Here is a 144,179-nt window from a genome sequence, read left to right on the forward strand (position 1 = left end):
AGGCAAAAAAAAGTTTTACAACTAAATCTTAGAGGAGGTAATACCTTCTGAAACAGGAAAAGTTATTCAACATTTCTCCCACATTTTACTATTACAAGCTATCAAATTCAGCTACAACTGAAATTTTATGCAAAATGCTAAATTTCAATTGTGCTCTTTCTGAGATTGATTTTATTTGAACAGAATCTTCTTTTGTAAGGCAGATGTTCTAGGACTCTTCTATATGCAGTTGCACAAAATACTTTTGAGGTTTTAAAACTGGAGCTCATAGTGGGAACTAACTGTAAATGTATTTTCTTACTAGTCATAGGCAGTACAGGTAAGGATGTTTTTATTACAGAATAAAATGCCATAAATATGAAAGCTCTGTCTTTCAGACAGAGTAAACAGACACAGAAAGCTGCTTTTCCCTAACAGAATCACCTCGTTTTTGAGGTGCTTCTAATCTTTCAAGAAGGGTGAAAGACCCCACTCCCACAGGCAGTTTGTAATCTAAAAGCAGACAAACTGACAGAAACTCAGGGGGAAAAAATAGGAGGCAGGAAGGCAATCCTTATGAATTAATATATTGGCTCACATCAAACAGAGAGACCTGGTCTTTATTTCAGTCTGATTTGTATCAGCAGCAGGGTGAAAGCCAGTCTTTCAGAGACAGCCAAAGTTGGTCACCATATCCCTCCTAGAATATTCCTCACCTTCTTAGAGATTCTTAACCACACTTGTGCAGGAGAGGTGTTTCAGCCTATTTAGTCAGGCAAGCAAGTATCTGGGCTCTCAGGTTTCCTGGGAAACACATAAAAAATCTGAAGGAGACTGATCTAAGAAAACTCTCACAAAAAATATTGCATTCTTTCTGGCCTTTCTCTCCTGCTGTTCTGCTCTTACAGAAAGTGTTGACTCACAGGGGGTTTACATGCTGTGAGAAACAGCAAGAGTTAAGAGAGCTGAGTACACTTCATGTGTTATGCGAACAAAAAGGAAAATGAAAATAATTATTTATAGTATCATGGAGTTCCTGAGTTCAGTCCATCCAGAACAGAACCTGAGTTCTTCAGACACAAAAGTCTTTCATACCTTAATTCAAGCCTCCTTTTGGATCTATGAAGTCTTGATAGATAAAGTTATGGGGAAAAAAAGATGAGCATGATCCTCAGTAAAAAAAGAAATTATTTAATGAGTCAGTGATTGTGAGTCTTTCCAGGTGCAACCTGAAGATGACTTGATAGTTATTGTCCCTTACATGTTATTGAGCTTACTTTAACACCAGAAAGACAAACATGACTGAAGCTGATGTAAGCACCCTGAAAACTGTCAATAGAAATCCAAAAGCTGGACTGGCCAGTGAAGCAACACTGATGGCATCATGTCAGTGAGGCAACAGGGACACTGGATCAGAGTGCCTGCAGCACACTCTGCGACAGAATATTAACTCTAAACAGTAAAATTATTTCCGTGCCTGAAATCCCAACTAAAGATTAGTCACCCTAGTCAACAGGAAAGAGTGGAGATGAATACAGTTAAAAGCAATTTTACTAGGACATTAAATAACTTCTAATCTGTTATAAGCTATGGGCCATTCCAATTTATTTTGCTGATACAGGTGTATCAGGACCAGTGTATGTTCCCATAGCTTTTGTCAACCACATACACAGGACAGCATATGAAACATTGTGAACTGGGGCACAGCTGACCAAGAGGAGAGAATTGCCAGGGAAATCAATTGTTTGCTGTAGTCTGCCAGCAATGGAGAGATGCAAAATTGCAAGCAGAAATAATAGATCATGCTCTGGACAGTGGAAAAGAGGTGACAAATGAGGCATGGGATGTTATGCAGAACATGTACGTTCCAGAGGATGAAAGTCATCACTGCATCATCTGATTTGTAACTTCTGGCCTCAGTGGATAACCATATCACAGTCAAATCTCATTGCTTTGAAGGTCAGTGGTAAGGTTTTTATCAGCCTGACATTTATTGTCAACTTTTTTTTTTAGTTCTCATTTCATTTTAATAACAAAGGAACAAGGACATGAAGGTTATGCATAAAACTCCCACTGACTTTTCATAAAATACTTGAATCTAAACAGACTTCAATTTATCAGGAATGCAGGTAACATTACCAAGTCTTTATTCTCATCATACTTCCAATCAACTTTTGAAAACAGGAATGGAATTCTAAGGTAGGTGCTTTTGAGGTGTTCAAAAACTTAAAACAAGCAGAAGAAAAAATTATACTAGAGTGCAAATTTTTGTGTTGATTTCTTCTCTTTTTCACTTCCTATGGTAGATGGTTCAATTCTCTAATAGTGAAGTTAATATTCACCAATTCTAGAGAAGAGAATATTTCTAGAGAAAGGGAGCATTCATCACTGAGGGAAACTGGAAGCTTCAATTTCTACTACTATTGTCATGCAAATGCAGATTTGCATAATGCAGTGCAAGGAAAAACAAAAGTAAGGGAAAATCTGCTTAAAACCATAATTAAAACACTTACTATCCACCCAAATATTAGCTTATCCTCCGTTATACTATCTGATAAAACAGCAGTGTTAAATACATCGACATTAGGTAAATAATTTACACTGTAAACTGAAGTGGGAATTTTACAATAAAAACTCTTCTTGCAAATGCAGTTTAGCCAGTGATTTTTTTTATTCCCCACATTGCTTCAAAGTATATTCATCATTTGAGATATATCATTCCCATGACAATGGGATCACAAGGAATCATGGTGTAACAATGCTATACCAAAGAGACAGAATGTCAGCAGTGTCAAACTAGCAAATATATCATTTAACCAGAGATCAAAAGAGAAAATCTGAAGGTCAGAAATTCAATATTTATAATGCTGTCAGTAGATGGATGCATACCAAACACCTCATATCCAGACCCCTAAAAAGCTTATCAGAGGAATGTTTACAACACACAAGAGAAATGTTACTGGAGTATCCTCCATAAGTTTCCAACATGAATGAATATTGAGGCAAACATTTCTTAGTACATTCCTCAGGAACAGCAAAAAATCTTGAGATACACTTTAATAGTACCAACATAAGCAGCAGTCAACTACTACTCTCATTCCCACTAATTCCACCTGGTACAACAAAATCTCCCCTAGCATATTTCCAATAGGCAACACATATTTCCTTGGAAAGAAACCAACACGATTAGGATGGCTGCTGGCTTTAGAAAAGAGGAGAGAATAAACAGAACAATTTTGTATTGTCACTGATTCTACCAGGGACTTTGGCACAGTGCAAAGAAACTACCTGTGAGAGAATTCACAGTTTTTCCTTGAGTACCTCTGTGACAATGGAACTGGAGATGCTAAAGGTATGAGAGGAAGGCTGACAAAAGTTCACAAGAAAAATGAAAAGAGAATTGACATAAGCACACCAAACTCTGGCTTTATTCAACATATAACAATAAAAAGACTCCTCTACATTTGGTATGGGAAACAATCCATCACTGAGTGTTTTTCCTGTCCTATCTCTCCTGTAATCACGAGACATTTAACCTAGATGTAATTTCACTTAACATCATGGTGGTAGATGTTCAGCAACATTATCATTATCTAAATGATAAACAAAATCAAGCTAATAAAAGAATCTAGAATAAAAGTTTATGAAATTACTGAGTTTAACTTTCGTGAGTCCAATAAGAAAAATTCAAAAGTAGTTGTTATTTTCTTCTTGATAGTTTTTTCATTTACAATTTATTTACATAAACATAGTAACTCTTGAAATATCTTTTTGATATCTCCCCAAATACAGTCAGAATTAAAAAAAAATAGATGTCTCAGCTTTCAAGGTCCTTCTTATTGAGATTTTGCCATATTCTCTGTTGACTGTCAAATAAACTCTGCTCATTAAATTTTATCTAAGGACAAAAGATGTGTAAAAGCCCTATTTATGAATCCAAAAACCTTGAGAAACATTCTCTATTTATACAGCTTGTCTCCTTTCTCCTTTTCTTAATTCTTTGTACCTTTCCACTTCTAAACCCCTCTCCCTTTGTCAATCTTTTCAATTTCTCTATCTTCTATCTATTTCTCAATCTATCTTTAAGCTCCCATTTCTCCTTGGAATTCCTCCTTTTGTCTGCCTTTATTTAACAGGCTCAGAACTTCATTTTCCCAACTTCATTTGCAGGGATCTGCTGATTTGAAGTGGAGAGGAGGTCTGCTTATTTTTGGTCCAAACAATATCTGGATGCTGGCCAGCTGTCACGCACGCTCCACCCTGTCCCTCTTGAATAGTGAATAGCATGCTTCCCTGAGCCCTTTGGTCCTCCCAAAACAGTCACTTCTTGCTCCTTTCCTTCCTTCCTTCCACATGCAGTCTTTGTGACAATAAGCAATAAATACCTTGCCCAAACAACTTTGTACTGCAGATTCTGTTCTCAGGCTCTCCCTCCTCTCTGTAAGATTTAGCCAGTTTCCCTCAGCCTCCTCCTGTCCCTACAGAAAAGTCCTGGACTCACTGTGTCCTGTTCCCCACATCCAGTTATTTATCCTGCCCAGTTTTATCTCAGTTGTTCTAAATAAGTAGGAGAATGGAAGTTCTGATCTTTGAGAATTCACGTGGTACAAGTTTTTGAAGTAAACCTGCATGTCAGAATCACAGACACACTGTAATGCAGTACCATAACGTACCATGGCACTGTATTATACAATATACATTGCTGAGATCTTCCACTGTAAAATACCATGCAGTGATGCCCACTGAGAGCTGAAGTATTACTTTGAGATTTTTCCATTTATTTCATAGCAAGAGTCACGGTAAAATACTTTTGACATGTATCAATGCTCAAGCCTCAAAAAAATCAGTAGTGGTTGAACAAAAATTCATTATACTAACAAAATCCATCAGAGAATATTTAAAAAATAATTTAAACAAGCACCACCCACAGCATTTCAAATTTAGATTGCCTAGGAATTTTACTTAAATAAGGCAGGATACTGAAATAATAGTGATTTTCTGTTTTTAAATTTACTCACTAGGTTTTAGTGCAGAAAAACGTTGCCAGATGGAAAGCTGTTCATACACATTATTCCATATTTTATCAGAAGAGTCAACACAGACGAATTTCAAAGGAAAGGTTTTATAAAGAAACTATATAAAGTCTGAGTTCAAACTATACAAAGGCAGCACATGAATCTAGAGGAACAGACAGCAAGTTTTACCAATGTGTTCAAAAGAATAATAATCAAAAAAGTGGCTCACTTACGCAGCAAAGACTACTGAGTACTTGCAAAGGATATCACAACCAAGCACTACGGCATCAATTCCAGCCTTCAAAAAAATCAAAGAGAATTTCTAATGAACAATGTCACTTTTGTAGCAGGTTGTGGTTTTATTACTGTTATATTTTATTGTACTAGTTTAAAACATGAATTTTTGAAAAGATAAAGAAAACTAGGTGCAAAATCCAGGCTACAAACAAATACCTATGAGAATAAGTACATTTTTAATGCACGGTTCGTTGTGTCAAAGCTCTCTAGAATAACAGCTGAATATATTGCTAGATCCAAAGAGAAGGTCAAACTAACAATGAAAAGCCATATCAAAAGATTTCAGAAGGTTGAATAATAACACAAAGAGCAATTGTCCTTGAGACAATGGGGTTTATGTCATGTATCCCTCCTCTGTGACAAAACATGCAAACAGAATCCCTCAGCATTCAACAATAATTAAAATTCCGTTTGAACTACGTGCCCCAGAAATGGATTGAAGAATGACCGAAATAAAGAAATAAGGGCAGCAAATTATATATAGTGGAAATGATTTAAAGGTGATAGATTTCAAATCAGTTCACAGCCTTGGTATAGCAATGGTACTAACAATTCTCAGCAAGTTTTTGGGGGTCTGGGTTTTTTGTTTGTTTGTTGTTTGTTTGGTTGGTTTTGGTTTTGGGGTTTGTTTTGTTTTGTTTTCCATTTGAGGCTTCTTTGGCTCTCAGTCTTTTGTGCTCCCAAAAAAAGCCACATAGCAAAACTATAACAAACAGACATGGAAAAAAAATTTCATAACATGAAGATTTTCATAACTTTTGGACACCCATGGATATATTATGTCCTGTGATTCTCCCTGCTACAACACTGAATGCTCCCACAGAAACAAAGATGGAGGAAAACACTATGACAGAAAATAAGGAGATTGGCAAATATCCATGAAGTTCTTAGGTAGGTGTAGCTTTCTTTGGCCTCTGAAAAAATCCTTAAAGGACTTATCAAAATCATAAAAAACAATCTACTTCAGTCACAAAGAAACTCAAGACTCTGGAACAGCATTTTCATACCCCGTATATCTATAGGGCAAATATTTCCCCTTGAACATCATAAGGGAAGGAGGAGAGCAAACTAGAGAGCAGCCAGCCCAACCTCAATTCTCACAAATATACAATGCAAATGCTGGGCCTTGACATACCTAAAAATTGTTTCTGCAGTAGAAACTGACTTTTCAGGAACTGTGTCAAACCAGTCTCATTTCCTTCCTCATTATGATAGCTACCTAGATAAGGAGCACGAAGCCCATATTATCATGGATGCTTTCAATAAGGCCCCGCATAAAAATCATCCCATATAAACTAGAGAAATGTGATTAAAGCACAGTTTGTTGTAAGAGATTATTTGATTCTCATTGAGAACAGTCTGTGAATCACTTCCAAACTCAAAGAGTATTTCAAGTAGAGTTCCACAGGCATTTGTCCTGGTCTTAACTGTATTTAGGATTTTGCTGATAACATGGGTGCTACATAGCAAGCATACTCCTAAAGTCTAGCAGGCTGTTACTGAGCCAGAGGTGGTTTCCACGGGATAAACAGCATACTGGGACCTGTTTAGACACCTCATTTTTCAGCAAGATACAGTCAAATTGAAGAGCGTGCTGAAAGGGAAAAGACTTAACAAGAGTTTCCCAAACTGCTACTTATGAACGAATGCTCATGAAATTGGGTTTTCTCCTTCAGAAACAGCAGGATGTCCTAGTCAAGCCCATCTGGTGCTTACACAGCAATTATCCTTACAAACATCTCCTTTTGCTCCCTCCAGCAGTAGAGCACAAAATTTATTCTAGATCGTCTTCCTGCTGTTCACTTAAGGACATGGTGAATCTGATGCATCCCCAAGAACTCAGTTAAAAAAATGGATTACTGAACTAATTTCCAAGACTGACCCAATTTCCTCTAGTTGTGTTTGATCCTGCCTCTCTGCTGAATCCCTGCCAAGATCTCTCCAGGTCCCTTTCAGACTCTGTGATTTCTGTTGATCCTGTTGCTATTTTTATTTCCTGTTAAATGAGAAAGAAAAAAGACAACACCAATTAGCAAGACTTTTATCAAACTTCTAGACAGATAGCTGTAAGCAAGACTTCACTTTCCAGCATTCCAAATAGACTTATTTAGATGATGAGTATATTCTAGCTTTTTTGCTTTTTGAATGTTTTTCTCCCACCCACCATGAATGCTAAGCCTGTCAATCACACTAACAACAACAAAATACATATGGGACAGTTTAAGGAGGAAGAACAGACATGAGAAACTGCTCCTTTAACTTATTTGGAATCAACTCCAACATATGTGCCTGGGAGGGAAAAAAAAGAATGTGTGGTAAGTCATGTTACTTTCATTATTTTGTATAAAATGAGAAAAAAAAAAAAACGAACAGGGACAATGGTTCATATTTTCTGTACAGTAATATTTCATTGACCTATTTTGCTCAAGTATATTTTCCCAGGCTAGTATTCCAATGTTACATCCAGTAAAACAAGTTGCTTGCAGCAGCTACAGGGCTTTGCAGAGTCGAACTTGACTTCAAAAGTTTTGAGAAGTTTAACAGATTTAGTGTTTATGTTCATGAACACATAGAGACTATTTAGCAAGAAATGCCAGTGGTATGATCAATGAAACAGTTTTTATACTGCTTTTTAATTATTGCTATGAAATCAAAAATTGAGAACTTAATTTACAAAAAGCCAAGGAGCTGTAGCCTGCCCTGCAAAAACTTGTTTGTGTTGCTTGTACACTAGAGACTTTAGGAAATGAGCTTTTGCCAGTATATAGTGTAAAGATGTGTTAACTGCACTTGATATACAGGTTCTGTATGGGAATGAATTTCTCTTTAGACAAAATAACTAGTGTATAAAATGGATACCTTTATATTCCTCTGAAATTTGGTAGCTCTCAAGTACCAGATGTCCTTTTTCATTAGGGCTAAAAAAAAAAAAAAAAGAAATTTCTTAATATATAGAATCAGACTTCTACCTTTTTTTGAGGAGTGAAATTGTAAACAGTACAGATTAAAAGTGTTAATGTCTCCAGCAAGACACAAGTTTTTAAAATAGCAGATTACTCTCTGCCCATGTACCTAAATATATTTTTAAGCCTGCCAAGGCTCACAGCAGATCAGGAGGCCCCAGGGAATTTTCAAGTAGCAAGTGAGCCTGACCTGCCCTAGGCTAGTGCTGTTTCACATTCAAGTATCTACAATCTGCTTCAAAATTTTATGTAAGCACCTGAAAGTTTGGAAAGAAACCATTTCTGTGGCCTGTCTTTATCTGAGGAAGTCTGGAAGCAGTATTCTGCTCAAGAACTCGCCCCACTACAGCCCTCACAGCCAACATGTGTTCAAGTGCACATATTTATTTGGGTTTATCACACCACAGAAGGTGATACATTACACAGGGGAACCAGAAGTATGAGGGTAGTAAGTAGAATCAGTAATCAAATTTGGAGTTCTCCAGCCAACAATTCTTGAGAAAATCCCCTTGAGGGTAATGGAAAGCAAGTGGCAGTGCATGACAAAATTCTCCATTTCTGTCACACACACCTAAGGACAGAAAACTACAGCATCAGCCGAGCCAAGGGCAACATCAGCATCAAGGGATGAGATGCAGGATCCCAGATGAGCCTCTGCATGTCCCTGGTCTTTTTTTTTTTTTTTTTTTTTTTTTCCCTCTTGTCTAAACTAAACGCTTGACTAAAACACAAATGGAAAAATAATTCTTACAGTCTCTTTGGTGTTGAACCACCTGTGCTACAGTCCCTTTAGGATCACAAAACTGAGCACCACCTTCCCAAACAGATCTGCCCCATTCCGTGGAGAGAGGTGGACTGCATAAACACTGGCCTTTTAAGGGTACTGTTCTAAGAGCCTAGAACACAAATTAAGGCAATGTCAACACAGAAGAACTGGCCACAATTTAGTGTTGAGGGAGAGTGGGGAAAGCAGGTAGGAGAAGGAGGATGCAGGGGCACAGCAAGGCAGGGCAGCAGGTGGGGCAGGGCTGCAGCTGATCCTGCAGTGCAGGAAGGTGACAACAGAGGACAGCTGCCAGCCAGGAGCAGTTCCTTGCCCCTCAGTACTTCAGAAAATTCTCCCTAATCCAGAAAATGATGCCTGATGGGCAGTCAGAGGAGAAGGAGCAGGTACAGCTGGCAGCATGCACTGAACTGCAAAATTCTTAAAGCACTGTTTTTAATTTGCCTTTGAGATGTTCTGAACTAGGAATGCTTACACCTACTCAGTAAGCAAACAGCCTGTACCACATAAATATCTGCACTTCACATTATTCATGTTTCACACCTGATGCCATCTGTTATTTTGCTGTTTCTTGTAAGCAACCATTAAACCTGTAACTCACACATCTCCTACCCAGCTGCTTCCCACCTTCACAATACATGAAGATTCTACAACTGACAAAATCACTCCTGCACTCAAACTAGGCAAGAAAAATTTCTTAAGGAATATGTGCAGCTCTCTCTTCTGGTCCTGCATAGGGTGAAAAGAGTATTGCTGCCACCTTTCATCCAGAAAGATGGTGCCCCCCTTGGAAAAACTCACAGCCAACATTATGAAACGTTTAACACTACAAAGCACTGTGAAATTCAACATGATTTTTTCATAATATGCCAGCCAAACACCTCGAAGGTTTTTCTGAGCAGGCCAAATTTAAGATGCAAGAGCTTCAGTCTCATTTCTGAAATTCTGAGAGTTCAGTTTTGCCAGATTCAGTGTTCTGGCAAATCAGAAAACAGCAAAAAAGGTATTCACTGGCAACAGCTGACCTGTCAGTCACTCCAACAGTAAAAATACATGCAGGAAAATTTTAAGGATAGCAGATGAGACATTTCAACATTTTCAGTACTGACAGGTGCATACGTTGATATAACAACCAGTTTCCCTATACTGGAGTCACTCAGAGAAGAATATTGGTACTTCCTAAATCACCCTTTACAGGCGTTCACTTTAAGTAAGCAAACAGGAAAAAAGTTGCTAAAAGGACTTCCTCCTCGGATTTCTACATCAGTAAAAAACATTAAAGCAAGAGTTCAGTATTACTCACACAGATCAAGTCTTTCTCCCTAGACAGAAGCATGACCACAAAACTGCCATCTCAAGAGGAGTTTGAGAACTGGACAGCTTCTCAAGTTGCAGATCTCTTAAGACAGGTACTGAATCTGTATGTAAGTCTTTAGAGAGTTCAGCCTATATTCAGCTAGCAGAAACTCTGGATTTATCCTTAAAAACCAGGTATCTTATCCTACATTGAGCACAAATATTTAAAAGTGCTAAAAATAGTTTCATCACTACTTATATTAATATAACTTGAGGTTTTTGGTACTCTCCTGTTTTCTATAGAAATCTAATTCAGGGTAGAAGCTAAGACGGCAAACATTACAAACCATACAAAAATGCTTTCTCACAGGAATATTTCTTATAGGAGAAAAGGTGTTTCACAGCCAAATTTATTTCCTGCTGGGAAGAAATAATCATTTCAGAGAAAGTATGTCTAGTTTTATATTTGAATATAGCTTTAAAATTTACAGCATATCAATAAGAATCTACTGTTCATCTTTTCTTCTAATGCATATATACACACAGTAGTTGCTAGATGCTTTTTAAGTTTAATGTACCTGAACTTTTGTGGGGGAGGTTGAGGCATTCCTTTGTTGGCTTTTATATTTCTTTGTTTTACAAGATCCTTTCTAGTATATCTAAAATGACCTGAGTTGCACAAAGGATTCCAAGCTCATTTCAGACATCTTTCACTATTTCACTAATCTCCTCTCATATATATAAAATATATCCTCCATGATACAGCCTTTTTTATTACATTTTTCCTTATAACTTACTGAATACTATGACTCAGGTTTAAGACTTCTACCTGTCACTTCTAAGGTCCATTCCTGAAGTTGGATATATAATCTCATTTCATATCCCTTTTGCTTGTTTTTATACAAGTTACTCTATAATTTTGTATATAGGACTTTTTTTTTCTTGTGTTTATCCTAATTCTAACTATAAGAGCACTAATTTTTTCCAGTACCTTCATTACACCAACAGTGACAATTCATGGTCATTCAGATGTCTCATCCTTTTCAACTGAAAGAACACCCAGTATTTCTCGAGGAAAATAATAATGCAGTAAAGTCTTCCCACAGGAGTCCATTTGTTGTCACACAAAGTAGGCCACCGTTTAAAATTATCATTCTGTATTTTTTTTTCATTTTGCCTGTATATAAATACATATGCTTATTCACGTACAATCAAAAAAAAAAAAAAAAAAAAAAAAAAAAAAAAAAAAAAAAAAAAGAAACAAAACCACAAACAGTTTAACAGTGGAGTTGCAGCACAGGTGGACCACTGGTGCCACACTGAGAAAGCTAACCTCTTCCACAGAATTAATTCCTGCCATAAAGGTAATGGATCAGCTAAGCTGTGAACAGCTACTCAGAGGATTAATTAGCTCAAAGCTTTTCAGCTTAAAGGAAATCAGGCTAATTTATAGAGGTTAGAATGCTTTTAAAGTACCCTGCAATTCTATGCAGAATACAAGAGAGAAAATTAATAACAATTGTTCAATAACTCAGAGGCTTCCAGGGAAATTTCAGGCACACCATAACCACTGGCTTCATACTTGTTAGCAGTGAGTCTTCCAACTTTATAAAAAGCTGTTAATGCCTATGCTCACACTCACAACGCTGATTGAAGCAGCTAAATAAACCAGTTACTACAGTATAACCACATTAAGTGCGTGGCCATTCTGTGTATCAAAGACTGGCCTAGCCATTTGCCTGTGGGCTCTGTGGACACAGCTGTCACCTCCCACTGCCAGCGCTGCAGAGAGCCTCAGCACCAGCTACTCCATCATTTCCATAGTCAGACCATGTGCTGGGGGCTGTGCTGGATCTCCTCACCCTAACATTGGCCATACATGTGCATGAACCCTAAAAAAAGGCTGTTAAGGATACAGATACAAGCACCAAAATGTGCCAGAGCTAGGATTACCTGCATAGCCTGAGTTTCCCAACTTTCACACATACATCATGAGAGCCTGTAACTGCTTCTTCACAGGCTGCCTTTCCCATTCACAAAACCTGCCAATGCAGAGAAACCAGCAGGTTTCTGCATTATTCTAGGCCTCACAGAAATTGTAAAGTGCACAAGGCTAGGGCTGGCTGAAAGCCAGAGGACAAATACATAGTACTGTTGATTTAATTCTGCCTTAAAATATCAGACCCTGTTACTGCCCCAGACAACTCTTTAACCTGAAGATATGCAAGTGACTCAGAAAGAACATGACATTTCCCTAGTGTTTGACTTGCAGCAGTGGGAGGCAAGAGCTACAACCACAGTGGCATCTCTGCTCAGAAGGTAAAAATGGCAAAATATTTACTATGCAGATATACATTTATATCTCTTAAATCTAAACAGTTATAATTAGGTATCAAAACCCACTGAATATTGTAGAGTTTTATTTCTCATACACATCAACTCTCCTTAGAAATGAAGTTTTCATGTCAGAGGGTGGTCTCACAAAGGGAGGTTATTCATGCTTCTGAAGCACTTGGACAATAAAAAGTGCAGTAGAACAGTTCAGATTTTAAAAGAAATCATTTTGGGTTCAGAGGAGGTTTTGAGTACTATGCAGTACAGGTACACATGATAGACAGGAGGGAGCACTGAACAGAAACCATACATCTATCTTCAGGAAAGTAATATCAGCTTCCAGGTTTTGTGACTGAGGCTGGGCTTTCTAGAAGAGGTATAATCATATTGATGCTAAAATATATATGTAAATGGGTATGTACACATGTGCCATGCAATTTTAGTATTTTCTTAAATTTAAAGATCTTAATGATATAGATTTTTTGTGTCATAAATACAAAAGTTCTTAACTAGCCATTCTGCAAAGTTTTTCCAGCTTCATGAAAGGCATTTTGTATAAAATCAATGCCTTAACTATTAAATAAGAATTAACCATACAGATTTTGCATTTTCCCTCAAAAATAAGTGCAGATAGTAATGGAGACTTGTTACCCATGTGGGTGTACCTCACTTTCATCTTGCATCTATGCTGCAATTGCAACAACACTGAAATGTTGTGTTCAGAGTTTATCTACTTAGCCTCCATTTGCCATTTAGTCTGGTCCCTCTACTAGTACTGATCTTAATGTACTTGTAAGAAAAGTTAATGCAACCTCAAGAAAATTAAAGGTTCCATGGTCATCGCTAAACATCAGCAGCAAGACACTCACTTGCCTGATGCATCATGGGAAAAGAACAAATCTTCCCTTATGTGAAAGCTTGGTTAATAGCATAAGGGAAAGCTCAAATGCAGCTCATCAAGCCCATGACTGGAGATAGAGGTAGAAACTAGAAATAGATGGGCAAAAGCCAAGAGAAGCAGAGAGTGCATAGCCTTGATTCTTTGCCTCTCCACCAACACCAGTGCAACTGATGGAACATTAACACAATCCAAAAACAACCACTGGTCCAACAACCACAGCAACCCCTTCCTTTGAATTGTGATCTATTCTGTAATGCAAACAAGCAGGATCCTCCCAACAACAGTAAAAAAAAAAAAAAAATATTAACCCAGGCATATCAGATAAGAGGCCAAAAAGTATGAATATATGTCTGAAGAGGACATTGTCATATTAAAAAAATAGATAAAACACACATTGAATATTTAAGCATGATCAGTTTTAAGTAGTCTAGAAATACGGAATTAACTTAGGAAAGCCACATAAATATGTCTATGAGAAGAACTATTGCACTAATATTTCTCTGTTAGCATCTGATTTAGTCACTACTGATACAGATATTTACATCTAAGCATTACAGATACTAAAACTCATTTGGAGAGTGGTACATTCTTAAAGAAAATATTTCTAATTTTTTTTGCCACTTTCCATGCATAACAGCTAACTTCTTTTAAAAGCCACACCAAGCCATCTTCACACAATGAGATTTTTAGGACATCTTCAGCCCTGATCCATTCTTTTCCACTTTTTCATAGAAAATCTGATATGTCTGGGTTTTTTTCCAAATTGCTACTCAGTAGTTAGTTCTATTTCAAGATGTAATATTTCTGGTTTCATTTTAATTTATAATCAACATCAACTTTGTTAAAAAACACGATTACCGCAACTACGTTACAGAAAAAAATTCCTGTCTCTGAGCCTGAATTCTTTCCAGCAATGCCCATCATCATGGTAAATGCAAGACACAGCCCAAATATCTGGTGCTGAAGCTGAGCAGCCACCAGAGCAACCAGAGCTTGGTAAACAGCCATGTGGGATGATTACATGGCTACTGATGAACTTTTGCCTCAGGATACCTTTTAACGGGTTTCTAATTCTGGCTTCTTATCCCATAACATTCCACAGTATTTCGGTTGGGCTCCTTGCTCCATTTATATGACATTTGCTGCTTTAGAATTTATTCTTGTCTACTCCATTCACAAGTTCATTAGCCCTTATTCCTTGTAATCTTTCTTCCTAAGAAAGAGGTAATACTATGTTTTATCTCTTATGTGAAAATCACTGCCTAAGCATTAGAGTTACTCAATATTTTTTTTTTAATTATCCTTGTCAAGGAGTATAACAATTTCCACAACCCTGAGTATTTCAGAATGGAAAGATTCATTAGTTTGTTTACAAATGTCAAGTTTTATACTATGGTAATAATCTTGCTTTTTTTCTCACCTCAGTTTGGAATGCCTGAATCTGCTGTGGTTGTAGAAAAACTGTGCATGAATGGATCTCATTTCTTGGTAAGCAAATATTCCATAAGAGCTCTTACTCAGGTGTATTTCAGCATGAGGATTGTGCTCCTTACAGTGCCAGGAAATAACCTGAAATTTTCCTTCTTTATACACACTTCGTCAATTGCTCTGATTTTGCATTTTAGTGGGTTGATTTACACCTCTGACTCGAGGAATCCCCCTATACAAAAGAAATCCCAACCAGCCTTCCCCTGCTCCAAAGAAAGAGCAGATATAATCAGCCATCAGCACACAGGTGTGGCAGGGAACATCTCATGAAATACTGGGGGGCTGTGGGCTTGGTTAACAATGCAGATATTTTAAAACCATCATTTATGTAAAAGTCCTATAAAAAAACTTTCATGATTAAGAACATTAACCAGCACCGAATTGTACATGAATTTTATAGGAAAAGTTTAGAGAAACAACACCTGAAAAATCTGATAACATCCTTTCCTAACCTCTGTAGAATTTTTTGTATGAGTATGTTTAATTGAGTGCAACTAATTAGGAGAGATGACTAAAATAACTCCTTGAACTGCAGCAATTCCTCTACCAATAATTCCATTTGTGTAGCTATTGAAGTAAAAGTTCCTTAAACCCTACTTTAAAGGTAAAATTATTGTTATGGTGCATTTATGCACTGCAGAGATATTGTTTTCTTGGCAATTCATTGCTCAACAGAACTGTTTCCCGGGTGCATCAGGAGTTATACCTGCTGTTTGTGCTAACAAGAGCTTCAGTGCTGCAACATGATTCATGAGACTGCAGGTGCAGCATGGCCACAGAGTAAAACTGGTTTCACCAACAATTCATGCTAATGTAGTGGGGCTAACAAAGCTGTCAAATGCACACTGATTCCGCTCATCCATTATAAATTGGATCACTAAAGGAGCTGTAGTCTCCATCACAGGATGAGAGATAGTGAAGTTAAAGCTAAGGGTGGATGTGGTGGCTTCCTGTGGCTCTGCAAGTAAAGCTGTACAGCAGCAGTGGACTGAGAAGTAATTTCAGATGTTAGTGGCAGCCTATTCAAAACACAAGTGAAAAAACCAAGGAGAACAATGGATGACCTTTGGTGACAGTCTGAGATACAAAAGTAGCATGATTAAAAACAAAAGCATTTGCTAGTATGTTCTCCAAACGCCTTTAAAGATTATTTTGCACTGCAGAAAACATGGCATTATACATGCAATACAATGAGCAACATACATTTTTTTTATGTCATTATAGAAAAAATTAGACAGGTCTCACACACTGGTAGAAACTTTCCAATAAATTTTATATTTTCTTTCATTGAATTGTTCAGTAGCACTGTCAACATGATAAATCTGCATGGTTGAAACAGAATTAATTATGACAATGCTTAAAAAAATTCAAATACCTAGATTTTACTATCATTAATAGCCTTATTTGAGTAATTGTAAGATGATGTTCTCTCATGTATAAGCTAGCACATATATTAATTTAAAGTAATTAAATCAACAGACAATTTTTTATTCCTAGCTCCTAGCCCAATACACAAGAAATCTGCACTATGCCAGAAATTAAGTGTTCCTTATCTGCTGCAAGGTGTGTTTTAGAAAGCACAGCCTTAGCAGAGCTACCTTAGCAATATACAACAGAGTAACCAGATGTCAGACATTTCCACTCAGAAAATATGAGTCTCTTTCTACATGACTTGTACCTTGATTTCCTAACTGGATCTACTGTTCTGTGTATAGATGTTCAGAATTCAAAAATCCCCCAAATCCTGAAGCTGTTATGTGCCTGTTAACTGTCTTTTGCAAGAACCTGAGGGTTTGCACTTGAGTTTATCCTTCAGTTATAAGATGCATGTGATTTCCTTCTACTGTCTGCAAAGTCTAAACAGAAGCTTAGTATCACCTTTAGACATTAAGCTTCAAATCACAAGAGAAAAGCTGGCCATCAATCACTACACAGCAGTAAACCAAAAAAAACCTAAGCCCAAAACCCTTAAAACGAAACACTTGAACAACCCTGATGACACCTACTAAATGGAAGTGACAGGTTTACCTTTGCATAATAGTTTTTAAAAAGCAAATACAAGTTTGCTGCTGTGAGTGCAGAGACCCTGGGCACACGTGTAGATCTCACAATACATGTGCAGCATTCCCGTGTGTCTAGCAAATGTTAGATGAATATTTAGATACAGATCTGTTTTTGCTGAGAGATCTGTTAGGAATCACTGGAAAAGTGAAAATTCCCTCTGGCCTGAGAGATAAAGAAAGCAACACTGTGGTATCTGACATGAGAACACAGTGAGCTTCCCCCACTGCACATTCAGAGTTACTCCAAGTTACTGTTTTACCTTTGCACGGGCAAAGGCAAAGAAAAATTCTCTTCCATCCCAGCTGCAGAAGGCACATCTGAGTGCCTGTGCAGGCAGGGAGAGCAGACAAGGGGAGCTACCCCAACACCTACCTGTCCCATGCTTCACAATTCCCAGACAAGCCCTTCCTCACAGTGCACCTCCTCCAGCCTTCCCCAAAACCCTGCTATGGCACTGACACCCTAAGCACACACAGTACAGGTGTTCTGTGGCAGGGAGATGTGCCAAAATCCAGAGGGTGTGCCAGCCCACTTCTAGGCACCACTGGAGGGAAGCTTTCCTGGAAAGAAAGACCTGCAGCCAGCACACTGCACTTTTACTGAAGATATAAACACCAACCCACCACCAGATACGCCTTTATTTCCTGGTTGTCCAGGTCATGAGTGAGGACACACACATCATTTTAATTTTTCCAAAGAGGAATGTTGTCAAATGTTGGGGAAATGCTGCAGAAGGTAATTATCCTAAAGCCTGCTACTGAACCAACATGAAACAACTTAGGTAGCTGGCCTGCACAAAATCCTTCATGTCAAATGCAAACAGCATTTATTTCAAAGTGAATGAAACATTTACCAAAACGAATGTCTTTTTGAAGTTTAAAGGTTCAGAGTCATGCAGGCATTATGGCCACAAAATCTGTGTAAGTTGGTCATAACACCCTAAATCAATTAGACTGCCTTCAAAATAGAAATATTCAACATTTATATGGTCATTTCTTTGCCTTGGAGTGGCTAAAACCCAATAATTTTTATGGTAATACCATATTCTGTTTTATAAACATACTGAGCATCCAACTGAACTTTTATAGGAAACTAAATTACATGCATTTCATAAAAATTTAGAAGTAATAGCTCTCCCTTTACACTTCTGTAGAATGTAAAAACACAAACGGGTGGTATATTAGATCTGAAGTGTACCATGCAGTTTCATTTTTCATCAATAGTACCAGACTTGTGAGAGTTACTCAATATGCAGGTCACATCTGAGTGATGCTAATCTAGTCCTAATGTGCAAATCAGCATTAAGTCACAGCTGCACTGCACAGCTCTTCTTACATTCTCTCTTGCCTTTTAATATCTGAACTTGCTACACTGTACTCCTGCTTTTCAGTTCCCTCTGAGTGTAGGTTGCTTGTTTGATGTTTTTTTAAAATTCTGTTTTGAATCCTCAGTGACAGATTGAAAAAGGTATAAGAAACAGTGAAGTTTTACTTGAACTTCAGAACTGAAAATAGGAGCCTTTCTTATTGGATTTGTATATAGAAATTTACTAAAAGAAATCTAAACACATCAAAAATGGTCAGACATTTATTCTAAACCACTTTCAAGTATTTCTGCTTTTTCTTGCTCTTCCAAAGCATGTTCTGAATTGCATGGCTGGAATAGGGATTCCCTGGAGAAAGCCAGAGCCATTTTATTCACAAATCCTCTACTGGGGATTTTTGAATAATATTTAGAAAATGGAACCTGTGTCTTCCTGTGGGAGATTCCTGAGTCCCTGCCGGTGCAAAACACTGCCAGAGCTTGTCAGGTTCAACTCACCGAGCCTGTCCTTTGACATCCATTTCTGTCAGCATTGCTACTGAGAAAAACAGCTCTTGTCCAGAAAAAGCAACCCTCGTCTCACTTGGGTGCTCTCTCCCATCCCTGAAATGCAGAAGCAGCAGACAGGAAAGGACAGGAACCACATCTGCTTTCAATAGTGACCACAGCAACCAAACACACCACACCTTGAGCTCCTCTGCTGCTATTTGAAATCTGCAGAGACCCATCTTCCCCAGTTTCAGCTAAAAGAGTATTTCTCAATGATGGGAGTGATATTTTCACAGCATGGGATACAGGAATAGGTGGAAAGACATTAAAACTGGTTTCAGTGGCTTGGATATCTGCTTGGAAAATGGAAAAAAGATAACCAGCATGAGATTCTGTTCAGATTGATCTCAAATCCACCCCTGTATACTTAGTTTTACAAATAAAATTCAGAAATGCCTTAAGTTTTCAGAGAGGGGGAAAATTCTTTTCCAGGTCATATACAAACAAAAAAAATAAAATTAAAGGCTGACTAAGTACATTCTATATAAGCTAATTCTTCTGGGAAAGAGCCAAAAGGGTCTTGCAGTGTTTTCTCTGGGTGTCAAGCAAGCATAGAAAGCTTAGGTAAGGTCAGAGAAACATGGTCCCAGCTGCAGTTACTGTTGAGTCCTGCCCATGGGTTGGCTGTTGACACCTTAATGCCACAAGTGCCTATCCAGGGTTTAATAATATACTGCATAGCTCAGAAAGCCATACAACAAGCTTTTTCCAGTGGCACAAAATTTTAATATTAATGCTTTGGCATACACAATTGTTTTGGAAGTAGGAGTGATGTAGGCATTGTTTGTCCTGCCTTTGGCAAGCACACAAAGTTACCATGGCAAAAAAAAAGGATTGTTCACCACAGAAAATTGATGTTACAAAAATACACATCTTCATCTACAAAACTAAATTAGGCCATGTAATTGCATTAATTTAGTTGTATTTTTTACACAATTTTTATTCCTCTGACATTGCTGTCTCCTATTTATCTACCATCTGCCACCCTCCCCATCACCTTTCCCCTTTGCATTTCCCAGTGACTGAGCCCCTCTTCACCACTCCCGTTTAAACCTCCTTGCCTTCAGTGCCTTCCAACACCTAGTGCTTTGTTTCTCCTCCTCTTTTAGCCAGGGTCCTCCTTCCCTTTGCTCCTTAATTAAGTTCTATGGGTTGAAATTTCTCCTTCTGACATTCCTCATGGATTTACACTCCTTCAGGTTTTCCTCATTTCCATTCTTCACAGATGGAAAGGTTCCGTGTCAGAGGCAGCAGAAGCAGCTTAGATATCAAAAGTACTTTTTCAGAAACACCTTAATTTTCAGGTATTTCTATAGACCGTGTTCACTTTCTCAATGAAGAATGGATAGTAGTAGCACCTAAAGAGTTTGGGCTCTTTTGTACAAAGACAAGTGATCTTAGCACCTATCCCTTTAGCAAGTATTTTACAGACTTTGAAAAAAACAGTTAAAAATCAAGCTATTTAAAATGACAGTTTTCAGGGCAGGAAGAGACCGAAAATAGTTTCTTCTCCAGGGAGACAGACACAAAGAATTAAAAGAGGCGGCAGAAAACGTCACGGCGAGTAGAGAAGTGCAAGCTTTGGCCCCGAGCAGTTCCTGCAGGGATGCAGTGGGGCCTGAGCAAAGGGACAGGTAGGAACTGCTCCCTGGGTGGCCCTGAACATCCGCAGCTGTCAAGTCCAGAGGGCTTTGGTTCCCTTTCTTACTGCTTCTAACCAAAGAGGAAACTGTTTCTGAAAGCAGAATCAGTTACTTAGAGTCATTTCAGGAAGAAGACAATGGCAAGAGCATGTCTTAGAAAGGAGAGAAATGTTATTTGACTTACCACTTAACAAGAAGCAAAGAGTCACCTTAAAGAGACGTGGGCTAAAAGAAAGATATTTTACAGGTAAGCACCTCTGCTGCTTATCAATCATCTTCAGTCGGGTATAAAGTTCAAGGGTACTACACATTCATGCATCATCAGAGCATAAGGCAATTGCAAAGTAAAAGCAATATTTGCATATTTTTCCTTATTCTCAAAAAAAAAAAAAAAAAAAAAAAAAAAAGGCAAGCAAAGGAAATATGAAGCTGGATTGCTGAACATAAACATAATTTCTGGAATCTAGAGAACTGTGAAGATACACATCATTCTTGGCACACAACAACACAAGTGATTTTAGCTATCAAGTATTAGTTAAACATATATGAATATTAGCAAATAAAACACTCAAAAGAAATTATCAGACTGAGATACAAAGCCAATCATCATTGTCACTGGATTCCATGATTGTTAGTTTAGAAACTGAATTTTATGCAATCATTTTCCTGCCAAGTATTTTCAAAGATCTCAAAAGCAATATAATAAAACCATCTAATGTGATAACCCAGAAATGGAATCCTGCAGTAAAAAATCCTGAGCCTGTGCAAACGTATTTATTGCAGGAGTGGCCCCTTATTTTTTTTCTTTTCTGTGACAGAAGAGCATTCCTATTCATATTCCAAATGCTGCTTCCAGAAATTATTTGAACATAATATTTTTGTTGTTTTATGCAGTAGTTGCAAAGGATGCAAAGTGCTTGTCTGCTTTCCAGTCTTCAGGCTTCAGCACACAATTCAATCAAATTCCAAATGTCATGATAGTCATAATTACATTAAATATGGATCAAAGGAATATCTTTTGATGCAGAATTCTTTCTTCTTAAAGTTTGCTGATAATTTTAAATGTTAAGTTCTGTGTACCTTTCAAGTTCAGGGAACATGAAAAAGAACGTGAGAAGTTGTGGAAATTAAGCCAGTGTCATAGTTTCTAACGTGGACCTTGTAAGCCCTTCACTGAAAAATGGGAAAACTCCACAGAGCCTTGAGCTTTGTAATTTTTGATTTCCTCCCGATTCTGTTACAAAAGTGCACAACTCTTTTGAGAATCTGTGATTAGAAGAATTCTCATTTTGGTTGCTTTTGGACTCTTTCCTTCATGAAAGATCAGGAGATTTTACAGTGCATGTAAGTTGCTTCACAATACTAATGTCCATTAGTAACATTTGAACATTGAGCCAGAAACTATAATCACTCCCCCATTATTAAATACCAGCTGCTAACCATTTCAGAAATCTTCTAGCATGCCTAATCAGAATTTAGTCCTTCACATTATCTGTTTCCAATACAAAGATATAAAATCCTCATTCTCCAGTCTTTACTTCATCTATAAAGGGGTACATGAGGGGCACTGTGGTGCTCTTCACCTGAGAGATATTTCCACAGGCTTCTGGGAAAATACACTTTTCTGCTGTAAAGACTAAAGATAGCTGCATATTAGCAATTCTCATGGGAAAGCATGAACAAGTTAAAAATTGATGTTGTAGAGGAGGTTTTCCAAGAAAGGGACAACTATCAGGGCTCTGTTGGTTTGGAAAGGTGAATACATATGCAATTCCATGGAAAACAAGAAAATTCTGTGAGAACCAGACGATATAGCAGGGAGAAAGGACTCCTTGGGAATAGGCTGGAGAGAGTCTGGAATTCTAAGTTCTGTTTCTACTGAGTTCAGAAAGGGAGGGATTCATCAGCCTTCTAAGTAAAAACACAATTGCATTAAGTACAGTGCACTTTAGTCTTAGTTTGTATTGCAAATAGACAGAACCTGGAAAGGGCCAGTTATGTTATAAAAAAATTAACATTTTATTTGAGGCAGTGGGTGATGTTAGCGCCGAAATGAGATAAATTTCCAAAGAGATACATTTCAAGCTGCTATTCTTAATCAAATAACTAACTGGAGTCCTAAGTGCAGAAATGAAAGATAGAAGATGGCTAGAAATTATTGAAAAAAAAAATTAAAGGAACTTCTATTTCAAAAAATAAAGGCAGAGAAAGGAATACCCTTTTGTAGAAACCTGTCTGGATACTGCAACTACAAATCTACTAATTGTAAAGTGGCATGAATGAAAGCAGAACAAGTACACTGTTAACGCCACAGGACATCTACAGCGGCTTGAGGTGATGATTTATGCTGGTAGATTTTCACTTAGAAACACTTTTAGCCTAAGATTTAGCTATAACCCACAATAACCTGAGCACATTTTGCTAATGCTGACTGAGCTATTATGGCTGTACTAAAAAGCTTAAGGCACCTAAAATGAAAGTGCATGAAGTCTTCAATGCAAAGTTATAGAAACTAGAAGCATTGAGGAAGTTACCAAATGTCAGGGAGTTTCCCTTAGTAAAATGAAGCCATCCTGGGGGTTTTTTACAGGATGACATATGCTCTGAATAAGCATTATGCTAAGGGGAATGGGAAAAAGCAAACACAACAGGAACACCAAGCCCATAATGTAGTGAATGCTAAATCTTAGTGTAATACTGTCTTTAATTTAAAATGATCAGCAAATGGCTTGCATGACCTGTCAGTTATTGGCATATTGCTAAGAGAAAAAGCTTCCAGCCATTCCTAGAGTGGCTCAAAAGACATTATTAAATATTTATCAATCTTTCCATATCTAAAAACTCATGGAATTTGCCCACATTAAAAATAAAAACAAAACACACACAAATGCAATTGCAGAGATCTTTCATGAGTTTTCCCAGTGCCAACTTCGTGCATAAGTGCAGACTTTACCATTAGGGAATCTGGCTTGAAGTTTGGGTTGGACTGCTGGGAAACCACATCACACACTGGTGCTCAGGAAGAGGCATGTTGGAAAGAATTTAGAATTCCCAGAGGTCTTACAAAACCACTGCTTAGAAGAATAAGAATTTCAGTCATTTCATGTATTTTAGGTCCCCAGAACACTGAAGAATAAATTCTATCCAAAATTCACATTAGTGTGTCAAATGCAGAAAAATAGCTTCTATTTGTAGGGTATTTGATTTCCTCTAGGCACTCTTACCTGCAGCATTTGACTTCACATTAATAAGCAGATAGGCACAAAATTCCTACAAAAGATATTTTAATTTTTTTATTAATATTCTTTCAACCTGCTATAGATTTTTATTTTGTTTCTTTGCTTTTCTATTTATTTCTTCCAATGTTCCTGTGTAGCTGGTCTTTTTCACTGAACAGTTTAACTATTTTGTCCCCTGGTACTTGAATGCAATTTACACTTTTAAAAGGTGTTTTTATCTGCATCCATTGCAACTAAGTCCTTGAAAAGCATAAGACTGAGAATTAGTAAAACCTTACTAAATGCCCAGGGGTTGATTTCTCATGGTATGACCCTGATAGAGTAAAAACTTGATTTTCTATCAAACTTACTTAAATGTCCCATTAGACGTCTAGAACATCTAATCAGCATAATATGAGTAGGCAGGGTGCTTAACCATCTGAACATAGGATGAGGTACAAATTAATTGAACAAGTCACACAAGTTTTTGGTTAAAAAAAATACAGGCATTAGACTACAAACACATGTTATCTATTTATAGCTGATGATCTATTATACTCTCTTAGAATTTCTCAAGGCAAATGCTGACATTTGCCCTTGACCCCTAGCTTCCTGTGAAGGAGAAAATGCAACACTTCATTTGTGTTTTAGATTGTCTGGGTCCTGTAGTATATAAAAAGCAGATTAGAGAAATGTCTGTATGCACCAGCATCACATTGTAAGTGAAAGAGACTCTTCACTGGAACAAAAAAAACCAACCAACCTCAAAACCTCACTCTTTTACCTGAATGGTTTTGATTCAGACGGTTTCAGGGTATCTGAAATGCATCTGTACAAACACAGTGGTGAATTTTGAAGAGACAATTGGAAAAAAAAAAGGGCAAATAAATTCTGTAATAATATCATCCCCAAAGCCTGGGGTTTATTTGGTCATATATACACTTTCCAAACAGAAAGTCCTCTACTGAAAAAAATTCAGTATTTTTTAGAACTGTACCATGCATTATTTATGGTGTTATCATTTCTTCCTTTTCCCTGTCCAATTAAGTATTCTTGAACTTGACAGTGTAGAGCTGCATTTTCTATTGGGTCTTGAAGGACTTTTGTGACTGTGCTCATGAATAAATTCAGAAATATATAAAACTGAGGAACTCAGCAGTTAGGTCATAGAAGGTTTTTTTATGTTTTCATATGGTTTTCATCACAAAACAAACCACCATGTTAGTTCCAAATGCGAGAAATATCCATTTGGTCAGCACAGATAAAACTGGTATAATTTAATATTGGCAGACAATAGCTGAATTTCCCCAACATAACATGAGGTATGGCTGCAATATCAAGAGTTTCTATGATTGTACTTTTGTTGAGCTTCAGCTTGAAATAACCTCAACTGGCAAATTTCAATCAGCTGAAGTCAAATAGAGGCACTTTTGTCATGTTAAACAGCACCCAGATTCACTGACACTCTGCAAAAGCCTGGTTATCAGTCAGGTCAACAACCCTTCCAACACCCACCCTGTGATCCTGTGCACCTCACACACGTCTGAGTGAGCTGCAGATTCCCTCTCTCACACATGGATAATAGTGGGAAGTCATAGTCATTTTACAAATATATTAGAGTGGGAAATGCCAGGGTCTCTTGGCAAGTAATGCAATAGAAGGAAAAATGGAATTTGTTTTTCCTTATTTAAGTATTCTAGAAGACATCTGGTCATATTATGCAGGTATGTTATTTGGCTGGGTAGTCACAGTCACACGTAAAAAGCAGTAGAAAATAAAAAGTAAATTTTATTTTTACTTAGATTACTTAATGTTTGATTTTTTCTGGACTAAAAATACAACAATTCTGTTTAGGTTTACGTAGGATGTACACACCACTATTGGTTACTTCATAAATTTATAAGGACAGGTTTCTAGATTGATTTTGTTTTCTAAGTCTGCATGTCTGAAGTTTCAAACCTGTGCTTCCCTCCCCTCCAAGAAAAATAACTGAAGGTAAAATACAGATTTAGCAACAGCACCCATAACTGACATACAGAAATTCAAATGTTCTCTCTTTTTGTATTCTTTTCCTGTTTTACAAGTGTATATGCCCAATTGTAAGAATGGCTGTTGTGTGATAGGAACATCTATTATTGCCTCTTGACTTTCATAAATCATCAAATCATTTAGAGAGCAGCATATGTTTTTTACATTAGTGCTCAGTGTTCACACGATTCCTAGTTTGCTTCTGCATGTAACAACACTACATGACAGTCATTCTGCACTATAAAATTTTTTAAGCCTTGATTAAACCCTTTAAATATAAAAATGGAAATATTCACTCTAAGTTAAATTTCAGTATTAGTCAATGGTTTGAGGGTGAGAAAGGAAGAGAAAAAATTAACCAAGAGTGACTTTTTCCTAAAAAGAATCTACTCCCACACACAAGGAAACTGGGGTTAGGAGAGTAATTTAAAATTTAACATGTCGGTCACCTTCATCCCAGCATAAATATCACTGGCTTCCAGATACCATTATAATGACATGCTAATATTAGAACTGTTCAAAAATATGTGAATTGTTTTCCTGGAATGAGCTTATTTTTGAAGCCATGTGAATTCAGAAATTACCAGGATGTGAAAGGACATTTGCATGTATAGTTTTGACCTCTTCTCTTGCTCTTTGCCTGTCAATATATCTCAACTGGTTTGTCTTTTAACATTCCAAAACTTCCAGTAGCTTTCAAAGCTAATTTTTTCTCAAAGAAAACATGCTGCTTTTCCTTTCTCCCCACACTCTGAAGTCTGCACAAGCTTGCTAACAGATTTAAAGACATGCTGCTCCTAAATGCTGCAATGGCAGCATACTGAAATTCAAGTGTTATTTTATGAACTGCCAGGAAAAGCAGGAGTGTCTGTATGTCAGTGGAAATTTGGAATTTTTTGTAAGCATTTAATCTTGGCTGTCAACAACATGTTGGGTCATTGACTTATAAAGCCTTGGAACAAAAATATTTATTTTTAGATGCTTTAAATATATATTCTGGTATTTATTTCCCTTCGAGAGCCATGCTTGCTAACTACTGTAATTTAAATTTCAAAAATCGGTAGACAAAATTTTAACTAAAGGAGATTCATGTGTATTTATATATAGTAGAAGAGTCATTTCAATGACATTTGGCATCATTTCTATAACCCACACTAATTGCCTTGCTCACAATTAATGTGGGTCACTTCAAGAATGGGCCAAAAGGAAGTCTGTTTCACAGGCATCCCTGAACACTATCTAATGCTATAAAATCAATGCCAAATACACTAAGCAAGTTTATAAAATTATAAACACTGCAAAATCTGAATACTTGCAAGGATTGAGAACTTTAGATGTAGGCAGATTTCCCTGGCTCCTGTGAAGTGTCAAAGAGATAAAGATAAAAAAATAACCATTTATGAAGAGTCATCAGGTAGAAAGGGAAGGGAAAGATGTACATGCTGGGTACCCCAGGACTTTGAATTAATATGCAGATCCAGCATGAAATCCAAATAAATAAATGTTTGTGTGTAAAGAATAAGCAGGAATACAGAAGTACAAAAACCAAATACTGTATCACTTACATACTGATAGTGAGTAGAGCAATATATATATATATGCGCAGGAACACCACAAGTTTAACCTAACATATTGATTCCTGTACCCAAAACTAGGTCTCCTTTTTTCTGTCAAAATCATCTAACAGTCTAACATCTATTAGATAGATACACATCACTTGACAGACAAGTCATTATGCTGTTAAATTTCCATGTAAGGAATAAAGGAGGTGAAAAACTTTCAAAGCACTTTTCCTTTGCTTCTTTCTAACTGACACTAACTGTTCAGGTCTTGACAGCTAAAGTAAAAGGAAATCAAACCTCTCAAATTAAGTTACTCTCTACCTTGATAGCTATCCCCACAATATCTATCATCAAGAAGCATCATTAGCACCAGATGTGTTGCACTGACACAAGACATTGTTAATTGCATTAAACCAGAAAACATTTTAATTAAACCATTTAAGCACACTAACAAATTTATTGACAGGATATTGGGGTATGGGGGAGGGAATACTCTGTCTAGAGGCTATCTTTCAAATTTTCAAACTGATAAAAATAAAGCAGATGTTTAAATCGAATATCATTAACCACTTTGTAGACAAGTACTCACTGAGAAAGTTTGTAAAGCTCTTTGTGTCACTGGTACACATTGAGTAATACTGTACTAGTCTGGCTCTGCCACTTCAAGGTGTGGCTCTCAAAACCTGGGGCTGTTCTGGCCATAAACCACTAAGCAGCACCCTGCTGCCTGTCACAGACCAGGAGAGAAGTGACTGCTCTGTGCTATACCTGTCCCCTCCCCACCTTAGAAGTCCTCATCGACACTCACTGCTGTGACCCAACATGGATTTTGTTCACACTCTTAATAAAATAGTGGGGCAGAAATTGTTTCTTCTGTTTGAGCCAGAGCCACAAGTTACATGGCTTATTAGCAGACAGTCTTGTCAACACATGACAGTTGAGAAGACTGAGTTCTTGCAGCAGCCTAGACCTGGCATGTGTGCTTCACTGTAACAGGTCTTAATTGTGCTCAGTCTTGATACCTTGGCTCCTTACCTAAATTATCACTATTTTGTTTCCTCCTATTCACAATGACTGCCAGCCAGCACCTTAAGGTCTACCTCTTCACAAAATTATTTCAGCCATTTAAATGCAGCATTCATGATTTTGCTGTTGGAGTCAGTAATTGCTCACTATTGATAACATAGCTTGCTGTGGCTGAGGTGATGTGAATCAAGCAAACCAAGTGCTCATTTGCAAGATGCCTACAGACATAGACACATGACATACTCGTGACTATGTGAATTAAAGAGTATCTATACAGGATAGCTATAACCATTGAAATTAATAAAATCTAAACAGTAGAACTAAAGCACTACCTCAAAACCCTAACCCAGCATCAAAGGGGGTACAGCGAATCTATTCCACTATCCAGGGAGTACTTTCAAAGTCAAGTAGGTCAGCACATTTCTGTGGGGGCATTTGGAATTGTTTCTTCGGAGTAGAAGCTCAAGGAGCTTATGAGGTGGTTTATTTCCAAAGAGAAGACAGCCAGCCATCAAAGTGTTTAGGGTAAGACAGGCTTGTACTAAGCCACATTTGGTTTCCTTTTTCAGTAAGAGTATTTATTCTTATAATTAAGATTTGCTACTTCTAGTTCCCTTGATGAAATGTAATGTGCTTACAATTATGCAGATGTTCTTTCTTAATCTTTCAAGAATATATAGGTTTTGCTTTTAAGACTGCTGTTTCAGCTTAACTGTTGCTGACAGCTTCTGCCATAGTATATGCTCTGAGAAGTAAGATGATTCTCATACTCCTTCTCTTCAGCTTTTTCAGTCTCAGCTGCTTCCCAGCACTTCTTGCTCTAATTGTTTTTGTCTAGATCAGGAAAGCAGAAGGCAGCTGATTGTGCAGACAGTGTCAGCAGGGAGCACATCTGCACAGTTCCCAGGCCCCTGGCCAGCGGGGGACAGCTGAAGTTCCAATGTCACCCATTTTCTGGGATTCTCTAAGATTGATCCCAGTGCTCCCGACAGCCTGACACACCTGGGGAGCACCTGTATTTAGTTACTTGGCTTGTATCAACAGCAGCCATTAACCAAGATTTTGACTTAGCTTTCCCTAAGAAAGAAGGGTCCTTGCCAATCTCGGCTACCAGTGACCTGGGAACTGACTCCCGATGTGCTATTTCCTGTTGTCATTCTCAGTGTCCCTCATGAGAGCAGGATGGAAACAGTACCCAGAAAACTGAGTTTTGTATTCCAGTGCAATGCACAGAGCATCTTGCACCAACTCAGCCTCAGCCATTGCTTACAGCCATTGTTTACAGACCTTACACACTCTTCCTATTAACTCAATATTCAAATACTGAAAACACCACAACCATTTTAGTTCTTGCCTCCTTCCAGTCCCTTATTAAGCAAATTAGACAAACTGAAGAGGCTTTTTCATACCTGCAGAGATGTCTGCTCAGTTAAGGAAATACCAAATAGCAAAACCAGATGTTTCAAGAGGAAAGATGAACTAGAAAGAAACAGCACATAATCACACAGCCAAGGGACAGTCTGTTTTCACAGCATAAGCTAGACACAGAAGGGCACCACTTGACTAAAATCACCTGCATGCAGTTACTGGAACAGGACTCAGGTAGCTGGAAGCAGCAGCTGGCCGCAGACCTGGTTCAACCCTGACACAGGCAAGATTATTAACAGAAGCTGACAGTGTCAATTCTGCTGTATGTCACCATTGAACTGGGTCAACAGCATATTGCACTCACACTTTGGGCTGAGTCCTGAGGAAAAGTCAGTTCTTAAAGCACAAGGTCTGCTTCTAGCAGAACTGAGGACATTTCTGCAGCAAGTCCTGCTCTCAGGTGACTGGCATTTTGACTGCAGACTAGAAACATTTTCCAGATCTTTTCTTAGATGTGGCCAAAAATGGAACTTTTGACACTTCAATTTTTCCCTTTGCTCTGATTCAGAAGGAATGGTTGCAAACTTCCCACAAAAGTAAAAATAGAGTGCTTTGGAACCACTAAGGCAGTAATGCATACATGCCTTATTTGAGAATTTTACCTTATATTAAAAAAAGTTAAAATTAATTGATTCAACTTCACCATTTTTTAACAGAGTCTTAATCATCAATGAAGTGAAATAAGCCCTGAAAAACAACTTGTTTTAATTGATGAAGCATTCTTAGAGATAAATGGTTCTGCTAGAAGAATTTCAGCTGGCCCTTTTGAATTCTATTTTCACATAAAAAGAAATCAGACTTCGTAATCTTGCAGCCTACATCAGCAGAGGCTCTGCTGCTTTTTTGCTGAGGCTAAATTTCTGATGGTCACAGTTATTTCTGTATGTGGTAATTTCCTTCCTCTTTCGAACATTAAACTCAATTTGCTTAAGCATATATTGGTGCATCACTACAAAGATAGGGGAAGTGCTTTTATTTTCTCTGTTCCAGTAAATGTCCTTTCAATAAGGACATGCAAATACAGACAGAGCTTGGCCCACAGAACATTACATTGCCAGTGAGGAAGACAGTATAATTTTTGGAAGAGCCTTGGAAATCTCTCATCTCTCCATCAGGTCAGGCTAAGACTAATGGGGACATCATGTTCTAGGAAAAAAACCATGATTTTCCCATTGTATGCACTATATAAACAAATTTATATTGCAAATCAAACCGTACTGTCTTAGAACAAGGCTATTTCTGCAGCCAGCTTTCAAGGTGAGGACCATTCATTCCACATGAGATTGAATAAAACAGGTTCAAAAAGTCTTGGACAGTCAAGTGTGAGCAAACAGCTCCTGGGGTATACAATAGGTTGGAAACCCAAGGTCATAAACAAAAAAAATCATAGGTAAGCCCTCTCATAGCACATATAAGAATAAAAGGTCAACTAGTTTAATGTTTCACTGAGCTCTTAATGTGAGATACTATTGCAACAGGCAGTTTCCTCAGAACAAAGCAAACCACAGGGGTTCACTGAGCTACTATTGAAAGAAAACATCTTTCAGTCGAGGAAAAAACAGGTTTCTAGCATCTCAACAGCTAAAAAAATGTGGTAGGTGAGGCAGCAGAGAATCCTCAGAAACATACAGCTCAATGCACATCAAACTTTATTAAATAATTCCAAAACCCCTTGATTTTAATTTTAAGTGTTAGAGCAGCAATATTACAGGCAGATCTCCCTCAATGTAATAAAGTCATCCCAGCTGCCCTAAAGAATGTTTCTCCCAGCAAGGGAAACATCTAGATCTCAAACTCCCATTACCTGTTGAACACAGTCCTCAGTAACCCAGTATTAGACGGGCAGTTTCTTAACTAAAAGCATGCCTGAGGACAAAATAACAGCAGCATTCCACGATGGATGACAAATCCACAGCAGTCCTGTTTATAACAAACACGTCCCGAATATATTCCCTTGCTACCACCACTGCCAGCAACACAACTCCATTTGTACTGTGCAAGGTTTGATATAAACCAAACACAGAGACAGCTGCTCTGAAATCTTAGAGATCTCACGTATATTCACAATTCTGGTGCTACTAGCATGATTTATTCTTATGCTTCCAAAACTTTGGAAAGGCATCAGTGTCCAAGAGGTAAGAAAAAGCCCCAGGGAGTGCAGACAAAGTCAGAGTGACTCTGCACACAGAAATTGGCCTCATGTCAGTGCTACTGCTCCCACTCAGACCCAGAAGGTCAACAGCTTATTAGAACTCTTAAGCACCTGTACTGGATTACCAGGTTCAGGACAGACAAGATTGCATCTCCCAGCTCTGGCTGGCACAACTGTTAACAGCTAATCTCATCCTTAGAGAGCAGCTCTGCAGCAAACAGGATTGCTGCTCAGCTCTGCTTTCCCACTAAAGCACCAGGCTGTCCTATCTGAAATGACAGCTGCTGTTTCTTATACCACTTCTATAACTGTGACTCAAGTCTCATTGCAGAATGTCAACATTTGTGTTCAACAAATATGATTCACCATGTTTTGAAAGTAACAGAAATGGAATGATAGAGGCAGCATATGATTCACCACAGCCTTGAAACTGCACAGAGCTATGTTGAATTAGAATTATGCTACCAACATTTTTTATCTCTGAAATATTTGCAACAGTTATTATTAATTGAAAAGACTGAAAAATAAACACAATCAGAAATTGGCCAATGTAGTTTGACAATACTTGCCACAAACTACTAACCCAGAAAAAATAATCTATCGTTTTCCTCCCACAATTCTAAGTACACTTGCACTGAAGCACACCTGCTTTCCTTCTTCCTTCAGATTTGCCTTTGTCTTCACCCAGTCTTCTATTGCTGATATATTTCATTTTATTATCTGGAAAATAGATTTGAATGATGCTTTTATATTTTTCCATGTTCATTTTAAATTGCATCCTTTGACTGTAGGTATGGTGCCCCCAGCCAGGTTTTAAAAAATAATTTTTAAAATAATTGATACTTCATTTTTGTATATCTTTGCTTGTTATTAGTAATTTATACATTATGTATATAATGGCACTGGAGGCAAAGATAAATTAAAGTCTCAGTGGGGCAGGCATCATGCAGAGTTTTAGCAAGAGATTTTTTTCTTCAAAGACACTAAAAACAAGCTAGACAGAAGAGAAAAATATTTTTTAATGCCCTTTGAACAAAAATGTGAATTAGAAATTAATATATTAACCATGGTTCAGCAAATGAAGATGGGAATTATCTAAGCACATGCCTATATGCTGTATCGATTCAGAGCCCACATATCTTGCCTGAATTCATGTGAGATCTCAGTTTTGGCCATAAAGTCCTGCTTCCTCTCCCAGAGGAGCTTACACTTGTGAGTAATGCCAGACCTGAGAAACACATCACAGCTGAGGCCAGACTTCTCCTGTTCATTCATAAGAGGTCTAAGATTGGTGGCTACCAAACAGTTTCCCAATTGACCCTGAAGTTCTGTAACTCTTATCCTCACCTTTTTTTAACCCTCATACCCTTTACAACCTTTTCTCCTCTAATGAAACTATTCATGAGTTCTCTAATATGAGGCCATGCATTTGGGAAGATGACCTACAACCTGGCATTATATAAGTAAGATGTTACTAAAACAAGCAAGATGTAGTTTGAAATGCTCTGTAACACCCAGCTAAAGTACAGAAAATGGCAATTTTAGTATGTAATATAGTTACAATCTGTTAATCTGCTCTGCAAACTGGTCTCACTGTAAAGCCACTTTGCACACAAAGTGCTATTGCTACCACTAGATGTCAGTTTTACACACTTTAAAATGGCCAATTCCCTCAAAAAGAGTAATTTGCCATTCACAATAGAAACAGCTCTCTATTATGTCATTCTTTCTGAACTGACCTTTAATTTTAAGTATCTCACATTTTATTTACATTCTCTCCACTTCTCCCCCAACCCTTTGGGGCATAGTTCTCCTTTATTAAAGAAAAAAAATCCACTATGCATTTATTCCATGATTTACTCAGTCTGAAACACTGGCAGTTTTTCCAGATATCACTGACAAAAGTCTATATCTCAGGTTGTGTCTCTAGAAGCCAGCACTGAAACCTTACTTTTATTCCTCAGAGATATTTTTATATTCCACAAGAACACTTGTACAAAGAAATACCATTCCTTTTTTTTTTTTTCACTAAGAAATATTAAAGTAATTATAGATAGGCTTCCATGCCAGTTAATAAGAGGTATCATTAATATGGCTTACTACAATTTTATGATTTTTCACATTTTTACTTACATTGACTGCCTAAATGCCGATAGTTTTTATTTATACTTCAAGTCTCTGTCTCTCAAAAGTCAAAAATATAGCTGTACATTCCTCCTGATCTCCTACAAGGGCTCTACACCGATGTTTTCTTAAGAACAATTTTCATTAACTAGTCTTAACATAAACTTGGTCTCACTGAATACAGAAGTTCTGTATTATGCATTTACTTTATCACAACAAAATGGAATTACTTTTTGTCAAGTAAATCTGTCTTTACTCCCTCCCGCAAAGAAAAATCATTAAAAAAATTAGGAAGAACTCAAATTCAAAATAATACATTATTACCTTCAAATATATATAGACATGCACAAAAAAAGCATTAAACATCTACAAAGCTGTCCATGCTCGTAACTGCCAACGTTACAGAATGTAGCTCTGAATTTATATAAGGTAATGACAAGACTGTCACCTTACATGTAGTTGTACTGCCCAGATATTGACAGTTTAGCTAGCAACACATTATGTTTGTTAATTATAATGTCAGAGGAATCCCCTCACCCTTATTCACATCAAAATCTGACATTTTCCAGCTCCTACAGATCCTTCACAGCTCTCTTGGGTTGCTCAAGGTGTTCTTTGCACCTGCAGCCATAACCAGCTCATCCAAGGGTTTGCCTACCAGAAAGGGCTGGGCAGTAAGGAAGGTGAAAGATGTTTCAATGAACTTCAAAACAGAATTGAAAACACTGTGTCATATATTCAACTCTATCAACAACCTTCTCCAAAGACATCCAAAAATATTTTTAGGCAACAATTCCATTGAAACCATCCCTCTGTGCAACCTCAGCAACCATAAAAGCGTGGCAAAAAACTCCAAGGCAAACGTGGAATCCAAAACGCATCAAGACCCGTGTTCACGACTTAGGAGCCTTCCTTAGAGAAGTGCTGCGCCTGGGGCAGATGAGGGTGTCCTACATGCTACATATTGTGTTTTGCCCCATTCCCTTTGTTTTCCAACCATTCACTCACTATCCCTTATCCACCTACCAGGCATCCCCAGGAGTGCAGAATGCCCTAAATCCCTCCCAACCAGGGCATGTGAGCCACCCAAACCCACACTCCTCCCTTGCAAGCACATGCACAGAAGCAGAGTACCTCAGACATGCCAGATCATTCTGCATGTAACTGCATAGCCCATAGACAGGAGCCAGCCTGAAGTTCTCCAGATGAAAATTCACAAAACCCCCTCGTGCACCCACAGTTCCAGACTGTACAGATTGTACCTTCTCATTGCTTTTGATGCAAGGTGTCTCCTTTGTCAGCAGCCATGGTGGCAAGCAGCTACAGCAGGAGAGGCTCAGGTCCAAGACATGCTTCTGCAAGTAAAGGAGCAGAAGACACACCTCAAATACTTGCACTGCTACAGCTTTTCTCTCACTGCTGGATGCTACTTGCAGAACAAAGCTGGTTGGCTTGATCTGCAAGCTAGGAATTTTGGTTACTCTGAACTACTGAGCTAAGTGAGTTACTGAGAAAGTTGATGCTGGGTGAATGAAGCAGCCGGTAGAAATGAGACCAACATCAGGCTAGAAGAGAACAGATTTTCTTACATGCTTTCTAAATTGTGCTCTAACATAAAACTGTAAACATAAAACCCAAATCAAACAAATCAACAAATCAAACACACACAACAAAACATCCCCCCAAAAAACTAAACAACGAACTGTCCCTTTATTTCCTCATTGTATATTTGGAAACTCAAATCCCTCCAGGAAAGAAACTATTTTAACTTCTTCTTTATCGCACATGTTAATTTGCAACTCATTCCATTCACGCCAATATGAATCACAAACAAAGTATATCATAAGCAACAACAGAAGCAGTGGTTAATTAAAACCTGGAAGCATTAGTCATCTTCCTACAGAAGCTACCATGTAATTTCAAAAGTGTTGAGTTCACAAGATATTTTTGTACTCTTTCCTAGGACCAAAATTCTGCTGCTAAAGCGCAGCAGCAGTTCTTATTTTCCATCAATAGCATTCTACTTAAGAAGAAGGGAAGAAAAAAAAAAAGCTTTCAGCTGGGCCCATAGGTATCAATCATTTCAAATCTCAGTGAGACACACAGCTTGATCCCCTCATTGAAGATTGTCCCGGGGGAAGAGAAATAGGTTAAAACTCTCTCAATAAAACATTCCCCAATAAAGGAATTGCTTAGACCCATAGCTTCCTTCTCTCCCAAGCTGCAGTGCAAGTTTAAAAAGTGCCTGATATGACCATACAAACAGCACTTGCCTGTTTAAAACTTGCCTTTCCACACACATAAAGGTTTAAACACTATTTTGCAAAGAAAAGGGAGTGAACAAGAATCAAACCCTTGCAAGAAAAAGCATAGCTTCCTCCTCTTCTTACTTAAAAAGTGCAAGAGGGGGTGAGGAAATGGCCCTGCTCCTGCTGGTCATTGATATGCAGAGGCAATTCGGTGAGTCACCACTACAATTGATGAAGCCAAAGGAGCCCAAATGGGCCTGTATGCCAATCCCACAGCTCAATGCAATTTTACATTTCCTCCGGAATTTGGTGATTTCTAGATCTGCGAGATCACCTGCTAATTACCATACCCGATACACGTAGTTATGCAGCTGCTATTTGTTACAGTATAATTACAGGCTAAGTATTAAATATAGGGGCTTCTCTACTGTCTGAAAGGGCATATTTTCACAACAAATACATCAAAGAAATGCAGAGGTTCACTGGAATTTAAATATAGACTGAGGGAATATGTTTTCTCTAAGAATGTATGTTCTCCACTTGATCTTCTCTCATACACTTATTAGTGTCTCCATTTGTAAGCCTGATACAAACTCATCTATCATGCTGATGAGATGGTGAGAGAAAAGGCAAAATAATTTGGTGGGGGCTGATGATTGGGACATTATTCAGAAAAAAAATAGATAGGCAAACATCAGTCATACTACAGTGAATTCAATATCACTGAGTTCACTGGAAAGTATCTATTTCAGAGATTTCACATCCATTATAGTCATGTCTAGGAAATGTCAAGAAATACACAAATTAATTTGCTCTTCCCAACACAAAAATAGATGAAGGGGTAGAACTGCAACTACTAAATGGGCAATATTTTCAGCCTGACCTATCCTCTGCTGAAATCTATGCTGAAAAAGGGGGCATTTTAGAATTAGAAGGTTTCTGAACTGAAAACATGCGATCCCACACTTAGTACAATACAGAGACTTTGCTGGAAATTTTGTACTAAAGAAAAACCCATAGGGTAAAAAAAGGTTTTATTTAGACTAACTTAAAACTGATTTGAGAAGTTTTCTGCAGCCAGTGCACTAGCTTGAACACCAAAAATACTCCATGAACTCCTTGTTCATATTGAGGTGAAAGGTATATAGAGCTAAAAAAACTACTGAAATCACCTGGTGAAACTCTTTCCAGTCACTGCACTAGCTTGTTCAGCACTAGAATGGGCATTTTATGTGCCAAGGTAGCACACTACAAATTCTATTTCTTTTTCATTACCAGCTTTTCATGGGTTGAGAAGTCATGCAGAGCTTTAGAACAAGAACAGACCAAACATGAGGTATATAATATCCCAGCCATTGTTAAAGTATCTTCCACTCAGCCATTGTTATACTAATCTGCTGATTTGAGTGGAAAAAAATAGAAAGAAATTCTGTGGTGAAATTAAATGGTTTGCTTATCACTTCTTGAATGATTCATTAACCAGCCTAATTTAATCTGCCACATGCCCGGTAAAATTCCAGTTTAGCAATGTAGTGTGTGCTACCAGCTTTCTAGAAATGTTACAACAGGCCAGTAACAAAAAGTTAAGCATTAACCAAGATGAGACAAGAATGTAGCTACAAAACTAAAAACTGTTTTTTCAGGTCTTCCCTTCATTTACTTTTTAAAATATATATTTCACTTCTTGAATTGCTCTTGATTAAAATTATCTTCATTTAAACCATAAAACCTGTTTTCTCTCTTTTCAGAATGCATCAGATTTTGAGTTGAGCAGATTCAAAACAATGCACCAGCCGTAAGTGTCTCATTATTTTCCATTTTCCCACTGAATAACACACACACTTCTACTCTGACAGTTGCTCTGTTAATAAATCAGGAAAAATGAGAATTGAAATTTCCTGTTAATGAACTTTAACATTAATTGATGGGGGTGGGACTTCCTCAGGATTAGGATCCTGGAATGTTTACAAGAGCTGTGGTTCAGATCAGCTGACAGGAAAGTCTCTTCTGCACCAGATGCTGGCTATTATTCTTCCTCAGAACAGAAATGGACAATCATAAGAATTAGTAAAAGTACAAGTTCAACTGATTCCAGAACATAAAGGCTCTTTGCTTGTATTGTATTTGAGGTCGAATTTTCAGAATTGGTTCATCTGCTACTTAGGGATTCATCTAAGTGATCATTTTAATGAAGTGCTCTGTTGAAAGTAATTTAAATAGAATTCAAATACAGTACCAAATAAGCAAATATAGATATAACATTGAGAAATACCTTCATATAACTTGTGACAAATCAAGTTAATTTCAAAGGATATCCTTAATGTTCAAATATATTATTTCTCTTGTAGTACTACTCAGAAATAATATTAGAAAACTTTCTCCATGAAACCAAGAAGACTTTCGTTTAATATAGTGTGTTGCTGTTCTTCACCTAACGGTTGTCATTATTCTGTGTAGCTTTCCCCTCCCCAGCTAATTGGGAAAACATCTATTTACAAATTTTTTTCTGAATTCCACTCTATAGGTAAGAAACTGTATAAACTTGAAGGCATTTTTATCCAATAAATTCCTATTCCTGTTGATGGGAATTCATTGAGACCATAGGTAAATATTCTTCTGGGTTTGATTTAATAATTAACTAGATGAGTAAAAAACATCAAAGGACTTTCTTGCAAGGCACTTTAGTCTAATGGGACATCATTTTGAGAGAAAATGTAGAGAGAATTAATATAAAGTCAACCAAGGATATATTTTCTGTTTCTGACATATATTAATCTGATCCACAACAGTATTGGGGAAACAAATATGTTGAATTGAGGCCAAGAGTTGCACTTCTACTTACTGATGTGAGCATTCAATCTTTGAATCCTCAGACTACTGGAATAACAAAAGTGTTTTGCCATATGAATTCTGTTGTCCAAAGCATTAAAATTCCTTAAATTCACAGTGTAGATGTCATACCCTTAGTACCAACTTCCAATCTAAAATCTGTTACTCTTACATGGTATTACTTGCTATTGTAAAAGCTGTATGATTTTCTGGCACTCACAGTTTAACTGGAGACTGGAGTCTACATTGATCCACCTAAGACAGATCAACTGGCCTGTTCAAGCGTGTTCATACAGCAGGCAATTCCCAAAGGACCAAAACACTAAACATAGATAAGCAGAAAATGAATATCTGCCAGACAAGGTGAAATCCTGTGTTTCTTCTGACAGTGGTCAGAGGTTCAAGTCTCTGCTTTATGAAAGTTTCTTCATGAGGCTTCATTAAGCTGGAGTTAAATTCTCTGACCACTAGCAAAAGCTCTTTGCCTTTCCCATTCTAGTTCAACACTTGATATTCCTGTTTTCCACAAGATTTTGAGTCTACAAGGCTGTAAGTGCTCTTAGAGCTAAAACACATAGTTATTCCCCATTCTGCTGGGACATCTCACAACAATAGTACCAGTACCAGGAGCAATCTGCAGCCATGCTTGGATGTGCTTCCCTGCCCTCTGCACCACTAATTGAATGCAAGGCTCTTTTCCCTCTAGCCAGTACTGTGCTTGTTCTCCAAGGGGAAAATTTATCTGGGAAAAAAAGACAAAATGGTTTATCTGGAAAGAGTTTATCACAGTAATTCTGTTTTGATACCCTTAAGTAAACTTTTTGCACTACACTTCTCATTAAGTTTCTTACTATATTCTGTTGGGTTTACTGTCCATGTTGGCTTTGACAGCCTAGTGACAGCCCCATATAAACTAGTTCCCGCCTACACTTAAAGCCACAGGTCTACCTAGATTGTTCCTGAGCAACTACTGGATATTAAGGTGAAATTACCAAGGTGCAGTCTCTACTAGTGTCTTGCCCTACTCCTGAAATGCAATAATGAAAGATTTTCTTCCCCATTTGCTAAGCAATATCAGAAGAGAAGTGCTGCTTTAAAACACAGGACAGCAGAGTTCTGAGTCACTAGTCCAAACCCTCCCTGGAGCTGCCAGGGTTGTGCAACAAACTGCTCTCACTGGTTTACATGTTCTCAGCAATCCCAACAGCATGTTGAAATCTCAAGCTTTGCTTAAACCCTTTCCTCCTGCACAAGCACCATTGTATTTTTCACTCCACAGAGCAGACTCAGTTGATAAACTCTCACCCTGAAAGCCTGAGATCACCCAAAACACTGAACTAGTTCACTCTCAAGGATGCCAGTACAACTGCACTTTGCAGATACTTCCCATGAGAGCAGTTTCAGACATCTCACAGATTACAGTCATGGGCTCGTTTAGTCAGTGCCAACATTTATGCCAGGGAGAACATTATATAGAACATCATGCTACATTCAGGAGCACTTTTTAAGAGAGGACAGGTACCATAATCAACCTCATACACAGACATATGAGAATACTGGAAGTTAAGGCCTTTCCAAACATGCTGTCTTGCTGTGCAAATAAGATTGGCATTTATAACTGTATCTAGGAAAACCTGGCATATAGGCTATAACTCAATTACAAACATCCAAAACTTGGAAGCATATCTCAAGAAAGAAATGTAATTACAGCTCCATCACCTCGGTGTAGATATTCCAAGACTTACAGCATCAGATGTTTATGCAGAAGTTTTTATATAATGCTTTCAGCTTACCCAAGTTTCATTTTCCCAGGGACCGTGAAATTAAAGGGCTGCCTCTATAGCTGATGTGATTAGAAATTCATCCCAGATCAAACTCAGATTAAATTTTGCTCTCAGCTGAGGAGCTCTGGGAACTACTTTACAAAATAAGGACTGAAATCTTTCATCACAAAATCAGTACTTTCTATCACATGCAAATTCAGAAGCCTGTTCTGGCTGTGACAGATTGCCAGGTAAATGGGAAATCCTCACCTGTGAATCAGGTCTGAAGTGTCAAGTCTTGAGTTTACCATTTGTATATAGCAACACGCAGTTATGGAAGATCCTGGGTAATAAGTGAGCTGAGTTGCAGAACACATAATTACAAGTTCTGTTTAATTATGGTATAGGCAGCATTTTATCTCCTTTGCTTGAAATAAAAATCTATCAATTTTCACATCAGTACTTTATTCCACCAGAAATTTATAATATATGAAGAAAAATTAGCTATTCTTAAAACAAGCAAGTATTCTACAATTAAAAGTGATTTCTGGATTAGTTTCTAACATCTTTTTTCTTTTATTTGATCATAATTTTTAAGAACTCCAAACGGAAATTTTCCATCCTTGCCTTCCAAGAATAGGCAATACTTTTTCCTGAATCATATTAATAAATTCTTAGTTGTAAGAGCTGTTACATTCCAGGAAAGTACCTTTGTAATGCTGAGCTGTTCCATGTAAGATGTCTGAACTTGCATAGTTCAAACTGCAAGAACTAGAAATGTTGCACATTAACACCTTTTTCGTTCTCCCCTCTTGACTCACATTTTTTTCTTTTATTTCTTAATTAGAAAGGTAAACAATTTAATGTGGAAAATTCACTATTCAGCTTTTACACAGACATCAACACTTACATACACTTAACCAAAGATAGTTCCTAACAAAAATACTAATAAAATTAATGAGATTTCTATGACAACTAGGCTGTTTCCTTAAATAAGTAATAAAGACAGACCTTTTGCTGTCTCTTTAGGCAAGATCCAGAAGTACAGAAATCTTGTCTTGTTCTGACAATCTGCATTTGGAATTTCCCCACTCCATTGAAAGCTTTGAGCTGAAAAACAAAGGACATAAATTACTTCTCTTGCAATGCTCAGTAAGCAGGAAAGATTTTCCCCTGTCCTTGGGATATACTATAATGTTTTCCTATTACTCTATGTCCTTTAAATACCACTCCTGACTCAGGCTGAATGTTTTATGTCTAAATACATAGATTTGGTTCCTTGCTTTCCTTAGGTTTTGCTGTATCTCAAATGCCACTAAAAAATCTCAACTTATTCCCAAAACTGCAAAAGGCCATGGCTGGAAATTCAGAAAAATACCTCGTTATACAGTAATGCCTCTCAATAAAAAATGACATCTAAAAGAGACCAGAACATGTTTCCAGTGCATAACTCTAGTGTCACAGAAACATACTGTATGACACTATAAACATTCCAAAGGAAAAAAAGGATCTGAATTTTACCTCAAATGCCATTTTTATGCATTATCTAGCTATTTTTAGCATAGAAAGTCTATGAGAAGAATCTACCCAGGAATCAAATACTTCAGAGGCATCCATTTCCTGAAGATTAGAATGAATTCTGGATATTCTCCTGTTCATAGGAGGATCTAGGAAATTTTTTTTCAGCAAAGCAACACCATCCTGCCCTCTTTTAGAGCAGAAGAAAACATTACACTTCTGCAGCAGAAAGGAGGCAACAGATAGTTGCATTGCAGCAGCACCTCTTCCATCCTGCCATGAGCAATGGAGATCTTTGCAATGACACCATTTACTCAGGGGTGAGGACAGGACCCCTCACAACTAAGGAGCGTAAAGATGTAGCTAGAAACTACATTTGGCAGAGCTTATAGAAAGGAAATAGATATCTGTATACAAGAATCATTGGAATTCACTGGAGAATGTAACTCAGTCTTTGAAAAATATTCTATATATAGTAGCAAAAATTTTCTCCTCAATAGTTTAAAATATACAAAAATGCACATAATATACAAGTTTTTATTCTCTGATCAAGTCTTGACAAGCAGATATTTGCTGGGGTCTTCCTACTTTTCAAAGAGCAGAGGAGGCAGTTCAGTTGTCACTGTGCTACATTACTGCAGGTGTGGTTAAAGTGGGAACTAAATTGGCAGTGTTTAATTCCTGTGGTTCTGTGTACTGTATTCCTGCCCCTGGGCTGAGCAGAAACAGTATCTAACAAAAGGGGTTTTTTATGCACATAATACTGATAGACTGAATTATCACTATTCTAATTTCAAGGAAAGGCTCAGGGTTAAGATATTTTGTCAGTGTCTGAGGGATTTTTTTTCCATTTCCTTGAAAATTGCATCAGGAAACTCCAATGAAATAAATTAATTTTGTCCCTTCTAATTGAAAATAATCCCATTCTTAAACAGTTTAAATACTGGTTGATATTATCTGGAGGACACCAAAGAAGTATGTAGATGTCAGAGAAAAACCCAAATCATCTTTTCAACATCCTTGATGCCACGATGGAAAATAGTTTCAAGCTGTCTGAATATCTTCTTGGCACATTTTGTCCTTCCTATCCCAGTTAGGAAAGCACAGAGGCAGAGATGTTGCAGCTTCAGCTGGATTATGTACATATATATACATAAAACATATAAATTACTACAAGCCTAGAAGTGTCTCCAGAGTCTCCTCTTCTTCAGCCCCATGATTTTCCATTACACATTAACATTAATGTTCATTAATGCTCAGGACAATTTATAAATTAGAAAATTATAAAATTAGTGAACCATGCCCAAGCACTTTTCATGCTACCCTACCATGCTCAGCCATCTATGGAATGTCATTCAAGGGGGTGGGGATAACAGTTATAAGGGTTTCTTTAATATTGAAACTATGCTCATTTTTAGGGACCTTCAGCAAGATAGATCAGGGAGACTTTTTATTAACAAACAGTGAGACAGACTAAAAATCTGTCAGCCCTCTTTGAAGAGCAAGAGTGGATCAGCCTCTGAGACCAAAGCCCGTGCTGGTCCAGGTGGAGGGATTGTAACATTCAGCTTCATCTCACTGCGTTTTTGTGAAAGTAGAGATCTTTCCCTTTGTTAGTACTCTAGGCCAGCCTTAATAGCAATGGAATATCAATCAAGTAGCAACTCAATTTGGGTACCAAAAATCAAAGAAATGGGTGATCTGTTTGGGACACATATGCAAATGACCTGCTTAGGTTTCTACACAAAGCCAGTAGCAAAGACCAGAAAAGGAAGCTGTTGCCCAAATCACAAACCATTTCTTCACCAACATGATATTTCTGGACAGGATCCCTTTCCTCCACCCTGTCAGTTGATGTGCTTTCCTTTCTCTATTATATGTCTGTCTTGTAGTTTCAATTCACTGGTCTTTCTTCCCTTTTAGAGAATCATATTTGTTAGTCAGAAAGTGCTGCACCTGGGACTCAAAACCAGAAGAAAATAACTTCTGGCTCATCCAAGCAATGAAGTGTGAAGGGCTATTAATTTATAATCTCATTTTAGCAGAATTCCACATGTGCCCCAGCTCAAGTACAGATGGGGCAGAAAACAGAACAGATGTCTGGGATCATTTTGCTCCAAGTGCCCAAACCGGAGTCCTCTCAGTTTTTGGATGATACACAATATTTTATTTACAGCGTACTATCAACATACATTTATGCTCTCTGCAGGAGGGACATTTCTTTCTTCTTCCTTTAGAGCAGCCTCTGTGAAAATGAGTGAAAGCACAACCTAATTTTGCTTTTGTATAAGCATATGGAGAGCTTCATTCATTAGTCCATATTTTTATGCTGTGATGTCAGGTGGTCTATGCACTACTTCTAAGATAGTGGAGGAAAGTATTAAATCAAATCATGTAAACTTTATTCAGTTCAGAAATCAGAAAAGAACAGCTTGAGATGATACTACTAAACAATGAAAACTGCAGCATTTAAAAATGGGGTCATCAATACAAGCAAAGTAGAGAATTTACCGGATGAGCTGCAAGGAGAAGGGACCATAGCAGGAGGGTCAGATGCAGCTGCAAGCCAGACAGTTGGGGCTGCAGCAACCAGACACTTGAAACAGCTTCAGAGGAGGCTGCTCAGTGCAGCTGGGCTGGAAAAGATGAAGTGCACTTGGTAGGAATGCCACAGCAGCCCTTTGTGCAACAGAATTCAAGACCTGAAACCCAACTGTCTGAAACCCATAGAATTAGTAACTTTGCCAAGAATACATATTTCAAAGATTTACCCCAAAAAATGCAGAAATTGTGTTCAGCATGCAAATGAATACCTTTTTACTAACACCTTCCTTCTAAAGTCTCGTTAAAGAGCAAGCGATAGGAGGAATGCAGGATTACCTGAGCAGCACCACAGACACTGACATGGCAGCACTTGTGCAGAACTGCATGCAGATGCATTGACACTCATCAACACATGACTCAGGGCATGAGAGAGTCTCTCTGAATTGATCACCTGTAACCACCTAAATACAGACAGTATCATAATGTACATATTTATCAATTTATGATTCATGAGCATCTTCATGCTGGCCTTCTCATTTTCAGTGCTTCAGAGCACCTGCATGCTTACAGTGGGTGCAAGATAGGGACTGAGGAGTTACCATGAAGCACAGGAGCTGCTCAACTGCCAGAAGCAGGAACCCTGCTCTAATGGATGCTGCACATGACCAGAAATGTTATGTATCCAGGTGTAGCTCTGCTGTGTTTTGTTCCAGATACAGCTCAGTTGTCACCAGCTCCAGCCCCATGCTCCCCTCACATAGAGTACAAACACACTTTGACTTCACGGTCTTGATGTTTGTTTGTTATTCTCAGAAATAAAATTCAGATATGCTCTGAATTCTTGAAGAGGGGGAACTGTTTTCAGGACAGACTATGAGGTTTTTTTCACACTAACAGCAGCTTTCCTGCAGGATGCAACAGTAGGACTACTCAGACAACAACTTGCAGGTTATTTTATCAAGCTCCTGGAGGATGGAGAGATTAAAGAACATTCTCATTAGTAGGGAGGCAAGTCAGTCTCCTTGTCCAAATCTGGTTTTGCCTGGACTGAGACTGCTGCTAAAATTTAGAATGGAAGAATATTACCTAAACTGTATTTAAAAATATTTTATTTTATTCTTCCACAAGCCATGCTTCATTTTTCAAATCCTGACAATATCCTGTTTCTAATAGCCAAGAACTCTGGGAAGAAAAACAAAAGGAGATTTTATATATTTTACAGTTCTTATACTGGCTCTTCTGCTTTCCATTCTCCTCTACCTGCTGCCATTTCACATTTTAGATACTCTCCAATGATATCCTTGACAGACCATTAGAGCTCAGTTTCTTCTTCTCAATTCTGGCACTGAGTTTGACAGACACCTGCTACCACAGCTCTGTCATTTCTCCTATTTAGTTCCTCACTGCACAGTTTCATGGCTTTTTATTATTTTACCAAGCTCACACAATACACACTGTAAGCTAAAAATATGTTACGATTTCAGTTAACATACCTTACCATGCATTTCGTAAGTGTAATCCATCCTTTCTTAAATCACTGATCAGGCTGATATAATCAATCATCTTTATCAGTATATTAGTTCCTCATTTTATTCCTCTGGCTCAGGGAATAATCTGAAGCAATAACAAGAATATTAGAGCTATCCATAGTGTTGCTTTAATACTACAGTTCAAAAACACAGAAGTAAAAGAATTCTTCGTATTGCCCAGAATGTCAACATGAATTAACAGCTATACTCTTTTTATATTACTGGTACAAGTATTGTTCACATATAGCCCACAAAGAGATTTAAATACACCCTGAAAAAGAGTTCCAAAGTCAATTATTTCTTAGTTTTATTTTTAAAGAAATAGAAGTATGATTCCCATGTAGAGTCTAAGAGGCATTCTCTGCTAGATTGTCCCTTTCCAGGGAATTATTCCCTGGAAATTACACCTAAATCAACTAATTTCAACAATTTCAGCTTTTAACCAAAAGCAGTACTAATTATGTATCATATACCTCCATGCATTGGTATTTTATTGGGTTTTCCCTTAAAAACAAAAAAAGGCAGGTAAGCAAACACTGCTAATTAGCTACAAATGTAGCTAATTTCTGATCACAGACCTTAAAGATTATGACTTTCCAGCAACACTTTTCTACCATCATTAAGATGACTACAGCTTCAGATCCTCTATTAATCACAATGAATAATGAGAATAAATTCATCAGGATTAAAGAAGTAAATGCTCCCAAACCAGCCTAAGACAAAACCAGCATATCTGTATACATCTATACCTGTCATGTACCTTGCAGAGTCCACAGGATGGAGCACCAGTTTCTGGGAAAACACCACTTTCTGGACAGATTTGAAGTGTTGTTCATTCACAACCAGTGCCCCAAAAACATTTTGAAACACAGCTCCAGCAGACACCCAGGTTTAGGCTTAGAACTCATTCCACACCAAGCTCAAAATGTCCTTCCTGTATCACGGCATTTCTTTCTACTCTGACATCCCTGTGTATCAGCTTTGTTAAAGCAAAGCCCTTCTGGGCCAGCTCAGAGGTCTGTGTCAGGTGACATTTGTGACAGGAGCCTGCACGCGATGCTCAAGGAAGGAAAGAACGAGCGGATGGGTACGGGCGGGTGCCTCCATACCCGTGTGTGAGCAGCACATCACTGCTGGGCTGGGGTGACAACACCCCACTGACCACCTGGAACAAATGAAATTACACCTCGCACTTCGACTCAGGTAGTGTCAGTTCCACCAGGAATGAGAACAATAATAGAAATCCATAATTTCTTTAGAAGCCTCATGATACTCAGAGTAGTTTTTTTCATAAAAGAAGCAATTCTCCTGTGAACAGAATGATGAAAGTTAACCAACCTCAAGGAGAGGTTAAGCTTGAAAGAAATCACAATGCTTAAGGAAAAGATACTTTAAAAACCAATCACTTCTCCCTGGAAGACTCTATCAGTATTGTCTTCCTATTTGCTAGCTAATATGAACATTTTATAGCAAAAACTATACAAATAACACACACTTTGTGAATAGTTTCAAATTGCAAACAGTCCATAGCAAACTAGTCTGCACTCATCAGTCTGTTCATAAACATAATCCTGACTCAACATCATTATGACAAAACAGGACTGTTTCAAACGTATGCCATAACCCCAGACAGATAGCTAAAATACAGAGAAAGGTGTTAATGTTATGCTGCAGATACTGGTAAAATTCACTAGTAACCAGAAATCAAAAATCTTGTACAGCTATCACCTATGAATATTATTTCTAAACTAACAGTCAGAACTTTTCTTCAAACACAAAATATTTTAGATTGTAGTTTCTTCAATGCAGTGACCTTGTTCTCTATTAGAACATTATATAAAAAAGGGGAAGATTGTTTATAAATAATACAATAGAGTACAGTGGATATTCAAATTTACATATATGTGTTTCTTTACGTGTAGATTTCTGTCATATGTTCTTCTTTCATTTCTGACTTTTGTATTTTTCCTTCGTATTTTAAATGTGAAGGGAAGTTATTCTGAAATCCAGTGTTTGATAGTAAATAGAGACTTTTTCTCCCAATACTCTCTGAGAGTGGAAAGATGCAGGATCATATAACCACAAACTTCTAAACTAACTCTTTTAAATTATGTACTACAGCAATAAATGCTTCACATTAGTATCTATAAAAATAACCCTCTCTGATATAGTGTTGGACTCCAATTCATCTGCTACAGTTTTGTGGTTTTAATGCAATTAAAGTTATCAACTGTGTAAACATATCCTTCGCAACAACCCACAAGATTTGCAGCTGTAGCAACAGAAAAATTTCATGGCTGTAGTTACAAGTCTAAACAATTTTTCTCCACAGAAGAGAGTATTCCATTAAAGTATTTATCTTTGGTCATAAAATGTTCTCTTGCTACTATTCCAAATGGTAGTTTGATACTAATTAAGATAATAATTTCTTTCTTTAGAGAGTCTCCCATGTCCCTGATCATTTTACTTGGGGTTTTTTGGGTTTGTTTTTTGGTTGGATTTGCTGGAGGTTTTTTTGGAAGGTGGTATTTCAAATCCACTACATTTTTGTGTGAAAAAGGCTTTTGAAACTTTTTCTGCTCAGTGGCTTCTCTGCTCCCAGAACACAGTGTCAGGCAATTCCAGTTATCCAGGAAACAGGAGAGAACAATCCTAAGCAGATGGAACCACCTGAAAACAGAAAAGACTACAGACAAAATTTTTTCCTGTTCTTAAGCAGGAATAGGAAAATGCTCAGACAGCACAATTATGGTCAGTGAAGTGCAGATAACTGTGCCAGAGAATACACCCACCAACTCCTTCCCTTTGGCTGTATGTATTACAGGCCAGTGCAGGAAAGAGGTGGTTTAAAAATTCAATTTTTCAGCATTTTCCAGATACTGAAAGCATCATGGTATGTGTAACAGCACTATACAAAAATAACCCTATTTCAAGATATTAATTTTGAAATTTTAAAAATTTGTGCAGCCTGTCTGTATGAGCAATTCCATCAGCAGGGACACCAACACATTTAGACCATTCACCATCCATGCCTGAATGCTCATAGGCAGCTGCTGAAGCTGCTGCTTCTCCCTGATTATTCCCTGTCCTGTCTCATTCTCAGTGCCAGGCCCAAATACCCCAAGCTGCTGCCAAATACCCCAAGCTGCTCCAGCTGCTCCTGGGCACCCCTCATGGTAAATCCACACCCCAGACAGGAGGGTGGTAGGAAAACGGACTTGCCCAGTTTAATCCTACTGCAGCAAGGGGTGAGGAGGGAAAGCAGGGTGTACAAGTTCTGCAGAAAAGTCAGAAACAAATGTGGCTTTCCTGGCTGCAAAGACCCCTGTGTCCCTACCCCCTTCCTTCCATGGGTAGCCTCAGAGTGGGATTAAGCTGCCCACTTAAGGCTATCTCCATTGCAGTCACTCTTGACTGCTGGAAGGAGATCAGGTCTGCAGCAGAAGCAGAGCTGTTCCCAAGAGTCACTGTGGGTTTCAAACTGGCTCCAGTGCAGGTCACTGCCTCTGAGCCAATCTGCTCTCAAACACTATGAGTTTGACATTAAATAATAAGTGTGTCTGTAGGAGCAAATTTTGTGTTTCTGTATGCACATGAAACAGATGACAGTAAAACTGAAAAGCAGAAGTGCAGCTTTTTGCACAGTCCCCAGAGAAAGAAAACACATATCCTCAGCAGGTGCAAAAATGTGTTTGCTCAGAAGACTCTTCATGAGAAAATCCTACTACATTTACTGTTCTCACATCTTTGCCTGCAGTACATGCCTACATGTATGACCTGTTTCCTCCAGTGAGCCTAATTACAAACCCAAATCCCAGTCAGTAAAATTTAGAGCTGCATTTTCAAATGCAACTCCTATTACTCATACTGCAAGACCAGCTTTGAGTATGCCATTTGGTATCCAAAACGAAAATGGATTACAGTTTTAAGATTTCTAGGGCAGTAGATAGGAGTCTCCAAAATCAACACTCTGGCATTAAGCCATTTGATCCACAGTGAGAAGATCAAAACTTCTGAAAATCAGTACTATGTAAAATCACTTGGGACAAAAATGTACCCTCTTCTCACCTGCTAAGACAAGCAAACTACAAGACAGACTACAAGACAAACAAGACAACTACAGGCCACATGTAACTTTCCCTGTACAAGAAGTGCTTCCTAGTTTAAAATGGCGTATAAGCATCCTGGGAAAGGAAGTAAATCCATTGAAACCGATTAGTTGGAAAAATACAGAGAGGTACTATTTTAAATAAAAAGCAGAACTGTTTCACTTCTTTGTAACAATCAGTAAGTAGCAAATATAGAGAATATCATGAGAAACCATGTTCCATAAACTCATGCGTTCCAAATACCAGTTATGGGACACTGAATACTAAGTTACGTAGGCAGTGTGTCAACCAAAATAGAAATTGAGGGGGCAAAAAAAACTAGGTCTAAACTGACATCGTTTTAGACAATAGAGTTTGAGTGCATTTCTGGCCCGGTATAAAGTACCACAAATTTGCATTCAGATCCATATGATCAAGCACAAAACCCTCAGAGGCAGCATGTGACAGTCTACTGCTAGTTTTCTATTTCCCCTCCACTCTTCACCGCAACAGCCCATTGCTGGCACATCTTCCTACGGATATTCTGAAAGCAGAAGAGATCAAATACATACAAAACACCATCAAACAGCACATTAGGGAAAAAATTGAGCTTGCAACATGACTACAGATTCCAGTTCAGATTCACATGGTTTGTACTTGGACTGTCTTCCAATGCAGATGTAGATGGTACCAGTTTGGGCTATTTTCACTCCATGGTCATGAAAAAGAGAACTGTGGCAATCATTTCCTAACTTTCATGTGAACCCAGACTGATCAAGCCAAATTCCTGTTACTGACCAGTTATATTTACATTCTTACAGTGCTTCCATGGCTGGAGCTCTCTCCTTAGTGCTAATCCAGTAGCTCAGAACTCAAGTAGTAAATGTGTCTTTTAAATAGAAGCCTTCATGTTTGAATACCTACTGTCTGAAGCAATTATCACTCTGAGATTAAAGACAGCCTGTAGATAAGGGCAGAGAGAAGTACCTCTGAGCTAGGTGAAATACTATGACATCAAGACAGTAAAATCAGACTGATCTTTTGAAGTGAATTATCAATCGTTTTACGTGTTTCTCAGGAGAGCTTAAAGTGCTGCTCTATTGCCAGGATTTCCTAAAGGAAAAGCTCACAAAGCTATCTTTTAAAGAGTATATTTTGCAATATCCTGTGATTCTCCACATTCCCCAAAAGCAGGGAAGTCAAAATCACAGAACCCACTTGGCAAGAAAAGGTTGTACATAAAATTAATTCTCCATTAATTCTTTCCTATAAAGAACAGTTGTATCCTTCACTCATGAGTACTTCTAAGAAAAATATTTGGCCCAATCACCTCTAATAATGTTAGAGAGAAAACTTTGCTAATAGAGAAGGGGTTAAGAAATGGGTTTCCTAACACGGCTGAGAGAAAAAATACCTGCATTAGGTAATAGTGTCAGGAATTCATCCCCTATCCTTTGCAGCCATATAAAGGAAGATAAAGTTAGTGCCTATCTACATAATCACAAAAGTGGCAGTCGGTGAGGATGCAGGTTCCTAAAACATTAAATAAAAATCTACAATTTAGGTAAAAGGCTTCAATGATGTTGCTCCAGAGAACCAGTATTGTGGGAACACCTCTGCAAAATGCCTCATCCAAGACTTCAAGGAGCATTTTTCTGGGACGCCATTATGCCCAACACCCTGTCCCTCAGCTGGGCAGGCTGGCCCAGGCTTCCAGGCCATATCTCAGCAGTGAGGCAGAACAATCCCTACTGGCCCTAGATGTGCCAGGAAGCAGGGAGGTGGCACAGGCATCCCTCGAAACAAATCCCTATGTACCTAAATCAGCCTTTTTGGCTGGGGAGAAAACAATCAGTACGGTCAAGATGGGACCCACGTGGTAAAAAATCCCAGTTCCTCTTTGGCCAAATGTTCCAAATGAGCATATTGTGTCAAACAGGGAGAGTTGCTGGGGTTACAACTACAGAAATAGCATGACATTATGTTTGCTGTGTGGCTCAAACCTACCACCGCCTCCAGGCTCTCCCAGGGCTCCTGAAGAGGAAGGCAGGGTGTTTCCTGCAGTGAGGGTCAGCCCCCACCTCCAGCACGAGCCCCTAGAGAGAACATTTGGGGGTGATAAGTAGGGCAGAAGGGATGGAGAAACTCCTGCTCCTTGCCCTGTCCCTAGTGCAGGCCTGCAGGGCCACCCTGCCAGCTGGGCACTGTGGGATGTCCCTGTCCATGTGGGCTGTACAAGTGCACTTGACCACAGACAGGACCAGTCCCAGTATGGGCCAGGAGTTCAGACCCTGCAAACACCTGCTGGGCAAAAAGCAGAGGCCAGGGCTGTTTTGAGGGGCTTGGCCATGCCCTTCTTTATTTAAACTTTTTCTCTAGTGGTTTTCCTATGTTGTTGCACCCAAACCAGCCTTCTCAGCACTGGGGCAGATGGCCAGATAGGCTGACTTGGAGGCAGATCGGAAAGAGCTAAGCAGGTGCCACAAAATCTCATGAACAAGTCTTGTGTAATGAAGACTTTTTTAGGAGTAACTTCTTGGCAGCAGTACCAGTCCAAGAAGTCACACACCCTATTCCGCTCACCCTGCGCTGCACCCTCACAAACATCTGTGCACCAAATCAAACCAAAGAACTGATGCAGTTTAAAAACCCTTCTTTCTGTGACTTTTTGCCAGATTGTCTGTAGTGGACTCATTCCCCAGTCCATGTCACTGCCCAGCCCGGGATGAGAAATCCTGGGTGAGTCAAACTGTCACCGAGCCCTGAGCGCACGGGACCTGGGGACTGCCCTGGGCATGACACATCGGCAGCCGCCCCTTCCCGGGGCCAGGGCGGTGACACCGCTGCAGGGACGGGCGAGGAAACCTCCGCACTGGCCACTGCAGAGTTTTAAACCCGCAGTTTTGGTTGAGTCAGGAAGAAACAAGGTGAAACCAGCACAGCATTGCAGATGACAGGACTCAAAGAACCCAAGGGAAAGCAGCCCGGGATTTCTGCGACAGCCAGGCAAGAGGCAGTTGTTGTGTAAGGGAAACCGCTGCAGAAGCCTACTGAGCAAATCCCTTATTCTGGTACGTGTTCAGATAAGTGGGAAGATTATATATGTAAAGGGAAAGTGACACGGCAATTTATTCATATCTACTTTTTCACATTGTCAGTGTGAATTTCAACTAATTGAAAATTAATTTAATTTTCAAAATTACATTTAGGGAGTAAAATTGCAAAGTTGGCCAGTCCACAACCAGATACAGTGCAACGTGGAATTCCAGTTCTGTGCATTACATGGCATTCAACATCATATTATTCCTTAAAGCCCACAAGCTTTATAAGACACCCCCAAAAAAGCAATTTGTACACTATCAGCCCAGCCTAGAAAATGCGATATTCAAACATCAAACGATTCCTATGCTGAAAGCTCAGAGATGAAAAACACCAGCCTGCCAAGATCACAATGATACTGCTATCAAAGACAAAAATCTCATGGCAGGCTATTTTCTCAGAGTCACCTGCACTAACCAGGAAAGTCTGTTCTGCTCCTTCAGTTTCACAAGAAATAAAACTTTAGTCAGGGGAGAAGAATTCCATGTGAAAACCTAGCCAAGTGCCATTGAGAATCTCACCAAAAAATACTTTTTTGTGTCCCCAGAACATACTGTACTTGTCAAAACGTATTAGTATGATGCAGATATACACTTTTAAAAAAAAAACAAAACACTAGGTTTCTTCCCTAGAACAGCCTTAGGTTATAAATTTAGCTGCAGAGAGGCCAAAAAGATACAGTAGGGGAGCAACAAGAGTCATCCTCCAAAGGTGCAGAATTCAAATGAATCAGCCCTTCGGGATAAGGGTGGATGTGAACAGCTGCCTACATTGCCCCTCAGAAGCAACTGGCTGCCTCCAAAGTTCATCTTTATAGAGGAAAATATGGTTGGGCTTAAGGCTGAGCAAAAAGTCCCAAGTTCAGAGGTATCAAGAGCCATAAACCACAGCTGCCTGCATCTTGGGCGGGAACAGCTTTGCTGTGTCTCTGGAAGGACCAGGGTTTTCTCCTGCTTTAGTTTAAAAATAGGGTAAGAAACTTTTTTTCTTTATAGTTACATTCCAAAGAACGGGGATAAGATGATGGTTTTCTCTCGCTTTTACTGGGGAACCTCCCACGCAGCACGTTCCCACCTGGCACAAATTCACCAGGAGTGGGGAAGAGCGGGGAGGAGAGGGGCAATCAGGCGCCTGCCTCTCTCCCCGCGGCCGGCGAAGTCACCTGGGTTGGGCAGGTGACAGGGAGCGGGTCCCCGGTCCCGATCCGCCCCGGCTCAGCCCCCTGAGGCGGCGCGGCCCCGGCGGGAGGGACGGCCCCGCTCCCGAGGCCCCTCCTCGGCCCCGCTCCGCGGCCACCTGTGCCCGGCCCGGGCGGGGCGGGGCCCGGGGCCCTCCTCTGCCGGTGCCTGCGGGCGGGACGAGGCGAGGCGCCGGCAGCGCGGCGCGGCCCGAGGGACCCGGCCCGGCGGAGGGACAGCCCGGCCCGAGGGACAGCCCGGCCCGAGGGACCCGGCACGGCCCGGCGGAGGGACAGCCCGGCCCGAGGGACCCGGCACGGCCGGAGGGACAGCCCGGCCCGAGGGACCCGGCCCGGCCGGAGGGACAGCCCGGCCCGGGGAGCGGCGGTGCCGGCAGGTGCCGGGCCGAGGGCAGCGCGTCCCGGCGGGGCAGCGCTCACGGCATGGACAGGCTCAACAGGCTGGCGGTGCCGGCCGGGGAGAAGCTCAGGTAGGGCCGCTCCGCTCCCGGTGTCCCGCGGGAAGGGCCGCGGCGGTGGGACGAGCCGCTTCCCTCAGCGGAGTGCGGGGGGAATGGGAGGCGCCGAGGCGCGAGGAAGTTGGCAGGAGTTTTAGTGTAAAACGGAGTTTGAGTGTAAAACGGAGTTTTACCCGTTTTTACCGCCGGCCGGGGCGCTGCAGGGAAGTGCGGGAGGCAAACACGGGGCTGGAGTGGATAACACAGATTTCAAAGCAAAATGTCTGCTGTCGGCTTCACCTGCAGCACAGAGGATTATTTTCAAAGTGTCTATTTTCAAAGCTGTAAGGAAATCGTGACTCACTGTGATGTATGAGTCTTATGCAAATTAGAAGAAAATTAATTGCTTAATGCTTTAATGTCTTATGAAGATGGCTTTTGCAGTTAAGCTCTGTAATATTTCCTAATCTTCGAAAGAACTGGTGGAATAGAGGGAACTGGAAAACAGGAAATGTTCCTAAGTGAAGGAGAGCAATGTTAAATGCAGGGTTTGAGAGGAAAAAAGCAGAAGCTGGCCATTACTGTGGTATTTTTAGTGTGTCTCGGTTCGTGCGCTGGTACAGTTGGCACCTCAAGGCTCTTTCATCATGACTTTTTGTATCTCTGAATAGTTAAAAGAAGTTCTGTTTCAGATTAAAGTAACATTGAATTCTTTTCCTCCTCTGAAAAAATAAAAATGAAATACTGAAATATATTTTTTTCCTAGAATAAGTCATACTGAAGCACTCAATACTAACTTACAAACCCTTCTCAAGTCTCTCTCCCTCGCCCCAGAAACCTTCATACAAACTGGAATAATCCTTTATAAAGCTAATTTTGATGGAATGCAGTTTATTGATATCTACTCTTTCCATACTGTTGAAATATTGTTGGAGGGGTGTCACTTGCAGAGCTGCAGTGACACTTCTGCTCCTCAGCAGGCACACCTAATGAAAGCCAAGCAGGCTGCATCCTAAGCCCAGGCAAAAACTCTCTGGAAGGCTCAGTGGACAGGGGGAAGAACATGGGGAATTTCCTCATTTTCTGCAGTTTACCACCTTAAGGAGTCTAAATTGATTTAGATGGTGTCAGAGCTCAGTGTTGGTCTAAACTAGCTATCTTGAAATAACACATTGGAAAGCTTGATTCCATCCATTTCTGGTACATAAAAAAATAAAGTACACTCCCTCTGCTGTCATAAAATTGTGGTTGGGATTAATCTTCTGCACTTTTGCAAAGAATTAAAGCAGGATTACCTTCAAGTATCTAAAGTGGGTCTATATGTGAGGGTTATAACAGCCCACGACTCTTTGGTGAACTGATTCAAGAGCCCTAAAACCTGAAAGTCAGCACCACACCTCTGCTGCATCTTCACACAGATGACACTCTCCATCTCGTCTGAGGTTTTAATATTGTTGTAAAATAGGGAACAGAAAGAGGTAGCTCTGCTTTCCTGTATTAACCTGAAGTATTATTACAAGTTACTTTTTCTCTCTCCTCATGGCCAATTCAGCCTATTTGTGCAGGGAATATAGGAGTTTCTCAGGCGTGTGTGTGTGTTCTTACCACTCACAATGGACACGTGTGCTTCGACTTGAGCATGTTGAAATACTCCTTAGAAACTTGAATATGGGCTACAAAATCTTACTATGGTATCAGAATTTTGAATCTTATGGTTGAAGGCAGAACTCTCCATGAGTAGATATCCATAGGGTAAATTTAAGAGAGATGTGCAAATGCAGAGAGAGATTGACATAACATGGCAGGAGCCTTTTCCTCCCTCTCTGAAACACCTGGATACCCCCTCGTGCTCTGTGAGCTGCTGACAGTGCAGTTGACTTCCTAATACCACATCTGTCTGCATGGAACACATATGGGTGGTTCAGAGTTTATGAATGTTACATGATCTAAATGATTATGTCAGAAATATGCTTTTCTTCATATGCTATGATGCAATGCCAAGAAATGTTCCTGCCAAACATAGTTTCAATTTTTGTGATTATAGTTTGCATGTTTAAAGACAGCTTTCTTAAAATTTCTGCTTTGTTGCAGCAAAAGTTTAAAAAGCACTACTGTTGAGTCAGTGTCTGAGAGAGGATCTTTTGATTTTTTTTAAGTGTAGACATGAAAAACTAGATATTATGTGGCTTTGCTAAGCTCAACTATTCTCCATGGGTATAGTTGACCCTACCTAGCTTTTTGTTGCATTAGCAAATCTTGCATCAGATCTGAATTCTTAACGTGTTCCATTTGTTAAGTTTATTGCAACAATAAGAACTATAAGTGTTCTTATATGCCTGTCTGCCCAACATGTTGTGGTATGTACCTTGTTTGCAGTTAAGCCACTCAATTAACTACAGTAATAGTTGGACAGGAATGCTGGAACTTCATGGAATTCTGGTATTAAATTCTATATAGTATTTCTTATAAGACATGCACAGTATTATACAAATATTCCCTCAGAGTACATTGCGTGTTCTGAATGCTTCCTTATAGTCAGGAAAAATTAATTCAAAGGCTTGATTATCTATTGTGAGAGAAACCAATCTGTGGTGCAATACAAGTGATTTGGTACTTTGAATTGTTTCCTAAAGAGTGGAGTGAATACATGAGCAGTAGCCATGCTGGCATGGCAAGCTCTAGTGTGCCTGGATTTCAGACTGAACTTCAGGGAAAAAGAATTACACTGCAAACACAGAAATAGATGCCCTCATGATCAGGGACAGTGGGCTGCATGAGTGTGTGGAAGTTAGCAGCTCAAAACAAAAGACTGCACTAACCTTGCAGATTCTTTTGTGGTTTAACTTCCCTAGACTATAAGCCTATGATTCCTGGTATTTAAATAATTTCTAGCTGCTATATGTGACTGTGTCACAGCATCTTTTCAGACTTGCTGCATTTTTTTGTTATGACCACAGACCTTAATGATGGCCCTCTGCCCATAGCTGGTTTTGCTGTGTAGCATGAAGTCCTTTTGAAGGCATCATCACCATTGTGGTGATGGGCAAACCATGGCACAAACCAAAGTGTGCCACATGCTTTCACTTGCCTAAGGTCATGCAGCCAGCAAGTTCCAGATTGCAAACAGCCTTTTCCAAGAGCAAAGTTTCATGTTCATTTCATATGACTTCATTAATTTGCAGCACTCAATCTCTGAGCCCTGCAAAAAAAGGTTTAAAATCCTTATCTCCAAGCATAATGCCCATTAAAAAAAAAAAAAAAAAAAAAAAGTGAAAATACACTGGAAATTTACTTTTTTCAGGCTGAACAAGTGTGTCTGGGGGGTTTTGCAGAATTTTGTATTAGGCCCCCTTGTTAAACAGAAGGGTTTAAGTCCTAATTCTGTGAAAATCAAGAGGGATGTTTTCCTTAAGGCCTGGATGTCTGTTGTCTATCAAACTTGGAGGTGTTCTTAATTAAATTAATGATTAATCTTAATTAAATTAATGTTCTTAATCAAATTAATGATCTTCATTAATTTTCTACTGATAGCTTGGCTGTAACTGCTAAGTTACAGGCTTTTCTTTAACAGAGGATCTTCTGACAATGTGTCTTCTTGAAAGTGTATAGTAGAAATTGAATTCATTTGGGATTGAAATGATATTTAGCTGTAAACTGACATCTCCTATGTATAGGATGCTTTACCTTAGGGAGTATTTACTTTTGGAGAAAATGTTTGGGGAATATCTGAATATTAGTTTTGTGCTGTAAGAAAAATTTTTTTATAGTAGTTCTACTTATTCATCTTAGTGATAGCAAACAGACTTAGAAAATTAATCTGTTTTTTCAAGGCAAATTTTAACTTAGTTTATTGCCTCAATGAACTTGAACAGGACAAAAGAACAAAAATAAACTCAAGCAAAAATGAACTGGAGTTTCAAAGTAACCTAGAGAGTGTTCCCCATGACAGAATTAGGCGTCAAACCCCACATCCAACTTCAATGTCTCAACCTCTTATTAGTTACACAGAGTCCAAAGGAAAAGCTATGCAAATGATAGAATCATTCAGTGGATTGGGTTGAAAGGGACTATCCTGTTCTCATCCCTCTGCCTTGGGCAAGGAAGCCTTCCACTAGATCAGGTTGCTCAAAGCCCCATCCAACCTGGCCTTGAACACTTCCAGGGATGGGACAGCCACAAGTTCTCAAGACAACCTGTTCCAGTGCCTCACCATTTTCACAGTGAGGAATTTCTTCCTAATATCCAAACTGCTCTCAGTTTGATGCCATTTCCCCTTGTCCTGTTGGTACATACCCTTGTAATCACCTCCTCTCCAGCTTTCTTGTAGTCCTCTTTCAGTTACTAAAAGGCTGGAATAAGATCACCCCAGAGCTTTGCCTTTTCCAGGCTGAACAATCCCAGTTCTCTCAGCCTCACTTCTGCTTTTCTACCTGCTCTGGTGTTCTCCTCTTTCTAGCCAAAGTCTAATCTGCCCTAAGACCATAACAGCTGTGAAGCTCTTCTGGCCTTCAGCACCCACAGCCACCTCCTCTCTCAGTCCCGACCACTTTCCACTGCACAGTGTCACTCTGTGGTGACAGCAGCTTTTGTGGCACACCCCTGTTTTAGCCCACCAAAATGTAGGCTGGGCGTAAGGTCACATGAAATCACAATTCAGTGATTTGCAGTCTTCAAAGTTGAGTTTCACAGGCACAGGGAAAAGAGGTCACTGGCTACATTTGCCCTGCTGATGAGCACAAAGTTTTTTCTGTAGGATTGTTAGGTTCTGTTTGCCATACAAAGCACAGGATTTTGATGAAAAGATAAAGTTTTATGGTCTCTGTTTCCTTTAGTTTTCCCTCAGCTTAAATAATTCATGAATCTCTCTCTCATCTCTGGACTTTGGAATGAAATGAGATAGGAAATGGAAACTTCTCCAAATACCACTGCAAAAAACCCATTCTTTCACGAAGTGTGACTTCTCCAGTCAGATCTTCTTGTTTCTCTCTCTGACCTTGCTTCAGCACAGCACAGCCTCCATCCCATCTATATTTGTCCTTCTTTATTTCCTTCTCTCTGCACAACCAGTTTATTCTACCAATCCCTTTAAATCTTCTTTTCTTCTTTCCAGCTATGTCATCCTACCTGGACCAATCTCCAGGCTAAAAACCAATCAATCAAAACAACTAAACCTGAAATACACTAATTCTTACAGGACAGGGAAAAAAAACCACAACAAAAAACACCACCACAACCAGTAACAACCACCTACAAAATGAAGGGGGGGTGGGGGGAAACAAACCCAAACTGAACCACCACACCAGATTTATTCTCACACAGAATTTCTTGCCTATAATGCTGTTTATAAAAAAGTATGTTTAATTGTGGCTGTGGTCTATGTGTGTTTTAAACAAAAGTATGGCAATGTGGACAAAATGATGCAGTATAATATTGAAACTATCAAGAGATGCCCTCTTTTGATCTCTGCAGGTGGACAGAAGTGTGAGGGTGTAATCTGTTCACAAGATCAGCTCTGCTTATACAGTACCTGTAGCTTTATTCTACTTGTGCTGGTAAAATTATGAAGTCATTGGCACAGCTTATTCTACCACTGCTTCATATGCACACTGTTCCAAAAAAAATAAAGCCTTTTAGTGACACTGTAGTTCTGCCAAAATAACTGTCCAGGCTAGGAGCCTTTATCAGCCATAGCAATCACAAATGACACCATCCTTGGCCTGCAACTGTCAGTTCTTCAGCAGAAGCGAATAATTTAGATCTGTGACATTTGATCTAATGACATAGGTTTTTTGAGTTTTTTTCTGTAAAATAAAAAATTATCAAGAGCCAAGCAAATAACCTAATAAATTAATTGTCATGGCCAACATTCCAGCAAATGTGGCAAAACTATTTTTTACCATTAGTTTATAAATGTACCCCATACAGCTGTGTAGAGTGCTAGATATTAAATCATAATATGATATTGCAGGTATGCAGTGATACATTGATTCCAGAACAAAACAGTTTTGTGTTTTACAGAATCATTCAAAACCCATGTACTGTGCAGGACATTAAAATGTGATAGATGCTTTGCTTTTGGAAGGCAAATATGACTATCATAAATCATTGCAAAAAAAGCTCAGCTGGAAAACCATATTAGTTTATATGCTCAGTAGACAAGAGAATTGAAAAATTGATGGAAAACAGTGGCTAAAAGGGACAGTATTTTCCCATTTGGCTCTAGGGCATTGTCCTAAATTTTTGGTAAACTGTGAGAGGATGTAACGTAACTATGTTTGGTCTGTGCCAGCCATAATAAATTAGTGAGGAGTAACAGAAGCTTAAAAATTCACCTTAGCATCCTTATCTTAATCAGTTCATATATCATATATACACTTTCAACAGTTTATTTTCCAGACATAAGCAAAGCCAGATGTGTAATGCTACAAGTTTATGACTTCTACATAAATTACTATACAGTAAATACTTAAGAAAGAATTGAAATAATGCATTCTGAGGCAATAATATGAAAAACATGAGTGTATGTTTTTCATGCTTCATTCAAGGGGAAACCAGGTGAAGTAAGCTATTAATACAAGAGGCTGTACCATGTGGATGGATCCTATGGATCTCTGCAAGAAGCACAGAAGCAACAAAGTGCTACTGAAGCTGTAGCTACATGGTCAGTTGAATTTGGCATAAGCCTGAGCTGCCACCAAAGGAGCAGGTCCCTTTCTTCCACCCTCCCAATATCCCTGCTCACCCTGCCCCTCTCTGCCCTCTCACTGACACTCAGGTTCCAGTGACCATGTGACAGAGCTGGATCTCATCCTGCTGGTATCTAAACTGGCAAAAGAAAAAAGAAGTTAGTGTCCCAGCTGGAAGTCCCATGATTCATCACAGCTGGGGAAGCACCCAGGGCAGAGAGGAGCGGAATTTCCCCTTTCAGTGGCAGCCTATGTGGGCTCCATTACACTGACATGGGGACAGCTAGGGAATTTCTCCAGAGTTTTAGCAAAATTTGATTGGCTTCAGAACAAAACAAACAAAACTGATTCATGAGTAGCCTCCATTAGGTCCCTGTCATTACATCATTACATCTATGATGGGTATAATGCTTCTGTAGCTTGAGCAAAAACACTTTCAGCCCAACTAGAGCAGTGTTTTTCAATGATAATGTTCTGGGTCCATACGAGATCCTGTCTTTATTCATTTCCCTACAATGCCTTTCTGCTTCCTCTTCTTGTTGAAATATAAAAGCCACTTAATTCTTTTAAATTTCTGCCCTTGTTCTCTTTCAGGGGCCAGGCTATAGGGTACTAATCCTTCAGGGAAGTACAGCAGTCACTTAGTTTTAACTGGAACTGTATTTTAGAGTAGCCTCATGTCTTGAGCTTCCTTCTGCTGCTTGAGAACCTTCCAGAAAAGTGGAATAAGTCTTGGGAATGTGACTTCTTTGTGTGGGTTTTTTGTTTGTTTTTTTAATAATGCTTTCATTTATATCCAGAGAGGTGGTGCAAAAAAGAGATCAATAAACCAAAAAAAAGGCTCAAAACAGCAGGTCAGTTACACAACAGAAAACATACTTGATGTTTTTATGTCAAGAAGTGACATGTAATATTAATTTACATATCATAATACCTAATTATTTTCTGTATTCCTTATGGTGTCACTGTTATAGTTGGGATGAAAGCGAGAGCAATCTGTATAAGAGGGAAGAGGTGTCTAAGTCTTGGAGTTTTTTTGTTTGTTTGTTTCCAGGCAAATTCACATGTGTAGCATTGGAAACCTAGAATGGGTTCTTTCAATATTGAGAACTCCCAATGACCCCAAAGTACTTACACTCTTTACTTTCACACTAGGCATGATTTCTATCAAGGATATGTTATCCCTTTACATGCTACATTTTTTATTTACTCAGTGAATATCAGTACTTACCAGGAAAAGGAGGACTGACAGCTTTTTTTGTAAAGATTACGTAGAGGACAAATGAAGATGAAAAATATCATCAATATTTAGCCTTTCTGGGCTTCTGTGTGTACCATGTAAACACACACCTGCTCTCACCATAGGGTTTGTCTTTAGGCAAAATAATGGATGATTCAAAAGTGAGCAGCATAGGATGTTTCCAAGACACTAAAAAAATCAACACTCTTGTCAAAATTAATGTAAACTATTGTCATTTCCCCTTGTGAATCTCCCAAACATGGGTGAAAACAATTCCTTGTTCCTTTTTCCTCTCAGACAGGTAGCTGTAATTGACTTCTTCCAGTAAGCAAACCTCTTTGAACTTTTCTTCACAGCTTTGAGATAGCTTTACAGATAAAGATCAAAGGCTCAGTGCCTTGAATGGATGGTTTGGTGCCACAGGTTACCACCTCCAGCTCCAAACTTCCTCTTCTCCCACCCATTGTCTTTGAGGCACAAACTGACAAGTAATATGAAAATACATCTAAGGAAGACACCCAGTTCACCAAAATCCATGTTCTTCCACAAAGACCATGGCAGGAGCATTGCTTTCATGGAAGCCTGCCATAGGAAAGGTTCTGGTTTGTTAATTCAGTTTGAGAAGATATTTAAACATAAGAGCTTCCTGCTTTTCAAAATCTCAAGTGGTACTTTTACAAATCTCCTTCTGGGTAAGGAGAACCTGCTTACCAAAAGGAGACTCATCTCCAAAAGGAGGGACTCTTCCCCTTTGTCCAGAAACAATAACTAACTTTCTTAATTCGGTCACCCACATAGCTGTTTATAAAACTGAAGGATAATAGAAACACAAAACAAGGACCAGCTGGGGAGAAGGTGGTGGAATAATTGTGCTGTGAGAAGCCATAAAGGAGGAGTCTGGGCATACTGGTCTTTCTTTAATTTCATATTTTAATGTGGGTATTTTTTAATTAACAGAGATAGCTGTAATAATTTTTAGTTTTCTGCTCTTTGCATTTTGGCTTTTATCTTCTAATAAGTTAGCTTTTATTCTCCAAATTTTGTTATCTCTTTCTTGCTTTCTGTTTTGTGGTTCTTTCCTGTAAAACTTTATAACTGAGGCAAGCAGGTATTTTTGGAGATTTTTTGTTTTAAGTATAAATTTGCACTTAGTAAATCCCATTCTAGGTTTATAATGCCAAATATTTAAATTTGCCTGAAAAAGAACCCAACAAACAAACAAAACTCTGAAAAACAACAGTTTTTTGTTTTAATGTGATCTGCTTTTCTTAAGCCGAAGGTGAGTGCTACACCCACTCACCCACAGTCTTATTTTAAGTGAATGGATGTTGTAATCTTCAGAAAATAGGACTTTCTAGGCACAGAACTGCAGGTTGTCCTGTCAGTGAGAAACAGATGTATCCAAAAAGGCATAAGAACTTCACCTGGTATTGATTTTTGTTTGATTTACAGTGTGTTTATTTTTAAAATTATTTTTACTATTTTAAAACTGATTCAAGTTAAAGACCTAACTGATATGAGGAGGAGGAGAAGGAACATACAGGTCCCTTAATGTGTCAGTATTGCTTGTAAAGCTGCCTTAGCAAGCTGTCAGTATATCATTCAAAATTCTGCTCTTCTTTAACTAAAGAAACTGGTTTGTAACTACTGATGGGGATTTTTCAATAGGCAAAACAGGTGATTTAGACAGTCCTGTAGAGACCAGAAATGTAAGAAGGTATAGTTTTCATCCCCCAGATAAACAGAAATAGGTATGTTTGAAATATAAAAAATTTCCTGTAAATAATTTAAAATTAGTTTTTGTTTTGCGACTACTCCTCCCTGATGCTGCAGTCAGCCCTGTTTCCAAAAACATTAGCAAGAGCCCTCTCGGTTACAGGTGCTGACAGCCAGACACTATGAAGCAATTGTGTCCCTCTGCCCTCTCCAGAGACCCTGCAAAATACTCCTGCAATGGGCTGTCACTGCCCAGGTGACAGAGGCACAGATAAAACACTGGCAGCCAGCTGCACTGAAGAGGCAAATTCTGGGTTTGCTGTGCACCAGTGGGAGAACCCTCCCTGTTTCCAGGAGCAGGGACAGGTCATGAACACCAGGGAGCTACTCATGCTGACTGCTCTGAGCAGTAAATACACTCATTTACAGAATACATTTTGGTAAATGTCTTCACAGATTTGTAATACCCGTAAATGCAATTTCTCAAAAACTGTTCTAAATGGTGGGAGAATTCCATATTGCACAAATCTGTCTGAAATTAAGACAGACTTCTCTTTCTCAAGTCTAGGGACTCTGTACCTCATCTGACATCTGAGTTGAAAACTTATTGCGCACTTTCTTTCTCATTTTTCTCTTTAAAAACTATTTTACCTTTGGAAAGCTTTTGTAGGATAGTGTGTCTGCAAAAGAGCCAAAGGCTTCCAAGTGATGCCTGAAGGTGGGGATGTGTCACAGGCCAGGTCTACCCATCATCCTCACTTCATTACACATTCCTCCTAAACTGAGCTGTGACCAGATCAAAGAGGAGGTGCGTTTGTTTCATTTTGTTTTATCTCCAGGCAGCTCTGCCAGTCCTTGAGTGCAGCAAGCTATTTTGTCTCACAGCGAATCCTTCTTTCAGGATGTATGGTATTTACAATGGTATTTACAACTTTCCACTTTCCTTCATGTGTGTATCACAGCTAGTGACTCCTTTGGCAACAGATCTGATAATTCTGAATTACTGGAGTTTTTAGCTACAAAAATAGCAACACAGGGCTAAAAAGTGTTTTGGTTTCTGTCTTTTTTTGTTATTCCTTCCAACCCATAGAATTTCTATTGTATTTGTAAAAAAACTGTAACTTTTTAGAAGCACCTACTGCCAAGACTTCCAAACTTACTATCTACAGAACTTTGAAAATCTGTTATGTGACATGAGATCCTGATCAAAGGGTCCCATCCAGTCTATACAAGTTACAATTGAAATAGATCCCAAAATATCTATTGCTGCAATGTGTTTTTAAAAATTAACAGTAAAACAGACTGCACCTTTATCTGCAAACCTAATTTTGCATAAAAAGATCCCAAGCAGGTTTAATGAAGAGCTGGAGCTTGTAGTTTAAGAAGCAACTTTAAGTTTTACCTCTTGATTATCTTTAATTATATGCAATGCAAAGTAAGACAAGCATTACCCATTATTTTTATTTACAGTACTAGCTGATGGAGGTCCTTGAGTGTTTCTAGTATCTGCTCATCCCAAGAGAACGCTAGAGAACAAACATTAGTTGGTAACAAGGTCCTGACTCAGAAGAGTTGTGAAGAGGTTGTAGTTAGGTACCTGACACAAGGGCTGCCTGTACTGGGCCATTTCCTGGGCACTCTCAGGGCTGCTGCTCTGCTAAGGTCCTCTCACAACAAACCCCTTTAAATGTAATATAATCAAGTATTTGAGAACCATTCAACAAGTATTTCAGTGCTAGTCAGATATGTGGATTCAGCCAAAACTTTAGGTGTATAAATGTCCTTCTGTGCTTCACTTTCCTCATCGCTCTGGCCTTTGGGAATTGGGATTGAGCGCCTTAAGATCTGGAGAATCCTCTTGCCATAGATTTGTCTGCCTCTCATCTTTTCTCCTGTCTGTCTAAGATCACAGATGAGACAGACAGCTCTAAAACTTTTCAGTTGTTGCCTTTTATATGGCCTGGCACATGGAGAAATTTCAGCCTCCAGCTAACTGGACAGACTGGTTTTTGCAGCTCATTCAAATCTGTGGGTCAAAGGGGATTCCACTTGAACTGGAGATCAGCTGTGCTTGATGACTTCCTACACTTCCCACTTAGTGCACTTATCTGCTTACTCTCACAGGCTTCAAACAACTTAAATTCTCCAGAGGCAACAAACAAGTATTTTAACAACTCCTATAAGAGCTATGTAACTTTAAAAACTGGAAAATTTCACACTAATGTATATTAGGTACATTCTAATTTATCAAGGTTGTAATTAGAAATCTAAATGCCTCCAGAAAAAGAATAAGGAATAAGAAACACAGATTTTTAAGGAATTTGACTATGCGAAAAATGGGCATGTTTTCATATCAGTCCATCTGCATGAAAAAATATCATAATAGCACTAGTGCATGTGATTTCCTAATTTAAATGCATCATTTTTAATATAAATATGTAATAAAATGATATTTTAAACTATAGCCTTATTCGGTACTCACGGAATATCCATGATGCTCTAATCGATTCACCTAAACATGATCAAGTGAAAAGCAAACTAATTCAGGTGCTTGTACTTACCAATTTTGTGTTGGATCTTATTTGCATGTGTGTGAAGATTTTTTTAGTAAATAAATGACAATATAGAACAAAACCAGTAATGTGAAAAAGTCCACCTTTTTTCAAAATTAAGTAATAATTTTGCTAATGTAAAGATATTAGTGTCAGTGGCAAGTAATAAGCAATATTCAGATAGAAATCTTCAATTAGATTTTTGTTGGTGAGTCCTATCGCTGACAAACAACAAAAGAAATGTAACTGGTGCTGACATCCATCCCTAACTGAAGCCTGGCAAGCCTTTTTGAAAGAAGCACAAACACTTGCAACCCTTCTCCCCAAACTAGAACTAAACCATTTAGATCCCTTCTCATTCTTTTCATTCTTCATTACTTTTCATTTATAGACACTGCCAGGTGCCAGCTGGGGCACAACACAGAAACAGCAAACTGCAGATGGTGGCTATTTCTGATGTTTCAAGCAGAACCAGAAGCTGAATCTGTTAAGAAAAAAACCCCAACAAATACAACAGAAAAGCAAACGTTCTCTGCTTTTCACCTCAGATTTAATGTACCTGGTTAGTTTAGATAATAATCCAGTCTACTCTTGTAGGTGTAGTAGATTGTTACTGGAAATTCTGGAGCATTTTGCTGTACACCTGTTTTTCACAACTATAAGGAATTCATTTCTTTATATTAGCAAGTAGCACTATATAATTTTGCTGTAAATTAATAGTTTGAGTTTTCAGCAAGAGTTAAAGATGTACTTGTGAATTATTTGTCCATTATTCTAATTATATTTAAGTGTCCCATCTATGGTCAGAAATCAGAGGGCATCACCCTTATAGCTTTGCTGTGTTGTAAAGTCAGTTCTAGATAAAGTGTTAACATTTAAATATTCTAAGCTATTGATTTAGGTAAGGATTTCTTTTTTCCTGGTGCACTTAATCTTAAATTGATTGTTTATACCATACTTAATTGTATTTAGAAGAAGGGTAACAGAAAAAATGCTAAAGAGCTCTTAAAAAGGAAGGAAAAATTAATGCATAAATGATTTAACAATTAAACTACTTATTGAAGATATATTGAGCATAATTTTCTTAATTTATATTCATGGCTGATTAACCACTTGGTAATTTAATGCTGGCTTTGTTTAATATCTTACAGGAAGCTTCAAAAGATGGTGCATGACATCAAGAAAAATGAAAGTGGGATAATAAACAAGTTCAAAAAGTAAGTTTGCAACACCAATCCCTAGTTCTATCTATGTGGGGAGTTTGGATTACAAGCACCGTGGTGTGTAGTACATTTGTGATGGGACCATGTCATTCCAGAGGGATGAACTTCAGTGCATGGGAAGAGCTTCTGTTCAGACTGCAACCTGCAGAATTGTCATCAGTATTAAGACTATCATAAAGGAGTTGCAGAACTGGAGTCCAATGATAGGTTGTGTTTGTAGCCTTGAAATAACAGTATTTGAGTGAAGAGCCTTTTTTCTTTTTTTTTTTGAATGTTGGCTGGGAATGGTCATAGCTTATTGTTTGCATGTGTGCCTTTCTCCTTAGGCAACTGTTTAGGCTTCCTGCTGCAATTAAGTTGAATTTGAGCTCCACCTTGAACCAACTGGTCAGACATCATACTTAAAATTCCCATAAAAATGCTAAGTTCTCTTGTGTTTCAGTCTCATAAAGCAAATTCCAGCATTACCTAGCACCCTTATTCTAGTAAGATGTGCTGAACAACATGCAGATTGTGTCATGTGCATGAAAGTATCATAAAATATTCATATGTATTTATACATAGAAAGAAATTCCAGTAATTTTGCATCCTTGTCAAATGAATACACTATTCACTGTTTCCAGTCAAACATCTATTTAAAGCAATTAGCTATTTAGCACACTTTTCTTAATGCAACAGCTCATTTGCATTGAAATTCCATTTGGATGTGATTTTCTCATTCAGATGTGTTTCTTTACATGGGTCATTGGCAACAAAAGTATTAAGTACTTTTAGAAGTTAATTACAACACCCTAGCTGCAGTGTTTCCAGGACAACCATATTAAATTCTAGAAATACAGCTCTTCTACATAAAAGACTCATGGAAACATTGTTTTAAATTGTTTTTAAAGAGAGACCATGATGGCTCAGTTCAAGGGAAGCAGCTAATTCTCAGTATATTCGAAGCCATCAGTCAGCTATTGGCAGCAGCAGTAGGGCCCTGCCTGGTTTGGCTGTGCAAGAGCTCTGGAAAGCCAAGGTGGCTCAGCTCTTGCCCCTGCTGCCAGCCCAGGCAGGGCTGGGGTTTGTGGGGCAGCTGCTGGAGCTGCCAGAGGAGGGGGATACACTCCCAGCTCTCCTGTTCCCCAGGCAGGAGGAGTAATCGTGGTTTCCAAGCCCTCCTTCGTGCTCTCATTTTCACAGCTGTATTTCTGCCCACACACCTTGAGCAGGCTCTGATGGTAAAAGACCTGATATATAACATAGATTTTTGTGATGATAATTCTTTTCCTTTACTCATCCTCTTTCACTCTAAGATTGCTGCAGTTCACAGTTAATCACAGTCACTTGCTATACTTACTTATTTTCATGCAAGCACAAAAGGAGATTTTCCCATAAAATGGCCCTTTTTCAGCTACTTGGAGTTTCAAGTTAATTTGTGTTTCTGGTTTTAACACAGTGACCACTGTGTTCACCAGCCAGGTACAAAAAACTGATTTTAATCTGGGACCTGCTCACCGGGAAGAGATGCTAGGCTGTCCGAGGCTTTTGGTGGGGTTTTGGAGGGGAGGGGGTTAAAGAGGGTTTCTTACAGTTGTTGCTTTTTAATAAAGGGTGGCTTCCTACTTCCCAATAATTGTTTAACTGTAATTGATAATGTTCCAGTGGACTCAGTTCAAAAGCCTCTGAGAGGAAAGATGACAGAAACAACAGAAGTATCTGAGGCTACAAAGTGTCTCCCATAGTTGCCTAAACAAGAATTCTGCTATTGATCTGATTTGTAGAGAGTAAGAGAGAAAGAACAGAAAAGGGAGAAGTAACATAAACCAAATGTGGCAAAAGCTGGGAAGGCCATCATTAAGTCTCAAAGATTGCTGCTATAGCAGTGCAGTATCTTTGGTTCACTCAAGATAATATAAATAACATAAAATACATATATACATATATATACATATACGTATATACACATATATGTATACACATATATATACACATATATATATATGAGCAGACTCATAAAAATCAAAGTGTGACTGCAGCGCAAAGCTCACGTGTCAGCTCTCTCAGTTATAAGAACACAAACCGAGGTATAAAAACATAATAACCTTTCTGATGTTACTGTGATTCATCTGAATCATAATATTCCTTTTAGCAGTTATGAAGATCAGAAATTTAGTTTTTAAAAATTGAAGAATTTCTAATATTTGCACATGACTTCAGAGTTCAAGTCTTGAACCCAGCACATAATGAGACTTGCAATAAAAGCATGAGTTGACAGCACTGATAAAGATATGTGCAAGAGGTGCTAAGCTTTACAGAATTAGAGCTGGCTGTGTTCTTCACTATGCAACCTTTGGGGGCTTTTTGTTTGATTGTAAATGCTTTCTCTAAAACATGGTTATCCAGTTGATCACTACTTCTATTTCAGTTAAAGGATTATTTTATTAAATGTCAAGGTTCTAAACATGACTGAAGCAGGAAAAGTTTTGTTTAAAATGGGCTTTGTGTAGCATAGATTTATCGATGTGCTGGGAAAGGAAATCAAAATCAAACCTATTATAAGTAGTAATAATTTTAGAGAATTCAAATAGTGTACTTTCTTATCTGAAGCCTAAAGTTATCACCCAGATGTATGCTGTAAGCCTCTGCTACACAGATTGAAAGAATTATCAAATATTTGTTAAATACATTAGATTTATTAGCAGTATTTGTTAAAACACTTCTGAAATCTGGATTGGCTCTTGATTATGCAGAAATGTAAAAGGTCTTCCATCAAGACTTTTGCTCTCCAGTCTAGTTCATCTGTGGGGTGCAGGTGGAGAGGAATTAATCTACTACCCATGCATGTCTTAAAGGTTTGTGGAAAGCAGGCTGAACAGTCCTGGTAACAGGAAAGAAATAGGTAGTTTTTTCATTGCTTAAAAGTTCCTGTTTGTTCCCCATTCCAACTCAACATTTTCTGGCAGTAAAAATATTGGCCACTGCAGGGTAGCTGTCACCTACTTGCCCTTAATCACATGCAAAACTGTTTACAGCCCTGAGTCCCAGCTGCTGTGCAGATCAGTGTCAAGGAGGATTATGTACTCAGGTGTAGAAGCAATGAGTGTAGCCAGCATTGTATAAACAATGAGAGCTGGGGGCATTTTTTTCATTATCACATCCTTGGTAATACAGAACAGGGAAGCAGAGAAATCATAGGTTTCATGATGCAGGATGGTTGATTCTTGAAACACGCTGTAAAGACATAGCACTCACCTGTACATCATAGGCTTTAAGCCTCTAGGCTTGGTTCAATGGAATCTTGGCTCCACTGAAGTTGATGTTAAAAGTCACACTGCATGTACAGCAGAGACTTCACCTAAAGTTTTGGTACATGCTGACTTACTGTGTCGAATAAGAAACAAGAAGTTCAATTTATTCACTTTGTTGTAATATCACATCTCTCACAAAGCCATCAGAAACCATGCACTTGTACTCATGTTTCTGACTGCACACTATCCAAAGATGTCCATTTCTTGAACATTTGCCATGTGACCTGAAAAATGGAATGAAATGCTTTACCCAGCTTTTTAGTTGGGTACATCTTTGCTTCAGATTTGTGTGGTCCATTTTTCTATACCATGTATAATTTAGGCAGTAACTTTAGGCAGAAAAATAGTTGTTGTGTCACTAAATGTCCCTTCAACTTGCGTAGCTGCAACTAAAAGACATTCACAATCAAACCCTTGGGAGAGGGGAAAAGGGTATTTTATCAACCAAACAGTGAGAAAAAGTACCAAAATCAAGTGTACCACACTTAGAAAAAGAAAACAGGAAAGAGTATAATACCTAATTTTAACTGTTGTGCTGAAGAAACATGAAAATTACTGTGTAGCTGAAGAGAATGTTTTGAGTGTCAGGATTTCTATTGCTATAACTGCCATAGCACATTGTAAAAACATGTGTGAAAGAGTAGTAATAACACTTTCAAAAGAAATCCCTTCGAATTTAATTTTATCTTGTACAATTGCTGCATAATTCCAAATCTGTGGCAAACTATTCCACTAGGTCATGAGTACACAATTCAGGAGTTTATCTGTTCGCATCACACCTTTTGCACTGCTGAAAATGTTTCTGGCAAAGTTAACTTAATTTATTGTGTAATCACAAGTGTGATGATCTAGTGCATGTAAAGATAATACATGCTATAAATACTCATCCCAGAAAAGATATCAGTATAATTTTTGTAAAAACTGTTATGTTAAAATGGTTCCTAAGAAAGGAGCGGACTTTGTCCACAGACTTCACAATATGAAAAAGCAAAGGATTTTTGAAAACAAAGAGGCATATCTTAAATGCTGAGGGAGTGAGCAGAAACATAAAGGGAAATACGGCTGTGGGAAAATTTAAGCGCTACATGAAAAGGACTACTAATATGTATGTTTGGTTATTTTTCTGGATATAGCCTGTAAAAACAAGTGTTTCTAGAGCAAAACACCCAGACCCCTGCTGCTGTTTATTTTAAAAATTTTCACTTAATGCAGGAAAACAAAAATGTGCTACAAATTCAAAGTAATTCATATTTACAGTTCATACAGGACCATATATGCTAGAAAAGTTAAGTACATGACTAAATGTTTTGTTGGATCAAGCTCAGCATATTATAGAGGCAAATCTTGGAATACATTGCTTTAAAATGGAATAATTTATTCTCTTAAAACATGTTCTGAATTTCTGTACCCTGCATTCCATTTCTGTGTGAGAAGCATCTATAGCCCATTATATGAAATCTCTCAAGTGCTACCTGGTTATTTGTTGAAGCTCCAATATATGTACTAGGATTAAATACATTTAAATATGCGTGCTCAGTTGGATGGCATTTGATTCTTCCAGTTCCTTCTCATTAACTTCAGGAACAGGACAGTCAATTGCCATTCTGCAAGGATCTGTGTGGCCAATGAGGTCAGAGTCTGCAGTAGCTGGGTAACCACACCTTGGCATAGGATTGTGTCTTTTGAGCTTGTATTGTGGTTTGCACATTGAGTAGAGTTCTGGCTCCCATAAAGTGAAGCTGCAGCTGACTTCAAAAGAGCCTGGATTCCAGTTCTGGCACTCAGAAAATCATACCAGTACTGTGAAAACTGCTTTTTAAGTGGATTTGAATTTTAGAATAAATAACATATTTGAAAAGATTCTACCAAATATGGATGTGGCCGTGAACTATTTCAGCTCTGTGACAGAAACATTATTTCTTTTCTTCTATTGATATTCAGGTTCCAAAATGAACAAGTGGCCTTAATTTGCAAAACTGGGAAAGATACTTGGGATCGGTATGCTATTCCATAGCTGCACCATAGCATGACAGGCTCTGTTCTGTACCTCGTGTGCTTTTGTTATAACGTATTTACATTTTCTGCCAGGGTCACTGCCAGGATTTACAGGGGCTGGTACCAAGTGTGGAAGATTTCTGCTTAGCAGCTTAGAAATGCGTGATATTGTTTAAGTGCTGTACTTTATACCATCACCCAGACAGCCTCTTACTGTTGCTTTAGTTGTACTATTTTCCAAGTCTCCACCATTTCAGAACAACTCATGGTAGGCGTGTTGCAAAACACATCAAGAGATCTTGGTCTCCCCTTCCTAAGATGTGAGATGAGCCCTGGCAGTGGCCCTGGGATTTCCTTTCTAACATGGCTGTGCTAACCTGGACAGAAAACCAGAGCAGGGCTGTTGAGAATGCTTTTTAATTTACTGTTTGTACACTAAGTTACATTACGCTTCAGGAAGTTAAAACCTCTGAGGAGACAGCTGTCCATCATTAGTGTTGTTAGTCATGAACAAAGCAGGTTAACATTGCAGAAATAACCTTCCTGATTTGGTTTTTGCTTGGTTTTGGGGGTTTGGGCTTTTTTGAGTTTTAGCAATGCCCACACCATTTATTCATTGATTCATGCATGTGCATGGTGTGTGTTTGGTGACTATCTGAGCAGCAGAATTCCATTAATTCAACTCAGAAGTAGCCAGAGCATTTCTCAAAACAGGAAAATTTGTATGTTGATGTGATAGTGCCAGCATGCCACCACCCTGAGTAAAAGTGGTGCCTGAACAATGATACCTAGGCAGCAAGCTCAGGACCTAAATATTGACTGTCAGATTCTTGTGGTAAAGCAACATTTGTAAACACTATTGCTCAGAGATCCCAAAAAACCGTTTTAAATTCTTTAGGGATTTGGGTTTTTTAGGTTATTTGCTTATTTTTGCAAATGAATTTGTTAGGACCTGACTGAAGAATGAGTGAAGTCATTGGTTTAGTGGATAAAGCTTCAGGTGCATAGTGAGATTTCGTCAGTACTACAAGGAAGCTGTCAGACCATGTTCAAAAGTCACTTTAAAGAATAATTTTAATGTCATTAATTATCTTAATGTTTTATCTGGCTAGTAAAAACAAAGGGTCATCATTTTTTCCCCTCTGCAGAAGCATCAGTCTGGCCTGTGATGTCACACATGCACTGTTCATCTTGACTTTAAACCCAAATTCTTCTCTTTCATTACAGGGTACTGAAATTATTAAACTGACTGTAATTCAATGTCTTCTTTGGACAGCTGCAAGTTAGTAAGGAGCAGTATACATGAATACATATATATATATGTATATATATATATGTATATATATATATACACACACACATATATATATATGTGTTTACACATGTGTACTTCTGCTTGCTAGATAGATTCATATGTATGTGCATGTACATATATCTGTATAGCCAAAAAGATCCTTTCAGTATTTCTACAAATTATGTTTTGATTCACTTGGTACGTGATGCCATTGGAACAGTTTCTACCAAAAATGTGACATAACATTATGAAATAATAAAAAGTAGAATCTTTCACTGTGAAACCTGGTATGCATTTAAATATTAATCATCAAATAAAGTGCATGCAAAATTATAGTTCTAAAAATACAAATGGAGAGTGCTATGCCACTTTCTTATTCCATAATCTTAATAAAGTCTCTGTGAACCTGAACAGATTTTCATCTTCCAATAGATCATCATTTATCTCTGCCCCCTATCTTATCTCTTTCTGGAAATGAAGAAGATGGGGGAACAAGGAAGCTGTCCTTTCAACATATGTTCTTAGTGGAAAAAATATATTAAAATCTCAGATTCTATTTTATTATTTTATCAGTTTCTAGCTTTTCAAAGCATTCTTCTACAGCTATTTGCTAAGCATCTGTGATGGTAATCTGTATTTCTTTAGCTGCAGGTATCTTTTGTTATCAGCTTTTTAATGTGTCTGGCTAATGCTCCCTTCTAGTGAAGGTTACTTTTGAGATCATAAATGTAATAATTCTAATTTACAGCCTTAAAAAAAAGCCACCGCCGAGTCTACCACAAAGGGATTACGCTTCAGGTAAGGCTGTATTAATGTAAATTAAACTATATGCCTGTGTTAATTTGAGATCTATATGCTTAACAGTATTTCAGTTATACATTACCTCATAATTTGTTTTTAATTAAAGAACAGAATATCGTTATCAACAACTCTGAAGGTAGTTCACACCTCTTAAATGAAAGGCAAGAAAAAAATTATGAACTGGGCCAGCATGAAAAGTAGCAAGTAACCACTCTTTCAAAATCAGTCATAATCAGAGTTCTGCATCTAGGCTGCTGTAAAAATGGAGGAGAATTTGCATACAGTCCCTTCTTACAAAAACTGTGAAAGTAAATATGGAGGAAGTTGAACAAATGCATCATTACAGATTTAAAATCTTGATACTATTAATGTAATAATGGCATAATGAACTATGCTAAATGTAGACCTCTCTTTGCCTATCATACAGCACTGCCCACTAACTAGTTCATGGCCATTTTTACAAGTTAACAGCCATCTTGTTAAGATAAGAATAGAAGAAAGCAGGACAGAGTTTAGAAATTATCAGGTAACTACACACTTGTAATTAGTGCTGTCTTGGCACTTTAACCAGCAAGAAAGTACAGGGTCCAGGGGTCAGGAAGAATTCCATTATCTAGAAATTGTCATCGCTACTTAAAAATGAGATGCATTAGCAGGACGTTGTGGGTAAAGTGCATGCTCTGCTATTCAGACCATGTGCAGTTTGTCATTTTCTAATGTTTTTCCAACAGTTCTGAAATAATTTGTCAAAAATAAGAAAGAAGGCATTTAATTTGCTATTCTGTCCAAACCAGATGTGTTGCTCAGAACAGTTTGGAATTTTGCTCACTCTTTTTTAACTGAATATGATAAGTATAGATTGAAAAACAAATCTAAGATAAACATTTATATTTACTATTACCTCTCCTTAAATAACTCTGATGTTTGGTTTAGAACACGCAGACAATGAAGAGGAACAATGGTCAGATGATTTTGTAAGTACATATTTTGGGCTAGTAGGAGGTTACTGTGGCAACAAGTTAACACAAGAAATAATAGTAAAATATTCTTTTTAAATCATCTACTTGTGGCTGAACTAAATAATATTGAAATTTATGTTATTTTTTACATCAGTTTAATTTACAAGTAGCCACTGCTTTTTAGCTGCCTCAATTTTTTTACATTCAACTTAGAAGCACTTTCAGAAACACAGCCATGAACGCTAAGGTTTTTGGATAAGTAAGGACATGGTATCAATTTGAGGGACTCCCTAAACTGAACAATAATTTCAGAAATCAGTAAGAGGCTTTATTTGTGGCAGGAAGGGTGGGAGGCATGAGGAGAGGAAAGACACTTCTTACTAAAAATGAAAACTTCTGCAAAGATTTTAGAAAACATTAGAATGAAGCAATTCATGGCTGTCAGCCATGTAAAGTAATGGTGCAACTGTCAGCCTGAAGTGACCAGTTTCCTTCTGGAGTCAGATCTTGAGTGCCCTTTTAACAGGAGAGGGAGAAGTGACAAACACACATCAGGAGTCACAGCTGGATCTAGGAAGGAACTGTCCTGGGAAGGAAAACAAGCTATGCATCCATAACTTGAAGACTGAGCTCTTGAGGTGAAAGGACTCCTTGAAGATAGCAAGAAGACAGGGAGCTCCAGGGAGGAGTAGAAGGGGAGAAGGCAGGACTGCCTCTTTGCAAGGGGGAGCACTACAAGGGAATATGTGTCTATTCAAGGGTACGGTGTTGTAATTTTGTTATCATACTCGTGCAAGGATATTTGTGTTATAGATTGCTATGAGATGAGAAATGGGAAGTTCTGTCTTTCTAGGACAGTGATTATGAAAATCCAGATGACCACTCTGACTCTGAGATGTATGTGGTCCCCAGTGAAGAGAATCCTGATGACAGCTATGAGCCACCTCCAAGTGAGAAGGAGAAAAAGAAAATACCCTCTGCATTCCCTATTTCTAGGGGTGAATATGCAGGTAGTTATGGAACAGTTAACTATGTCTACTTGATAATTGCTTTTTGATCAGTACCAAAAAAAGAGGTATCAAATGCACTAATCTGTCCTTTCTTCAAGAGTTTGCTTTTAGTTCTGATACTCAGATTTTAAGCATTCAGGGCCAGGGGTATGATTTTTTTTTTTTATTACAGCATGAAACAGGTACTGCCAGTAGTGCCAGTAGTGATGTTTATAATTTTAATATAACGTGTCCAAGAGACTTTGATCGACATCTACTAATGACAAAATTCAGGCAAAGATATGGGAGATACTATTAACTTGGGGCTTCAAATTAATCCACATATATTGATGCAGGAATTCCTATTAAAGATGAGGCACATAAGACTAGACAGATGCCTTCTTAATATTTTTCCAGTCATTATTCCTGAAGCAGTAAAAGAGTAGCCCAAATATTCACTCCTTATTGTCTTTCAAAGTTGGTACTAAGGATGATAAATACTCTGAAAAATAGGACAGGATCAAGATTTTATTTACATCAGTCCAGTGTAAAGGGATTTTTTTTCTTCCTTATTTGATTCTTTTCAACCATGGATGGGTTGCATCAAAGTGAATGAAGGTTAGCTTCAGTTAGATGAAGATTTGAGACATGGAGAGAAGAAACATTGACATGATGTGTGCTTTCATTTTTGTATGATACCAGACTGTTACTGGTTATAGAATATTCATCAGTGTTAAAATACCACATATGTACCCATAGAGTTTTATCAGCCCTTCACCTCTGTGTTCTTTGAAAAGGGAAGGACTTGTCATTATGACACCCCAGAGAACCTGGCATAATTCATGTTGCAGTCCCACCCAGTGTTCTTTCTCATATGTCTTATATGAGAAATGAGACCACCCAGCCACCACCTTTTCCCCAGGGAGTCAATCAGTTGCTCACACAACAGTCAGTGTCTCCTGCAGCCCGATACAGAGGGCTAGGCTGCTACCCTGAGCAATGAAATAGGACTTGTTTACACACAAGTCTCAACATCAGACCCAGCTATGCTGAGGTCTGCTGCTTGACCTGTGCTGCAGCCACAGCAAAGACTTTTGCACAAGCAGTAGGAGAAAGTGCAAAGACTAATGTGTTTTTTACTGAAATTGTTGTTTTCTACCAAATTAAAAGACAATCGCACCAGTCACCAGCAGCTTCCTCCCATCAACAAACCTCTCCCAAGTACACCCAGTCCAGCCATGTCCAGACCAAAGAAACCATGTGTGCCATCCATGCCGTTGCCATCTCCTGCTGCAAAACCAAAACTGCCACCAAAGCCTAAGGAGTGCAATGATGATGAGGTAAAGTTTGCAGATATACTTATTTTAACTCTGTAAATGTCATAGCAATGCCATTGTCTGGTCTCTTGCTTAGCTCTATAGTACAGATCATTTCTACATCACTAACAGTGACCTGCGAGCACCATACTGATTCCCAGGGAATATATGCCTGCTCTGAGTATCAAGGAGGCTATTTAGCCCATGGAATAGCTCCTGATCATCCATAACAAGCTGCAGGCAACAGGGAGAGAGTAACCTCAAAGCTGCTCCAGGACCAGAGGGAAGGGAGGGCTTCCACACACCAGTGGAATAGTTTTGTTATTCATTATTATTTGTTATAATAATTTCCCTTCCACATAGGATGATAAATGTCTGAAATAGGAGTCACTGTGAAAGGGCAGCTATTGTAAATTGCTGCCAGGGCTTCAATCCCAACAGTTTGTTGACATGATGACACGATGGAGGGTTAACTGACAGATTTTTGTCTTGCATTTCTCATAGGATAACTACATAGTGCCAGTGGACAATGATGATGATAACTATATTGAACCCACAGAAACCAGCATGTCACTACCTACAAGATGTGAGTTTTAGTCATTTAAGCTTCTAATTATTGCTTTATTAGGAATAATAGTGAAAAAAATGGGTCAAATTTAGGTCTGTTTCTAGGGTTGAGAGAGTGGAGATGCAGCTATTAAAGAGATCACAGTCTGCAAAAAGGGCACTTGGCTCCTTTGGCTTATGACAAGGCCAAGGAACATTATTTTTTACTTTATTGGAAGACATATTTAATTTCTGCCTCTCTCACTCAGCTATTTCAAAGTCCAGCCCCTGTACAACTAGGAGGCTTTTCATGACATATGTCCTGCCTTCTCATCCAAGGGAGCAGCAGCATTAAAATTCTCTGCTGAAGTGTTTCAGGCACTTTTAGATATTTAGTAGATAAAGACAGACTTTGCTTTTATTTTTATTTTTTTTTAATCTCACTGTGTATATAGAAGTATATTTAGCTAAAGAATGAAACTACTACAGCCCAAAGGTGAAAAGTAAACAGAGAAGAGTATGTGGTTCTGCACTCTGACATTGCTGACAGTATCAAACCTCTTCAGAAAGGCTGGAATACTGAATATTGCTCTTTTCAAATGAGAGCTGCTTTCTGACTGAGTTGATTTATTCAAGGTCACACAAAACATTGTCATTTGGATCTACTTAGTATTCATTCCTAGTGTATAAATTTTACATTGTTTGTTTGTTAACAGATGTGTCTATGTATATAAATATATGTCTATATATACACACATGCACAAATATATATGTACATGAATAAAATATATTTTTAGCACCTGTGAACAGATTTATGAAGACAACAAAGCCAGCCCCCCCCGTTTCTCCAAAGCCTTCTCTTACTTCTAATATGCAAGGTATGTGGAGCTTGTGTCACTGTTAGAATAAAATAATATAAGACTGTGGAATATTAAATTATGCCTAATGTATTCACACCACTAACCCTATGAGATACTAAAGTAAAACAAAAATATGTTCCCCTTTAGCTTTTCTGTGTTGTAGCAGTTGCTTTGTCTAGCTTGAATAGTAAATCCATTTTAAGCATAAATAAAAGTGGAACAAGTTATTTGCCCCAAATTAATTTATTTTTAGTCTTTTGCTCCAGTGGAGGAACACAAATGGATCAATACAGCAAAAAGGATTATAGGACTCAGTATGTCAGTGATTCCATTTCACTATAAGAATCAAGACCCAGTACTTCTAGGCCATTCGACTTAGCCATATAGAAATTCTGTACAGGCTGGTGTCTTGCATGACCTTTTATAAGAGTGTTCCCATTGAGATTCTGTAAAGAGCAGTTTATCTGGAAAAAGAAACAAAAGCAGAAGCAAGTAAAAGGAATCCTATTTGCTTTTCTAAGTTCAGATATTCTTGTTTAATCTCTCTCTGCCAACTTAGAGTTGTTTTGCATCCTCACTATCTCATTAATTGCTTGGATGTAACCTTTCCAGACATGACACAATTCTTTAAAAAGCTTTGCATATTCATTAGCAATGTGTTTAGCTTTAGAGTCACAAGCTACAAGTCGTAAACTAACATATTTTATTAATTACTTAAGATTTCGTGAGTTATTTTCCAGACATTTTAAAATCCCCTTTTCAACCTCTGCCTTTCTGTAAATCAGTGTCAAGCAACAACCAGCTCCTGACAGATGTTACTAAAAAATAAAACGTCTCCCCCTGGTGGGAGCTGGGACACTTGGACACAGTAAAGTGATGAAACCTGATGTGAAATTTACTGAAATAGGATTCAATTTTCATTGAAGAAACTGGGCATAGATAAAGATGCTGGTGGGTTTTTTTTTCTTTTAAGATCTAAATATTAAAATATTAAAATATTAAATTAAAATATACTTGTGGGTCAGAACTCAGGGAGGGATGTTGGCCATGCAAACGAGCCAGCTTGTATTTATGAATGACCTGATTTATTTCTTCCTCCCTGAGTCAAGGAAAGGCAGTGGTAGTACAGGCATGATAACACATTTTTTCCAGACTGACCCAGGTTTACATAGCACAAGCATTTATCTTGCTTGTAGGGAGGAGAAAAGAGAAGAAAAACAAAACAATAAAAAGGTTTTGCAGTGTGACAGTGTGACTTCACCTGAAGTTCCCACTAGAAGACAGGGGAAGCTGTTGCTCCAGGTTTTTGGTGGCAGATTCAAATTCTGAGCAGATTCTCCAAGTTATTTTTCCAGAGTCAGAAGTATGACTGATACAAATTCAGATCAGCTTTTATGGTAACATGTAGTATGGTTTTGCTACACTAAAGAATGTTTTTTATTTCTTCCCTGTCCTGTAGAAGTCTACGAGGTTCCTGAAGAAGAGGTAAGACCTTTCTAAACTATGACTGCCATTGGCCTCAGGCAGGGTACAAATGTGATTGTGAGAAAAGATTATCAATCTTTCAAAAGTGAAAACTGGGAACAAATCTCTTCGTGCACTTAAAGCTTTCTGACAGTCCCTTTTCAGAAAAGCTGGCAAACCATTTCAAAAGGGTAAGGGGAAAGTTCCCCAGTCCCCTGTGATAGTGATCCAATCTGTGAAGCAGCAGCCTAAGGGAATGTTTTACAGAAGCAGAACTACAGCAGAGGAGCAGTGACAGTTCTGACACAGTAATTTTTTTTCCCATTTGCTGGTACTGGCATAACATATTGCCAGAGCAGATTTACTGATGTTGAGTTCTTGCCTCTCCCATCCTAATGTAGATTACCAGACAGAGCTCTAGTAGAAATCTGTATCATAATGCAAAAATAATACCGTGATGTGATAACATAAATAGAATCAAATTTATTTTATGGAATCCAAATGTGACCAAAAAACTTCAGTGCATTTTCTCTTACAGGAAAACCCATCACCACCACCAGTAACCAGGTAACCCATTGCTGTGAATGTTTGTGCATTATTTAAAACTGTCAGAAAATATATTTTCTCAGCTAGATATACAGGTCTGATAATTCTTTCTCTAGAAGAAATATAGTAACGGAAATAAGAATTAAATATAGTAAATGTCTCTTCAGTTTATCTACACAAAGATTATCAACCTATTCTATGTTAATTTCATTAACCAAAGGTAATACATATTAAAAAGAAATACTCCTAATACTTTTTAGAATTTTGAGGGGGTAGGGGAGAAAAAAAGAGATATTTTCTTTGTATTCACTGTTGTTAAATGTAATTTTCCTTTCTTAATTCATGTTTCATTACTAGGTTCACCAAGCCACTCATGTTTATGCCTGCTCAGAATACGGAGCACTCCCACATGCACAGTGTGACCAGAGAGTCACCTAAGCAGGAGACTTCCAGGTAAGATAACAGCAGCTTAGATCAATAGGAAATATTAGCAGGGGGAAAAAATTTCTTTTCTCTAATGTGTAACCTTCAGACAATAGGAAATTGTCAGGACACTCAAATAGCTAGGGCTGCTAGGACAAGGTGAGAAAGCTCTCATTGCTTTGTGAACTTCTGTGTTCAAGCCAGTTTGCCAAATGGATAGTATTTTCTGAAATGCCCCTTTAGGGATCCAGTACAGGGATAAAATATTTCTGCAAGCCAGTTTAAGGTCCTGTTATCCATCCCTGGACCCTTGTAAATTAGATGTTTTTGCAGTTGTACAAGACTGCTTGTAAAGAAACTGGGCTCAGTAAATCCATGATTTATATCCCAAGTCTCTGGAGGAAAAGGGGAAAATGATACTTGAGTGTGCAGCCTACTTCACTCCTGTGTCCCCAGAAGCATTGAAAGCTGCTTCATAACCCCTGCCTCCTCTCTAGGTCATTATTTTACAAAATAGATTATGTGCCCCCAGAAGGAGGCATTTACAACACTGTGTGTGAGGGTGTTTGGTTAGGTCCTGTGCACAGCCACAGGGGACCTGAGCTCTAGGACAGAAGCTCTTCAAGAGTAGCTCCACACCAAGGGCACAGCATCACCATCTGTGCAGAGCTGAAATCAAATCCATTTACTGCAGACCTCCTCCCCTCTAGATCTTAAAAAGCCTGTCTAAGCCAATTAAATAAATAAATCCTATCCAACTTACTGTGTCTATTTTTCAGAAATATTTTGCCTCTCCCCAGAAGTCGTCCTCATCCAAAAACGGTGAGTAATTAATGGGCCACTCTAAAAGAACATATTAAATTTAGTCCTGTGGTTTATATATAAATAGATGGATTGTCTATTTATTATCTGGATTAGATAACAGAAACATGACCAGATGTCAGATTCATCTAATATTGTGATTGTTGCTATTAATCTTTCAGACAAAAGAGCACTGGACATCTGTACTGATCCAAGAAAAAGTTCAAATGTTTTAAGGGATGTATGTCTCAGTCCACAAAAATAGTTTATTGTACTAAAAAACACCAGCTGTACTTCAGGAACCTTACTTTAAGTAGCAAAGGATGATTTTGCCCAGTCTGAAGCACTTTTCCTTGAGTCTCATTCCTCTTAGATGGTGAGGTGATTGATGCTTTCTGAAAATGGAAACCTTCTAAAATGTCAGATTGGGTAGTCTGAGTAACCAGGATCACTAGAAAATGCAGTCCTTGAAGGACTAATTACAAGCTTTGGGTCCTAAGACTGTTTCAGCCAGTCCTCTTCTCCCTCTGCTCTTATCCTAGTCTGTCCACTGTGCTGGTTTTTTTGAAGCATACTCTTTGAAAACTTGTCCAGCTGCAGAAAGCAAAAGCAAATAATAAAAGATTATTTCTCAGCCAGGTTAGCTCCAGTAACTGATCTGCACCATAGCTCTATTCACAGCTGTGCCAGCTTGAGAGGGTCTGCATGAGGGGCCAACTATCAAGAACAGAACAGTATAACTGTGTCAGCACCTGTGCCAAAACTACATGCTCTGACCCTGTCCCAGCCCTATGCTCAGAATTGTCCCTAAGAAACAATCAGTCTACCAATAAGTATATAGAGAAATTAGACACTTAAAACTAGGAATCTGAGGTAATATAATAGGATTAGATGTTATGGTAACATAGTGCAGGTGGTATATTAGCACCTTATAGTCTTACTTCAGTCTTTAAATTTCTTATGTAGCAAGCAGTTTGTACATATAACAGCATCAGCATTTTAGTTTCCCTTCCACTTCATCACAAAGTTCTTCCCATTTAGATCTGTATCCTGTGGGATTCTGAGCAATTCCTTAACAGTGCCAAATTTGGGATTTTGCTTTTATGAAATAGTTTGATTTCTCAGCTTTTTTTACCAATACAAGGTAAGAAAATAATGTTGCATCTGAAGGGAGAATGTTGAACCACAATTCCACTATCTGATCAGCACTAAGAATAGTCCTGCTTCAGAACAGACTGGAGTGCCACACTGCAGCTGAAACCTCTCCATTAATGCATTTTCAGAGCTTACATCTGAGATGGAGATCATCCTAGCTTTGCAGAGAATAAAAAGAGACTACCCTTTAGTTGGAGTCACTCACTGAGTGAGTTACAGCTCCAAGACGGAGCTCCCAGACAAACACTCATCTGACCACTGGTGTGTTCAGCTCCTGGGTGCTTGCAGTTCACCAGTTTGTCACAAGAGGCAGCCAGCCTAGGAAAGAGTTACCCCATGCAGTCCAAATTTTGGGGTCTTTGCTTGTCTTGTAAGGGGTGGCCTTTACAATTTTAAACAAACCCATGGTAATGAGCATGATGTTTGTTTGTCCAGTGCTCTTTCCATCCTGTTGTTCCTTTCCATCCCTGGCTACAGCACGTTGAGGAAGCCCAAACAATAACTGAAACATCTGTTAACTCCTCCCATTCAGTCTGCTGTCAGCACTAACCAGCACTGATCATGTGCACAGAACTGTAACCCTTGTTCTTCTCAAAGGCCAGAGCTGACTGGGAGAAAAATTTTGCCTTGTCTCATTTCCCCAGCTGCTGGGTGATGGATTGCACCTCTCCAGCCAGAGAGTGGATGCATTTGTCACTAACATTAGTGAAAAGCCATTAGCTGGGAAGATGAAGACAGACAAATTAATAACTGATGCCTCTTTGAAAGATACTTATCAGATAGGAGCCTTGATTCACTAAAAGTCAAGAAATGGGAGCCAAAATTAAGTATCTCCAAAAGAAGCCAGGAAATTAGGTGGGTTGCTTCAATTCTAGCATAGTGGCAAGAGAGTCTACTCAGTTTCCTCTGTTCAGTGGAAGATGTGATTTTAGTATATTCAAATCTGCTGCAAAATTTCTGTCTTCCAGGTCAGAAATTAAACCTGAACCAAAAGGTCTCACTAGAAAACTATGGCCAAATTTTCTCAATACTTACTACAAGGAATCTCAAGATTATTAGCAAGTTCAAAATTTGATCATTGCTTAAGATTTTTCAAACAACATCATGGAAGTATTTGGATACTATATACCTTCTGTACAAATTTCTTTAAAAATTACTACAGGTGCCAAAACCATATTGATTATTCATGCAGTTCTCATTTAATAATTAAAGAATCAGGCTGAGAAAGATCAAGTTCCAACTGTTAATCCAGCACCACCATGTTCACCACTAAACCATGTCTGTAAGTGCCACATCCACGTGGCTTTTGAACACTTCCAAGGATGGTGATTCCACCTCTTCCCTGGGCAGCCCATCCCACGCCTCACCACACTTTCAGTGAAAATTTTTTTTCTAATATCTAATCTAAACCTCTCCTAGTGCAGCATAAGGCCATTTCTTCTCCTGTCATTTGTTACCTGGGAGAAAAGACTAGTACCCTCCTTTCAGGTACTTGTAGAGAACAATAAGGGCCCCCTGAGCCTCCTTCTCTCCAGGCTAAACACCCCCAGCTCCCTCAGCCACTCCACATAAGATTTGTGCTTCAGTCCCGTCACCAGCCTTGTTGCCCTTCTCTGCTCCATCACCTCTATGCCCTTCTGGTAGTGAAGAACTTAAAACTGAACACAGTAATTTCTTTTTTTCTTAAATCTAACCTATTTTTTCATTACAGGACCATGAAGCAAACAATGATGAAAGTAAGTATTCAGCTGAAAACATGGCAATATGAGAGGGACCACTAATATGCCACCAGTTACCATAATACAGCATGCAATGTAGTCTGCCAGGGTAAATTTTATCTGTAGTCAGCAATAAGCAAGAAGTGTTACTGAACTGTTCTCTTGTATAATCAGACTGGAAACATGTTAAGAAAAAAATCAAGCCAATGGATATTTTTTACTTTTGTTACATTAACACTAAAATGGCAGTGAGGAAAATCCAGATACAGCTCACATTGCATACTAAATATGTTGCTTGCACCTCTAGGTCAGAGGTTCAACAACACACAAGAATCCAGATTTCCCACTGGCGCAGCTCCATCTCCCTTACCAAGGGGCCTGTGAGTAAAAAATTATAAAAATACTTCTTTGATGGGGGTGGGTTTAATAGGTATATTAGGAGCTACCTTCTATCCTTGTCTACAGCAATTAGAATTCAGGAATAATATTTATTCCTGTTTGTGAAAGATATCCTGAGTAGGTTATTTTGTTATTTCTGGAGGAATACTGTTTGTCTGCCCAGTAGCCTTGCCCTTCACTGCCTGCTGCTGATGGCAGATGCTGGGTACCTCGTCTGATTGAGTCCCTTACTGCAGCACTAGCACATGCAGGCCCAGAAGTGCAGAAAGCTGTCACTAAGTTTTCCTGCTCCACCCAAGTCATGTTAAGTATTGGACAGAGTTGTAGCTTCCTTGTGTCAAGTACCTTTAGGGAGAGCCCACATTGTATCTGATACCCTTATTCCTTTTTTATTCTTGTTTATTTCTAACTGCCATAGGTATCCAGTGAATTCCTTCTTAGACAGAAATCCCAAGAACCAATGAAACTGATGCTTAGTTGGTAAATGAATCCATGTATGTGCTGATAAGTAACCATATCCTTATTCTTTTTTCTCCACACTTCAGCAAGAAAACTTCTAATGCAGTAATTTCACCAGTAAGTTGACTTGTGATTGCATATTCAACCAAAAATTTTACTGGATTTTTAATTTATTGTAAAACTTAATTTTATCATGGGTTTGGGTACAACAAGATAAATGCAAAACATATTAGGGGAAAGAGTTATAAAGACAGGAAATATTTGGGTGCTGTTACATGAATGAAGATCAATCATCTTTCTGCTCAAGCAGAAAAATATTTTCATCAAAGCAACATTTGAATTCAGTGCTCTAGGATGTAACAATAAACACAGTGCATGAATAAATGAGAAATAAATGGGAACACACACAATCCAGAAGTATTCCCAGAATGTACAGGACTGCCTGTGGGGAACATGAGTTCATTGCAAGTGATAGCTCAAGAAAAATGCAGGATTTTACCAGAATTTGTCTGAGGATTTTCAGTAAACATTTCATCCTTTTTAAAATATCCCAAAACTTCTTGTGGCAGAAAGTAAGAGGACTGGTTGAAATTTTCAAAGAGATTAATTTGAAAAAGGTTTCTGGCAGTTTAAAAAAACTGGCAGTTTATTATCATTGTTTCAAAATGAAAACAAGTTAAACTGGAAGATTTGTTCCAGTTTTACTGTGAGCTAAACCAACAGCTTAACTTTCAGTAAACAGAAGCATGTTCAGATATTTGTGTGCATAGCTCAGTAAGGGTGGAAATCAAATTTTGATTTGCAAGTATTTGGATATTTGGGATAGACTTTTCATTTTTGAGCCTGAGATAAGAATGAACCATCTAGATTTTACTTTTTCTCTATCTATTTATATCTACAAACTGGGATTATTTCCAAATCTCCTGTGCAAAATCCCAAACTTCAAGGTCATACAACTAGAGGCTCTTCACAGAATGGCTGTGTCACTGCCTCCTAATTGTTCCAGGATGCTGTCAATTCTAAACTATTTCACAAAAAGTATAAATGATAAACATTTGCTGTACAAGTGATATGCCAGTTAATACTTGGTTGTCCTTCTCTTTTGCAGAAACCATGTTTACCTTCCAGAGAAACCTTAACTGCAAATGAAGGTAAATTATAGCTACTACTATGAAAAAAGTTGACATTTATCTGGATTATTTTTTAAACTAAAAATCTGAAACAAACAACACCACATTCAACTTACTCTAGGTTTTTGAGGGGTGTTTGGTTTTAGCAATTACAAACTGGATCTGGGCAGCCTTAGCTGCACTGACTATCATTGTTCTCTCAAAGCAGTCACTGTAAAACTGCTGAGGTTCCTGGCAGGGTGATGTAGGACCAGCAGTGTGCCCGTGAAGCCCTGTAAGTGAAGGCAGAAGGGAGGGGCGGGTTCTGAACCAGCCAGAACCATCTCTCCTGGCAAGAGCCAGTCCCTGGCACAGGCAGGAAATCCATCCTGTCCTGTCTCCTCCAGGCCAGGCTCTGCAGGAGCTGCTGTCTCACTCCAGGCTGGGGTGCTCCTGCAGCCAGCCCAGCTCCTGCAGCCTCCTCTTGTGTCACAGAGTCTCACTGAGCCCTGCAGACATCCACAGCACAGATATTTGCCTAGAATTAGTTAATAATAATTAATATTTTTTTTAAAAAAAGGCAGTGCGATGGCAGGCTGCCATGTAAGGAAAAAACCCCAAATTTATAGTAAAATAAACTTTGCTTCACCTACTGGGGCTCCCTAATCTGGGATAAAGCATTTCAGAAAAAATCTTGGCTCTACCATTTGTTTTCTCAAACTACAGAAAAACCTACAGCAGCAGAACGACGGCGCAGTTCCAACCAGGAACTTCCACTTCCTCCCCTTCCAGTTGGTGCCCAAAAGTAAGATCCCTTTCCATCCTCTTTTGAATATTTCAGTGCACCTGCTGTGAGAGGCTCAGAGGGGAGCACTCTCTTCACTGGAGCCTTCTTGTTGCTTTTTCAGAGCTGAGACTCCTGAAGCCTCACAGTAGCAAAAAAAATAAAACACGGCAAAGGAATGCATACAAATACTATAACCATCACCAAAAAAGCATGAGGGGATATTATCTGTAATAGGTGATAGAGATTTAAAACATATGTTTAAATTCCTACTAGTGGGATATAATTTGTTTTAAATACCTGTATCATACCCATGTTTCTCAGTGGATGAGATGGAACACATTTTACCACTGCATGCTTCAAATACTCAATTTTTGTATTATCAGGACTGGGTACATCCCCTCAGACTTTTCTGTAACCTCTTGACATTTATTTCAGGCCTCTGCTCCAAAAGCCCTCAATTCTGCCAAGTAAGTATAATTCATTTTGAATTAAAATCTGACTAACTTGTAATTTCAAATTAATCTTTGAATTTAAATTACTTCAAAATACCTTGCATATTAATTAATTTGGAATTAATGTATCTGTAATGCATACAAAGAGGTCAAGTATCCAGGATCTTAGCTCAGCTAGTAAAATTAAGGGAGTATCTCAGGATTATTGATGGAAAATGGGTGCTTCATTTACATTTATGAACACTTGAAATTTCTAGCAAAGGCAGTTTGGGTCATTTCCCATAATAATAAAGATTCCATCAATCTTCCTTGTTATAGAAGAATCCTAAATATGACATTTCTGGGCTGCTCCAGGCTTCTGTTGCCTAGAAGACAGACAGATTATTATTGAATTCAATTTATTCTTTTTCTACAGAATGAAAAAATAAGGTACTTTTATAACAGCAAATGCTAAAGCTCTTCTCTAAAGTAATACTTTCCAAGGTGGACTTAGTTTCAATTCACAGCTAAAAACAAATTAGGTAATATGTAAATAAACCCTCTTTGTACAGAAGTGTAAATTAGATTTAACATTTTTCTAGTTGCTTGTTAGCAGACACTTGTCTGACCTTCCTGTAAGCCCTTTACTGTACATATTCAGTCTGAGCATATCTTTCACACTGTAAACAGATGGTGAGAATGGCGCACAGAAATTTACATTTGGTGTAGCTTAAACTTACATGCTATTATTAGTGTATCTCTTTCCTGGAAACATTTGCTTGATGCTGGGTGCAATTATATCTCCTGTGCTGAGGAAGTATAATATGGTTCACATTAATGCTCTTGACTGATGTACTCAAATTTGTCTGCTCCTGTCACACAGCTGATGTGCTTCAACTTGAAGCATAAATTCTTACTATTCCCGGAACTGTAACTATTCTTCAAGACCATCTGGTGCTAAATGATACCCTGATTAGTGAACTTTCTTTAGCATAATCTTATTCTGTGCCAGGTCCAATAACAACTTTAAAATATGTACCACTGGTCCCATAATCACTGCTGTCCCTTCAGCATAACCTGCAATCTTGTCTTTGTCCCCACACAAACCTAGAGCTAACTTCCATCTTCATCATTAAAAGTACTTATTTCCCATATGGCACAGTGTCAAATGCTCCTCTGAAGTCCAGATTAAGTACAATGCCACATTCCCTCTTTGTAGAACTGTTATTTTATGAAAGAGCTGTAACATTTTATCTACTTGGCTAATATTCAGGTTTTCTCTTGTTATTTGCACCTTTACTTACAAATCCTGATGTTATTTCCTTCAAATTCTCTCCTAGGGCCTTGTGTTCTGTGGAATCAGACAAAAAGCCCTGTAGATGCTCAAGTCACTTTTTCCACTTTAGGTATAGCAATTATGTTTGGTATTCTTTAATCATTTGGTACCATCCTGACTTGAAAATTACATAAAGTAACTGTTAACCACCCCTGAATTTCATGTGCCAGTTTAAATTTCCCAGATAAAGATTATCTGGGCCCGTCAGTTCAATTGTACTGAAGTTATTTAAGCTCTGCTTCAAATTTGATAATGGAAATTTCTGTTTCTGTACCAGAAATACTATTTGTTTAGTACCTAGATTATCTTTAAAACCAATAAAATTCTTATTGCACAAAGCTCATCTCTTTACTTTTTTACACACAGCCAAGATATCTTTCATTACTTATTTTAATATCCTTTTGTCAAGTCTAATTCACTAATCTGACTGACTTGTGGCAGTTCTTGCTTTATTCATATAATCTACTTTCAGCTATGGCTTCAACAGCTGGTCAGTGAAAATTTTACAGAAAAACCAAAATCCATAATATTGTATAGCCTTCTTCAGGTAATTATCATTCCATTGAGAGCTGAAACTGCTCCCTAAAATGCCTCCCCTCCACTTGGGATGCAGCTTCCACATGTGCTTCCATGCAGCTTTTTGCATCTTTACTACAAAAGAAGTTTGAAATGTACTTCACACAGTTGTCTTTGAGCTCTCTAGTCCAATTGAATTTTTTAATTCTGGTCACTGTATGGTCTTTTCTATAACATTCTTACTGCTTTCTAAACCAATGTATAAATCAGAATTTTATTAGTGAAGATTTGACAATGCAGTCTGCAGAGCACCATATCCAGAAAGGGTAGCATTTGTTTTCCCCAGTAGGTAAAATATCAGGTAAAATAAACAGGAAAAAAAGCCTCCCATAATAACAAAATAAGTATCACTCAACTTTCTGCAATGATCTTCTCTACTATATTGATTTGCATCCAGCTGTGTTCACAAGTACCTGCAGCAGACACCTACACTCTTGGGCCTAATTCTGTTTTACCAGAAAGCAATTATCCATACTTACTTCTATCATGTCATTATTACACAACACTACTCAAACATTTCACTTCTCATTTCCTAAACTCTGAAATCTTTATTTCAGCCCTAGTAACTATTTTCAACTATGCTTTTTTATTCCAATTAAGCATAATAATGTTTTCTATTAATTCTGCTTCTCCATTTAGCTGCCTGGACTTCTTGCACATGCATACAAACAATTCAGGTAGTCTAAATTAGTGAAAAATTATCTCTGAAATAAATTCATTTTCCTGACTGGCTCACCTGTAAAACTGCTTCTCACACTGGACTGAGAATTACTTGCATCATCCTCTTGCATTTTCTTTTGTTCTATCGTTCCTATTCTTACATTCATTCACTTTGATGGTGGAAAAGATTTTTTTTCCAGTATTCTGAGTTTAGTTCTGGCTAATAACCAAATTATTATCCAAACTGGTTTTCTCTTCACAAGCAAGGCTCCCTTTGGGCAGGTAAGTGTCCCAGCATGTATATAGGCCCCATGCATTTCCAGTAGAAAGCTTTCCTGAGTGATATCAAAGGTCAAGCATTTCCAGATCTTCCAAACAAATCCTTGTAAAAATTATTTTTTTTTACATCATAACAAACATATTTCGAAAACTTGTATGTGTTATTCTTTCTCTTTTCTAGAAGTGCCAGAAGCTGCAAACCGTTCTTTGGGTGCTTCCCCTCCCAGCAGCACTTCATCTATTTCAAGTTCTGCAGACCAGGTATAATATTAGCTAAATTCTTATTACAGAAATCTCCTTATCCTTTATTTTAAAATACTATTTCCACCCCTGTAGGTGAATCTGTGGACAGCTGGGACAAAGAATTCTGCTGGCCTGTATATTCTAGAACATGTGGTTTTATTGCAAGGGCCGTGGGTAAAAGGGCCTTGCCTTCAGCCAACAGCCTCGGCTGAAGGGAAGTCCCAAAGAGAGAGGGAGAGAGAACAGCAGGGTGAGAGCTGAGAGAGAAGGGAGCCAGAGAGCAAAGGGCAGGGGGAAGAGAGCGAGAGTAGGGGAAAAGGAAGGGAAAGAGAGTGAGGTCCTTGTTACAATACATTACATCTCCTTTTGTGATGAGTATTCTAATTTACAGTGACCAACCAATACAAGACACAAAATCCTACAGAATCTACATACAGCCTATAAGAACTACTATATTACCATACTGTGTTATATTTTAAACTCCAAAAACTACTCTTTAGACTTCTGTTTTGCTACATTGACCTTTGGATCCCTTAGCCAGCAGAAAGGTATTGTTCAATCAAAAGGGACTCTCCTTCAGCTAGCTGGGCTATTGTTTTCAGGTTATATAGTAACTAAGACTCAGTATCCTACAACTCAAAGTAAGCTTTCATTTCTATTTCGATTATAGGTTTCATATTTTCAAAATCTTTTGCTAAGCAATCATATTTATAAGGTTTCTCTGATTCATCTTCCCCAACACACCCCTATCCCTTTCAAAAGAAAATAACATGCCTTTTGTAGAAGGCTTCTATGCCCCCTTTTGCAATGAGGCTTTTCTGCAGCACAAATAATCTGAATGTTAGCTTTCATTAAAATATGTTTAGAACACGTAGCATAGGAGAGGTTTAACAAACTGTAGAAAAATATGTAAATAATTTTATATTAAATCTTGGCACTCTACTGATCACAAAAAGCTTTCATTTCTTGTCTTCCTGACTCTCCAGTTCATACTTTCAACATCATTGAAACAAGGAGATCTGTGGTGAGGTACTGAAGTCTAGTCTTCGATATAGATTGCTATAAAGAGTTTTTAATTGCCTCCTATTTCTAACTTATAGCTGTACAAATTGTGTACAGGAAAGGAGAATGCAGTAAGCAAATACAATGATGCTGTGATGCCTACCCTATGTGTTTTAGTTTCTCCCAAGTCCAACTCCCTTCTGTTCCTTTAAATAGATCTCTTCTCATTAGAGTTAATGCTGTCAGTTTTATTAGTTTTATGGCCAATTCTTTTTTTATGTGTTGTGTTGCAACATTAAGCTTTGAATGATCTAAGCAAATGCAAGGTTATTTTCATTTCAGTGCCATTCCCCTTACTCTCGTCTTGCACAGTCTAAGAATTTAGCGTAATGGCCCAAAACTGAGGTTCTGCTCTCTCCTCACTGTCAGCTCCCCTCCCAGCTTCTCTGGTGCTTCTTTCTGATCCTGCAGTGGGTTGAGCCAAGTCATTAAACTGACACAAAACCAGCTTGGCAGTCAATCATAAAAAAAGGCAAACACAAAAAAGGAAAGTTGGTTTGGTTTTCTTCTGTAGGATTAATAAAGTGAATTATCTCACCATGGGATCAGATGAGCAACAAAATGAGCACAAAGGAAAAGCCAAGACATTCCCTTTCTGGCAGCAATAAATAAGCTAGACCAGCTCAGTTATACTGTGCAACCTTTAATCTGTTTTGTACAGAGGTGACAAAGTTTGTGTGAAATTAATTTCATCATCAGGCTTGTTACTGTAAAGCTGGAGCAAAAACTTATCCAACCTTCATGCTGTCCAGGTGCAGACAATCATGCTTGTGTTCACAAATAGCGTTAAATAGATTGGAAAGTTCATTCCCAAAGCTTAGACACCAACCAAATCCAAACACCTCACACCCACAACTGAGCGGCATTTAAATTGTTAATGTTCTGTTTATTCCTCAACATTTATTCCTCTTCAACTTCTACTGGAATAGCTTCCATCTTGAAAACTATCCTACAGTTGAACCTGACTGCTTTCCTCAGGGCATGTCTCTTTTATCATTTATCAGTCTTCTATCACAAATCTTTTAGCACTGTTTTGACACTCCAGTTTTTCTTTGCCCTACCTCTATCCAACTAAAACCGTGAACTCTTGGCAAAGACTTTTTTAAACTCTGTGTTTTCTGCATTTTAGTTCTTCATAGCTGTCATTCTTTAGCAGTAATTCCCCTACAGGCCATATTCTTTATTATTATCATTATTATTTTACAGGTGAAACACTCTTCCTCTCTTTTTAGGATGCTGGTGTTCACAGTAAAGCATGGTATGCTGCTACCTGTGATAGGAAAATGGCAGAAGATGCATTGTACCGATCAAACAAGGTAGGTCACTTTTAAAGAATGTCTGTCTTATTGGAAAAAATCCCAAAACTTCAAATAAAAAAACAACTAGAAGTATTCAGAAAGCATCAGCTGCTTTCTGAACAGGTCAGAACTACTGTGCCATGCAAATACTGTCAAACCTGAATTATGGTCGTTAATGCTGGCTTCCATTGCAACACGAAGTTGTATTATTGTAACTCAAAGACCAAAGCACTGCAGAGAAAGCTATTACAGACTAGAGGGCTGAGGAAGATCTTATAGCTCATGTCTTAAAAGAAATGCAAAGCCCAGTGGCTTTTAAGTGGTCTCCACCACTGTCTAATGGCTCGTGTGAAAATAGCTATTTGGAAAAGCTGGTGTTGCTCTGCATTTTGAAATAGGAACACTGTGCATTTAGGTATTTGGAGAATTTGAATTCTCTCAACTATTCTTTGTACAAAATCTGGTGCCACAGGAGGGAAGAGGAGCATGTAGATTTGCATCCTCAGCATCAAGTACATTTCCACTCTTGCCTAAACCCACAGGGCAGGATAAAGGGGCAGAGCATGGGGGCTTATCCCCAGGTGAAGGCCACAGTGAGTTAGTGAGCACAGGGTTACATTGTCAGGTGCTTGGCTGTGCAGAGTGCTTTAACAGCTCTGGAGAAATGGTATCTCCACCTCTCCCTGCTTTCTTGCCTACCTACTGCCACTGACAGGAACTATTCCCTGACAGTCTGTAGACCCCAACAGGTGGCTGCCATTGTGTATTTATTACTTCATTTTCTCTCTGGTTGAGAGAACAGGCAGCAGCAAAGGTGATTCTTAAATGATGCCTTTGTGAGCTACTGTTAGCAGGACTACACACTACTCATCTGCTGCTATTCTATTTTTCTAATGGGAGAGAAAGGTTCAGTGCTAATATAAATCAAAATACTAAGCCAAAACCAAACTACATTGTTGGAAAGAAATGAGTAAAATACACTGACTACTTTTCTCTATTTAGGATGGATCTTTTCTAATAAGGAAAAGTTCTGGACAGGACTCACGGCAACCATATACACTGGTTGTGTTTTACAACAGAAGAGTGTACAACATTCCTATACGATTTATTGAATCAACGAGACAATATGCACTGGGCAGAGAAAAAAGTGGTGAAGAGGTAAGATGATGTGAGGGTATTTTTCCTAACAGTTTTCAATTCTATACTTTTAATAAGCAAGGACTATATATTGCACTATCACCAAAAAAATTCTTCATGTATGAAGATAAAAACATATCCTTTATAATGACTGGTCTGTCAAGCTAGAGAAACCAGTGTTACAACAGCTCCTGTACACTGTAACTAAAACCACAGATCAAATTTAAAACATACTCATAGAACTGCTTAAATAAAGTTAACAGGGAAAGAGCTGCAGCTGCTAGATAAATTTTCTGTTTATGGTCCTCCATTTACCTTCTATCTTAGACTCTAGTTACGTTTCTTGGAAAATTGCAAAGGAAGAACAGCCATGCTCAAAGAACAAAACAAACCTCCCCCAACACTATCAAAACTGAGAATGATATTACTGTTAATACTGTTGTCACATAAAGAAAATAATAAACTTCAGCTCTGAAGTGAAAAGATCACTTGTTATCTACTCTGCCATAGAGATAATTACTCTGATAACAAAACAGAAACTTGGAACATAAAAACAGTTCATCACTGCAGAGAATAGGCTTTTCAGCAATGTGAAAGTAGGCTTGACATAGCCTAATTATCTGCCTCCCAGGCACCAGTTTTGAGATTAGAGAAAATACAATAACCTGGAGCTCACCTGGTCTTCAACCAAGGGTGAAAAATTACCTCAGGATAAATAGATAGTCCAAAGTCTTTATTTGACCAGAGTTCAAAAGGAAAAGCAACTGATCTATCAGATTCTGGATACTAATTTACAGTGACAAACATTAAAACTGCATAACTAGAACAGTTCCCGTAGATGGCTGCCTGTACCTGTTACTCCTGGACATAGCCTTCCCTCTGAGGTGGCTGAACCATATCTGCCACAGCTTCTGAGAAGCCAGTCTGCAGCCTAGTACACATTAAGTTAAAATGAAATGTCAGTTCACTATGGCCCACAGCAAACTCAGTGACTCAGTTTGTGCTGGTGGCAATCACAAATGGAAAGGAGACAGCTGATGCCTGTAATGTCTTCTGTTGTCTACATCCAATCTGTTTATGACTAAAATCAGAACTAAGAGAAGGACCAGTGCTTTCACTAAAAGGCAAAGCATCTAACTTGGTAACAAGTAGTTTAACTATCTTCAGTTACATGAGAAGCAAAGATAAAAAGATGCTGTGATTACTGTCAATATTATAGCTTTAAAGGAAGTCAGCACTAATTATTTTTTGTTTTCCTTATCCAGCGCTTTGACAGTGTTGCTGAAATAGTAGAGAATCATCAGCGCACCTCCCTGGTTCTAATTGACAGCCAAAACAACACAAAAGACTCAACAAAACTGAAACACATTGTAAGAGTTTCTTAATCAAACTGAACTGCTAAAATGAAGACTTCTTTAATCATTTCTTTCCACATACCGAAACATGGACAAGGTATTAAAAGACAAAAATCCAAAATTATGGGAAACACTCTTCAAGAGTACCTACAGAGTAGTATGAAATGCATTTCAGAGAGTTCAGCCCCACGTCGCTTTTATCAGGAAAGTGTTCACATGTAACACAAGAAGCCAAAGCAGCTACGCTGTCATCGGTGGCAACACGGGTATCCTGTCACAGCCTGGTCCTCTGACTGCTACTTGAGAATCGATTTCTGGAAGGACATTTTAGTTTTAAAAATGAGAATACCCACAGTGATCTATTCTTTCAATTTATGTTTACCACGTATCACTGCTTTCTTTTAAAGTGCACAGCCCCAGAAATTAGAGCAACTTGACCTAATGCATCACTGTGCAGAATTTGAAAATAGGACTGTACTTTTTGATTAGTGGCAATAAATCTACCTGAATGTTTTAGATTTATGGAGATGTGTTGTACTTTCCCTCAGCTTCACCATGTTTCACTGATATTTTTGTTTGTATTTTCAAATGTACAAATAAAATTTAAAAATACTGTAAACTCAGTAGTGTATGGACTTTGCTGGACTGCATTTCTTGGCACTCTTCCAGCAAGAAAGCATCAATTCACTAGCATTGATTTTTTAATATATATATTTGTATGTACTCCTCCACAATACTGTTATTAACAGTATCACTTTTTACAGCTTTATCTCATATATATATATATACACACACACACAATTTGGCTTAATGACTCAAATCTTTTGTCTTCAAATTGACTACTGTTGGTGACCCAGGTGCACTGCATCATTGCTAAACTAATTACTTGCTCAGTTCTTGCTGAATTACTGTTTATGGAGACACACACAGGAAAAATAACCCCATTTTTTAAAATGTGATAGCCTGTTCTATCACAGCAGTTTACTTATTGTATTATTGTGAACAAAGTCAACTTCCACAAATGCTCGAGTAGTGAAAATTGATTGAATGAATGTATAAATTGCTTCAGTGAAAACTTTTAGGAACAATTTTAAACTAGTTCTAGCAGTGTTTGATTTCACTGGACCTGAAGACTCACCTACCTTAAAGGTATTTTCCAAAACTGACACTTCACACACACCTGGTTTGTTTTTTGTTCCAAATTAGGCAGTGTTCTCTAGGATTATATTCAAGGTATTAAAGGCAAGACTGAGGCAAGACCTGCAAAGTCTCAGCAAGTGACTGAGGACCCTAAGTGTAGCTGTATTCCGCAACTACTCCTTGTGCTTTTGTTGTAGAAGTCATGCACGTCTCCTAGAAAGAACTGCATGCCAGTACAATGCTCATGGCTACCTACACACCTTGAGGCATCTCAGCTCCTTCCCTCTCACCACAAGCAATACTTACCCAAATGTACTGTGATAAGACAGTGGCGAGTAAGAAATGATGTATACAGACTTTACACAAGCCTATGACAGACCATTCACAGTACTACCTAAGGGCTGTGTTTAGTATATTGCTCAGTTTTTATCAGTTTGATGTTAATACTATGCTTAATACTACTGAAATTTTTAGAACATTAAGATTGCAAAGTCGAGGTGTCAAAATTAACACAAAAGTTAATATGTCTGCAAGCTTAATTTACTCCTTTAAGCATAACTTTAGGAACTATTTCAGGCAATACTCACAATGGATGTACTTTGTGAAGAAGCAGCCACTGAGTATTTAACTTCCTTTGCATTCATGTAGTCCTTGCCTTTTACTCATGTACTGCACAGTATTTAAACTTGGTAATAGCAGTCTGTCTGTCTGCTAACCTCCCTGCGTTGCTCCACAAAATCTCTAGGTTATTCAAACATTCTTTCCACGTTAAGTGTGCAGTATGTCCATAATTCTATGCGTGTGTGAACAAGGGAAATTCAAGTGTATATCTTTCATACAAGAGACCAGGTATCGCTTTTTAAAGGTAATTAGCACTGAGCACTTTAAAGCACTGTTGCTCCTGCCCCTCAGCTCTAAGTGCTCAGCAGTACATTTGTGGCTGACCTACAAATAACAAATATGCTCTAGATAAAGAGGCCAGTTACCTTCACCCTCAATCCTTACTTTATTTTTTATCTATGTTCTACATGATTATAGGGCTACCTTACAGTTTTGACAAGGCAGGGAGCTGATAGGCAACACAACACACAACATTCCACAAAATAATCCAATCTGCCTGAAATAAGAACTTCTTAAGAATAAAATAAGGCTCCATGGGTGGACAAATGTCCCCCTCTCAAAAAAAAAAAAAAAAAAAAAAAAAAAAAAAAAAAAAACACCAAACCAACCAAAAAAACCCCCCCAAAAACCACCACCACCCACACACACACACCAGTATGCTATCACCTACTTTACTACACAGGAACAGAGGAAGCAGACTTGTTACTTTGCTTTCCATACCCAAGCTAGAGCTGTTATACCTTGGCAGGACTATGGTGCCGACACATTTGGAAACACAGTTTTAGTAGAAGGTTTAAGCAAGTTTCAGGTATATGATTGTACCAAGTTACCATTTCCTACGTTCTGGAAATAAATTCGTGGTCAGGATGAAGCCTGCTATGTTAAAAATCCCAGTGCTGTGGGCTGAAAAGCCATTACAGAATGTAGGAAATGGTAACTTGATGTGCTGTTGCAGTGCTAGCAGTCATCTTAATGCCACCACATCTATGCACCAGGTAACAGGTATATCAAGTCTGACCTGATAGAGCAACACACCTCTCCCTTCATCTTTCTTTGATACTGTGATATTGTTAGCTAATTTCCCTTCCATATAATTGTCATTCACTGAATAGCTAAAACAAAACAAAACAACCCACCACACCAAAAAAACCACACACACAAAAAACCCCTAAACCTAGAACTAAAAATGCACTTACTCTTTTGTCTGAGAACTCAGGGCAAAGTGTCATATTTAATAATGTACAAAGGAGAAGTGTTGTCTGCCTGATACAGAGAATACGAATACTGCATATCATTCCTGACAATGTTGTTTTATGAAAGGAGTAAGAACTTGCATTCTCAAAAATCCAAGCGTTCAGACACATAAGTTACAAAAGTACATTCCTCCTTCAATCAAAAGCACCAGCAGCAAACAATGATTATTAGGAAGTGTTTAAAAAGAGAAGTCTCACATAACAACAGCTCTGTAGCAATTTTTTGTTAAACACTGGAATTACTGAGGAAGGGCACCATGAATTACTGATGAATACACATCTTGCCAAGAATACATAACGGGATAGATTTTAGGCCTCTTGAACACAGATACTAGTACAAACAGTTGATGACCTTGTTCTTGCACCTGTCTTTGTATGTCCCAAAACAATATAATCAATTTAAGTTTATCTTGCTGTGTGCAATGTTACAAGCTATTTTAAAATGTTATGGTTGCAAAGTCAAACCATCAGAATCAAGATATTTAAAGTTACCAGTGCAACCTTGTCACATCAGCTATATTTATCACAATACAAGCGTTAAATTTATGATTATTGAATATTTTTCCATATGTATTTATGTGTTTCACTTGGTTCATGCAAATACTTCAGGGATAAATTGTAGGTGTGTAATGAAAAACTGTGGTTTGTAGGATATTTGCAAGATACCTTTCCCCATTTACTGAAAACAATGAGATGCACTGGTAAAGTAGTTGAATGTTTCACTGAAGAACTCGGCATATTTTCCCTGCATCTTCTACTGCAACACAAGTCAGATCACTTCAACCAAATTTTCTCCTGATGGTAATTAACTGTCTTGATTTCAGTGAAGTCCCACTTGAGATCTTCTGAAACCTGATCCGCAGAAATGCCGAACTCTAAGGACCTCAAACAACACACTATGGAAAAGGAAGGTTGTAAGAACAAAATTATATACTTAGAACAGTACTTGAGCAACCTGCACTAAATATGAGGACCTAATTAAGGGTGGGGAAAACAATATATTGAGTCATTATCCAGGAGGGAGCAATAATTTTCTGCACTGAATGGGATGGATGTCCAAAGAAAAAGTGATACATGCCAATTAATTAAGATCATCTAAAAGCAACCTTATTTCAACATTTCCTAGCTTTACACTGTTTTCACAGTACCATTTAAGGTCAAGTCATATGAAAACAAACGAGTTTGAAAAAAAATTCAAGTGACAGTTGTCATTCTTGTGATTCATCAATACAGAGAAAACCCCCTAACGCTACGGCAGAATTTCCACCTCAGTGCTAACTAATTGTTAATAAAAACTGGTCATCCTAGCTGAAATTGCACCAAGTAGGTTTAGAAACGAATTTCACATACATTTTTTCCAAAGAAGCCAAAGGCAATGTCCAAAATTCACAGGTTCAATTTCACAGTTTACAGAAGAGCAAGCTGAGGCAGACAATAGATCCTTCTAGTCAAAAAAGCTTATGTTTTTGACCTTTCCTAATGCTGCTTCTTTCCAACCCACTTCCTCACCACTACGCTGGTCTTCTTCAAAGTTCCTGGCCAAATTAACATCAGAGCTCAAGCCCATTGTGCAGCACATAATGATCCAGGTTAGATACACAACACATACCAACTGTGTATTAATTCAACCAAACTACACTGGTCTTCTTTGAGGTCAGATCTTCAGTTGACTTCCATACATAACTCACCAGCTGCAAGGCCAACACACATACCAAGAAAGAAAAAGTTATCTAATCACTGAAGCAACTGTTTTTAAGTAATTTTAACACTTTTAAAAATGTAAGTTGAATTCATGTTAGTGGTGACATGCCTGTGACATCTGTGACTTCTTGCTGTTACACTGGTAGCAAGCAATCTTCATTTTCACCCTAAGGAGCCACTAACAGGAAACTACCTGGGCTTGCACTCAATCTAACCCCCTCCACGAGTGAAATGCCCCAGTCCCCTCCAAGCCTACTGTTCAATTTTGACAGTTTTTGCATCAATATTTTGGGAAGCTGGCTTACACCTTCATACTTGGACAAAAGGTGCCAGCCATATGGTAAGAGCAATCACATGTAAGACTGAAACTTGTAGCCTACAGAGGTTCATAAAGAATCTGGAGGACAAAAACAACAAATTATGTCCTCAAGACATAATTACTGTGGATAATATGGACCTTCACCTGTATACCCTCAGTCACTATGGTTAAGAGGTCTTTTGTTTACATGCTGTCATACAAAGACTAAAACACTGTAAAGCATAGTCTCTCGTCATTATCCTTAAAACTGAAAGTAGAAAGCAAGCAGGCTCCTAAGAACAATACCCTACTGACTGGCAAAATAAGGGATGAATAACTTTAGCCTTGGTTTTGCCAAACCCCTGGTGCCCAAAAGGCAGTATATATGAATAAACAATAGTAGAAAACATTAAGTCATTATGGGGACAAATTACATCCACCTGAAATAAAGCTATGATGCAATTACAAGCCTAAAATGGTGCTATGCATCTCCCCATATCCTGACCTTCCTATAGGGTTTGTTTTTGGCAGATGTAGCAAATCAGAAATATTTTCTATAAATTCTCAAAGTCATATGCTGTAAACACAAGTTATAGCAAATTTAATAGTGACAAAATCAATACAGATTAGGAATGTTCACCATTCTTAAACATCATATACATTATGAATATATATACTGTATCTTTTCAATCATTTTCATTCTGACGCACTGTATTAACACAATCATAATATGTTTTATTAATTTATATGAAAAATACTTCACTAAGAAAGTAGACAAACTGCACAGAAATAGTACAAGTGTCATGTGCATAGCAATATAGCTTAAAGCATTCACATATGGCTTTTTTTAAATGAAACTCTTGGGGGAATGGCCCTATATGGACCCATGGTTACACAGTCCACATAATGTAAACTGCTTCACATCTTTGAGGCACTTGCTAATAATAGTGTTCAATCCCTGAAAAACAAAATCAAGAGCTAATAAGTGAAAATAACAAAAATCCCAGGATAACAGTTGTGTGTATTTGAAAAGATTTTAAAAATTTGTTTTAGTAGTGCATGCACAGAACTGAAAAACTGGGGAGAGGGGTGTAATTTCTGTGCAAGAATTATACCAAGTAACTGAAAAGTATAAAAATATTTACATGTTTAGGAATTTTAAGTATGTACACAACAAAAGCCCTGAAGACTCATTCTACAGAATAAAAATATAGCACATAATAGCAGTAATAAAAATAATATATTTTTTTAAATATATTTTTTTGTATTTGCAGTTAGTTACAAGTTATTTAAATCACAAAGTTCTTTGATCTTTCTCAAAATGGATGGCAATAGGGAATATACTCTTTCTTTTAAAACACATGCACTTTGCATCCTTTTTCAACCTCAGGTACAATACTGACATACAAAACAGAATGACTTGCTTATCCTAATCCAACTGATTTTCTTTTTTGAAAAACTTTAATGAATAATATTGATTTACTTCACTGGTCATCGTGCCATTAAAGAATTCCAATCTCGAGTAGCCTCCATCAGATGCCTCTGTCCATGCCCTACCCAACTATCCTGATTGTCAAATATTCTACCACAAAACCAGCAGCTAAACTTAGCTTTCAAGGTATTATTAGAGGTAGTTTTCACAATCTGGTAATTGTTTTTGCTAGTCTTTTTCAGTGTCAATTTTAAGACAAATCTTTCTTTTACAGGGTTAATGGGTTTTATTGTCCTCCATCTTTTTTGAGAAAAATCATCAGTAGTTACATCTGAAGGATTGCAGAAGTCTTGCTGCAGAAGAGCTTCAACAGTTCTTTTTGACAATAAAACCTTAAGAACATGTCCCTTAAATTTCGCAATAGTTTTCATTAAATTTACAACTTCTGGAACATCTGCATCAGGATGATTAAGCACAACAACTGGTTGATTTCTCCGGGGGCATTTTACAAGCTGGTTAGAATTAAAAGGAAGTAATTTCAAAGTCCTCACAGTTTTTTTTGATGCCCTTGATTTGTAAGGGCTACCTGATTCATTAACAATTTCAGCCTGATTCTTTTCCTTACACTTTCTGTGCAACACTGCTTTCTTTCTAGGAGGTTCTGGACAACTAGCCTTCCTTTTACGTTTGAAATTCTTCTTTCTTTGCTCACCCACAGTTCCTGAACTTTTAGACATAGCTTGTTTTAAACTAAGTTTTACTTTTGCAGTTCTGTTTTGGGTGCTCCATGTGGACTTCTGACAACCAGAGTTATTCCTCTTGTTAGCAGTTATTACTTGCATACTCTCAATAGAACAATTTTGCAATTGCCTCCCTGCAGATTTAGCAGGTTCTACAGGAGGAACACAACATGCTGGATTAGAGCTGGCCAAAGAGGCATTTGCTGGCATTAACCCACCTGTTAAGTTTAAGGCATCATTAAAACTAAGATTAGTTTGTTTCTGTGCTAGTGCAGGAGTAAGGAACTGCAAGTTATCCACCTGTAGTGAGGGCACCGAGTTGCTTACTGACTGAGTGTTATCAGACAGTGTATCCGAAGTAGGAGTCTTAATTTTCAGCAAAAGCTGTTGTTGCATGGCTCCAGTTTTCTTTGGTTGACAATTTTGATGAGCATTATCCTGAAAAAAAATTGGTTTATGAACTACAGGCTTGTTTGGTGTCATACATTTCAGAAAATGTTCCTGCTGTCCATCAGGCGAAAGTGCATAAACATGTTGTTCCTGTTTAATTTCCTGCTGCTTTACTGACTCCAAAGAACCGAAGACAGCATCCTGGTGCACTGGTAACACCTTTACAGAAGTTGTTTTCACAGACGACTCTGATGAGTTTGTCATTACAAGAGGTGCTTTGAATGGCATACTATTCAAGGAGTCATTTACTATACCACATACTTCCCCATTACAGGAACTCCTTACATTTCTAAAACTGCCATTTTCACCCTTCACTTCTGAAGCTGATATAGTTATTTTCCCAAATTCTCTGGATGCAATTCCCCCTGAAACCTGAGAACTAGCATTAGGGGCATTTGCAACTGTTCCAACTGCCCCACTAAAAGATAAAATCATTCCAGGTCCTTTATTTGAAACAAAAGATGCAGGTACACTATTAGTAACACGCCCATCTGATGAACTGGTTGATGGAAGAGATTTTCCGGAAACCACCTGATGTCTAGACTGGTTGGAAAGGTGGAAAGGAACAAAAAATCGTGATGGAAGGGACTGAACAAAAAGGGCTTTCTTCTGTTCCTGAAGAACAGGCAAAACTGGTGAAAAGCTGCTAGGATTTTGAGCTGCAGACAGTACTTTATCTTTTACTAACTGCTGCGTAAACTCATCTGTAGGAGTGTTTAGCAAAGTACCAACACCCGGAGTTCTGGATAATTTGTCCACATCCTGTGAATCAAGTGATGTTTTGGGTGTAGGTCTTTCTCTCCCACATGTACCTTCATTTGTGCTACATCTTGTGTTCAACTCTCTCATACATAAAGAGAAGTGTACATTAGAAGGAGACCTCTGAAAACCACACGCAGTTGCAGAGTTTTTTAAATGAACACAGGCTGCATTCCTGGTCTCAGGACCACAAAGCAGCTTATCAGAATGAAGTTTGACACAGTTACTCATCTTGCTGTGGAACTCTTGCTGAGAAGTTGGTTTTACTTTTAACACATCTTGCAGTAACTGGTTTATCTCAGGCGATAAATAATTAGCTGCCTGTTCACTTTGCAATGAGAAAACAGATGTGATTTTAGGCATTAAGAAAGAGTTAACACAATCAGAGGCATTTTCCTGGTATTTCTCAGGTACGTTCTGAAAGCCTTGCTCTGTGTTAGTGTCCAAATACTGTTGGCCATTATGCTTGTCCTCTGTAAAACACTCGCTGTCAACACTGTATTTAGACTGGCTTTTAAAAGACACAGAGTTATTCTTAGTGTTTATGTGTTCGTAAGTTTTATTAATATTTGATTGGGCTGACACAACTTTCTCTGCTTTTAAACCTTTCATGGATTCTGAATGTGAAGATGCAGGTTCATTTCTACTGTTTAGAAAAGAACTTCTTTTGCTATATTCCTTGTATCTGTCATCTGTTGATGTCCAAATGCTACATGGATTATCCAAAGGGTCCATTTTGGAATAGTTGTGAAAAGACAACAATCCTTCATTACATGAATCCACTGAGGTTGAACAACAGAGATTATCAGTTCCATTACTATTATTCAGGCCACCATTTTGCATTTTCAGTTCAGGAAAGAAGGGCATTTTCATAGGGTCATAATGAAGGGTATTTGTAATAGCGGGTGGTAATACCTGAGGATGACTTGAAGGACGAAAGCTTCCCCATGAGAAACTAGTCTGAGTTCCAACTTTTGTTACCTCTTCAAGTGGAGGAACAGTTGAGTCCAGCTTCATTGACAAGTAATTTGGACCTTTTCCTACAGCTGTATTAGAAGGTGCTACAGTTTCAGAAACACTCCTACCATACAATACGGAGTGATTTTGTTTTTCCACTTTTGTTTTTCCTGAATGAGGAGCACGACAAGAAAATGGAGGGGAGGTTAATGGATGAGCACAATTGTTCTTTAAGGTTGACTGGTCAGTTACATGTGGTATAGCACCTGAAGACAAGCCAAAGGAATCAGCAGTCTGTAGCAAAGGAGTTGAAGAACCATCTTTAACAGGATCAACCTTCTGACACAACAAATATTCATTTTGCTTACTTGTAGGTAGTAATTTTATAACAATATGTTGTTTTCCATCTACTATTTTAAAGCCCATAAATTTAGCACTGTAATTTGCTGGAACAGCTATTTTATTATTTTTAACCATCAATACTGTTGGCCCATGAACAGTGTTCTTCAATAATCCCAGGCCGTTACTTGTTCCATCATCTGCCTTATTGTACTGTGCAGTAGTAGCAGAGAGCGTCCCACCCATGAAATGACATTTGTCTGTGTATTTAATGTGATCTTTCTCTTCATTCATTTCCACGTCTCTCATACACTGGTTCAGCTCCTCAGCATTTGTCTGAACTTTATTCACATTTCTTAGCACTTGTGTATTTTCTTCTCCAGCACTGTCACTTCCACTGTTTATCTTCTTCCATCTCCAGAGTGGTTTTTTCGATGCTCCCATTTTATACCTTCTTAACACAAGCTTCAGTCCTGCTGGAGTCTTTACTATTCTTTTTTCATATTTATCTTTTTCCAGTTTTTCTTTTGCAATTAAGTGGTCTCTGTGTAAAGCTATGATGTGTTTTAAAAGATAATCTTTCCGTGATGTGCTGTAACTGCAATAAGGACAACCAAAAGAAAACATACTCGTATGAACAAGAAGATGATTTTTGAGCTCCTCCTCTGTCAAGTTTTCTTGATGGCATTTTCCACATTTATAGGGAATCTCTTTATGTTTGTGAATGTGCTGAACAAATGTACCCACATCATGTGTAGAAAATCCACATTTTTCACACCGAAAGTGTCCATTTACACAATGCTCTGATATGAAGTGTTTTGTCAAAGCCAACAAAGTGTACACCTGTTCATCATGACAGAGCTCACATTTCACTAAAGTGCTACGATGGACACGTCTGTGCTGTTTAAATGACTGAAAGTCATTAGCTGAGAAGCTGCACATCTCACAAGGATACAAAGGCAACTCGCCATAGTGTAACAGCTGAAAATGTTTCTGTAGGTCATTTGGGCTGTATCTAATGTTATCCTTGCACTTTGTACAAGTGAAATTCAGCACCTTTGCTGCAGTTTTCAACCCTTCTTCAAATTGCACTTCTGGTTTAATTTCCAAGTGGGTTCCTTCTGAACAACTGAGATTGCTTCCGCTTATTTTCACTAGACTTAAGGACTTCCTTGCAGTTTGATGCTTACACTGAAAGAGTTTTCTAAACCTATCAACTTCATGTTTCATCAATACCTCATTTGGAATGTTCACCTTGGGCAATTCAATTTTCACATTTTTCAGTCCATAAGTGAGATTGACATCCAAAATTGCAGGTTGAATCGTCATACTTAAAGGATCACTCACCAGTTCTTCTTTCAAAGTAATGTCTGTAGAAAAATTCTTCATAGCATTGTGTTTTAAGAAACTGATTTGCTTTTTGTCACAAAAAAAGTGTTCCTGTTCAGATGACATGATTTTAGGTTTTACTTTTCTTTACGGGAATTCTGGAGATTTAGTCTTACTTCTGGCAGCAAACAAGACAACTGTGCCAAGTTATTCTCAAAGCTCTACAACGTCCCCATTTCATTCTCCTGAAATTAAAAAAAAAAAAAATTACTTTTAAAACTAACGTAAATAGAACACCTATTACAATTCACTAACAAATATATGCCAATCTTTAAAGTTGCTAATTTTTGTAATATCACTTGAGAGGTTAATAAAAAAGGATGAGGCAAAAAAAAAGCTATTATACTGTAACTTTTATTTGTTTGTGTTGGGGGTTTGTTATTTGAAGGGGTTTTTTTTCAAAAAGAAAAATAAACTTGAAAAATATGTTTTAAAGAACAACATCTATTGAAAGATACATGTCATCAAATTTTGGGTTTCTCCCACCCTGTAAGCATAAAGAAATCCAAAGACCTACTTTTTAAAAATGAAGCCTGGGTTTATTACTCATTTGGGATTTCAAGCAAATAAAAACACTCCTTTGTGAGATGGGTCACTAATTGAACCTAATTGAAGTACTACAGACAAGTCAAAATCTATAGAACTTGATATTTTTATTACTCAAGTGAGCTACTCTATTACTAACTACTGTGCTTAAAAAGGAAAGAAAGTAAAATCAGAATCTGACAAAGTATCTACTTCACTAATGGAGACATGACCTTTACCAACAGCAAAAACCACCACAATGACCTACAATGAATTTTTCACATGCCCTCCTTTAGTACCACACAAGTCTGAATCAGTCAACCGATAAAAGTTCTCAGGTGTCTCATTGCATGTTCCGGGGTACATTGTAATATTTTCAGCACATGAGCGACAACAGTACCCCTCTATGGATTAAAAGGCTCAAACAGTTATGGTCAGCATCACTGTCTTGCTCCAGATTTCATGTCACTGTTTCCATAGCAGGCCGTATCAACGATTTATAGCAGCTCAAGTCCATGCTTGAACAATTCTCCTGCACAGAATGTCTACACATAATCAGCAGAATTGAAACAGCAGCAAAATAAACTTAAACTCTGAAAAGCAACACTGGACAGGAAGAACTGTTTCTTCACTAGTCTAACATTTTTTTACTAAAAAGTTTTTCCACAGTACAAGTCACAAAGTCACTTTCTTCTTTCCTAACAGAAGTTACTAAATTGGTAGCGATTCTCTCTTCCCCTACTCTGGTGCTTGCCCTGAAGCAACAGACTTGGAACTCATTAGATCATCTTATTTATTCACATTTAAACTGAAAGAATGATCACATCCTCTCCCTCACTGTGATTAAGTACAAGGGCTGCTTCTAGATCTCCAAGTCATCATAAGCATTAGCCCTAAGGTCTTTCAAACATTTTCCCACAGTCCTGGGAGAAGGAAGTATTTAGCATTAGATATGCAAATATCTGACAAAGAAAATGTAGATTGAAAAATTTTGAAGTCCATTTTCTTGTATCATGTAGCAAGAAAATTAAAACACTTTTTTAAGCACATGCTTTAATGCATTCCTTTGGAGAAGACACTAGCACTTCTGCACAATCCTTGAAAATAATAAACACAATAGACTTTGACACTATACAAAGACTCTAATATCAAGTAAATTCACTGTGTTCTCCAGATATGAGACCTGCAAGACTATACATCCTTCAACTATACATTCAAAAAGAAAAAAAAAAACAAAAAACACCCCAAAACAACAAACCAAAGAGACGCACACTCCCTCCTCAGAATCTCTACAAATGGAAACACTTTGGGTACAGGACTTGTATTTTTCTTTTAACTCAATGACACATTCCCCATTTTCCACATAAAAGATTAATACGTGGGAGATTACCCTACTTCAAACCTTGAGAAGAGAGCAACTCCTGTGCATTTACATTCCATTTCCACCAAAAGCGTACTGCATTAAAATGCATTTTCCTGCCAGTGGTATATCACTTATTTGAATAGAAGCAAGCTGAACTTCCACATAAATAATAAGTAACTAAAAGTTACTTGGATTTGTTTGCTTGAAAAACTTTTTTAACATACAGGTGCAACACAAAGATTACAGGCTGCATGATGCAATACATCATCCTGATGGTAGCTGCCCATCCTTCAGATTAAAAGGTTATACTGCCAGACACTGAAACCAGAAGTATGTTTACGATTAAAACTACAAAAATCAGAAGTGGATGAAGTGCTGCAAAGAACAAGGCTCAGGCTTTGTTCAATACCAAGCCAATATGGTCCTCAAACGGGCAACATTTACACTTGGCAGAGTCCCAATCTAAGATCTCTTTGAATTAATCAACCTAATAACTTAAAACTTACATGTGTTATTTTTGGGTAGCATGCAACCATCAACAAGCACCTGCAGCATAACAAATAAAAATATTTACTTGAAATAACCATTAAAAATTACTTTTTTTTTATCCCAGGGATCTTTAAATGCACATTTTCAAAGAAATCTGACTTACACGTTAAGAAAATATTTGACTTCAATTCTTCAACAGCTGGTTTTTTTCCACGCACACAGAAGAGGTAAGTATGCAAGACTCAGAAAAGGCCACAGTCAGGAGAAATACTAGAAAAGTTCTGGAAACAAAAGGAAAAGTATTTTAAATGGTGTAAATACAAACATAACTGAAAGAATAAGCTGAAAAGCACAAACCCCTCACACATTTATACCATGTGGATTTTTAATACATTGAAGACAAAAATGTTTTTCTCTCAAAGAACATCATCAAACACAATACCAATACTGTATATATATGCACAATATAAAAATGCCTATTTTACCTTAGCCACTACATGTCAGGCATTCATAGCTGGGAAGCATAAACACATGATAACTTTAAAACAGCATAGAAAGAAGTGACAGCTATCTCTGTCCATCAAATTTTAACTTGAAATCAAAAGGCACTTCTCTCAACCAAAAATTTTAGTGGCAAAGACTTAATTATAAATTTCTATAAAGGGCAAAAGCCTGGAAAGGAGGCAAAATATTAAATTTACAGTATCTGAAACAAGTAGATTTAAATGCATAATGAGTACAAACACTGAAGATATGTAAGCATGTGCCACTCACTCAAAAAATCCCTACAGCACCAAGTACAGGCGTAAGTAATCACTTCAGGCTCTCAGCCATAATTTTCTTCCCCCAAAATGCTGCAATATGTCCATCTTTTTCTTAAAGAAAGTCCAGAGAGAAAGTCTGAGCTATATAATTTCATCTAGTGAGAGACAGGAGTTAAGACACTGCTAAATTAGGTAACTTTTATAGTTTTCCCATTCTAAAGTTTTCTACATTCAAAATAAGTATCCCAGCGGGCAGTATCTTCAAGATTTCTCAAAAAAATACACTTATTTAAATTTTATTAAATAAATAAATTTTAAAAAATTATACTGAAGCATATCTCATGTCCAGTCCCATTCTATGCGCTTGCAAATTTAGAGTGGTGCCTTAATCTCTCCCAAGACCGGGACACGTGCAGGAACTTACAAAACCAGATCTTAAGAAACCCATAGAGCTCGGTCAGTCAGATACAACCCGACCAGCACAACGGCACTTTATACTGTAAAAACAAAATTTTTTAAAAAAAATCACCGAAGCACTCAGAGCTCACACACACAGACTGTCCGTGCCACAGGACGAACCTGCCATTTACATACAGAGTAGCTGAACGCGGCGGCGACACACGGCCAGCGCCAGCCCACCTGCGGGCGGACACTGCCTCCGCCCGCCCGGACTGCCAGGGGAGCAGCGGTGCCACGGCCGCGGCTGGCCGGGAGCCGGCCAGGGGCTGCGGCGGCCGTAAGCGCCGGGACAAAGCGCGGGGCGGCCGACGAGACGATGGCAGCTCGGGAGCTCCGACCGCGGGCACAGCAGCGGGCGCTGCCGACATCGGGGTAGGGGCTAGCGAGGCGCGCCCGTCGCCCGCTCCTCCTCGGGAGCCCCGCGGCAGCGCCGCCCCCGCCCGCCTGGGGCGCCCGCACGGCCCCGGGCCGGTCGCGACTCGCGGCGCGCAGCCCGGCGGAGGGATACGGTCCCTCGCCGCCCGGCAGAGCACACAAGGCCGTTCCTGCCCGGTCCCGCCGCCCCGGGCGCGCCCCGCAGTCCAGTCTGCCCCCGGCTCCGGCTGCCCCGCGAGCCTCCCGCGGCCGCCGGGGACGGACTATTTAATGTCTCACCCTCACCACGGGGCACCGACCCGTCCCGTCACGGCCGCTCGTGCTCCCTGCCCCCTCCGCTCCGCTGAGAGCCGCGCCGGGCCGCCCCTCCCGCACCGCGCCGGGGCCCCCCGCTCCCCGCCCGACGCTTCCCGCGGAGTTACCTCGGGTACCGCCACCGCCGGCGAGGCGCTGCCGGCCGCCATCACAGTTTCCATCCGGGGACTGCCGGGTGCGAGCCCGGCCGGGGGGCGGCCGCGGCGGAGGGATACGCGTTCACCTGAGGGATGGGCGGACGGCGGCCGACGAGGCCCAAGGGGCGAGGGGCGGGGCGGTTCCGGCAGGTCCGGCCGCCTTGGGCTCGTCGCCCCGCTCGTGGTACGCCTTCTCCGCATTGGGCACGCCGCCACGGGAACGGCCCGGCCGCCCCGACGTCCTTACCTTGACTGGCTGTGCGCTTCCCTGTGGCCAAGGGCATGTGTGGGCCAACGGCCGCCAAGAGCAGCGGGCAAGGAGAGCTCACAAAACACTCATAAATAAGGAAAGGCCTGGCCCGGAATGTTTGTGCCGCGCTCTAGACTGGGTTCGCTGACCGGCATAGACACAACAGTAGATACAATATATAAAGGGCTGTCTGTAGCAGATGTCAGCAGTTAAAGCATCCAGGACAATAAAAGTGCATCAGTTCGTTTGTTTTAACACGTTCAAAATAACACACAAATCAAAGCTGATAACGGCTACAAAGTGCTTGTCTTGTTATAAACACGGTATCATTTCTGCTTAGGAGCGGCACCAGCAGTGCTGGCTGGTAGGAGCGTGCTGTGTGTCTGTGCCAAGCCTCAATGCGCACCGAAAACCGCCCAGAGTAAGGTCACCAAGGAGTATGAAAAAGGCATGTGAGAAGCAGGAAATTGAACTGCACCATGGCCAGAAAAGGGTGAATGCCCATGACAGAAATAAACTGTAAAGATGAATTGTGAATGAAAAGATCATTGAAAAGGAAATCCTTTCTCCACTTAGGAAACAGTGATCAAAAAAGCAAAGAAGAGAAAGCTTGAGCTTTTGCCTTTGGGAAACCTGTTTAATGAAGATTTTACCCAAGCAATTCAGCTAAATTTTTCTCCACAAATCTTATGACATATTACTAGTTTCAACAAAGTTTAATAAGTGCAATATTTACTCATGATCTAATATGAGAACAGGGAGGAGTGTTGATGTAATAGAGTGTGCATGCATATACTAAGGGTATGTTAAACACAAACATATTTTTAATTTCTTGTTTCAATTGGCATCACTTATTTCCCTTGTGTCCTAGACTGTAAAAGAAAATTAATAGAAGCCATTTTGGGGTGGGTTCCTTGGCCCTAAAAAATATCTTCAAGGAAAGAATTATGTAGTTGATGGTTCTACTACACCCGAATCAATCATTCTGTGCCAAAAGCAAGCAGAGAAAAGTATTCTTCTGGTTTCTAATTGTTATAAGTATTGGAGAATTAATTCATGATTTATAGAAATATATTGTATAAAATCATTTTAATTCCACCAAATAAAAGTAATTGTGAAATTACAAGCCTCTGCCAGGAATAGCGGGAGCAACACATTTGCAAAACAAATGAGGGTGTCTCCACCAGGAGATGGGTCCTCTCCGAAGATGAGATTGTCAACGACCCAGTGATCAACACCTGATCAGAATCTTGTCTCCATCGGCCTGGGTGTGCATGCCAATGCCGGTTCCGTAAATGAAATCAGACGCTCAGCCCTGCCCAGAAAACCATTCGTGGGACCGGCAGATGGAGAGAAAAGAAATGTGAATATGAAACACCAACTGAGTGGACAGTGGGATGAGGCGATCTCCTTTCTGGCCGGGAAAAACTGTCTAAAAGTCGGCACTGCAAAGGCAGACTTTGTGAACGGGGAGGATACTGCACGCTGCCAGATCTGAGGTTCACCCAGCACCGATCCTGGGCTCAGTGATGTCCATTGATTGTGGGTTTTTCGAATTCCTATTTCACAATATTTCCTAATAAAATGGCATATTGATGAAATTGGGCTGATTACTTATTACATAATTGTTACCAATTTATGACCAAAAGCCAATTATGGTTTCCAATTGAAATTTTATTAATTACAGCAAGCAAAGCAAAAGCAGTTTCAGCGCTGGGCGACAGGTGGGCTCTTCGTCCCACAAACCCGCCGCACCGATCCGGGGTCTCTGGTGTCCTCTTATACAGTTCTGTTCCTTGTCGACGTGACTGTCCTCGATGTACTCTGCGCATGTCCATCCTGTGTTGCTAGGGTCTTGATTAGCCTTTCCTCAGATGCAGTTAATCATCGCAATTAGCGTGTCCCTGAAAATGTTTATCTCAACAGGAAGGGGTCAGTAAAGTTATACAATTTATCTATCTCTTGATTTAGTGAGCAGACATTCTTTATCTATCTCCCTTCATCCTTGATTTAGTGAACGGACATACCTTACTTATCTCCCTTCACTCCTTCTAGTGAACAAATGTACTTTATTACATCTATATCCCATCACCCTTCTAGTGAACAAATGTACTTTATTACAATCTATATCCCATCACCCTTCTAGTGAACAAATGTACTTTATTACATCTATATCCTATTACCCTTCTAGTGAATAAAACATCTATTTCCCTTCACCCTTCTAGTGAGCAAAGCATCTATATCCCTTCACCCAGATTTAGTGAACAAACACACTTTATCACAATCCCCCCTTTTTCTTTCAGGCTATTTTGTTTTGTTCATTAAATCGCTTTAGCTCTTGTCTGCTCCATCAAATAAACTTAACATGATAGTCATCTTAATTGTCAGCCTTAAACTAGTGGTCTCTCCTTTGTAATAACAGGTACGATTTTGGATAGGAGGGTCATTCCCACTCTTGGGGCATTTCCTGGACCATAACCTCTTGATTCCACTGATATCGGGGCGACCTCCTCCACAGTCTTTGTCTCCTCTGCCTCGCCCGTCGACTCGGTTGCTTCGAGCCACGGGGTGTACCATCTTCTCGGCAGCAAGAGTATTCTTCAGGAGGGGAGTTTTGCCCCCTTCGGGTTGTCTTTTGAATGTAAGTGTTCCAATTATGGTCTTTGACCTCTGGAACGTTACAATTGATGCTCTTTGCCCTTTTGCGGCACAGTCCTGCTATAATGTGCGCCACGAAAGGCACTGGTTCGTTTGAATGATAACAGTAAAGGTCCGGATTAACCCCTTCTGCAAAAATATTCCACCATTCATTAGATCCTAATATTAAGTTTCCAGTGGCCACCCTCTGGGCCAATGTCCAATTAGTTATTTCTCGTTGGAGAGACCAACAGGAATAACAAACTCCTTTTGGTGGGTACCCGTTATTACAATGGGTCCACCACCTGTCTTTACACACTAAGCATTGATAGCATACAAATGGATAACAGGTTCCCCTACAATATAAATCCGTACACTTTATTTGCACATCTTGTGCATATACATTCCCCTTATCATCCCTTCTAGCCCCAGGTAAATATTTTATTCTAAAGGTTCTATGCTTATGTTCCCTATCCATTAACCACTTCTCTTTTATTCCATAAGGTTAAACAATATATATGTATCCTTTGTATGTTTCCCCAATGTCTGTATTTAAAAGATGTAGAAGTCAAGAGGACCAGAATCAGTCAGATTCAATCGGTGTCTTTCTCAAGTGGGGTTCCCCCCCCCTTTACGAGCCAGTTTAAGTTTCAAGTCTCCGGCTGGGCTCTTGACCTCCCACTCGTCCTTGGGTATAGGCCCTTTTATGCGGCTGGCATGAGTCCACCCTCTCTCTGCAGTTCGCACCGCTGTATTGGTGGTCAATAATACCAAGTACGGGCCATCCCACCGAGGTTGCAGAGTGGTTTCTTTCCACGTTTTTATAAGGATCCAATCTCCGGGCTTTACCTGGTGTAAGGTAATATCAAGAGGGGGACGCTGGATTAATTGTCCTTTTTTTCCATAATTCTTGTCTGTATCTCATCAATTCATTAATATATGTTTGAATGATTTTGTCTGTAATTCCAGGGTGATCCTGTGGTATTCCAGCATCATAGGGCATTCCATATAACATCTCAAAAGGAGATATTCCTATATCAGCTCGAGGTTGGGCCCTAAGATTTAATAAGGCAAGGGGAATACACTTTATCCAAGAGAGCTTGGTTTCTATCGTTAACTTGGCTAATTGCTTCTTCAATTCCCCATTCATTCTTTCTACTCTTCCAGAACTTTGAGGATGCCAAGGGGTGTGTTCATCCCACCTTATTCCCAAAGCCTCAGCAAGGTTTTTGACTATCTTGGAGGTAAGTGTGGTCCCTGATCAGAATCTATAACCTCAGTTACCCCGTACCTAGGTATTATTTGTTCCAACAAAATTTTAGACACCGTTTGCGCAGTTGCTCTAGTGGTAGGGAAAGCTTCAACATAATGGGTTAGGTGGTCTACTATAACTAGTACATATTTATATCTTCCTACTTTAGGGAATTCAGTAAAGTCTATTTGAATTTTAGAAAATGGTCTGGTAGCTAAAGGTCTCCCCCCCAATGGCAATTTTCTTTGTACTGATCTGTTAACTCTCAAGCAGGTGGGGCATCCCTGGGTAATGTGCTTAGCTAAGTCGTGCAGTCCGATACACATGTATTTGGTGGCAAAATGGTCTATCAAAGCCTGGCTTCCCCAGTGTGTTTGTTTATGTAACCTGGTTAGCACTCGAGTAGCTATTGATTTAGATAACACCTCTCGCCCATCTGCTAAGTGCCACTTCCCTTCTGCGTTCTTTGAAATACCCATCCGGGTCAATTTCTGTTCTTCTTGTGTCGTAAATAATAGGGCCGAGGAATCCTGTCTGGGCTCCTCTTGTTCTTTCTGAGTTACAATTAACTCTTTAAATGCTGCCTGTTTGGCCTCTTGATCAGCAGCGTTATTCCCTCTGGTTTTAAAATCCACTCCCCTTTGATGTCCTCTGAGATGTACCACTGCTACCCTTTTTGGCTTACGTAGAGCTACTAACACCTTCTTTATTAATTCTTGATGCACCAAATCTTTCCCCTGTGAGTTTACTAGCCCTCTTTCTTCCCAGATTTTTCCAAAAGTATGTATTATTCCATAGCTATATTTGGAGTCTGTGTATATTGTTCCTTCCTTCCCTTGTAATCTGTTTAGGGCCTGCAATACAGCATATAGTTCGCAGGCTTGGGCTGACCAGGTGCCACTCAGGGGTCCTGATTCTAACACTTTAAGGGTTTTCCCGTCTATCACAGCATATCCCGACTTCCTTTTGCCTTCCACTACTCTGGAGGACCCATCTACAAAAATCCTTTCTCCCTCTTCTAATTCTTCTTCCTCTAAGTCAGGCCTAATTTTTGTTTGTTCTTCTATAGTCTGGAGACAATTATGTACTAATTTTGTGTCATCTGGTTCCCCATACAAAAATTGTGCAGGATTTTGCAAGCTGGTAGTTTCTAAAGTCAGATTGGGGGCTTCTAGTAAGATACTTTCATACTTTAAGAGCCGAGTATCCGATATCCATTTCTCAGCCTTTTGTTGGAGTACATTCCTAACATTGTGGGGAGATAGTACTTTAAGATTGCTATTGAAAGTGATTTTTTTAGCTTCCCCTACCAGGAGGGCACATCCTACTATTGCCTGTAAGCAAGTGGGCCATCCCCGGCTCACAGGATCTAATAACTTTGACAAGTATCCCACCGGCTTCTTTTTCCCTGCCCAATCTTGGGTTAGGACCCCATAAGCTGTACCATTATCTATGTTGACAAACAGATAAAAGGGTCTTTTTAAGTCTGGTAGGCTTAGGACCGGAGCGTTAACGAGATCCTCCCGTAGCCTCTGTAGTTTTCCCTTATCTTCCTCACTCCATTTTAATAACCCGTCTGTGCTAAGTTTCTGGTACAGGAACTTTATCTTGCTACTATAGTTCTCAATCCATTGCCTACAGTACCCTACTAACCCCAGCAATTGTCTGATCTGCTTCTTATTCCCCGGAGTTGGTAAGGATAATATTCCTTTTATTCTTTCCGGATCTATCTTTTTTTCCCCCTTACTGATATAATGGCCCAAATATCTCACTTCTTCTTCTACAAACTGTAATTTCGTTTTTGATACTTTAAGTCCTTTCAATCCCAAAAAATTTAACAATTTAATGCTTTCTTTTCTGACTTTTTCTTCCTCTTTTCCTGCAATCAATAAATCATCCACATATTGGATTAATGTTATTTCAGGGTGGGGTTGATATTCTTGCAGGAGTTGCTCCAGGGCCTGCCCAAATAGATTGGGTGACTCCGTGAAGCCCTGGGGAAGAACTCGCCACCTTAATTGTTGTTTTCTATTGGTATCAGGATCCTCCCATTCAAAGGCAAAGTAATCTCTACATGATTCGTCCAGGGGGCAGGCCCAAAAGGCATCTTTTAGGTCAATCACACTATACCATAAATTATCAGGTCCCAGTTTGCTCAGTAGGGTATATGGATTCGCTACCACCGGGAACCGGGAAACCGTTCGCTTATTGATTTCCCTTAAATCATGGACTAGTCTGTATGTCCCATCCGGTTTTTTTACTGGTAAGATGGGAGTGTTAAATGGGGACATGCAGGGTTCTAGCAATCCCCTGTTTATTAATCTTTCTACTTCAGGCTTTAATCCTCTCCTACCTTCCAAGGATATAGGGTACTGTTTTAATTTTATCGGGATCTCAGGGTTTTTAATTTTGACCATAAAGGGAGGTATCTTTAATTGTCCTGCACTTTCAGGTGTATACCAAACTTCAGGATTTATTTCTTGTTCATCTTCTACTCTAAGAGGACAGAGTCTTATTTTCAGTTCTTTTCCCTTAACTTCCAAATTTATTCCCAATTCAATTATCAAGTCTCGTCCCAATAGATTAAATTCAGCTTCGGGTACTATCAAAAAATCCCCCACCCCCAGTTTGGATTCTGCTTCTATTAAAATGTCTTTAGCCACCCCGGCTTTGAACGGAATCCCACTCGCTCCCACAACGAGGGCTGTTTCCCGTGATGAATTACACCCGGGAGGCAGACTCTGTAAGGTGGACCTTTCAGCCCCCGAATCCACCAGAAACTCTACCTCCTTAGCTTGGGGACCTAGTTTTAATTTTATCAAGGGCTCTGGATGTTTCGGGGTCCCCAATATGTAGAGCCCCTGACTCCCCTAATCTTCTTTAAACATTTTTTCATCCTGTATCCTGACTCTGCAGTCTCTTTTAAAGTGTCCCCGTTTACCACAATAGAAGCAAGTCTTTTCTTCTTTCTTCTCTACCGGTCCCCCTTGCTTTGGGGGTGGTCTCCGGGTTCTCTCCCCCTTACCCTGCCTATCCGATTCTCTACTTTCCCTGACTGCAGCCACCATCATTCTAACTTGTCTCTTATGACCCTCTTCTTCCCTCCTAACATATACCCTCTGTGCTTCTCTTAATAGCTCATCCAAACCTCTATCTTGCCAATCTTCCAATTTTTCAAGTTTCTTCCGAATATCCTCCCATGATTTTGCTACAAAATGTGTTTTTAGTAATGCTTGTCCTAACGGTGTTTCAGGGTCTAGGCCCGAATACAACTGCAGATTTTTTCGTAATCTCTCCAGCCATTCCGTGGGGGTTTCATCTTTCTTTTGTCTTTCATTGAATGCTTTATTAATATTTTGGCCTCTTGGAACAGCCTCTCTAATACCCTGGATGATAATAGTCCTAAGGTCTTGCATGTGTCCTCTATGGTTTTGGTCTTGATGATTCCAGAGAGGATTCTGTAAGGGCCATTTGGTATCGGCTAAGGGCCCCTGGACATGCTGGGCGTCCCAAATGCGCATCCCAGCACGTCTGATCATATTCTTTTCCTCTGCGGTAAATAATATGTTCAGAATGGACTGCAACTCCTCCCATGTGTATATGTTAGGTCCTAGGAATTGATCCACTCTTTCTGCTACCCCTAAAGGGTCTTCCAGGATGTTTCCCATCTCTCTTTTAAAATCCCGTACGTCACCTGAGTTAAGAGGTACGGATATAAATCCCATCTGTGGTTGGGGACCCCCCATCGGCATTTCCCTTAAGGGAAATAGGTTATGTTGCCGGGTTTTGCTACGTGTTTGCGGTCCCTGCTCCAGTTCCTCCTGCTCACTTTGCTCGGGGTGAGGCGGAGGGGGAGCCAGTGGTGACGGGGGTATATAAGGTGGGGGTCCCATGGGAATTTCTTCCTCTTTTCGAGCCTTATGTTCCTTAGATCTTTTTTCCTCTGAAAGTTTGAAAATAGCGACCCCTGGTGTCGTCAGCCAAACTGCCGCATAGTCACTTTCCTCCTGACTGAAAGGGGTTTTGGAGTTCACCCAAAAGTTCAATAACTGCTGTACCCTATCATCAGCTGACCCATACATCGGCCAACACACATCTTTTGATATTTTCTGCCCTCCCCAAACCTTTACACAATAATGTATCATTTTAGACTTATCTTTCTCCCTTATCCCGGGATAATGTTCCCAATTCTCCAGCATGAATCCTAGCGGGGAGTTCCTAAGTACTGGAGGGGGCTTTATGGGTGGAGGGGGCTTGCTTTTCCCCTGTCCCATCTTCCGGAGTGCCTTCTTTTCACACGTATTCACTCGCTTCCCCTGGTTCGTGGCTCACGCCCTCGCGGGCAATGAGAAACGCACTACTGAGGGTCCGCTCTCACTTGGGAAATCCGGCTGCCGGTTTCCCTCTCACGCACACATCATACGTCACACTCCGGGATTCCCGACCCCGACCGAACGGATTCCCCTGCTCAACGGGCAGTACTCACGCGCTCCTGCGTCTTCGTCCGGACTCCTGTGCACAGAATTTATAGGGTCGACCGGTCTTTTCCCTGCCTTTGCTTTGAATTTCGGATCGTCGGTGGGAGTGGGGTGAAGACCGGGAGCCAAGGCCACCTATTATTGTAGGTGGGGCGCCTCCTCAAGCCCCTCACGAGTCCACCAGCATTCCCATCCGAGTCACGGCACCAAATTGTTACCAATTTATGACCAAAAGCCAATTATGGTTTCCAATTGAAATTTTATTAATTACAGCAAGCAAAGCAAAAGCAGTTTCAGCGCTGGGCGACAGGTGGGCTCTTCGTCCCACAAACCCGCCGCACCGATCCGGGGTCTCTGGTGTCCTCTTATACAGTTCTGTTCCTTGTCGACGTGACTGTCCTCGATGTACTCTGCGCATGTCCATCCTGTGTTGCTAGGGTCTTGATTAGCCTTTCCTCAGATGCAGTTAATCATCGCAATTAGCGTGTCCCTGAAAATGTTTATCTCAACAGGAAGGGGTCAGTAAAGTTATACAATTTATCTATCTCTTGATTTAGTGAGCAGACATTCTTTATCTATCTCCCTTCATCCTTGATTTAGTGAACGGACATACCTTACTTATCTCCCTTCACTCCTTCTAGTGAACAAATGTACTTTATTACATCTATATCCCATCACCCTTCTAGTGAACAAATGTACTTTATTACAATCTATATCCCATCACCCTTCTAGTGAACAAATGTACTTTATTACATCTATATCCTATTACCCTTCTAGTGAATAAAACATCTATTTCCCTTCACCCTTCTAGTGAGCAAAGCATCTATATCCCTTCACCCAGATTTAGTGAACAAACACACTTTATCACAATAATTAATTACATTTTTCTAAGCAGAAAGGGTGGGGGGGGGGATAGATATCCATTGTGTTTTAGAGGATCTGAAAACTTAACTGCAACTGGAGAAAAAGAAAGAGAAACAGCATAGTTCTGAATGAAACCCTAAAGTCAGAAAAGATAACATAAAAGAATGATCCATGAAAATCATTAGTCTAATGAGCCACTACAGTATGAAATTAGTGTTAGAATGCCAGTGTTCCTAAAGTGAAATTAAAATATACATCATATTGTCAACTATTAATCCAAATCAATTTACGTATGAGAAAAAGTATTTTATCTGTATTTTATTACTTTGTAATTCAAATTTAAAAACATATGAGCGCCAAGCAGAAGAAAAAAAATCATCTTGTGGAATAACACCAACAGGAGACAAGAAATTAATATGAAAGGCTAATGCCTAATTTATCATATCCATTGAAATTCTTCGTTGCTCAAGGAATCAAAAAAGATCACATGAAAACACACTATTTAATAAAATTCTACTGGGATTAGAATCCGTGTAGGAATATATGGGGGAAAAAAGGTGGCAATCCAACGAAAAACTACAACAATGGGCAACCCCACTGTGCAGGAATAACAGGAACCCCTTATAAACTACCACAAAAGAGGCTGCCTTACTACTGAAGAGTTAAAGAAAGAGGGCAAAAAGAAATGCCTTTTTACCAAGCTCAGAGCAGAAACTAAACTGAAAGCCATCAAGGAAATCCAGGGAAGACTAAAATCTTAACAAGAGGTCCAGAAATTATCCTGATGCTGGCAGTTGAACCCCATGTGGCATGAACTGTGACATGAGATCCATGTAATATTCTAGTCCTTCACTCTTTTTCAGAAACTAAATTGAATTTGGTCCACTTTTCTTTAGGACATTCTGTAAAAATTATGTTCAACTGCAAGACAGTCTGTGTTCGGTAAAACACAATATCCCATAACAGTTTTTACTTTTCACCAAAAGAAATTGCTCTGACATCTGCAGTCAGTTTTGGGTTTGGTGGATTTTGGGTTTCTTGACTTGTTGGGTTGGGTTTTTTTCTGAGCGTTGGCTATTGTGTCCAAAAAAATATGTAAACTATGTAGTATTTTGGAAGCTTTAAGGGTATTTGTACTGTCCCAGTGTGCATTACATCATATTACTCTTTGCATCTGAACTAGAAACAATGATAGGGATTCCTACTATGTCTCATTAGCATTAGTCTGATATAAATTATTAGAGCAATTAGGTCCAAATAAGTAGCCTTTATAATGTGACTTTTATTATTGTTGCTATTAGTTCTATATTTGTGATGTTTTAAAACTGAAAATTTAATGGTTTCCTCTAGTATATGGACAGTACTACATTCCTGATTTTCTTCAGATATTCACCTTATTTATGGGTAGCAGAATGGTTTGGAGCAATTTATTTCATAATCTGCTGGACTATCAGAAATAATTTCTATCAGAAATTATTTCACACCAAATAATTGGGAATGGTGGATATATTTCCTCAGAAACACTGGGGGAAAAAAACCCCAAAAACCTATGTTTTCAAAAGTATATGCTAAGGCAAAAACCAACCATGAATAACCAAATGAGTCTATGAACTAATTTTCTTAGGAGAACCACTTCTTCTTAAAGTAAAGTTGCTCATGCATTTGCCTGAAATCACTGAATTTGTTCAAAAATGGGAAAGAGCTTCCTCCTCAGTTAGAAATAATTAAGTGTTGCTGCTAGTGTGTTCTGTATTTCAGTTACAAGAAAGTGGAAATACCTGGCTTAAGGTGAAAACATTTTTTCAGTTAGATTTTCACTTTTGAGATTATTCAGTGTTGCTTTGTGTGATAGCTAATTTTCCATTTTTGATCTATGGCAATTTTTATCTTGGTTCTCTCACATTTTTTCTTCAATCTAATATGAATTTAAACTAATAAAGTTTACAAAATCTATACAATAATCAAATATTCATGTATTCTATGCTTTTCTTAGAGTTTCTATGACTTTCCTCTGTAAGGACATATGAGTTATTCAACTCATAAATCCTGTAAAAAATTGGTGTCCCATATGCCGCCTTCTATTCTTTCACTTAAAACACCATTTTTAAGTAAAAAATAACATTTCAAACACAATCATGCAGCTATTTCATTCTATATTGCACTAAAACTCCTAGCTGTGATCATAGTGGCTTTGCTACTGTTCATTTTATTCAATAATCTTTTCTACTGACACTTTTGAGACAATTTGACAGTCTTTTGCACATATTTCATGAAGAAGGGTTGGAATGCAGAAACCGCCACAAGTCTGTTCTTGCAGATGCAAATTCATTTTGTTTTTTTCTCCAGTGGTTTGAAATTCTGAGTGCTCATATATTGGCTGTACAGGTTTACTGGAAGAGATCCTATTTCTGATAGTTTCCTTATGATGCGAACTAAATCATTCCATAATTATAGCAGATAAAATTCTGAATCACTTTGTGACTTTTAGTGACAGTAAATAAAACTTAATCTCATGCATTTTTTCTATGCCAGCTTTTAATAAATATATTAAATATATCATTTATAAAATAAAATTAATTGATCTTTCTTTCCTGGTTCGTATGTAGTGAGATTATAAACCATATTCTTACATACTGCTTGGCAGCTAGAGCTGTGACTCAGTGTCTCCAGAACAGCTGCAGCGATTATCTGTTTCTGCAGAAGACAACAAGTTCTGAATATGTCCATGAAAAGTATATTAAAAAATATGCCTGTCTTCATGGTACAACTGGGTGGGTGATATTACAGGTAGCAGAGGCTGGAAATTCATGAAAGAAGGAACCTGGGGCTAAACATACTCAGATGTAGGAAAATAATGCTTAGGAATCGACAGGTCTTACTTAGCCTTGGCAGACTACTCAAGGACAGTCTTTGAATGATAAGCAAGAAAGAATTAAGATTCTATTTCTTTTTAAGAACATCAGGTTCACAGGAATTAAAAAATATCTATTGTGACAGTAACAATAAGTCTGAGTCAAGAAATCTTACTGCTAGGTGGTTTTTTCAAATTCTTGTAAATGACTGTAAATAAAAAGTGTGATCATATGAGTAAACAGCACAGTACAAGTTAAGGGTTCAAAGAAAATGCATCCATTCTTTTCTGTTCCATGCCATTTCACTCCTGAAAGGTGCTACTTTGACTTTCTGTATTAAACATTTTACTGGTGAATTCTTACATAAAAGCCTTTTGGTGGGGCCTTTGAGTTCATTCTTCAAGTCTAATATTGTATACTGATCTGCTTACAAAAATCTCCAAACTCTGCTTGTCACTTAAATAAATAATACATTGGCTAGGCAGAGCTCATTTCTTTCACAAAATGCAGAGTAACTCAAACAATGCTCATATAAGCTGTAGGCCTGTAAGAGACGCTCCATGTTTCTAAGATGAAACATCAATACAGTGAAAATAAGAAAATTGCCTTTTAAAGCAGTTCCTAATACACTACATTATTGGTTTTGACGATGAAGTATTCAGCAATGTATTGTTGCCTATATGTCACTGTCAGTGACATATGTCACTGTAATTTTGACTCAATATTTCTTATCATAGATAGCCTACTTTTGTTTAGGGCAAAACAGCGGGAAAACATGTTAAGTCTTCCTTTTCTAGATGTCTTATGAACGTAACAGCCTACTGGCAGCTAAAGGTGTCATTATTAATATCAGAATACCTATGAACTCTTTTCATGTCTTCACATGCACATCTAAAGCAATATTGCAACAATGAAGGAAGTCAACAGTTTCATTTTCTTTGCGGATTTCCTGGCACAAATCAGTCTTGGAGCTATCGGAACTGTAATTGTTAAAACTTCAGGAATAATAGTTTGAACAAAAACAATTACAGCATTCAATCTAACAAAAATTTAAATTAATTTATCTTTTTACAGGAAGAAAGGTGAAATAGAACCATGCCAAAATTTGATGACAGTAAGTTTCTCAAGCCAGCTTGGGAAATATTGGCATCTCCCATCATCTTCTACAGCTTTGTTGGAATCTGCTTTTGGCCAAATGATGCTCTGCTAAACAGACCTCGTACATCAGTTCCCTCTGTTAATTATTTTAATACAGCCACCAGATGGACACATCCAGTTAAGAGGCCTTGTTATAATTAATACCTTTATATATATTTTTATATATATATATACACACTCTTATTCTCAGCATAGCTTTTTCAAGTACAATTTTTTTTGATCACTTGCATACAAAGAATGTGCTGTACAAGTGAGAAAACATTCTTAGGATGTTATTGGATCTTCTTCGGAAATCTGTGGAGAAAGCATCTCTCTGCCTTTCACAATATGTGAAATGGGTAAGAGACTTTTTTGTTGTTTTAATTTGCAAAGAGGGAAGTGTTGCCAAACAGCTAACGGAAGAAGCACTCTTAGAAATGTGTGAACAATTATTTTTTTAAGTTTATCACTGTATTTATGGTTCAACCACATGCAAATCAATTACTGATAAGCTCTAAAAGATGTGATTCACCTTCATGAGTAGCTTAAACTAGAATTTCTACAGATCTTATTTATTGATTAGACTATCACTGTCTAAGCACTGTCACTGTACTTGGAAAATGTTTTAATCTCATGAAAAATAAAGTTTGCATGGTTAAGTGAAGATCTCATTTGGCTCGTTATAATTTTAGTCTCAATGCTTGCAAGTGTCTTCAGCATCATGAGCAGTCCATGCTGAAACAAGTGAGGGCAAGCTAATTTAAAGCAGAGACTGGAGCTGGGAAAGAAAGAGGCAAGATTTAGGAATCAAGACTGAATAGATGAAGGGCAGATTAGGATCTAGCACTCAGTAGGAGGAACTAGGACAAGATCTAGAAAGTGGGAAATTGGGTCAGTATTTTAGGCAGGAAGTAATACTCAAGAGTAGGATTCTAGAGCACAATTACAACTAAAAGGTATTAAACTTCGCTGTATATCTGGCACTATTTCACATACACCAAGACAGGCTACACCAGCCTCTCAGAGGTGACGCCATTATCCTTTGGAAAACTATTTATGGCCAGATGACTAATAAAGAGATGCCTGAGCTGACTGTGGGAGATATCTTGACTTCACAATTTTCAGTGACAGCTGAGCAAGCAGGATGTCTTGAGTGACACAAGCATCTTCCTCATCATCAGATAGTCATGACCCCAACACTTTTTTTCAGTCAAGTAACGTGAGCAGTGAGCTGGATCATGATTGCCCAGATGACACAGGAGCGATTGGCAAACCAAGGAAAGTTTGAATCAAAGCAAACTGCAATAACGTTAATGCACATAAATGCTAAGAAAGTGAGATTGACCTCAAGCCTTTCTCAAAATGTGGAAGATTTTACTCTTGGCAGCAAACAAACTAGAAACCACACACCATTGCACATACTGTCCTGATGCAATGTTGCAAAATACATCCGGGATACTGGTGTTCTTTAGCAAGGCAGGTACTCATTTCTCTTTTGGAATGTACAGATAGACTGAAATATCTAAACCAACAAGCTGTTCTATGCCATAACATAAGACATTATATGTTTTATAACACCATAACCTCTGTCCATTTTCGCATTTCTAATATTATGAGTATCTGTCAGTAGAGCCTTCTCATGAGTTTTTACTATCTAGATGCACATGTCCACACCTGCATACTTCAGGTCAAGCTGTTTAACCTCTCTGCTTCAGTGTATCCATCAGTTGGAGTGAAGGTGTGCACTCCTAAAGAATTAGTTATTATAAGGTTAATTTGTTCTTCTCAACATACCAATGGCTTTGTACATTCTTTGATATCAGTTAGGAAATTCTTGAGTTTCAAGAACTAGGTGACATTTCTCATAAAATGTATTTTTCTCATGAGTATTGACAGGACTTTCTGCATTTTAACCAGAGGTACATGCATACACTTCACACCGAATTAAAAATGGCAGAAATAAATAACTTTCAGGCATGAATGTTTGCTACTGCTGAATTCTGTGGAAATTGCAGAAGAATCTCCATGCATAATAGGACAGGACTTGTTTATCCTCTGCTGCTTGAACAATAACTTCCATTCCAGTCACTGCTGATAAACCTCTCCTAATAAAATATATAACAACTCTGAATATAACGGGAAACTAAATTCCTTTCTTTTCCTCACATGCCTTTGTATTTTTTTTCACCTTTGTTGCATCACCACATTGAATTTTATCTGGATCTTCTAGAAATTGCTTTGAAAACATCTCATCATGCTATCAGGTTAGATATTGGCAGAAATCTTTCCCAGTTTATCCAATTTTGATCTGTTTCATTGGTTCCCTACAAGGTTTCAAATTCATTTTAAACTGCTCTTCTTAGACTAAAATCTAGCAATCTGTTGGTTTAAAATAGTTTCCAATTCTTAAATTTTGTGTCATCTTGCATCTTGAATCTTAGGCTAGGAGATCCTCTGCTGCACTCCAGTTCTGACAAAGGCAGCAGCACAAGAGAATTTCTCTGCATAATCTCACAACTATGTAAGGCCATATACTAGTGGACCAAATTTGAAGTAGGAACCTACCAGGATAAGCTTTCATATACTATCCTCAACCCCTTGATAAGCTGCATATTTTTTTCTACCTATTTCAAAAGGTGTATTGGAGACTGCAGGTGTCAGGTTGCCTTTTAATTGTGCTCTGTGGCTTTGGGTTTCACTGCATAATGGCAGGAGATCAGTTACACTGTCATGATGTAGTTTAGGAACAGGCTAAATAAAGCCATTTTTGTTTTTCTGGCACCTTAATCCATTTGTCAGCTATTATTTTAGTTCTGTGCCCCACAAGGCTTTCCAAGCAGTTCTCCAGACTTGTACATTGTACCATGCCTAGTTACAGAAACAGGCAGACTGCTTCTGTGAACATGTTCATTGATTTGTAATGAAGTGTCTTCGCATTGGAGAAACTTAGACTTTAATTAAAACCAGCTGGCACTATGAACTGCTTCATGCGCCATTTTACTGACCATGGGTTTCAGTTTAGAGAAAATCAGGGAATATCTTCATCCTACATAAAAACTCTGGTTGCTGATCTTCCTCTTAGCATACTCCATCCCACACAAGAGATGAGTAAAATAGCTGCATTGTGACAGTTTTGTATCCAAAATGCTGCAGTATTTGCATCTCAGAGAGTTCTACAAAAGAACAGATAAACCACGTGACAACCACCTTGTTACTGTTTCTGCATTTCCAGTCAGCCAATTTCCTTGAATTACAATAAAGATAAATAAATGCAGAATCCAAAAATTTCTAAGTCAGCAAATATTGTGCTCTCAATAGTGTAAGTGTTGACAGTTGATAAGGGAGAGTGGCTGGATGTGCAGTTTTGAAATGTAAGAGATCAAGAAGACAAGTACAACACAGCCATTACAATAATACCTCCCAGAAGCAAAATCCATTCCTAATTGTTTTCCATTTCAGTCATGAGTTAGCTTTGCTAATGCTATTTCATTATTTTCCTTCTCATGAACTCTACTCCCTCAAATAAAGTGAGTTTGCCCACAATGTTTTGTTGGTGAAACTACAAAGATGAACCTGTTCAGTGTTTGCAGAAAGAGACTACAGTGATTAATTAGGCAAAAGATTAGGAGCAAGGCCAATCTGGATCCTAATCCCAGCTGAGCCATTTATGGTGTAACCTTGGGGAAGTTACTTGACCTTCATGTTTCTCAGCAAACTCTGCTGGAAATCGGATACTGGCTGGACCTCAGAGAATATCAGGCACGTCTGCTGACCTCCTCCCAATTAGCATTGTTAGAATAATGGTGAGAAGGCTGGCATTATTATTGTGGAGTACTATGCACATAAATACAGCCAAGGATTAATGACTTTCTTTCCCTTTCCTGGCAGCGATAAACTAATATTAAGAGGTGGCCTATGAACTACATATCCTGGCCAATTGTTGGCTGTATTATACACCAAAATAATGGTGATCATGAGGCAATTAGGCTTTAAAAGAATTCCTGTTTTCCCTTCGAACCAACATTCTCCTGCACATTCCAGAAAGGACATTGATCAGATTAACTGATTAGAAAGATTAGATTTATAGGCCCAGACTCAGCTGCATCCATTATGAGCTATGTGCAGTCCTTTAATACGAGATCAGTTCTATGCAACTGGAAAAGACAAGTCCAAGAGTTCATAATCCCTTAGGTGAAGTACCATTTTGGCCACATTTACCCCAAACACACCTGTCAATGATCCTATGCCAGTGACTTCATATCATCATGGAAATTACTCTTCCAGGTGTATCCCAAAGTCCTTTCATGCAATTAGGTTATTTTTCTGAAGTGAGCCTAAATTTTCTTCTGTCAATCTTTGTTCATTTATTAAATTTAGAAAAAAAATAAAGGGAATGATGAAGAAGGGCTCAGTCACTTTGGCAATAAAATAACAAGAGTCTCATATAATCCTCAGGGACTCAATATGGGGTCCAGTATTGTGTAATCTCCTCATCAAAGGCTTTAATGATGGGGCAGAGTACCCCAAACCCTCAGCGAGTGTTCCAGCCATACTTGGGAAGAGTGGTTAATACACCGGTTGGTTGGGCTGCCATTCAGAGACATCTGGACAGGCTGGAGAAATGGCAGACAGGATTCTCAAAGACTTCAGCATAACTAAGTCATTGGACTAGATGATGTCCAGAGCTCCCTTCCAACCTCACCAATTCAGTGATTTTGTGAGTCTGGACAAAGCCCAAAAAAAAAAAAAAAAATCAAGGATAATCCTGTTGCCTTCCTGTTCAACAGTCCTGCAAGGATTTACAATCCTTAAGTTTATGCAATATCTATTTTTACATATGCTCAGTGGGAGTTTATTAGAGATTAATAGCTAAATTTTAAAAGATAGTTATTCCTGAGAAGAATTAAACTTCTCTGCAGCTATAAATGAAAATAGTTGAGCATACCTCTTTTCACTTCTTTGTCAAATGATGTTACAGAATTTCACTACATGGATAGCAAAAAGCCTTCTAATTTTGTTCATAATGGATTATAAGATTTCCCTCCAACACTGATAATAGTATTTGACATCTTGTTTAACTTTGTAAAATGAGAGTTAAATGAAAATAAAGACTGTATGAATTCTTTGGAGAAGTAGGTATCAAGCTAGAAGCAGATTCAGGACCAAAGGTGAGTTAAGAAAGATGCAAAAGAAGAGGAAGGACAATCAAAATCCCCTTCAATTTTGTTAGGAGATACTGGTGGCAGAGACAAACTGAGACTGGTGATTGTTGAGGAATGCAGGAGGGGAAAAACAAGCCACGGGTACAAAAGAGCTTTGTGTGATGGGGCACTGTGGCTGACAAATTACTTAGGCAAAGGTACTGAGATAAGAAATCTATGTTGAGTAACGTGTGAAACTGTGGTAAACTTACTGATTAAGAGCCTGACAATGGAGAGACAGCTGGAATGAGTATTTGTGAACAAACTGAGTAAAGAATAACAGAATTAGGACTTTTAAACATTTAATTTCATCCATCTCAACAAAAATCTGTATATTAGAAGAGATTTTTATTTAAAAAGTGGGAGTTTAAACAGTAGTTGGTAGTAGCAACATTTGTATGAATTCTGATTTTTAGTGCTAATTGGATGCTGGATTGCTGACATAGGTATGATCAGATTAGTTCCTTGGATGGAACAGCAGAAATGCTTGGTCAGGATATTATGCTTGTGATGGTTAATGTGTTATTTTGTCCTACTGTCAGTTTATTTATATTCCTTGAAGTGAAAACAGCATCTAAACTGCCACAGAACCTCTTAATTTAGTCTCACTGTGCATATGCAGCTCTTGCTCCAGTTTCAGAGAGCAACTTGCTATGGATTTGAATAGGCTGTGTAGTGAGGGACACTGTCTGTCAGCCAGGAAACACAAAGTAGATAGGACAGGATTACTGCAATAGTAAGAAGAGCTTTGCACAGCAGATGCAGCTACATGCCTTGCTGGAGAGCACAGTTTTATGTCTGCCTTTTCTAGAAGTCCCCTGGTGTAATAAATAATTAGCCAATTTTATCAATAAAGAAGTCTATTGAAAAATCGAAATATGCAAGTCCAAGAAAGCCACAAGCAAAGATCAGTACCGAGCCTGGGGTCGGTACTGGGTGAACTTTGGATCCAGCCTCTATCGCACCGAACCCCTCTCTGTTCACAATTTCCACCTTTGCAGGGTCCAGTTTTATACAGCTTTTCGGCTGGACAGGGGTTGCCTCATTTTCTTTGTCTCTCTTGTTCGTCTTCCATATTCATGTAGCTTCTCTTCCTCGCTGCCAGTCTGCTGAAAGGGTTTCCAGGAAGGGAGGAGAGCTTGATTTGATTTAGGAGAACCTGGTATTGGGATGCACGCCCTTGATGATGTAGATAAGATACATATCAGGTGCTTGAAATGAATGAAATGTAAGAAATTCCCTTTTTTTGACACAGTCTGTCATTTGTTAAGAAAGTTATGCTGTTTAAAATGTTATGCCAGTTGTAACCTGTCTGTTAAGAAAGTTATGCTGTTTGTACCAAAATTTGTACCCTCAAAACCTTATTCCAAGTTGTATACCCCCTCTAAAACCCCGGGTTCCCTTCCCCTTCCGTCGGGCTAGGCTGTCCCCATTCCCCACGAGCTCCTCGAACTGCCGGCCCCGCCTAATAGGAAAATCCAAGGACTTCCATGGTGCATCGCTCCAAACCGAAGTGCAGTTGCCGGCAAACGGACCCAAAAGCCGGGACCCAGCACAAAATCCAGATAAAAGGGAGACACTACAACAACGAGAAGACCCTCAGCTACCTAAAGACTGAATTCTGCTTCTGCCGCCTCGCCACGACCACAAAGAGACTGGGAAGAAGTGACGCCCCTAGACCACACGAGCCCAGTTGAGTTCCTGGGGATTCCCGCGAGGCAGGAACTCCCGACTCTGCTGCGGGGAGAGCAGCAGATTCGCCTGACACCTGATCCTCAGCGACGACAGGAGCGAGAACGGCGACAGGAGCAGCGGCGGCGCAGGCGACCCCTCGAGTTCCCCCTTGAAAGATCTGACTAATAAAGGCTTTTCAAAGGAGCAGGTCTCCTGGCCCATTTATAGCAGTGCTGATCACCGGGTCGTTGCTGGGCTTATCTCAGGGAAGTCTTATCTCCCCTTGGTGCCACCCTTCTCTCTATTGCAAATAGGCGTCTTCCCCTGTTACTGGCAGAGGTAGCAGAATTCCTGGAAACTTTTTTAATTCTTAAGCATGAATGACTTTATACCATATACTTACACCATATGATGACTTTATACCATACATATCACATTAAGCACTAATTATATCATATCATATCATACATAACACCTCGTATGCTGACTAGGCCACTGAAGCACCATTACCTCTGGAATTTCAGTGTCTCCTTTTCTGAGTAAAAGCTACTTATAATCCCACTGAGCAGTTGATTCCGCCACCTGCACCAGTGGAGAACACTATCAATATGCACAGTGAAATATCATGTTGAATTCTCTGAAGGGTTACCTTCCAATTTTCTTGAACCAGGCACCCAACATGAATTTCATTTTGATTCTCCTCATGACCTAGATCCACTTCTATATGAGGAAGACAACACCTATCTTAAACAGACATTGTGAATATGACTATTGTAATATATGGTATAAAATAATTCACACTTGAGAATTAAAGATTTCAGCAATTGTGAAACCACAGTCAGCAACAAGGGAAGAAATCGATTTCCAACAGAAAAGAGGGTGGCATCAAGCAACGATGGGCTGCCTCTGGAGATGGGCCTGACAACGACTTCGTGATAAGAATCCGATATGCATCTACGATAAGATAATGTGCGTTGTTAAGGGCTACTCCCAAACTGAATTCCTGTAAAAAGAATCAAGTATTCATCCCTTCCTGAAAACTTTTCATCAGACCAGCAGCAAGAAAAGAGAAAACATGAATATGTTAGTAGAACAAGAGCAACAAAAGAATGAGAAAACCCCTGTTCAGTTGGAAAACCATATAAAAACGGACCCTGCAAAGGCAGAATTTGTGAACCGAGGGGGATTTGGAGTCCGAATCTGAGTTCACCCAGTGTTGACCCTGGGCTCAGGACTGTTTTGATTGTGGCTTTTCCAAAACTGATTTTGATAAAGCAATAAAATTCTCTTTAATTATTAATTTGGCTATGTCATTTTTAACACTATTAATGAAGAGACCCATGAAAAAGTTCAAACTTATCTTTTCAAAAGTAACTAAACTGCAGTGAATAGAGGCAGGAATCCTGCAGGAAAAAATGTAAGTCTGTTGGGATGTGTGGTCTGTCCTGCTCTGGGCCACAGTGATCAGGTATGGGGCTGCTCAACAGGAATCCCGCCACAGCCCTGTCTGCTTTAATTTATATCCCTTCCCCACAAGCGCCTTAAATAAACAATCCTGTTTTATTCTTTCCCCACTGGCTTCCATTTTGCTGACTACACCCTTACTTGAGAGCTTCAGCCTCATTCTGCATATCCCTGCCGCTGTCCTTGAAAATTTACATCCACAGGGAGTTCCCCTCCTCCGCCTTCACATCTTTTTTCTTGTAGTCTGTGTTGTTACTCTGTTGCTGTTTTAGCCTTGGATTGGCTCTCTCCTTTCCCCATTTCCAGCAGTTTCTCACACTACCAGCCTGTGTCGCCAGTGAGGAGTGGGGGCAGCTCCAGCCCAAGTCCTGCTACTGCCAGCACCAGAGCCACCCTGCACACACCGAGCTGCTCTGCAGCACTGCTGTGAGACTTTGGCTTTGTGGCACACACCAGAAGTCCCTCTCCACCAGGTGAGGTGGAACACGATGCTCCTCTCACTGGCTGGTGACACCAGGTCTGGTCCCTTTGCATCGCTTGTTCTACAGGCAGGTCTATGTTGACCATCAAATCATGGACTATCCCTCCCGGTGACAGTCTCCTGAGGTGTGACACGCACCATTGCTGTGGCTTCTTTTCAGCTGATCCACTCCACCTTCCCAGTGTAACAAATCATGCCATATAAACCACAGTAAAAATTCTCATACATTTTCACAGGAGCCATGTTCCTGTGAAAACAATAAAACTGACTTCGTGGGAGTTAATGCTTCAGAAGTGTAACTCCTGGGCAGATCAAAGCCAGTTTGGTGTCATTCCTACCTAGCACCCACATACTGTGTTATAATTGGGGCAAAGGAGTGCAAGTGTTACTCCTTGGGGATGTGTTCACAGCTGCTTTTAGAACTTATTATGGAAATTGGATGTTGCCTCCTGATATTAAATTGGCTCACAAACCTGGAAAACAGACTTTTAAATTACAAATAACATTATTTTCTTATTCTGGTTACTTTATCATCCAGATACCCAAGCCTCTGGAGTTTCTCAACCAGACTATATTTTACTTCTTCCATTTTTACCCCAAATATAATGAATTCACTTTCATGTTTTGACTACTCCTTTCAGTGTCATTGTTAAAAGGTGGGGGGCAGAAAGAGAGAGAGAGAAGCAAAAAGCTGATCCAGGCACCTAAGTGAAGTTGGGGGTCTACAGGCAGCAGATGGATAACAAGTACAGACCTCACAATGTGAACACAGGATCACCAGAAAAGTAAATGTAGCTTCCTCTACAGAAGTCTACATTGGCATTGACTTCACTAGCTTTGTTTAAGAGAAAAGGCAAACTTGAGGCTGCAGAGTTCTTTCTCATTTCCCTTGAAAGTTTGCTAATACAGATTTTGGGCATTTCATAACTTATAATTTAAATAAATGACAAACAAATGGAAAATTTAATGTACTATAACTGTTCAAAGCCCCTTCTCAAGCATGTAGCTATACAGTATCCAGCATAATGACATTTTTGTCTGTGACTGCACATAGCTTCCCACCACATCTCTATGTTACAAATAGCAAATAACAAAATAGAAAAATTACTTGTGAATATGTCCAAAATCTAAAAGGTTGGGTGAGATTTTACAGTGCAAATAAGTGTCTCAGGAATGTAGTTAGATCTCTTCTTGCAGAAGTTGATTTGAAGTGTTTGATCCATCCCCTGCTCCCTCTGGGGTTACTGTCCATGCAGCTGAACCATGACCTGTCCACTGGCGATCATTTGTGTCAATGTAATTTGACACTTCAGTTCTGGGGGTGAAATCCTCCAGGGAAGAATTGGATTAACATTGGATTAACAGCAGTGAAAGAAGGTATGTCTATGTGTGAAGCCTGAATATTAATTATTTTCAGACTGTTTTAGACTGTGACCCATTTATTTTACTGGAAATAAAGCATTTACATATAAATTTTAGCACCATGGTCACTGGGCCTAGTTTTAACTCCCAGTCTACTTTTGTATACTGGACAAAAATGAACATGAAATTATGGTAACCTCCTCTAAATTGTCTGGGTTTTGTGAAAAGGAAAACACGCAATCTAATATCAGGCAGATATTTGCTTTATAGTATAATAGACATATAAACAAACAGACAAAAAAAAAAAAAAGCTACCAGATGCACTTGAAGCACTTGAATGTACAGGAAAAAGAAGTAAACAATAATAAAAAAAGCAAGATAAGGCAAAAACCTACATTCATTAAGGATTCCCTAATCCCTCTAAGAGGTCTGTGTATCCAGAGGAGAGCAGCAGAACCATTAAAGATGGAAGACAAATATAAAACAGGCAGTTCTTGTGAGCAGTGGCATCAGCATTTGAAAGTTCAGAGATGGCTGGGGGGAAATAAGCCTCTATGCAGTGTTCCGTAACAGGGAAATTTAAAAAAAAAAATATTATGGGTATGCTGCCTGAAAAATTACAGGACTACAACATTAAATACAAAAATAAATAAAATTCAAAGCAATCAGAAATGCCTACGTTTTTCCTTCACAGCAGCAATAACGAATCACATCTTGTGAGCATGTAACTGATACAGAACAATTCTGCAGATGCTCCCAAGAGTGTAGAAGCTGACTCATGCAAGTAAAAGCTTGCATGAGCTCTGTGTTCAGCAATGCATGTAACAAATTCAGTGCATGATAATGAAGACTTCCAACCTGTTGGGCAGTAGAACAGGTTATTTTGGCACCCCTAACACCCATTTAATTTTTATATGCTGCCAAGAATGGATTTACAACAGCTCTCTGAAACTGCTGGTTGTGATATCCACATTGCTGCCACCTAAATACGGGTAATGTCCTTTTATTTAAAAATAGCTGAAACAATTGAAAACCACCAGCCCCAGAAGAGGTTCAGAGAAAATGACAGTAATTCTTTCTGGGGTTTTCCAAGGGTCTGATAAAGGTGTGAGAGATGAAAGACTGGTTTACATGGCAGGATGAATAAGAGAATAAAAGCAGAGAAATGCCCAAGAAACACTGCAAGAGAACAGCAAAGCCATTACAGGCTGTCCCTGGAATTTTTCTGCTACTTTCCTTTTGCATAATTTTCAGAAAAGAGACAGCAAAATAGCATGGTTGCTATGAAACTGCTTCCTGCTATTTGGTTACTCTCTATCTACAGGATGCAAGAACAGGATGGCAGAAAAAAAACCTAACCAAAACTCAGCCACCTTATTCACCACTGTCTTCTCCTGAGAGTGAAAACCTACAACAGCCCGACTATAAGGGTAGTTGTAGGAAGATGAAAAGGCAGCATGGTGAACGGGTGAGGCTGTTTTCAAGAAAGAAACAGTTGAGCTGTTCTTGTAATTTAGCAGGGGGAAAACTGTAGATGCTTGCAAAAAGAAGTCCCTTGAACATTATGATCTGAAAAACCTGAAGTAAGAGTTGATTATTTAATGGAAGGAATTAACCAATTTCAAAGTTTACATGGAAAACAGAACTCTTTCCATGATAACATTGATTGCTGGAAAGCAGCAGAAACCCCTCAGCCATGCAGAAAAGACAAGTTGCATCACCCACTGTTGGAAGCAGCAAGACAGACTGGGATGGTGGCCTATATTATGTGGAACAATTTCACCAGAAAAAGGAAAGTCAGAAAAGAGCTTTGGTCTGCCAACTCTCTCCTGCAACTAACAGCCATTGCCTTACTTCATGCAATGGTCCCCTCTCTTCGTCTTCCACATTAAGAAGTGTCTGATCAAGCCCCAGGCAGACACACCTCATTCACGTAAAAGACCTCCCAAAAGAGGGTTTCCCCAGGGATGTGACCCAAACCAGGGAAAACATATGAACTTCACTGTCTACACCCACAGATGTTGGAGCACCTGTTGGTCTTTGTTACTTGCACAACAAAATCTATGGCTGGGAAGTCTCCTGAATTTTGCAGTTGGTTTGTTTCTGATAATTTATTTTGTAATCACCAAGTGGTAACTTGGTCTTGCAGTCAGCTGTTCACTTGCTACATTAGGCTGTTGCTCCACCAACTTAGACATCCGGTGATGTCTAAGTGTGAATAAAAACACACCAGAAAATTACCTTCCCTCCAGTCTTTTGATTCTCCTTTGGAAGCAGAGCAGAAGCATACACAGCAGAGCAGGGCTGAGCAGTGAGTGCAGCAATGCCCAGCATGTTACACCAACTCAAAGTTTAGCGGTGCTCAGAGCTCCACAAAGCGTTAGGCAATCAGTACCCTGAAAGACTGCCTAAGTAGCCAGCAGAAAGTAAGTATATTATTCTCATTGCAGTGGTGGCAAATGGAGGCACAGAGAGATTACATGAACTGCCCATGGTCAGATAAGTGATATCTTGCAAAGCTGACTTGTAAATCCAAACCATCAAATTACCAGTCTAACATCTTAATAACCAAGTCACTCTTCTTCAGTTTTTTCACGTTTGTCATTGAAGCTGGTGTAGGACTGTAGTCTTCCAGTGTCCCTCAGTCTTTTCCAGTCAGATGCGGAGGGGCTACAGGCATGCCAGTATTCTGCGGGCTCGCAGCTGTTGAGGAATGCATTCGGTGCAGGTAGCTGGGTGATGCAGGTAGAGCCCGAGACAAGAGGCCGTGAACTGCCGTCCTTTGCATAACAAAGGGCCCGGGGACCTGTGGCGCCGGCCAGGGGACTGGACACTCAGACACAGCAGGAGCCGGTGGCCCCAGACTTCCAGTGGCATAGATTTTAAGGGCATAAAAACTCCAGGGTTTCCTTTGTTCAGGGTCCCTCCTCGAAGGCTCAGTCTCGAGCTGTTATTCTGTTGTTGAGCCAAGATTAAATTCTTTTAAGGATTCAGACGCCTGAGGCTCTGCTGTGAGAAACCTGGGGTGGAGCCAGTAAGGAAACTTGGTCTGACTGTGACTTAGTTAGGGAGACAAGTGGAGCCCACTGGAGCTTCCCTCGGCCCCAGCTCAGACTGGGACTGCCAGAGCGGCTCCTGACGATCAGAAGGGAAAGTTTCCTTAACACACATACATATTTCACTGTAAACCTAAAGAGAGATGCTTAGTCCAGGCTTTCCATATGAAGAGCAAACAAACGTTTTAACTCCATGAATATCAGTAAATTCAACACCAAGCCATCTTAGGTAGAACTAAGAACAATTAGGTCAATAGCCAAGATGGAGCAATATAATTTTAAAAATGTGCATTTTTATGCACATCATAAAAATCCAGATCATCCAACCAGAGCCCAGAGCTGAAGAGGAAGGACTCTGCCTATTGGAAATTTCATTCTACTTGTTATTTTAACTGGCTATGGTGTTTTCTGTGTATCTATATAACTACATTTGTCTACCTAAAGCTCCCCGTTTATGGAGGTTTAAGACCAAAAAGCTGAAAATGTAGTCAAAGCATTTCACTGTAAGTAGTTATCAAAAGAAAGTAAATCAAAGATCATGGAGACACATTTGGCAGAGTATGAGGAAACCGCTCAGAATTTTGCTTGAAAGAGTCATGCTGAAGAGCAAGTTCAGACTAGTTTGGATAGCTAGTAACAAGGAAATCATGTTCACCTTGTTCTATTCTGAATCAGAGGCCAGTGAGTGATTTCTCTTTTTTTTTTTTGTGGAAGTGCTGTTTTCTATCCTAACTAATCTTAGCAGAAATTTCACAGGGCAAATGCTTAAATGCAGAGACGAAAAAGCTACAGGCGCCTCCAGACATCACGTTACCCACCATATTCTGAGAGCTCATCCTGCCCTGACGGTGGTGACAGAGGTCAGATTGGAGAGAAACAGTGACTTAAAGTTGTTTGAACTGCAAATACAAATGATAGAAAGCAATAACACGGCCTACATGAAGCATGAGTGCAATCATCTGCCTACGCTGGCCTCTCTCTCACAGGGTGGAAGAAGAGGGGACGGAGGAGGAGACATTGGAACCCTGTCGGGAGGGATTTCTCACCGCCCTGAATGAACACTACACGTTGCCGCTGTCATTCCTGTAAACACTTTCCTTCCGCGGTTCCTCTCCTTTCAGGACTTCGTTATTATCGTTCTGGAGAAGCCTGAGGTGCTTTGTCCTGAGGCGCTTTGTCCTGAGGCGCTTTGTCCTGAGGTCGGGAGGGAACGGAAAGGAAAGGAGCAGCCGCACTGCCGCCCGCGCGTGGCAGAGTCCCATCTCCGGTCCTGGGCTTCCCTCTAGAGGTGAAACAGCAGCCTTGTCCCCAAATCTGCTTATCCACAGACGTCCCTGCCAGACGTTTGCCAGACGTCCCTGGCAAACAGGGATAGAAGGTATCCGAGCAGGTCTCACTGAACTGCTACAAACTACCAGGTTGTAGTCAGCGTCGAGTGGCACCGCCAGGAGCTGAGCTGAGCACGGGCTCTGCTACTGCATCCAGCCCCCAGCTCCTTAAACCCGAGGCTGAAGATTTAAATATACTAAGCAAGAATTACTATGCTTGATGGGCTATTTCTTTTTCCGTGCGTCCCTCCCTTTCCCCTGCGGCATTCCTGTCTGAATAAATGGAAAATAAAATCACTTAAAGGAGGACTGTTATGTGAATAAACAAAATTACATTAACAGTGTTCGTTGACTTTTTTCATATCATCTAACCTGTTTAATTATGGTCAGGAAAAATATCCAAGTATTTCTAATGAAAAAATATATATACATGTGTGTACATATATGCAAAAATAAATAAATATGGCTTATTAGATCTTTTGCTTTCTTACAGTTATTACATATTGATCACAACAAGAGAAGAAATAGCAACAAAAGCTCTTTGTCTGATTACTCTGCTGCCAATTGGCAGCATTTCACAGTCTGGGTGCCCAATTTCACATACACACACAAATACATTTGCCTCTGCTCTGCAGTCACACAGTCAGCGGAGCTCTAAGCCACCAGCTTGTCACTTACTGTTACCAATGAACTGTGCAGTTCAAATCAGCAAGGCACCCAAGGGAGTAGCAAAGGACTTTCTCATTGCATTTCAGGGGAACTGAGCTGGATCCTTGGTGAAGAGTACAGAAAACACGGTACACGTACAGACCTAGAAGCCACAGCTGACACAAACCTGAGACCAGTGCCTTGCACTGTGCCTACCTAGGCTGTGGCAATCTGTCTGGGAGTGCAGCTACTCAGTCACAAGCTGCATTGCTTCAAACCCAAGTCTTTGCTATCAGCACTAGTTTCTCACCACAGCCCGTCGCTAGGTCCCAACCAATCTAAGCATTGTGGGAGACTTTTCAGAATATATGTTCTGGAGCCAGACATCCATACCAGCCTTTTTCAAATCAATGCATGATTATCTAGCAAAATCAAACATTTGTGCACAGGCATCTACTAGACAAATTCATAAAAAGCCACAAAATTCTCCAGGTACCCAAAAATGTAAGGACAGTTCTGTACCTAGAATGACAGGAAGTTCAAGAATCTACCAATCCACTTGTATATGAAGATGATCCTGAAACCAAGACACTCCCATGAACTTTCAGAGTTGAAATTACTTTCAACTTGTGAACACTTAATCATTTCTGTTTCTTTTACAATAGCACTGTGTATATTGTAACCCTGTTTCAAGTGAGGTACTTCAAAATACTTTGCACACAAACAAACCTGACAGGCTTCCTCGCAGCATCCACCTGGCTAAGTTCTTGTCCACAGCACATAGAAGCCACCTGGCTTTTCTTTTACACCAACACAAGCAGTTTTAAATCATACTGCATTACCCAGAACCTGCAAATGATCCGTAATCTGTCATAGCTTCCTATTCAGTAACCAAACTGAGTCTTGAAATTTGAATCCCTAAGAAGCCTACAAAAAATTGTGGGTCTACATCAAATTACTGTGAAGTAAAAGCTGCCTTGTTTTGCTCCCCTCTCCTTATGTTCATTACAAAAGTCATTCATTGCTGAGTGACTTTGGTTTCTGAATGTAACACCTTAATTAATGGAAACGAATACATATACATATTAATTTGCCCAGCTATTTTTGCTAACATTCAATGCCTTCTTTTAAAATATGTGAATGGGGCTAATTCTAGATATACAACTCAAAAGGTTCTGCTACTAGGAACAAACCTGCAGCAATGGATAGAGAGCATTAAGAAGAGGACTTGAGTTTTGTTTGATGTTTTTAAATAAATTGTTTCCTTCTTCTGTTTAAACCAGGATATTGTGTGAATATTACTGAAAGAACAGCATCATTAGATACTATTGGAGAATCAGAAAGCAAGTGGTAGTGTTAAATTTGACAGCTTCATACACAGAAACATTACATTATCAGGAAAAGGGCCAAATTCAGCAAATTTCAGTCCAGAGCCTTCATTATCTCAGCCAGGGTTTCACGAGTAGAAGTCACTACAGTTCTCACAGGTGTCCTTGTCTGTGCTCTTCCTAAATACAGATCCTCAGAGCAGCCCTTAGATTCTCTGAAATCCATTTGATTCATATTGCAAAAAGCCTGCTGGCAGTTACTGACAGTGTCTGGGAACATACTGAAGATGGAGGATGGAAGATGCACTAAAGCCACAAGCCACACTAACACAAATGGCATCCTTAGGGTTTCCAAGTAACTGCTCTTTCTGTGTCAGGTGGGACACCCTTAGTGTCAATTGGCAATTGATGTTGTCTCTAAACCTTTTAAATGGCATGCATAAAAAATTTTTCCACCCTCTGTTTCTAAAAGATTTATTTTCCTCAATTATATCCTTCATTAATATCCCAGTAAATAGACTCTGTGAG

General features: G+C 39.0%; 2 protein-coding genes across 7 annotated transcripts; one reads left to right on the forward strand and one right to left on the reverse strand.

The window, feature by feature from the left end:
• Nucleotides 1–10,212: 10,212 nt before the first annotated feature.
• BLNK (B cell linker) lies at nucleotides 10,213–98,756 on the forward strand. Of its 4 annotated transcripts, XM_066323792.1 has the most exons (26): nucleotides 10,213–10,447; nucleotides 14,995–15,057; nucleotides 38,172–38,218; nucleotides 68,774–68,839; nucleotides 74,077–74,133; nucleotides 76,173–76,222; nucleotides 77,159–77,199; nucleotides 78,038–78,194; nucleotides 79,344–79,513; nucleotides 79,994–80,075; nucleotides 80,833–80,913; nucleotides 82,355–82,380; nucleotides 82,898–82,926; nucleotides 83,263–83,358; nucleotides 84,108–84,150; nucleotides 86,996–87,020; nucleotides 87,310–87,382; nucleotides 87,947–87,977; nucleotides 88,969–89,011; nucleotides 89,696–89,774; nucleotides 90,192–90,223; nucleotides 91,528–91,593; nucleotides 93,220–93,299; nucleotides 95,576–95,659; nucleotides 96,644–96,799; nucleotides 98,044–98,756. In XM_066323792.1, exons 1-26 carry the CDS (start codon nucleotides 10,373–10,375, stop codon nucleotides 98,161–98,163), a joined length of 1,872 nt encoding a protein of 623 aa, XP_066179889.1. In that variant the 5' UTR covers nucleotides 10,213–10,372; the 3' UTR covers nucleotides 98,164–98,756. The 4 variants fall into 4 exon arrangements, with proteins under 4 accessions (XP_066179889.1, XP_066179890.1, XP_066179892.1 ...); XM_066323793.1 differs by lacking the exon at nucleotides 91,528–91,593 and having other exon boundaries at nucleotides 10,221–10,447; XM_066323795.1 differs by lacking the exons at nucleotides 10,213–10,447; nucleotides 14,995–15,057; nucleotides 38,172–38,218 and adding an exon at nucleotides 55,358–55,461.
• Nucleotides 98,757–103,721: 4,965 nt separating this feature from the next.
• On the reverse strand, nucleotides 103,722–113,699 carry ZNF518A (zinc finger protein 518A). Of its 3 annotated transcripts, XM_066323801.1 has the most exons (4): nucleotides 113,610–113,699; nucleotides 111,753–111,870; nucleotides 105,537–109,397; nucleotides 103,722–104,104 (listed from the first exon to the last, which is right to left on the reverse strand). In XM_066323801.1, the coding sequence occupies exons 3-4, from the start codon at nucleotides 109,276–109,278 to the stop codon at nucleotides 104,085–104,087; spliced, it is 3,762 nt and encodes a 1,253-aa protein (XP_066179898.1). In that variant the 5' UTR covers nucleotides 109,279–109,397; nucleotides 111,753–111,870; nucleotides 113,610–113,699; the 3' UTR covers nucleotides 103,722–104,084. The 3 variants fall into 3 exon arrangements, with proteins under 3 accessions (XP_066179898.1, XP_066179896.1, XP_066179897.1); XM_066323799.1 differs by having other exon boundaries at nucleotides 103,722–109,397; XM_066323800.1 differs by lacking the exon at nucleotides 111,753–111,870 and having other exon boundaries at nucleotides 103,722–109,397; nucleotides 113,610–113,690.
• Between the last annotated feature and the right edge of the window lie 30,480 nt (nucleotides 113,700–144,179).

Source organism: Sylvia atricapilla, chromosome 8 (genome assembly GCF_009819655.1).
Source record: "Sylvia atricapilla isolate bSylAtr1 chromosome 8, bSylAtr1.pri, whole genome shotgun sequence".
NCBI classification, from domain to species: domain Eukaryota; kingdom Metazoa; phylum Chordata; class Aves; order Passeriformes; family Sylviidae; genus Sylvia; species Sylvia atricapilla.

Excerpts from the sequence above, each read along its gene's own strand:
- BLNK (XM_066323792.1), top strand. The coding sequence starts at position 10,373 with ATGACCACAAAACTGCCATCTCAAGAGGAGTTTGAGAACTGGACAGCT. Across the intron at positions 79,514-79,993 it reads AGGAGTGCAATGATGATGAG|GATAACTACATAGTGCCAGT; the intron begins GTAAAGTTTGCA and ends CATTTCTCATAG. Across the intron at positions 89,775-90,191 it reads CTTCCAGTTGGTGCCCAAAA|GCCTCTGCTCCAAAAGCCCT; the intron begins GTAAGATCCCTT and ends CATTTATTTCAG.
- ZNF518A (XM_066323799.1), bottom strand. The coding sequence starts at position 109,278 with ATGTCATCTGAACAGGAACACTTTTTTTGTGACAAAAAGCAAATCAGT.